Genomic DNA, 106,508 nt, shown 5'->3' on the forward strand with positions numbered 1-106,508 from the left:
AAATTAGCTATTTATAAGGAGCGAAGTCAACCACCAGGCAGCAGTTTGCAGTTGATTTATTCTCTCTGAAACTTTAGAAACCTGCATGACACTTGTACAAAGTGTGGCTGTGCGCAAAATGTTTTATTCAATACTTGTTTACAAAGACAAACGCAGCACCCTGTGATGCCTAAAAAAGCCAACCAAAAATGACACATTCCCAAGAGGTACTTAAAATTCTTACAGCTCTATTAACAACAAAATCACATGTATTAGTGGTTCTGTTGACTAAACAAAGACACTTTATATTGTAAAACTGACTACAGATAAGCTTTGAAACCAGCTGTATGTGGGGCCCAAAGAGCGCAGGTATCCTGGGCACTGGAGGAGCCACTGTGATGAGTGTGGGGGTCTCAGCCCAACAGCTGCTCTATGTGCAGGGAATTTCCCTCCGGTCCATGGCATTGCCACCACGTAGCCGTGGATAAATCCCTGCCATCCACAGGGTCCTTTCGGGCTGTTTTATCCCGTTACCCCACCGGGCCAGAGGCAGGGAGCTGGTGGGTCCATGGTGCTCTGCAGCTTCTGTTCCCTCTCCTGGTGCCACAGAGCCACCTCCTTGCACGCTTTGGCCATGCTGAGTGAGAGACCCACCAGTGTGGGCCCACCCCAGGTGGGACTCCCTTCCAAGGAGGAAGGAATAACACCATCTTGTTTCTTTCCCCTCCCAGACCAACAATCCCTTGCCCAGAGGCACATTTCAGCTGCGGGGGAGCAGAACGGGGCTCTGAAGAATCAGACACTGGTTTGTGTCGGACAGACGGAGCTATGTCCTCCTCCTGCTTTGCTATGTCCCTCTCCATCCAAAGGGATAATCTCCAGGGACAAGTAAGTCCCACCGCAGCTTTCGGCACCCAGATATCACGGTCAGTGCGTGATGGCCAGGATGGTGGAGCTCAAGGGGTGACAGGTTAATGAGCCCAGCTGAAGGAACAGTTGCATGGGACATGCGACTCGGCTGATTTACTTGTGTCCCTGTTGCAGGTCAGTGGGGTTGCTCAAGTAAAGGCCATTTGAATGGCTGGATTTGATGTATTGTCACCTCAAACGTTGGCTCAGCACTTGGCACAGTGGAGAGGGGCAGGGTCATCCCATAGGAGCTTGGGAAAAAGGGCAAAGCAATTATCATTAATGATGATGGTTTTGTCAGGTCACTGTACTAACATTATGAATGAGGCACAGGAAACACGTATTAACTGAGAAATCAGGCTTTCAGCAAAACTTTTGCATAGGAAGCCTCTTAGGGAATCAAATCCTGGCCTAATCCAATGGAAAGCAGGCAGACGCTGTGCCCGTCTGACTCCCATCGGTCCAGGAACAGGGAGTGCTCAGCCCCGTGAGGGATCGGTCCCTTGGCCACTTGAACACAGCTGGGAGAGAGAGGAAAACAGTGCCATAAATCTCCCCGTGAATGCGAGCAGGCAGCTTCTGAGGTCAGAGGAGGCAGTGAGGACTCTGAATAACCCTCGACAGCTGCCCTGTCCCTGCCAGGACATCCCAGACATGCTGTTACCCAACCTGAGGAGCACATCCAGGAGGGGACACCACTATGCAGGCTGCCCCGGGTTGGCCTGGGGACAGCGGGGACCTTGGTTGTCCCAGCAGGGATAGCCAAGCTCTGCCTGACTAATGCACTCAATATCTCCTGGGTTTCATTGAGGGCTGGTTTATCGCCTGGTTTAAATTAGTTTAGCTCCACTGACCTCAAAGGATCTGACCAGGTACTCCAGAACACCACCAACTAACACCAGCTGTGAATCAGGGTCTTTGTCAAGGTCCCTGGGCATAGTTTTTCTGTTTTTTCTTGTTTATAAAGCATCATGCATTTTTTTCTTTAATATAAGAAATAAAATAATCCTTATTCTCCATTTCTATGAACAAATCAGTTATGAATGCCGAATTTATAGCTTATCTTGTCTCATCCATGTCAGATACTGATGTGATAAAGATCTTCCCAAATGAGTTCAAGCCTTGGAATAAACCCTGCTACTACCCCAAAATCCCCTTTCTGATCAAGGTATTGATCTGAGTCTGTTGGATGGGGAGCTGGGATGAGCTTCCTCTGGATCTCAGATGGACAAACCTGAGCCCTGATGGCACAAAGCAACATCCTAGATCTGCTCCCAGCAGTGGGGACACGCGGTCTCTGACCAGCCTGTGCTCCACAGATGTCCATCCGACACTGCACCACAGTCCTGAAAAGCCCTCCTAGGATGCCCAGGGTCCTGGTTAGGGCTGTTGATCTAGAATTGGCTTAACTGTTGCTGTTTTTTGTAAATTATAATTTCTTTGCCCTTTTTCTTACTCTTCTCAAGCTCCTGTGGGACGTCCCTGCCCTTCTCTCCTGCGCCAAGTGTTGACCCAGTGTTTGGTGTGACCCTTTCTAATCGAGGAGGGAAACAGGATTCTCTGGTGCACAGGAAAGTATAATTGTGTTGGGTTTTTTCTTAAACCACTGTTAAAGGAACAGCAAACTGTTGGTCATATTTATTAGGCAAAACGAGCAATCTTCATCTGGAGTTACTCAGCGGATGGTGGATGGATTTGCTGGTTTTACTGCAGAAGGGCTCTTGGCAGGAACCGTCACCCTGCGATGTTACACCTCCCATCTCCCATTGATCTCTACCTCGGCAATGGGGCCCTTCCAGATTCGGCCTCTCGTGCTGTCTGGGCCTGCCGCCACTCGCAGCCGGTTCTGCCAACACAAACACAAACCACCCCCTCTGCAGGCACGGCTGTGATTCATCGCTGCCGGGCCGGGTGGTAGTTTGCTGGCTGCGGGACCGAGAGCCCTAACGCGAGGGCTCATGGCTGGAGCAGGCACCCGTCTGTGCCGGGGGTGCAATGGCTGCCCGCGGCACCCACCTCTGGGAGAGGCAAGCCCGGGGGTTGCAGGTTGAACCTGCGTGCCTCCGCTGGACCTGTTCTGCCTTTAAGCTTGGCTTAAAGCAAAGACTCTGGTCCTTGAGACCCCCCTCCTCCTCCGTGCAGGGTAACCAGGCACAGCAGGACCTGGTACTAACTCCCTGCACCGCCCGGGCCGGCGATCTGCCTGTTTCTCAAAACAGGGCACTAAAACCTGCCCTGCCTGCAGGGCCCCTGATCACGCAGTCGGCCCCAAGGACACACTCTTCTTCAGCCCCACCATCATCATTCGTGCTCCTTAGGTGGCTCCTTGTCACTGCACAGATGAAAATGCAATGCCTGAAAAGAAAAGTACTTCAAAAAAACCTCTGTCTCATTTAGAAAGTAACGACGTTCCAGTCTGTACGTAAAACTTATTGAACTTAGAGCTGATAGCCAGACATTTGAGAGGGAACGTCACTGCCAGATCCCTTTTGGAGCACAGCTGCCAACCGCTTGCCTCAAGCAGTAACGTTGCTTCCAAACCCACACAGAAATCCAGATGATGCCTCAGGACCTCGGCTTTAGCTTGCTTCGGGCTGCAAAGGGCCAAATCTTCCCCTTCGAGCTACGCCCCACTCCCACGAACTTCGGCAGGACCTGCTCAGAGCCTGGGCTGTGGGGCACAGCCAGGAAGCCCAGCCTGGATGCCTTTCCACAGCCCTTAGGAGGAGGAGCGTCTCACGCTGGCCGTGAGGTTGGCCGAGCGAGCGGGATTTTCTGGCACCATGCACCTCCGAACATCAAAGCAAAGGCAAAGGCCACACTGGCCACATGCTTTGGAAGCACATGCATAGGAGCAGGGGCAGATTTGGGCTGAAGGTATGCAGTGGTAATGGAGTGCCTGGGTCCTATTTTCAGGGCCATTTATATGCATAATTAGCAGTGGAAGCATGTTTTGGTTTCCCCCTAGTTAGGATTTTTGTCAGGGTTCCCTGTAAGCACCCATAACTAACAAGTGCTGGTTTTGACTTCTGAAATAACCCATCTGAGCGGATAACAGCATGTACAGACAGGCTCGGGGAACCGGGGGCATATTTAGAGCAGCGATTGCTCACCGAAATGAGCCGCTGTTTATGTGCATTCTGCCTCACGCGCAGATGCTCAGTAAGCAGAAGTTAATGTAGTTAGACAAAAGGGCTCAGTTTGGGGGGAAAAAATCAATAATGTCAGGGAGTTTATTACAGGGTTATGGGCCACCTGCTAGAACTCAGCATTAGGCCTGCGTTAGGTTGTGTTTCGGTGAGAGCTGATGGCATTGCACTCAGACAAGGCTAGCGCCAGAATTATTACTTTATGCCTCGGCAGATGGCTTCTGCTCAGGGGTTTTATCGTTGAGTGCAGACATACAACTAATCATCATTTGCTTTCTCCTTCTCTGCTAGCGTAAGCTGGGCAGGAAGCAATTGCCAGTTTGATGACAGTTCATTATTGCTAGGTTTATTCTGTCTGAAACAGCGCAGCAAGAGGCAAAGAGGGTACAAAGGAAGATAATCAACCAGTTATCAGTGAGGTATGGGGAAAAGCTGGGCTCAGAGGCTTGCCTTTCACTGGCCCGTCTCTTTCTCTCTCTCTTTCAGAGGCAAAGCCTTAGATATCCCATAGGTAATTCGAGGAGGCCATGGAGCTGGTATTTTTGGATTGTCACAATTGCAAAGGTCAAATGTTGGGAATGAGTTCATCCTGCTGTAGAGCAGGAAGGTCACTTCCCAAAGCCCCTTCCAGCCCTGTTCTTTGTCACCCTCAATGTGGAGCGAGACCTGCTCCATCAGTTAAGCTTTGAGTTAGGGAAATCTGAGATCTGTAGCACAACCTGGAAAGTCAAGGAACAGAAATCACAGCCTCAGTGCCATCATTTCATGCTAGGCCCTCTCAGTTATCTACTTGCACGGTGTACAGGCTGGACAAGGGTACTATCACACCACACAGATGCACGGCTGCAGCAGAGAGGCTTGAGCATCTCACTTTGTTCCAGGTTTTAGTAAGGAGTGGTTAGTTTCATGGTTAGCTTCAGTAACAGCACTTTAGGAAACTCTGGCACCAAATCCGTGGTGTGCAAAGGAAGATGTTCCCATGTCTTGCAGCACTGCTGTGGCTGTATAAGCCATAGCATGATAACCTCAGTGTTGACCCAGTACATTTGTTGTTGTTGATCTTCATTTTTTCTGCCTGGTTCCAGCTCGATTTGAATGAAAGCTCAGAATAAAAGTGAGGCGCGCACGCTCAGGCTGAGTGCTCGGCACATCTTTCACCAAAGCTGGTGATGTTTCTCCAGGAACGTGAGTGAATTTAGTTCCCCATGTACTGCTATGGGAGGCTAATGAATATTATTAAACCCATCGCAGAGATTCACTTCAGTCTGCAAATGACCCTAATTTAACCTCCCTTATTTACTTTTAGGAATTTAAAGCTGGAAGGAAATCACTTGCTAAGTATCACACAGCAACAGCCATGAAAGCCTGGAGTCCCGAGTCCCTGCTTCCAACCCCACGGGCACCATTTGCTTGTCAAAAACCTAATTCAATATACAAATGTCATGTTGCTTTTATTTGTGATGTGATTCAACTTAAATAAACAGTAAGGTTTTAACCTGCTGTGGCAATTTAATTTAACACCGCACCCCCCACCCCCAGCTCTCATCTTTCTTCCTTGAAAACCCAGAGTTTCTCCTGGGTTGTACTATAAGACTTATTTCCCTGTGACTTCAGTGTGAAGGTATCATCTCACCGTCACTCTGAGCTGATCCTTTTGGAACGTTTATGAACCTTTCAGTGGATGAGGTCTGAGCTGAGAGTTTTTAAGGCGAGATAAAACTGCTGCAGATTTGCCTGGTTTTGTGCTTCGTTGTGAGACTTTACCGAACCACTGAATCTGTAGAAGTTTGGAAGCCCTCGTTGTGGCTGGGAGCCTCTCCAGGAGATGCAGAGCAGTTCCCAGAGACTGGGCTTTTCATCAAGCAACGAGTGTTGGCTTCTCCAGACAACCTGGAAGTCCCAGAGCTCCTCCAAGGGTTTGGTATCCAAAACTTAGCTATAAACAATAATTAATTTTCACAAAATGGAACTATTTCCATTCCTGCAAGTATCATGAAATCCTTTTAGCGTCAATTCTGTCTTCTTGGAATTTAAATCTAAATTAGGACAAAATTCTTTTTAACTGAAGAGTTATTGCCTTCGTTTGGCTTTGCTGGTTGTTAGCAGTCCTGGCTGTCACACGGCCTATCCTCTAACCATGCTCAGCGTGTGACCTCTGCCAGAAGCAGTCCCCTACCTGGTCAGTTGGGCATATTAACAGTCTTTCCAAGAGCTCAACTATTTTGTTTCAGTTTTCCCTGTGTACTCTTTTACCACCAGATGCAAGACATCATATGGTCTGCATTGCTTGAACCCAGATGATGGCCATCAGAAAGAGTTAGTAAATCTCTTCTGAGCCAGTGACACCATTACTCAAAATGCCCAAAGAAGACTGAATGCAGACCTGGTGTAAGCAGGGTGCTCCTCTCCTGGCATTCATTTGGCAGCAGAGCTGAACACATCACTAGAGATACAAGTGATGTCTGCAAAGCAGTGATGATCTACTTCCATTGATCTTTAGAGCAGCAAGCCAATCCTGCCTGCCCTGGCAACGGGATGTTTGTCTGCATTTAACGGCTTTTTTTCATTGTTGCTCTTTCTGATTTCAGCTAATTCAACGTACATTTTTATTTTGATCTTTTATTGTTTGCAGTGTGAACAGTCCACCTGCCACATCGTAGCAGGGTTCACTGAGATGCAGCACTTTCTTTTCCACAGCAATTTCGAAGATAACCTGTCCTTGATTGCCTGATGGTGGCTGGCAGAGCAACTGTAGGTAATGTTTAAGAGATTCACATGGTTTAATCGTTACAATTTTCCTGTGCCTCTAGGGCCTGCACGTTGGGCTCATTGTGTTACCTAACCAATTGCTAGGATTGTGTTTTAATGATAGACACAGCAGGCTGCCTTTGAGCAGGGAGGTACAAAGGAATCGGAGCATCGTTAGAGGCGAGCGTTTCAAACACACTCTGTAATGGCCTGATTTTTCTCCGATTGAAGTCGATGGTAAATATTCTGCTGACTTCAAAGGGCAGCAGGGTGAGGTTACAGCCAAACACTCTTGGAAATCCCACCCAGTGCTTGATTTTCCTTGACCTGAAGGCCAGTTCAGTCAGCTCTGCTTCCACAAAGGAGCTTTCAGGAGTCCTGTAAAAGCCGCCGGAGTGATTTTAGCCCTGGGTTCACATGGTAGCAGCATGTGAATTGTGGCAAATCTAGAGGACGATTCAGCCCTCCCAAGTTCTGATTTCTCTTCGGCAGATGTCCGGCTGGCATTGCTCTTGCTCTCTCCTCATTGACTGTGAGGAAGGTGAGGGCAATGGGATTCCTAATTAGGTACTTCAGTTCGGTGGGGTGAACTCCTGCAGTGAGACAGGAGGATTTGGGGTACCCTCACAAAACCTTTGGCTTTGCTGTGCATCAGCCATGAGAACAAGCTGGCCTATGTGCCTGGAAAATCTTTACATCATCTCTGCAACCCATGGCATGAGCTGTGACTTTGTCTCTTCCCATCACAGAGAAAACGGTCTTGAATCCATTTTTCTTTTGTGTTTCTTCTTTTGTAATTTTCCACATTTTTCTTTTGTGTTTCTGTAATGCCGTAGTTACAAAGCTCTATGCAGGGTAGAAAAAACAGACTTTTCCATACATTTCCAAACATTTCTATAAACTAATTTCCTTTTAAAATCAATTAGATTTGTTGATATGGAATTGTTACCTACACGACACCCGCTCCTACCTCTGCCACTGACTTATTCTGTGAGCCTAGACCACTTAGTCCCTCTGTGCCACAGCTTCCACCTCTCTGAAGGGGAACACAAAGCTCACAAGTGGGTCAAGTGACACCAGTTTGTCTTTTAAATCCCTACTTCTTGCCATTGCTGCAGAAGTGATGTGTGAGTGTGAGGTGTGATTTGCTGCAACCCCAAAACTGTCTGAAAAAATGACAAATGCAAAAATTGTATCTACAGCCGTGTTTGCATGGCTTAAGCTGCAGCTTAAGCACAACCCTTTCTAGCTCACACACACACACACTCACACAGAGTTTTTTTTTAACTTTGCCATGGCTAGAAACTTAATACTGGTACTGTTTCAGAACATATACTTGGTTTGTACTTTCTCAGCTCCTTCCCGATTTCTTTGAGGAATCTGGCGTACCAATGGCCATAAAAAACCAGGTTAGCGCACAGTAGAGGCTTTCATGGCCACTAATCTTGATGACAAAATTATTTGAACAAACACTTCTTGTGTCACCAATATATATTATGTAAAACCTTGTGACTTTGATTATGTGCCTATAATACAGATTAGTCTGTTTGGGTGTTTGGTGCTGACCTCCAATAAGCTCCTAAAGTATTAGCAAGAATTTGCAAGTGACAGGCAGGCAGAGGTGCTGTTCTGCCTAATCCCATTCTCAAAACTCTGACTATATATGTCTGAACAGTTTCTGTTGCTCTCCTTAAGGCACCGGGTTATTTCTTTCTCTGCCCCCTCCCAACTGCCTTTGTCCTTCTCTCCACTGCTTTGATGTATCACAAATGTTGGAAGATTTAGCTAACCTTATGGATTAGAGCCAGGAAGACAGCGAGAACAAATTTAGAATAGGAGGCAGAGAATGTACCAGCTGGGAGGTGATGCTGTCAATCTCCATGGAGACCTCTTTAGTTACAGCTTTGCTAATTACTCTGTTGAATTGTATAGCGTCTGGTTGAAAGCCCATCCAAGTCAACAGAGAGTTTCTAATTGACTGGCCATGTCTCAGGACCATGAAGAGTGCACAGGGCATAGCCCCTAAGTGTAACTGGTTGTGATTTGCATTTGTGGCCTTCTCCTTCATGGCCAAAACACAACCTAAGGAGAATCCAGACACCTCGATCCAGTCTTCTGCATGGGGCCAGCTTCTTCTAAAGAAAAAAGCCTTGCAGAAACAAATGTAGACCTTGTCTTAGCAAAACAATTTTTTTCTTAGGAATGCAGGTGAACCATCTCCATCATCCTGTTAACAGCAGGGAGTCAGCTCCTGCAGGAGATGAACTAGACAAGACCCACAGAAGCCTTTTGGCTCCCAATGTCTAGATAGGACATGGCCCTGTGCAGGAGCTGGGCAACTACATACATTTGCCCCATGTCCCGAGGATGAGCCTGTTTCATGGCTTGGGAGAGCAAAGTGAGGGACTACAGACCTGGGCAGAGAGGAATGCAGCCAGATGTCTGGAGAAAAAGCAAAGGCGGCCCCTTGTCTGCTCAGTTTTCTGGATTAGGGCATCTCAGCTCAGAGGCGACTGGGCTCACGCCTGGGGACCCTACCCACACTGCAACACAAGCCCTCGGGGAGAAGTTTGGATCCACGGCACTGCAGCTCAGGCTTATCATTACTTGAAGCCAAACTGGCTTTAGACACTAATCCACTGAACAATTTCCAGTTGTTATCAAAATCTATTGGACTTCTTAACCACGAGTCCCTGAGCTGATGTACCACCCCCCTCAGGTTCCAGTTCTCCAACTTGTTTGTTCAGAAATTATTTATTTGTCCTACAAATAGGAACAATGTTAAATTAACAAATGAAAAAAAATCAGCCACACACCATGCCTGATTTCTAAACGGATTTGGCTGCCTGAGCAGATCCTTCCCCTGCAGATAACCATTCCCCCAAATATCAATGCCATTTTCGAGCCCCCCATCAGATTTCACTCTGTGCTGCAGGCGTGTGCATCTGTGTGTGCTCACACCTCATGAAAAATCTCTTTCTTAGGCACCCAGCTTCCCCTTGAGCCCCTGCGGGATGCTCAGCAGGGCTGAAAATCCATGGGATAGCTGGTTGCACTGCGGTTCAAGGATGCTCCAGGTGGCTGAGACCTGTCCTAAATCCCAGCCCTCTGTACCACTATTGGTGTTGCAATTCCTGCCCAGCAATTTGGTGAAAAGAGCCATGATTTAAGGTCAAAAGAAAGGTGATTGCTGAGGTCCCTGCAACTTTGCAATTCACTATAAGGTTTTATTTATCTCATCAAGAATAGAGAAGCTAAAGGAAGGGCCCCAGCCACCTTGCCTCAGGTGCTCATCTTGCCTGACACTAGACAGCTGGAAACTACTGGGTTCAAAGCTCGTTACCTTTAGCTCCTTTGACAGTAGGTAGAACACAATAGGCATCTCCAGAGGATGATTTGTCTGTGCTATTCTTAGACACTTGCCCCAGGGTGAGATGAGTCAGCCTCTGTGCTGCATGTTTCTTCCCATGGGCATGAAGCGAGCGTTGGGTGACACAGCCTCAGACTTGATAACGTGGAGCTTCGAATTTTATCTAATTCACCTACAGACTCTCACACAGGGACTTCCAAGGGGCCAGCACAAAAGCTGGTATAATAGAAACTGCTTCTCCCTTGTGACTTTCACTTCTCTGAGACCACCTCCTCTGCATTCAAACACTCAGTGAAAGGCCCAAAGTAAGCAGTGTAAATTAGTTTAAACCTAGGTGAACACTGAGCTTGACTTTTAATTCATTCCATCTTTATTCTCCACCAGTCCTGCCATTTCCCTGAGCCTTAATGCTGTAACAGCTTGAAATCTCTGTCTGGGTGTGTATGCACATTCAGCACAATGTTTAAGGTTTCTGACTATCCCTAAATCTTATTTCTAATACACTTACACAAGTGCAGGGTTGGTTGAAATTGCCAGAAACATTATTTTGGTGGGCTGGGGGGGGACTGGGTGTTTCAGACACAATCGTACAGCTGTATCACTGTGTAACTGGGAATTAAGCCTTTAAAAAGATGTTTAATAATGATTTTAAATGACTGAGAACTTGGTTAAAGGAGTTGGGTAATGAAACCTGAAATGCAAAGGGAGTGAAAAACTTCACAAGACTTAAAAAAAAACAGAAGCAAAGACCAAACAGACAGACCATGGTTTCTCCAAAAAAGGAGAAAAGAACCAATCCAGAGGTTCAGTCACAGTCGGAAGCTGCAAAAAGACAGATATTAAAACTAAACCAATAAAATCTGGAAAACTTGCTCTGAGGACAAAGAATGGCCCAACTCTCCAGCAGGATGTCCAAGCATGTAACAGCTCAGCGCTGGCTCTGTGCTGCCAGGCGTGCCTCAGCGTTCCCACCGATGCCCGCAGGCTGTCGGGGCTGCGCCCAAAGCTGGTGGATACGGTTCCCCCTCGAGTGGTGAGCACACAGGGAGCACTGAGCACCTGTAAATCACAAAGAAAACAAGATATCACTGATCTGGGGCCCACACACAAAAACATTCTCGCCGTGGCTCAGAGCTCAGCGTGTCCCTGCTGAAGGCCAAGGACATTTAGGAGGCACATTCAGGAGGCGAAGTGACTGCTCGCTTTTGTGCAGCCGAGCCATGAGCACGCAGCCGAGCCATGAGCACGCAGCCGCGGGTGCGATTCCCAGCAGCTTCCAAAGGTGATGGCCAGTCCTCTGCCGGCACCTGCCTCTGTGAATCCGGATCCGCGCAGCCCCTGCTGCTCTCGGTGGGGAGATGTATGCACGTGTGCCCTGCACAGGTACAGGCACCGCGGGGGCTTGCTAAGCGCGGGCACAAGCCGAGCTGCCATATGGGAAAGGGGAGGGAAGGAGCAGGGAGAGAACATGTTCTTGGCTTTGCTCAGTTTTGGTGTGTGCGACACTGGTGCTGGTAAACGGGGAGGGGGCAACGCATGCGAGGGGGTCTGAGGCTCCACACGCAGAGCAGGAGCAGGAAGGCTCATGGCGGCAGCGGGGAGTTTTGAGTCAAGTGAACTCGCTGCTAATCCTCTTCTACACAGTCTTTCTTGCGGGAGGAAATCTTATGACTCCGGGGAGAAGTACATTGTGTAACTAAGCAATGGTGAACCCGAGTTGCATTTAACAGGGCTTGGCACGAGCATGACAGAGTAGGATACTCATCCTGAGAGAGCGTGAGAGAGACCGTCTCAGTGCATCACCCGCCGGCTTTGAGTCCTTAAAAGCCCTGGTGTGGCCTTGGGAGAGGAGCTCAAGTAAAGGGAAAAAAAAAAAAGAAAAAAAGCCCCATAACCCTAAAGAAATCAGCTCACTGCACAGGGCTTCCCTGCGCTTGTTGTTGAAACGTTGCATAATGTCCCTTTGCACTGCGCAGAGCTTTGAAATCCACAGGATCAAAGCTATATGGAGACACTATGGATGTGCCGAGACAAATTTAAAGGCATTTTACAATTATGGCAAGAAGCACAAAGCCACACTTCGGGCTCCTCTTGCTGTTCCACCGTGACATCTAGTGGCACAGTGCAGTTTTACTGATGAACTAGGGTCTGTGTTTCTGATTTTAGGCCTACTCTTGCACTCATCTCCTGAACAGCTTTTCCCCCTCAGTCTGAGAGGGGTCACATACAACTTTGGAAAAGGCTATTTTGCCACTTTATCCTATTGGATTTTTCCAGGTTTAACAAGTTGGGATTTAAAGCTTTCACAGCGTGCAAGAGAGCTTTCTGCTTCCTAGACGTATCGCCAGGTCTCCACATTTGCGTGCCTTGTCTTTGTTTTACAACTTTATGCCACAGATGCTGAAAATAGACAAAAGGGATCATGGGTTAAAAAGTGTGATCATTTAAGACAGCTTTTACTGAAAAAGGAAGCAAGTTAAAATAAAAAGATCTAGGTCACAGCAGCGTCCAGTTTGAAGGCTGGTCTTCCAGGTCTCTGAGGTCTGAATTTGCAGTTGTCACTGGGGAAATCTTGTTCGCAAACCATTCTCTAAATCCAATTGTTTTTCATACAGTTGGTTGTGTCTTTCGGTATGAGCTGGGCAAAATTTTTGCTCAGCCTGTTGCAGTCTGTTGCGTGAGATCAACGGCATGTGATCTGGTGTTAAAAAATGCCACTGAGTCACTGTGCAACCTTTGTCATGTTAGTTAAAAATGTCACTGCTGTTTGAGCATGTCCCTCCTGCGTTCACGAGGGCGGCTTGCAGGGATGCTGGGCACTCACTGCGAGAAACAGAAAGGCCTAGCCTCTGGGCCTCAGCCTCTCCCAACTGATTAAAAGGAAGATGACTGACTGCAACCCAAGTCCTACATTAAACAGCAGGTTGAAAATAATTTCACTAATAAGAAAAGTAAGCAATAAAAGAGAGGCAATGACAAAAAAAAACCCCAGCTCAGTGCAAATTTCTCATCGGTGGCAGACCCTGATGCCAAAATAAAAACCCTGGATTTAAAAAGAGCTCCCCAACACACGCCGTAGTGATTTAATTAAGAGCGTGAGCAACGTGCCAGAGAGGCAAGGGCTGGGATTTGGGGTGCCAGGGCTGGGGGTGCCCGGGGAAACCCCGGGTGAGTTCCACTCCCACCCCATGGCTTTTGAACCCGGCCTGATGGTACCTGCCGGGCCCCAGCCCATGGCGGCCTCGCGGCTCGAAGGCAGGAGCCAGGCGGCAGCTCAGCCGGTTAAAAACGCCCCGAAGAAGGCAAAGCCAGTTTGACGTGCCTTTGCCAGGCAGGCAGTTTTGAATGGCAGCTTTTTCCCTCTTCCCCAGGAGCCGTCTCCCCTCAAGCCTCTGCGCAGGGCTCGGGCTGTTTGCTGGGCAGGGCGGCGGGCGAGTGTGGCAAGAGGCCTTCGGAGGAAATGCCTGGGGTTTGTTTGCACCCTGTCTGGGCCCCTGCGTCACCCCAGCGCTTGGGGGTCGGCTCCCTTCCAGGCTGGTCGGCTCCCTTCCAGGCTGGTTTGCCCTCAGGCATTCCCCTCGGGAAAGGCGGCGGCCGCGGCACCCGCTGCGCGGCCCGCACCCCGCCCCGGCCCCGGGCACAAGATGGCGGCGGCCGTGAGGGCGCCCGCCGGAGCCAAGGGCCGGGGCGGCGGGCGGCGCGGCGGAGAGGGCCCGGCGGCGCGGCGCTGAGGAGGCCGCCCTGCCCGCCGTCCCCTCGCCGCCTCGTGACGGGCTCCCGCGGCCCCGCCGCGGCGGGGTGGGGCTGCAGCGGCGGCCGCAGCCGGGCCGACCCTGCCTGGCGTCCGCCGGCCCCGCGCCCCGGCATCGGCGATGAGCGGCGCCGCGGAGGCGCGGGAGCTGGAGGAGCGGCTGCGGGAGGCGGCGGCGCTGGGGGACGTGGAGGAGGTGCGGCGGCTGCTGGGCGCGGGGGCGGACATCGACTCCCGCAACGAGATCAACGGCTGGTGAGGGGCGCCGGGGGCGGCCGGGCCGGGGCCCCAGCGCGCTGCGGGCGGTGCGTGGCCTCCTGCCGGGTGGGTCGGGCCGGCAGTGCCGGGGGGCAGGCCCTGGGCTCGGGGTTGCTGCCGGGCCCGGCTCCCCGCTGGAGGGGCGGACGCCGCCCCTGCCTTGCGCGGGGTGTTTGGCCAGACGCGTATGGGACCCGGGGCTCCCCGCATGAGGCTGGGCACCCCTCGTCAGACGTAGGGGAGAGCTGCTTTGAGGACGCAGGCTCTTCTTAGTTTTCCTATTTACAAAAAAGGAAGTGCTAATCTCAGGAGCTTTGCGATTTACTGCTAAAGAGGATCATCATAAAAAGAGGCCATCCTCCTTCCACTTGTCACTACGTGTTCTGTTTGCTAGAGGACCTCTTCTAAAGTTGTTCATGTCCACCAACACGGTTCTTTAGGACAGCGGTGGAGAATCGCTGTTTACACTGTATCAAGGTAAAGGAGGGTCTTCTCCCACAGAACTTACAATAGAATAATAACTTTAAAAAAGTGATGCAATGAAGGAAACTGTATTCCCAGTTGTTGTCACTCTTCATGCAACTCAGGCGAGTTAGGACGCGCATGTGAGGAGGAGCCGGGCAATAGATCTGAGGCTGACGGCACAACCCCTCTGCTGCCTTCCCCGCAGGACCTGTTTGCACTGGGCCTGTAAGCGGAACCATGCTCAAGTGGTCTCCTGCCTGCTGGATGCTGGTGCCGACAAGCAGATCCTGACCGCTAACGGAGAGCTGGCTGCACAGTTAACTTCAAAAGCAGACATCAGGAAGATTTTGGGAGGTACTGTTCCCATTTTAAAAGTCATCTACAATTCTTGGTCTAAAGACTAAAGCATTTTTAGTGCTTTTACCTGAGGCAGTAAATTGGCAAAACTCCGGCTAGGACTACTGTATCTCATTAGATAGCTCCGATTTATAACTGTAATTCATACTCAAGCAAATAGACTTGGAGATTTTAGGTAAGAAGGCCTTTTATTCTGACCTGTGTCATCAAGAGATTGAAGAGCTCTGTACTTTGGGAAATGTGCTGCTGCAGTCCTATTTGCTCTCATTAAGCAGAAGCTAGCAGGCAGGCTGCAAATGGAGACGTTCACAATTGTACAATTTGACTGTTGTCTGACCATAAGAAATGTTACAAATCTGCTCAAAATAACTGCAGCATTTCAGAAGTTATGGCTTCTGAGCATTTTGTTATACTGTGACTTGCAATATGATTAATTTTTGCCCCATAATTCTGTCAGCTGCCACTTGTTGAATGCACAGCAAACCTAGTTAGATGTACGTGACACTCCTGAACGCTGCCAGTGCCTATTTCCATCAGCATCTAGGTACTGTGCTCCAGATTAAAATTTTTAAGTGCTTCACCTTTGGAAATGTTGATGTTCTGTCTTCTGCTAATTGCACTTAAATTGCTCTCTGCAATGATATGCTCTTACATCAACAGTGCAGAGTTATCTTAAATGAAGTTGCAGCTAAATCATGACTACATGATTTAGGTTACAACAGTCTCAACTGAAGAAATGGCATGTTCTTTGCATGAGCATTTTTGGGGTTTTTTTGGGCAAGGTGGTCATCTCTTGGACTTAGTTCATGGCAAATGACTTCTGTTCTGTTTTTAACATCTAAACTGTCAAGTGTGTGTGAATGAACTGTTCATGGTTGCCTTATTTTTCTGTCTGTTAAGCTTTCACGTGTTTCCTGGGGAATAAACACACATCACTTACATTCTCCTAAATGGTTTTTATTCTGGGAGTGTAGTGCTATTGAGCAGATCTTTCTGAACTGCTTTGATATTAATATTAATGTCCAGTAATCCTCAGTCAGGCAAGAATGTAATTTGCTGCAGTACTTTTAAGCAAGAGAAGAGTTGGCTTCAGTATTATATCAAATATTCATGTACCCAAAGAAATGCTTGGTTTAATTTGTTGGCATGGGTCATAATAAACTATTTACAGCAGTGTTATTAAAAGCATTGCAAAATGAGAATTAGTGAAGGACTACTGGTCAGTAGTCCTTTGAAAATGCTGGAATAACACTGCTAGAAATGACGGATCTTTCAATGGTTATTTTTTTCCCCAAAAACACAATACATTGTAGAAATTTGTAGATTATGCTTTCATTTTACAGCTACTTGCCTTCCAGGTGATACGTGCTTATGATACATTAGTATCATCCTTTGATTACCTCCAAATGTGATGTAGTTTTAAGACACAACAGGAAAATTAACTATATTCAAAATGAGAAAGATCTATCCAATAACATGGTGGGTTTTTTTCTCTCTCCATCCCCTACCCCCCATTTTTGAACTTCATTAGTAGAGGAAGAAACGGAATGTCAAGGAGTGAAGGATTTAAGTTTGCCAATTGTTGCAAACTACTTGGCCAACCCACCATTCCCGTACGTTTACACTGAAGAAAGCATTCCAGACAGCTTGGCAGAATCCCAGAATGAAAGTGCTTCCATCTCTTCTGCTTCCCAGTGTGAAACTAGTCCTTGTTCATCGGCAACTCAGGTTGAAAGCATATGCACACCCACATCGTGCAACAGCGAAGATGATTTTCCCGCACTAGGCGCTGCAGAACAGCTGCCCGCCCCGTCAGCAACTATCGCAGCACCAAAATGCATCCAGCCTGAAGTGCAGAACGGCCCTGTCTGCCAGCCGTCCTCGCCTCACAGCAGAGGTCTGTTCTCTCCAGTAGCATCCAAACAGGCTGTACCTCTGCAAACCGACAGTTCACCGACTGGTCCCGCACCAACATTTCAGCCCTTTTTCTTCACTGGAACTTTCCCATATAACATGCAAGGTAATGAAGTGTGATTTCCCATCCTCCTACTGTATTCTGTTCCATGTTTTTGTTACTGGCTGAAAGATGAAGTTAAAGAATCATTCTGCTTTCAGACTCATGTGGAATAGAGGCAGAGATGTTCAATTCTTTGGCCGAAAGTACCCAGAACTTTTTTTCTGCTCTGCTAAGTAACTGTCATACTGTATTTTAAACATGGTAATACTTTGCAAGCCAATGGAAAGATCAGTCCAAGCAACATAAAAATTCAAATTTTGCAATATATTATATAGTATCAAATGTATTTCTGGTAGTTTGGTAACAACTTCACTTTGTGACTGGATGGACCAGATTTTTAACATTGTAAACATGGTTCCCTTGGGTATTTCTTGCCATTCAAATGGAAGCTGCCATTAACTGCACAGTATTTCTCAGTGAGATAATAGGTATTGTATTATAAAACCTGAATTCAAAAGATAACGGTAAATACTTTAGTGTTAGGTTTGTGTTGTTTGGTTGGGGTTTTTTGAGGAATTAACCTTTTAATCTTTTTTTCAATCAGAGCTTGTGCTTAAGGTGAGAGTCCAGAACCTCAGAGACAATGACTTCATTGAAATTGAACTGGACAGACAAGAACTGACCTATCAAGATCTGCTTAGAGTGAGTTGCTGTGAATTGGGTGTTAACCCAGAACAAGTAGAGAAGATCAGAAAATTACCTAATACACTAGTAAGAAAGGTAAGAATTGAAATTTGAGATTAATTTGACTTCGCACTTTGTGAAGGTCAGTTTACATCAGAGAAGGTATTTCTGTAAAAGACAGGCAAAACATGGGTGGCCTTGTGTTAAAAAATGACTTAAGTTCACAAATTCAAAAGGATATTGGACTTTTCTTAAAACTTCATCACAACTTACTTAAAAATACTCTTGTCAAAATAGGCAGAGCGTTTCAGCTCCTGAAGCGCATGAAACTATTAGAGCTTGACTTTTTTTTTAAATGTATCAGAAACAGTCCATTAGTGCGCTTTTAACATAATTGCCATGTACTACTTCATTGTTTGCTTGCCTAAAAAGAACAAATAGTAAGGCGAAAAAACCCCACAAATTGGCATGTGAATAATTTAAAGATATGCCATTAACAAACGCACATGCTCTTCTGTTCCAAAAATACCTATTCTGGAGGTCTGTAAATGAAATGCATTTGGTCACAGCTCTCAGTTAAGTGACATGCACAAACACAGTCAAACCATGATGAGGTTCAAGGAGAGAAAAAACCCCAAACATGCTTTGAAAGAAAGAGTGTATACTGGTAGGACTTTTTTTTTTTTTCATTATTTATTCCTATCGTTGGGTGTCACCTCCCTGGAATCTTAGTTTTTACTTCCTTTAGCTATTATTATAATAAATATTTACAAAGTAAGACCAGGTATGTTTAGAAGTAATGCGTAGTTCTGTCTGTTCTTCAAAAGGACAAGGATGTTGCCAGACTTCAGGACTTCCAAGAGCTGGAGTTAGTTCTTGTGAAAAGTGACAGCTCTCCTTTCAGAAATGCTGCATCAACTTTGACGGAGAGACCATGCTACAACAGTAGAGCATCAAAGCTGACTTACTGACTCTTCTAGATGCATCTAGAGTGTGAAAATCTGGTAATTCTATGCTGCTGCCTTTTGAAGGCAGTGAATTAAGCGTGTGTAAAACCTTAAGTTATTGTTAGGGTTACTATTTTAACCAATAGTTTATCTTTTATATTTAATATCCCCTTTGCTTTTATTTTTTTACTTGATACTGTATTCAGATAAGGGATACCTCATTTGTCTACTAAAATCACATGCTTCCAATGTATTTCAGTGAAGCCTATTGGTTGTATTTGGCAACAGAGGGCAGGAAAGACTTAATTATTGATATGAAAAGTATGTTGAGTACTCCCACTCTTTGACCAAATAAGAGTCATGGAAAAGAGATTCAGGAAATTGTGTGTGTATATATATATATTTTTTAAACTTCCCGATTAAGTTAAATGTCAGAGGGTATTCAGCATACAATGAACAGTTGCTCTCTCAAAATGTAAAAGTCCTTAATTTCTTGCCCCTTCACGAAGAGTTACCAAGATGCATTGTCTTGCATGCTGGGGACAGAAACATTTAATGCTCTGAAGTGACAGGAGAAAAATTTTCAATGGGCTGAAAAAAGTGGAGTGTCCACATTTAAATGTTTGTTGCTTTCCTATATAAGAATATTGTTACTTAAGTGATGGCATCCCTCCACACAAAAAAAAAAAAAAAAAGGAAGCCTCTCTTAATTAAGGAGCATTTAAGTCACAGAACATGTTAAAGTGCCCCTTCAAAAGAAAGCCCTTATGTTTCAGGAGCTTGGGAGGGGATCACAGACCTGTGTCCATGGTTTTATTTATTTATTTTCCCAACAATGTGAGGAGACTATGCATTACTCACACCAGAACTGTTAAGTCAGATATTCTTTATGGCCCACCCTCACAGACCAGTTACAGGGTGTGTGGTTAGTTTCTGCTGTGTGAGGAGCAGAAGCACAACAGTATACTCTTGAGGTATCACAACTGTAAGGAGCATACCATGCTCTTGATTAGCCATACTAAACTGAAAACATACACTATTAACAAATAAATAACCTGTAACTTTACATGTTGCACAGTCTACTATCACTTTTACGTAGTGTCCAAAGTTTTAGCCAGATAAGTACCAAAAGGGCTGAATGCCTCCAGGTGCTTTCAACTGAATTTTTTGGGGAAAAAAAAGCAGACTCTGGTTAAGCTACAGACTACTTAACTTGCATTTAAGCAAGTCAGTAATGAAAACATCCATCGGGGGTTTTATGAATGGCAAAAGTCGTCATTAAAACACACCTTGAAGTCACTCCCTTTCAGTCTGAACAAAGTATTTTAAGTCGCAGCATTGCTGGAGTATTAACAGCCTGAAGCTTCCTGTTAATGTGGTAGTCTGCAAAGTTACACCTTAGGAGGCTTTTTGTTTTACTTAGTAACAAAAACTACAATGATCACCTTTGCACCAAAAACCTTAATGGGGTACTGGTGGGTGGAAGGGTGAGGGAGTTGTTTTTTCTGGACATGAGCTGCTCCCCCCCCCCCCCCCCGTAGTATTGATTTTCCTTCCATCTCTCCTTTATTTAAGCTGCATTAGAGCAGAGTTTATGCACAGCTGATGCAGTGTTTGTTGTTGTTGATCTGGATTGTAATGTTGATATTCAGACCATAAATAGTACAATCAACGTGTTTTGGTAGGAGCAGCATGGCTGCCACCCTGTCTTAGCTTCCTGCAGCACAGCTGCTTTATCCTTCAAGTGGCTCCTCCAAGCAAGGTTAGTAAAAGCATGCATGTCAGAAGAATAGAGAAACCCCTTCTGCCAGCAGAAGAGATGCTTGACTCTGGTTTCAGGATTTTACCAAGTTACTCTAGGCTTAAAATTCTTGCTTAGTGCATTCAAAATAATTACTATCCTTTCCCCCTTGCTCTATATCCATCTTATCATTTCAACTCTAACGCCCCATTCTCAACACTGGCCCTTCTCTCTCCAGGAGCTGGGCTACTTTAAAGTCTGATTCAACTCCTGGTAAGCTCAAGACTGTGACACAGTATGAAGTAAAATCTCCTAACTATGGCTCCCGCTTTTTTTTTCTTGTAGGACAGGAAAAGAATTTTTAACAATTGTATATTTATGTTTTCAGCATAGCTTGGAGGCTAGTTCAGATTATGTGCAATAACTGTTTGAAAAACAGTAGGAGTTAAATGGCTGAAAATTAAGAGCATCTAATTTCTTTTCAGTTCCTTCCTTTAGGAAATCAGCATAAAGACTGCCTCCACTAATTACTGAACATTCAGCTATAGGAACAGCTGGTTTAAAAAAGCTTTATTTGCTCTAGTTTCCACAAAGAGTAACTGTTAATGTGATAAGACTAAAAGTTTAATCATGATCTGACTGTAATAATAACAGTAAGTCTATGCATTCAGAGAAATATTTTTGTATGTTTTATGCAGTTTGATAAACTCTAAGGCACACTAGTTATGTTAACTGTTTTTTGTTGGGTTTTTTTTTTTTCCTTTGAACAATAAACAGTTCGTATGACAACTGAAACTAAGTTTACAAAACTTACCGTTCTTCCAAGGACAACTTTTGTTTGCACTACAAACTTGTATTGAACTGACATGCTACTCTTCACTTACATTAAAGTATCAGTTGTTTCAAGTACCTACATCTCTTCCTTTTTCAGGGAGTGGGGGATGATACATGGCACTCTAGAGGGGACAGGACGCTCTTAAAATTCTAACACAACTTTGAAAAATGATGGGCCAGTACGTTTTTAACACCTAATAAAAGACTGTCAGGCTGCCAAAAACAGTATGGAGAAAGCATGTAGGAGGTGCTTAAATAAGCTACTTGCTTTTTGCATAGCATTCCTAGAAAATCAGAGACAATATTTATCCTGGGCTCGAGCTCTGAAGATGACACTTTTCACACAGGTGAATCTGTTGTGGAGATGCTAGTTACAGTCAAGTCTGAAGGTAGTTACTAGAAAGGCACCATGTTTCCTATGGACAGAATTTTTCCTTCATCTTCAATACACTAGAGAGAGACTCCACTATCAAACATGTCAGAATCTGAATGCCAGTCCAATTTACTAGAAGTTACCTCATTTTATCATTTATACCTGTGCAAAGTAAGGAAGGGAAAATGCTAGTCCTGTAACAAATATGTGCAATGGAAGGTGCAAGACAAACATTTTAGCCACTGAAAAGAAGTTAACGCATTCAGGCAGTAGCTGAATCATATCTCTTACACAAGTTTCAACAGGAGTAGGTGTTCATGCAATGTCCATAATTAGAACTTAGTGCTAATTTTACTTGCTCCCACTTAAACTAGTTTTTCTTGTTAAGTTTTTCAAAAAAACCCCACCACCCAGTCTCAATCCTCTGCACCCCCATACGGGTGTCTGCTTTAGAACGATAAAAGTCAAAAAGGGAGCATGGCTGGCTGCATCTCCTTATCAAAAAAACAGCACTCATTTCACCAGAGGGACCAACATGCAGGTCCTTTTACGAGTGCACGTCCACTAACAGATGATACAAGGCACACCAAAATTAGAATCAGCAAGTTACAATAGCGCTTTGTCCATGTATGACTTCAGTTACATGTATGGTCAAGTCCTGAATACTAATATGAAGGATAACACTTTTTTAAAAAATGTAAATTCAATGCCTTACAGACACAGCACTAAAGTACAGTTTACTGTCTCTACTGCTGACTAGTACACACTGCAGTTCTCTTCCAACAAGAGCTACGCTTGCTTGCGCTACAGCTTCATAAGAAGGCATAAGGGATGTCTCTTTTCCCTCATATCTGTTGTAACATGCAGACTGTGCATGCTTACCAACTGCATACAGTTGTTAATTAATATTCTGAACTGATACTACAATACAAATGTAAAGGCAGTCTTGATGGCCAACCTCAGCAGTGGTATCTTTATGATAACACTGTAAAAGTCTAACTGCTTTATAAAGGCTTAAGGCCTACATTTTTATTGCGAGATTTCTGTGATTTCTTAACCAACTGCAGCATAAGCTGCACTTTTTAGGGGACACACAATCCAACAGCCATCTAACTGCTGAAAAAGTAAGCTTGAAATGAAACACTAACTGATGGCACCAAAAAAAACCAAACCCACAAACACCACAGAATAACTAAGCATCCAAATTAATGGACTAAGCTTGAAGACATAAGTAGATTTATTAGGAAAGAAACTTACTTAATATTAAATGTTCAATGACAGAGACAATCAAATTTGTAACAGAAATTCAAAGATACTTTATTTCCATTTCTCGTATATCAAGAAGCTAGGAATAGCTTGGTTGTAAAAATGGGATTCATTTTAGTTCGATTCACACAAATACTAAACATTTATTCTTGTGTTTAAAGTCCAAGAATGAAAACTTGCAATTAAACACTGAGCAAGCCATGTGTTCAGGTTATGTTGGTTTCTTATCTTAAAAAGTCTTAAAGAAAAAAAAGGATACAGGACTTATATTCTCAGTAGCATATGTGCTATTATCAACACATCTTTCTGAACTCTGGGAGGAAACACCAGTCCTGAATTAAATTTTATAAAAAAAAAAATTTCTAACTCAACTTTATATTTTTCTAGGCCACTACAGCTTTCTTTCACCTCATTTTAAAGCAGATCTTCAGTTTAAGCTGTCTTCCGCTGTCTTCGCAGACTCTTCATGTAGTAGTCCTATAATGCAAAATTTTGGGAAAACAGACAATTAGACAGCATTAAGAGCATTTAGTTTGCCATTCCTATACATTGGCCCAGTTGTTAGCTGTCATCTTAACTCTACAAAAACGTCAACATTGAACATGACTGGCTTTAGAAGCAATAATGTAGCATTAATGGTTTAATAATCAACATTAAGTGTTTAAGAGTTCCTAGCATAAATAACGGAACTACAATAACAATTTATGTTGCAAGAAGCTCATTTATCAGCTGTACTCTCCATTGTTAGTTCCTTATTTCAGGAATACAACTAAAGACCTTCTGTAAGAGTAAGAAAGCTATGTCAAGAGTGGGGAAAAAACTTCAAGTTTTCCTTTTAATACAGTATTTGTATTTCCTATTGTTTAGCTGTTTCATTTCCAACAAACAGTTTTTCAGCATACATTCTTGCCATGAACATTGTAATCATTTGGTGGCATCTGTCTTTGTATTTACATTTGCCTTAGAAGTCTGTTATCAGCCATTCCACTTCTCTGTACTATGGCTGACTGCAAATTCTCCTACACAGTAGGAAATATTAAACACATACCTCTTAAAGACTTGAATTGCATTGAAAGTAACAAGGCGATTATTATGTAGTGTTTATTGCATTTTAAACTCTTTAAAGATATCTAATTCTGGGCAGCACTGCATCCCTACATACAGTTGAAAGAAAATTCCATTCTGTTAACATCAGATTTACAGTATTCACACAATACACAAAAAGTCCTTTTCACTATCTTGAAAATCAAAAACACAACAGTAAGCTTAAAGATTACAGGCAACAGCATTCAAACATGGATGTGGGTAGAGAAAGGAGTACCTGGCATGAGTACCTGCTTAGTTTGACTGAATCCTTGATTTTTAATTTGGCTTTTCATGGGCCGCTCACAACACCAACGCTGTGTGAGGTATGGTAGTCAGCTGCAATAATTCATAAACCCTACACTTCCATCAATCCAATGCTACTGGCTCTCGAGTTACAGAACAAACTGCATTAGAATGCAAGGCAATAAAGCAAAAAAACTAGAAACATCCTTGACAAAGAAATACTAGCAGTTTATATGAAAACAAAGTAGTCCAACATGTGCCTCAAATATTAAGTATTAAAGCAAAAGTTTCTGCTGATGTACCAACACAATATGGACTTAAATACAAAAACAGTTCAACTTTTTTTTTAAAAAACGATAACAAAATCCCTAAAAATAAAAAAGGATAATTAATTTTTCTATGGTGGCTATATTACAAATATGTCCCAAAGAGGCACACTAATGGGGGCACGAGTCTGCTACAAAATAGCTGAGACAAAACAATGTACCTCAAAATGTTTTGCAGGACTACACTGTCTTTTCCTTCAGAAGGTGCTTTAGTATGTCTTCTTACTTGGCTTAGTTCCATCTTCATCTGTGCATACTTACGCTGCACTGTTAAACAGTAACAAAAAGCCCTAATCAAAGTTTGAAATAATGCACTTACCTCTGCCTGATCTGAGGTCATATCAGATCAGTTTTAATTGGACTGAGTGTCACCTTCAGATTTAATGTCTTCACTGGTCCCATTGACCTCATTCTTAGTATCAATCTCCTTCGAGTCTGTATTTGTGTCTTCACTCTGTTTTTCTCGACTACTGGACTTCATACTACTTTTTTTATCATCAGATCCCCTCTTTTCTGCCATGAAAGAAGACATTGACCATGGATTTCAAAGTAAAAACAAACATTGCACATGTGAGATATATATTCAATACAAAATGGGACTATTACTTTCTATAGCAGTAACAGTAATACTCAAAAAGTTACAGAAATAGGCTTCAGACTACCATGCTGGAATGGAGAGGGTACAAAAAAAGGTCAAAGGGGACAGTACAGGGTGGGGAAAGAGGAGAAAGGACAGACCTCCTAACAGAGGCAGCTACTCGACTGTCTGTTGAAACACACAAATTGGGGGTAAAGAGGCAGTCAAGAAGGTAGGCAAATATGTAATTATGATGCATGGCTTCCTTACTTATCGTGGGACTCTCTTTGTCCCCAAGTTTTAATTTATGATGTGTATGGCCTTCTTTGGTTTACAATTCTCATTAAATACGGTTCTTGAAAAGAATAAGAAAAGAGTGACAGGACAATGCATCAGTGCATTATCAAATAAACCAATACTTGCCAATTAAAAAAACTGGCACCCCCAACCAATCGAATACTCGGGGAAACAAACAATACTAGGCATCGCTAGCTTTGAAAGTGGGGATCACAGTGACAATCAAAATTAACTTTACTGCACAGTATATCACAGCAGCTGCATGCTTGTCAGCATTATTAATTCTTAGTTTTATAAAAACAGCAGTCATTTATAATCCATTCAAAAAGGCTTGGGGAGACACTTTAGAAGATACATAAAAAGCACTGTTTTCCAAAGGCAAAGGAACAGCAAGATGGGAAGGACCCCACAATTCCATCACGAATTGGAAAGCTGACTGCAGAGTTTGCTACAGTGCTGAAAAACTCATCTTTTCCTCAATAATCTTCAAAGAAGGAAGGAAGCCAGAAATAAAAATTTTTCCACGGGAAGAAAAACATCCAGTATTAGAGCTGCGTGCCTCATCCATAAAGTCAGTATTTGCAAATTGAATAAAAATATAAATTATTTCTGTATTATTTCACACCATAATATTCAACCGTTGATCAGTAAAGACACTTTGGAGAGAAAAAAAAATAATCTGAAAAACCAACCTCTCAGATGTCATCATACAGAACAACATTCATGCTCTTTTTTCTGATTATTCCCTGCTATCCGGGCAATTAAAATAAATAATATAAATATATATCTATATCCCCAACACAGGAGCACACAGATCGAACACTCTGAAAAAGCTATTTTAAATAATGTTATCACCTAGACTGGCATAACACACTTTTATATTCCAGAAGACAAAGTAGAAATTAAGCTTTAAAAGAGAAGCAACATCCCAACTTCTTTGTTTTAAAACAGACCACCAAAGGGAGGGGTAAAGCCCCCACACAGAAATGAGGGCAACTGCCTAATGAACACTACTACTGAGGTTTCATCTGAAGCAGCACATCCCGTACACGGTGCTTGGAGAAAGCACACAGCGATGTCAAAAAGCTAATTGAAGAACTAATAATTTTGTATCTGTCTGCCCTCTGTTTTGCAACTCCGCAGGTAGATTGCACTCTAACTAACCTTGTTAAAAAGTCTTCTTTTTGTGTCTTATAGGTATCTCCGATGCACACGTAGATCCACTGAGGAATAGTAGTCTTGTTTCCCCGCAGAGGACTAGTAGTCAGTCCAATAATCTTATCTTCTGTCCTATGTAGATATGGTAGATCTTAATAGCCCTATGGATGTGCAGTGTGCAGGGTTTTGTTCTGTCTTGTTTGTTTCTTGAATTTGGTCAGGAAGGATAATTTTGTTTAAAGTTAAAAAACTACTATTGAACTGTGGTATGAAAGATGAAACTCTTCTAAAAGCTTTAATAATAAAATAGTTTTACCATAGCAAACCTCCAGTTTGCCAAGCAGAACTGAGAAAGTGTATTCAACAAATAGTCCAATAACTGAACTTCTTTCAACTCCTGGAGTATCTGCAAGCAGTTAAGTTCCTCCACTGAATTTTCAATCAGTAAGATTTCTTTCTTTAAAAGCACATACAATTAGTTTGCTGTTGAAACTGTGTATATTATTTCAGCTGTGATCTATTAGGTATAATCACATAATACTGACTTTGCTTCCTGATTCAACACATGCACACTTTTGTGATTGAGTTCATGTGGGCAACTGAGATACATTTTGTGAGAACGCTCACCAAGATAATGTGAATGGTTTTACTGTTCAGAGAATGCAAAAATCCATCAAAAATAATATCCACTATTACTGAGGGTTTGGGTGGTCTGACAGTATTTGCTGAGGTTTAATCACTAACATGAAAACACAATCACAAATTAATTATTTTTATATAAGTACATGAATCCAGATTAAGGAAGCTAAAGAGCCAAGTTAGAGTGCTCTGGAGGCATGTTCCAGTATTAACCCCTCATAAAATGAGGGTACTTGCAGAACAGATGTTTTCCTTTTCTTAAAAAAACCCACAAAACTATTTATTCCACCTACTCTGAAGTTAGTTTACTTGAACAGTAGTTGCGTTCTGCTGGTTTATATTAAGCTAATGCTCAGCTAGTGTTTATGGCTGGCAGGCTCCCTCCTTTAGCAAATGTATCACTGTTCCTGAAACTCGAGTCAGAAATTAAGTATCTCCATTTTTACATATACTTTTTTCTTACAATCTTAAAGGTCACTGTATTCCACAGTATTTTAGTGAACAAGAAGCCAGGACTTATGAATTTTCAAAGTATGGCACTAATTTAATGTGTAACAGTAGGCAAAAGTCTTGGGCAACTGTGCCTTGCTTTTTTTCCTGTTAAGATTCATGTTTATAAAGCAGTTTGAGATTTCAAGATGAAAGGCACTACCATGAGTAGTTACAGCCAGGCTTTTGCTGCTTACTATAATTGCAGATCAATGGTGGATATAAAGACAATTAGGTTCTGAAGCCAATATTCCCAATGGAACAGTAAATGTAGTAAGTTAAGTCTTAACTTCTACGTTACTTCTTTTTGTGCAAACAGCAGAGCAGGTAGCCAGCCACACACTTCAGATATATGAACCTCTAAAGCTATCTACTTAACAACTTACAATGCCATATTGCAAACATGAGGATGTAATGGTGTTTACAGCTTCATCATAGAAATTCAAGGCTTGCTTGTTAAATACTACTGGTTTGTTTTTTTTCCTTTTTTCCTCTCTTTTATTAAAGATTTTCCTAACAAAGGGAATACAAACGTCTTCAGCATTACACTCCTGCTCTATGGTCTATTTGTGTTTCTACAAATGTTATGATTACATAGCCAAAAAAAGTAATTGATTTTCCCAGGTGGAATTTTCATCACAGCTCATAGCATCACCTCACTGTTCTCATTTCTGGAGGAAGAAAGTAGCAAGCAGCAAATAAAACGGCCAGCAAGGAAATCACTCAAGTTAAAACTAAAAATGTTGAGATGCTGAAGAAAGTTCACTAGCTCTTCTATTTATGGAAGGATTAAGGAAAGAACTGAAAAGCCATTAAGCTCAAAAACAGACCAAATTTGAATAAATAAGAACACAGTTATTTATATGCATAGATACACAGAGAATACTGAATAGGACATTCTTGACTAAGTACCAGAAAAATCTGTTCATAAAGTAGGCAAAAAAGGCACAATATCAGGTAGGAATAAAGTAACAAATAGATAGATATAGGCTACAATACTGAATCGGAGTTTAAACACTACGCATCAGTTCCACTGTCAATGAGCAAGCAGCTAAGAACCACTTGCTTATAAAGGGCAAAGCAAAATGAGAGAAGAATCAATACTAAAGATGCACCATAGTATAAACCAGAAAAAATTAAAATGGTCCAAGTCAGTCAGGCAAGAAAAATATACAAAGTCACTACCAACATTTTGGGAACTAATCTGCTGGATAAATATGGAAAAGTAAGGGTAGGGCAAACAGGCCTGTGCAATCCAGAAACATGCACATAGCGCCTTTCATTCCAGAGAACCTCAAAAGTACCTTAGAAACGTAAGAGAATTGTTTCATCCACTACTGACGGTCAGCTCTAATAATGAAGTGGGGTGGCTGTTTCAGACTGGACATTAGTCAGCACCCCAACAGAGCCAGTAGTTTAAGCCGGGAGTTAGTATTACATTCCTCCAGAAGTTTCAAAAGACTTTTAAAGGGGGAAATTTAGCAGTAACACTGAATTAGTATCTTGTCACAGAACGTGAATCTGTAGCATTCTCTCTATAGCTCTTTTTAATCCTACTTAAAGGTAAAGCTTCCAAACGCCAGCCTTTGATGAAGCAGTGAGTGACCATCAATGCTGTTGTACATGGCATGTTCTGCTATAAAAGCGTTCCAAAGACTAATACGGCATTCGAGACTCACCTAAATCTCACTTCATTAAAAAAAACACAACAACAACAAAAAAACCCCAAACAAACAAAAAAAACCAAGGGGGAAGGATGGGGGGAAGAGCAGGAGATTGGGGAGAGGGCATGAAATTGTAATATAGAGCATTACAGAAATTCTGCAAGATTTATCTTGGACTGCATTCATAGATTAGAAAAAAAAAAAACACAACAAAAAACTTAAAAGCACTATTAAAGGAAAATAAAGAAACATGATAGTGTAGAGTAGTAATAGATGGTACAGGTGAAAAACCAGCTACCAATCTTCCACAAAACATGTACGAGCAAAGGGTAATTACAGAAATATCTGCTAACAGTAGGAACAGAAGATATTCACTCTTACGAAAATCTGATTACAGGCTTATGTTTTTCTAAAGGTAAACAGGTCTTAAAATACATCAAAATCCTTGCACCCTTAATTTGCGGACAAAGTGGTAAGCTTTTAACAACTACTGTAACAGGTAAGAGGTGGACACTGGGGTGTACATATGCACGCATGTGCATTAACAATAACTGGAACGAACAAAACACTTCAAATTGGTTAACAGCAACATATACAGCTTAAAAAAAACAGATCTGATTTGATGCTAAGAACTTTCAGTCACTCACTGAAAGACTAAGAGCTTCTGAGACTTTAGGGAAAGATTAGTTTCAGAACTTGATACGAACTCAGTCTTCACACAAACATACCTTTTTCTTTTGACTTCCTGTCTTGTTCTCTCTCTCTGCTTTTGCTTCTGTGCTTGTAGGATTTCCGATCCCGGCTTTTTGATCGTCTCCTGTCCCTACTGCGAGACCTATGTTTCCTTTCTGATCTATCGTGACTTCTGCTTCTTCTTCGGTCACGACTCCTTAACATTCAGAGAAAATTTCAGAAATGTAAATGTTAGCTGGTATTTTCTAACTCAGAAGATAAAATAGTAAACCACTAGCACTTTCTAACACATTATTTGCAGAAAACAAATATTTAAAACAAGCCTTAGCATACTGCATATAAGTACTTCTCAGTACATAAGATCTGGCTTCATGTTGCCTTCTTCATTTACTCAAACATTCAACCACACAGTGTAAAATATCCACTACTATGAATTAAAGACCAACTTAAGGAAAAAACAAGACCCTGTTCTTTGGGAGCATTTGTCTACTCAAAGCTCCTTCATAAGACCACTTCCACCACAATGGTGTCATTGACTTCCAGAACTGGAGAGAAGACAGTGAACATGCAGCAAAATTTGCTTATCCCAAGAACCAGTAAAGTATGTCTTCATTTAGAGATAAGAACAGTGAAGCTAACAAATCAGTGATGTGACCCAGGCTGACAGATCATGTCCCCACAAGATTTTTACATTTTGGAAAGTTACATGAAAATACTTACACACACACACACGTACCTGCTTCGCCTTCTTTCTCTGCTTCTTGATCTTTTGTGGTCTCGTGAACGGCTGCATCTTCTGTCAGATGTTCTGCTTGAATGTCTACTCCGTGAACGACTCCTTTTACGTCTGTCTCTATCACGAGCCCTCTCTTTTTCCTTTTCTTCTTCCTCACGTCGTCTCTTCCTTTCCCGCTCTTCTCTTTCCCGTTCCCTCTCTTTCTCTCTCTCTTCTCGTTCTTGTTTCTCTTTTTTTAACCTGTCATCACGGTCAGGTTCTTCTGTTCTTTTTCGTAACTTTTCCTTAAAAAAAAGTTCACAGAAAGAAATGAAGATTAATCAAGATACATCATTCAATATAACTTAGTTTATACATTCTGAGGATGTAGAAGCTTAAGCTTTTAAAATATTTCAGGGTTTTTTTTTTCCAAACAAAGGACAGCCTACATAGAAGCACTTTCTAAAATCCCTGAAATGGAAATCCTTTGTCTTGCAGAACTTTTTTGCTTGTCATTCTCACAAGAACAAAGGCCACACTACAGTTCTTTACAAAGGCCACAAAAAATTCCCACCTAAATTTACATCTTTGCTTATGTCTAGTGTAATCACATACAGTAAAGAATGTCAGTGCAAGCATAATGCTAAATGTGTAGTGGGATTCCATTTAATTTTTATGTACCATCTTTGGAGTATTTCACCCACTTGAAATCATCCACTGGACAGCCTTTTGTTTACCATAGGAAGCCTCCAAGCAGTTTTTTATTTCAATAACTGAAGAGATGCTTACTTTTAAATCTTCTACAGTAGCTTTTATTTTGGCATAACCCATGTGCTGCTTTCCCATCAAGTGGTCATCTACCCTGGACTGTGCATCTCCTACAATTAAAAAGGCTCCACAAACTTCACAAACTTCCATTTGCTTTTCTTGGGCTGCAAAGCTCTCAATTGTCTGCAAAAGAAAAGGTTTTGATAAAGCAAAAGAAAAGTTTTAGCCAGAAGCTAGTGAAGATGTTTAGAACTTTATTGTTATTGTTGTCAAATCCTAGGCACTAATGAAAACTGAAAATCGTAACTGCATGCTTTGTCTTTGGAGCACTGAACCTACTAGGATGAACAGGGCAAAAATAGGCTACATACGCCCATTCCACGCAAGCCACAAGGAAAGAGTCAATTAGAAAACACACAAAACGAACTTTATTCCTCACTGCAAAGGATTAATATGTATATAGCCATATCTGCAGCTTCCTTGCAATCTCAGGATTAAGGAAAATAAAAATCAGTTTTCTCTTAAGATGATTTCTTTGGCATCAACTGAAATGTCTGGAGCTGCAGAATAACCATGGAATACATCTCAAGGAATGAAAAAGCTAGAGTATCCCATGAAAAAATACAAAAAGGAATGCTGGGCTTCTCTTTAAAAGGATGGTGGTGAAATTAATTCACTGTTTCAACAGACGTAGGAGAAATACACTGGAATTTCAACATAAACCCAAGTGATTATTGGGTTCAACATAAACCCAATGTTAATGAATCATATAATATGGACACAAAACACTATTGCCTGCAACATTTATGAACTTTTAAAAAAATAAAACATGAATCACAATTTGGGCATATTATAAAACTCCAAAACTTAATATTTAAACATAAGTTCCTTTTTGTTGACAGGCACTTGCTACTTAACACATTAGTTTTGGCTTCTGTAGCTCTCAAAGTCAGACAGATGCCTGTCTCGAGTCACAGACCTAACACAAGGGCTTTCTCTAACACAGTCAGATTGGTAATTCAGTGAAATAATATTGTGGAGGCAGAGTTTAACTGAGACTTGAACTAGAGTAAGATGCAAGCTCACCTCCAGGACTGCTGTGTAAATAACTTCATAATTTGTGCGCACGAAACCCACTCTCAAGGTAGCACGCTAAATCAACACACTGGATTAACTGTTATTGTCTAATAAATTCTGCACACAACTTGCATGCCTTCAGTGTAAGGACAAGGTTATTAAGAATGTACTGTTGCACCAAATTTTGAAATAAGTCTGACAGAACTACAAACACATTACTTACTGAAGTTGTAGACCTCAGCAATTCTCTCTCTTCCTTTAACTGTTCAACAAGTTTCATCATTCCTTGTGCCTCTTCCACTTTCCCTTCTGAACCTAGTTCTTCAATCTAAAGGACAATTAAAAAAAAATCAACTATAATTTTTAATCAAGTAACAAAAGCAAGAGATGTCTCTTACAGGGGGTAAAAAAACCCTCACCTGTTGTAGAAGTACATCAATTTTGTCAGTTAACACCTGAATCTTCTCTTCATTTTTACCAGTAGGTCCTGCTCCCTGTCAAACAGTACAAGTGGTTTTTTATTTTTGTTTTAGTTAAAATAACTTTAAAACACACAAATGTATGTCTTCTCATATTCCAGAGACACTTCAGATCCTCCTGCATCTTCTCCCATGAAGATCTACTAATAGTCTAGTCTAACATAAAACGCTCCTCAGCATAGCTTACTCCACTCTTGCTGAGTGAAGCAAGTTCTAGTCACACTAATTCCTCCTAAATCAACAAAAACATTCAAGGCCCTGGCCCATAAAAGGTAAGACATCTGAATTCAAAGTCCTAAATTTAAACTCTGAAACTGCCATGCAGCTGTTACATATCTTTGCAGACACTCAAGTATGACTTAGAAGTTCCGTGGGCTCTGAAATTCAACTTCTGAGCATAAATGCAAAAAGAATATCACTTCATCCAAAATGTACTTGTTAGTAGTGTCCTCTCTGTGGGCTGGTGGAACAGACTTACATTTGCTTCCCCAACAACCTTTGCTCTACTCCACAGCCAGTAAGCTCTCTTGACTGAAGATACTGTCCACAGCTCCTTCTGAAGCAACTGGACTTTGCACAGGACAATTAATTGGGGCAGCAAAAAGGAGCAAGGCTACCCTAGAAGTCAGGAAACTCTCAGAGCACAGGCCACAGTCACTGCTCCAAATCAATCATGGGAGAAGAAAAAAAATGAGTGGAGTAGACACGTAAAATTTTTCTCCCAGTCAGTTTAAGCTTTTCATTAACAGCTGTCTAATATGCAGCTTGGAACTGAGAGAAGTTGCACAGAAGTATTTCTTTCTCAAACTTCTGTGATTCCATCATTGCCTGCCAATGGTGGTGCTGGAGCAGAAAGGGGCTACTGCCTAAGGGTGGCAGCTGACAGGGGGTTTAGCTCCATCAGCTGCTGAAAGACCCAGTACTTGCCTACATCAGTAATATCACCACGATATAGCTTACTAGTGGAGGGAAGGAGGAACGTGCAGCTAAGGAAGAGAAGGTAAACTGAGGTTAACAGGGTAAAGACAACACTTGACAGGATTAATGTTCCAGGGCAGTGAACAGACACTGATGCCAAGGAAACAGAGATGAGAGAACAGAAAGGGACTCTTGCTGACTATGGAGCCACCTGGCTTGTCCATTAGGGCTAGATGCAATCTGCTGGCTAACAGATAAAGAGACTTACCTAATGGGAACCTTCTGGAAAACAATGTATTTTACCCGAAGAGATGAGGTAAAGAGAACATGAAGACGCTATCTAGAGGAAAAATTGTCTCAATGATTCTTCCAGACTCACCCCAGAAGACTGTTGATTCTGTGACAGTGCCAAACGAGCATGGCCTCTTCGAATCCTGCGTTCTACCTCTGCCAGTAAGCTTTGTAAATAGCGTAAGAAGTCTCTTTCATAGCCCACTTTCATAAAACGAGAGCTCTTCTCGTACCTGGTAAAATGTTTTAAAAATGAAAGCTCAAGTCACTCCGTAATATATGAAAAATAAATAATAAAACCTGTAATGTTATTAATTCTTGCTCAAGGTGAGAGAATATTATACATTTAAATAAATGTTTACATAAATCAAAAAGCAGTTAGTTTCTCATGGTTGGGTTGCTTTTAGGAAATTTCAAGAATCCTAGAAACACTATTTGCATTAACATATCAACCAACATACTTACTGTTTACGTAGATTTTCATCATGAATTTTTTCACAAGGACCTAAAAAGACCACACAAAAAGTTTAAGCTTGCATTCTTGAATGCTGTATTCACATTTCATCAGCATTTGTTTGTGCACTGTGATAGAACAGAGCTATAAACACTTCCCAAGGACTTTTATGCCTGCCTTTCTGCTTCCTTTATTTGGAGTTTGAAAGACACATTAAAGAAAAAGAATGCCAATATGGTTTAGTAATTATAAAACCACAGAAGATTCTGAATGACATATAAAGCTTTCATATAAAATAGAATTTCCAGATCGAGTTTTACATCGGGAAAACTACACAAACAAAATAATACCTTAAACACCTGGGGCCTTAAAAAAAAAAAAAGGAAAAGGAAAAATGACACATAAGGGTAATTTAACCAAGCACTTTCTAAGCTCCAGACAGTGTTCTTTGTAATAAACAACTGGCTACTTAAAACACTGATCTTCAGAGTAAAATTAGGAGGTATGTGGCCTGAGTTCATGAAGGTAGTCATGTTAAAATTCCCCACCTTCCCCAGCCTATCGAGCTCTTCAATGGACTTGGAAATTAACACTAAGACAAGAAGCCTGTTTTTCCTAGTTACTGTCTCCAAACCACATGTTGTTAGCATACCATGGCTTGAAAGCTACTAGTAATTTAGAGATGGCCTTCAGTAATAACTATTACAGTAAATGAGTCTCTTCTACGAAGAAGCTCAAAAATGTATAATCACACAAAAATAAGTTAAAACCCTGCCCAGGTAGAAATAAAACAAACTAGAAGCCAGCACTTCAGGAGGAGAACACCACCCCACACCCAATCATTTAGCTTACACTGTGAGGGAGGAAAAAAAAAAAATTTCACTTAGAGGAAGTAGGATCTGGAATAAATATTGCTCTTAATATACTATATCACTGGCAATCCTTTAAAAATAAAAAAGCCTATTTTCAAGTGTTTTGACAGAGCATTAAACAATAAAAATGTAGTTTGCAAACAAGAGCTCAATTGTAATTACATATAAGTGAATAAAAGTTACAAGACTTATAGACTTACCTAAATCAGAGCGGGTATTTGTAAATAATTCAGCTGGGCAAAAGCCACAAAGGTAGTATTTACAAACCTGACAGAGGAGAAGAAAGAAACAGGCATCATTTTTTTTCCTCATTAATTAGCAATTTTAGGTAATCACTTCTATTTTCTAAAATAGAGAGTAAAAATCCCCTTTGTACACTGCAAAATTTGTGAAAATTTTACAGAGGTACACCCTCTATCTTTGTGTTACTTGATAGCAGTAAGTGCTACAAGGGTGCATCTTAACAAGAAAACACCAAAATTCTCACTTTCCATTGCGATAATGGTATTTCTCAATTTTAAGATTACAGGGAAGTGTCACCTATTTGTAAATACAATATAGTATTTGGTATTTCCAAAGGAATTAAATCAGATTAGACTATAAAAAAAGTTACTGTGAAATTTCTTAACCATGAAAACCTACAAGGGGTGAGAATGTCTCCCATGGAAGCATGAAAGCAACTTCCTCTTAGCTTGTCCCGAACAATTTTGTGTTCATCCTCCATTTCTTCAATGCTACTGACTTGGAGAACAGGAGCCATCAGCATTCAAACATAAGGTACTGCCTCAAGGATTCTGATGTCAATTAAAAGACTTAAGAACACACATGCAAAAGCTTCCCCAAAATCCAAATCCCAAATCCCCAACATCCAAAAGCTTCCCCATTCCAATGCTTTTAAAAATCCCTACTTTAAGAATGATATGCAAGAGACATTGTATACCTCTTATGGCAGACATCGAAGACATTCATTTTAACCTGGTTTCCTGCCAACTAAAAAAGGGTTTGTTTTGTTTCTACATAGCCTATTTTTATATTAGCAAGTCAGGTTCTTTTTGATAACAGAAAAATACCACCAGGAAGTTAGGAAAAAAAAAACCTGGTAGCCTAGCCAGTAAATACTTAACATATGATGGGATAAAACCAGCTTTTGTTAAAAAGATTATTCACCCTCGCCCACGAGCACAGGCTTAGCTAGCCAAGTTGGTCAGTTCTTGAAGTTCACACACAAATATCTCCTGTCAATCCATGAGAACAGCCAAAAAGATAAAATCAGAAATACTTTTGCCCCTAACTTCATAAGGAATCTTAAATCATTAATGCTTCAACAGACCCTTCCCCTAGACATGATTGCCATAAATTAAGCGTCAATCCAAAACTAGCCTGGACATTCTTCTAACATCTCTATGCTACACCAGTTTCTAATATTTGGCAAATCTAATAATTGGTACTGCGTATTACAACCTAGTTCTACTACTCTCACATCTACTGTGGACAAAGATTTGCGACATATTATTTCCTAAGATACATTTTGAAGTATTTTAACAAATGGGGGTGAGGAGAGAGACCCAAAACCCACTCCACACCAACATCTCACTGAAATGCCTGTGACACCAGTTGATCAAACTAGATCACTCTGATTTATTTTTCCATGCTAACTGCCAGGCTACAAATCAGACTACAGAAGTTAAAACTGGACTGACTGCTTTACAGATTACTCAGAAAAACAATCAAGCTTTCTACTAACAAGCCATGGACACAAAAAACCAAAGCAAAACAAAAGTCTCTTTTATTATATATAATTTGAATACTTCTCCCATGATCCAGGTTATGACACTGGCACTTATCTGAAACAATTTATCAAGAACAGTTAAGAAAACACCACACAAAATTCCAAACTTTTTTCTTCTCGGGAAGCAAGGAGAAAGCTACTGGACAAAATCTGGTTTCAGAATCTGCTCTCTTCTCCGAAAGCTGCAATATCCCTTGTTCTAATATCAAGTTGTTTCAAGGGAGCAGTTTCTGGGATGAACTCCCATACTAGTCAATAGAAATATAATTTCTCTCTACATTCTCTTTCTCCTCCATTTTCTCATCCTCACATCCAAGTATTAGGGTCAGTGAAAAGGCGCTTCCCCCAGAAAATTTCAGGGATGTATTAATTTTGTAAGACAGAGAGCACAATAGTAACGGTCTGATCGTATTATGCTGTAAAAAGAGTTGTAGAACATCTTCTGTAAGTTCAAAAATTATGCAAACTGGCCCATAACAGTTTTGAAATAAATAGCAACAAAAGGAGCAAAGGAAAAGTTATTAGAGGCAGAAGTATGATGAAGGGAAAAAAACCAAAACACCAATCCCCCCACAACACCAGAAATAATTAAAATTATTTTATGAGGAGGCTAGGAAAAGCCTCCTCTTATGAGTTGATGGCTACAGCTAAAAACTGTAGTGACCAATAGTAAAATATGCAGCTTAAACATGGTCACACATTGTATTAGTTATTTATATATTTAAAAAAACACAAACAAAACCCAACCAAACAAACAACTAAAGCCACACACACTGAAAAGTTGCAGTAATTTTCTCCTAACTAGCTCTCGCTGTTATTGTACCTGGTCAATTCCTTGACATGCTCTCCTAAGAGGCAGCCTGCAGAGAAATACTCAGGTTAGAGTGGTTCAGACTAGTGTGTCTGCAGCAATTTTCTCCCTCTCTCATACCTATTTCATTATGCTCTTCAACTGATTTTGCTTCAACAGAAAAACATTACTTGAGAGAATCCTGCAGCTATCTTGAAACGTATCATTCTGGCTTAGCTTCACGGTGTGGTACCTCTGCCTTGACAAGCTGTAGATGCCAGTCAGCTGCACTTATAGTCGGTCTTAAGTAATCAATGATGAGTAAGAATAGAAAGGGCTAAGAAATGGCTGAAGCATCACAGAGCCGTTAAAGGACTGAAACAGAGGTGATATGCTTCAAATGGCATTACTCATCCATGGCTTATCAGACTGCTGCACTTAGCCCAAGTCAGAAGTAATATGGAAATACGTTCCATATTTGCAGAAACAGAGCAACAGGCAGTTTAGTATGGATATTTACCTATGCAGGTGACAAGCACTTACTCCTTTTTGTCAAATTATTCTGACGACTCCACTACCAAGAAGGTGTAACAAAGAGGAATGGTCCTGTCAAACTATTGCAGCAGGCTTAGCCATAGCTTGTGTCTCAAAGCCATTAGGATCTCACATTTCGATAAGACACTAGAACAAATACAGATAGACACTTGGAACTTTCCACTGCATCTCAAATTCACTAATCCTTGAAATCTCTTGGAGGTGGGAAAGTAGTATCCTTCACCTCAAAGCTGTCTAAGCTGACAGCAAGAATGGCTAGCTCTTCCAGAGTTTGTGAAACAATTGAAAGCTTTCCTAAATAAAGAAACTATTGACAGCTCTATATCATTAATACTTCTACATTAACATGTTCCTCTTCTGCAATAAATTATTTACTGATGGAAAAGTATCAATACAACTGTAACAAACAATTATGTACGCAAATTCCTTTAGGCAGACAATTTCTAGTAAAAAGGCCAAGAATAAAATCCAGCAGGTTGTGGCTTACACAACCAGAAACCACAAAATTCCTTCATATAGATGAGGACCAATTTGAAACCATTAAAGTTCACATGCATCAGACATTTTATGAGCAATGCCCACCCACCCAGAACCAAACAAACTTAAGCCCTTCTCCCAAACCCCACTCTTAAGAGATAACCTTCCATTACTAATATTCTTTGAAAACAAGTAACAAGTCCTTCACCCCTCATATCCCGGAGGATTAAGTTCTGAGATTCTATCCAGATACAAACCAATTTAGGTCTTTAGCATTAAGAAAAAATAAAAAGTGTAACACATCATAAATAGCTAATACCATCAAATAATAATTTAAATACAGAATCTACATTTTGAGAAATTGCATTCCTATCAGAGATAACTGCTCACAGTCATTTGTCCATAACAGCTCTCCACCCCTCCCCACTTTCTGAAAACACTGAATTACCATGAAGGAACCATCACAATCTCAAAACCTTATACGAAGCATGGGTAGTCAACACTGGGTTTTCTTGTGCTACAGAACAGCCTCAATGCAATCGCTGTTTCCACATGAACTTGTTTTGTATAGATGGCATATTAAAGCAAGAATGCATGAATCAATGAAGTTACTGTTCCAGAAATATACATTGTCTACGGATATGACAGTAAGCAGAAAGACTAAAATATATGATACTAATAATTTCCTCCTGCATAAAAAACAGAAAGTCTTTATGCCAAAACTAGAACTGATCATCTAAGGACATACTGCAATACTGAAATAAACAGCAACTGGGATTTCAATTTTTTAAGATTAAAGGCTTTAATTATGACAAAGTTTTAAAGTAAGAACTTAAGCTCTACAAAAGTCTTTATAATACACGATCAACATGTTTCATTAGAACTGCAAATAAATGCTCAGCTGTCACACACTCTGCTTCCACACCTTCAAAACAACCTACTCCTATCTTGTAATTCATTGCATCTTCCATATAGTTTTTGATATCCACCTAGATGCAATTTACAAATGATAAAGAAAATTGAGATGAGCTTGTTTTGATAACCTTTAGGTGATGCAGGAAGTCAAACTGAAACACATTTTAACAGTGGTAATTTTTTTAATGAACTCATCAGTTGACTATTGGAAACTATGGAAACATTCCTTTCAGAGAGGTTGCATTTAATCATGGTCCTATAAACTTCATAAATAAAAGCAGGAACAAACAGAAGCAGTTCCTGCAAGACTGAAGGCTCAACCCTAAGCCTGTAAATTTCCTACTGGCCTCAGACAGAGGACAGCTCTCCACTTTCTAAAGTGTCAAAGGAGGACTGGGAAGAAGCAACAAGGCACAGTGTCTGAAACAATAAAACTGAACAACAGCTTAGAGACAGATTCCTATGGTTACAGTCAATCTCTTCAGCCTAAAATTGAAATATTTGCTCATTTTAAGATTAATCAAGTTCAGATTACTTTCTTCAAGAGAAAGAGGCAAAAAAAACCCCACACCACCACCAAAAACAAAAAACAAGAAAGAAAATCCCTCTCACCTTGAGCAAAACAATCCCCTTATCTATTCTACCTGGACCAACATGGCTCAAGCCACTTATTTCGTATTTCCAAAGCTGAACAACTCCTTATTTTGAGTTCAGAATCAAAAGAAAATATGTAACTGAACACCTAACTAAATAAAGACATTTGGTTAATAAGAAGTCTAGAAAGACATTAAGAAAGTCAAGAAAACTTCCTGAACTCACAATTTCCTCTTGATGTGTACAGCTTACCTATACAGCAGTATTTTTCAAGCAGGGCGGGGGGGGGAGTTCCTTGCACTTGCAAAATCTAAGGCAAGACATACTTGACCTTATCTGATACATTCCAATACAAATTAAAACATGTATTAGCCATCTTTAAAAGGACATAACTCTCGTTTGAAAACATGAGATTCTCAGCTCTGTGATTCAGATGTAATTTAGAACAGCCAAAACCAAGCACCTCTCCCTCCTCCCAATTTAACAACATCCCAAGAAAATGCTAAGGGGGGAGGAGCTAAATGCTTTTTGCAGCTTAAACCACAGAAATTCCTATCACATAAATAATAAATTCATTATTGTAACTGTGATACTTCCTTTTAACATATACTGTAACTAAAAAAATATATGGGGGGGGGGGGGGGGAAGAGTATTTAATCAGAGTGTTCATCTCTCCCAAAGAAGCAACTATAGGAACTTTGTAACTATGATTGATTTTTTGTGAAATAACTTATAATACAACTACGATGGATGTCACTAAAGGTCATAATTCATTAAAGCTCGACCATACCTGGGGAGAAACACCACTCCAAAATAATAATAATAATGTCTCGTTTGAGCTATTTATTGCAGAAAATTAGCGAATCACCACATTAACAAAAAATACATAAGTACTAGAAACAACAGTACTGTTTCGGTTAGCCCCCCCCAGGAGGTGCGGAACTCCTTTCACTGAGAAAGTACGGAAGAAATCAAGCTTTTCTTCGCAAAATCCTCGGTTTCAAAAGTCTTATGGCTCTTCCCTGTGCTACAACCTCCATATAGTTAAGTCACCGCGCCTGTACCCTTCTGTTTCCTTCCCCAATACCACATTCAAGAAGAGACCCAGAGACACTTGTCTTCCAAACTACTAACATCTGTCTCATCTCCCTTCGTGCAAGCCAGCGGGATTCTACTCAGAAAAGCAGAATTCCACAATCCCCGCCCCCCCAACACATTATTTTTCTTCTTCCCCACGGCGGATCTCAGCCACCAACAGGCCTCTCAGAAAACCCCTATTCCCGTTTATCGACACTCCACGGAGAACACGCCACGGCGAACACAACCTCTCTCCTTTGCCCTGAAACCCAAACACAAGGCCTCTCTCCTCCCAGCAGTCCAAACAACAGCGCAAGCCCTCTCTCACAGCCTTGCTATGGCGGGATCCTCCTCCCTCCCGGCCGCTCGGTTCCTCCTCCTCATCTTAAGGCTCAGCGAGGTTCCCGCGCAACGCCCCGGGCCTAGCCCGCCCCGCGGCCGCCATGCAGGAGCTCCGCAGCCTCGGGCTCCGCACGAAGGGCCCGACCCGCACCCCCGCCAAAGCCCTGGGAACCCCCCCATGGCCGGCACCTCATCCTTTCTCCCCGCCCCCGTTAGCTGACCCCAGGCTGGGAGAAGCTGTAGGCCCGCACCCGCGGGCCGTGCCGCTACGACAAAACCCCGGCCCTGCGAGGGGGATGGGAAGGAGGGAGGGAGGGAGGGAGGGGAGAGGCAGCTTCACTCACGCTCTCATGGTCCCACCGCACGTTGCTGCGCTTCTCATCGGGGGCCAGGTTTCTGTCCCGGCCCATAAGCTCATCTAGGAGCTGGGCGGCCGATATCATCGTGTCCTCCTGGCCGAATCCCCCCTCGCCAAACGCCGCCGCCGCCTCCGCCGCCGCCTCTCCTCCCCGACCGACCGCACCGCCTGAGAGTGACAGAGACAAAATGGCGGCGCGGCTCCTCGCCCTGCCCACAATGCACCGCGCGCCTCCTAACCGCCTCTGGGGCCCGGCGGAGCGCGGGCCCGGCCCGCCGGCGGTCTCGCGTGGAGGCGGCCGCCGCGCGCCTCACCCACCCGGGGCCCGCCGCAGCCGCGTCCCTGTTGGGGCCGGGACGGCTCCCGGTTCGAGATGGTGGCGGGGAAAAGCGGGGACGGGGCTGGTCCCCTTCGCGCGGCCCGGCCTGGGGGTGTCGTCGTGTGCACGGCCGCTGAGGGGCCCGACGGGCGAGGAGGTGCCGAGGAGGCACCGACACCTGGAAATAACGCCACAGAGAAACACCACACCGGTGCGTGGCTGGGTGTGAGGGACGCCAGGTGCCGCGCAGGCCGCTGTCCTGCCTTGTGGGGTGTCATGGCGCTGGGACGCAGCCTAGGCCCGCGGTGCTGTGGCAGGAGCCTTTGCGATGCTGTTCACGGCTGGGGGCAGAGGAGACAGGCCTGGGCGGCAGCTCGGGGGTTATCATGGTCCCCTCTGCTCCCTGGCAGGGTCAAAGGCACCGAAACCATCCCCGATGCACTGGCCTCTTGAGTGCCTCCAGCAGTGGGTATTCCCTTGGGAATTCTACCGACGTGCTGGGGGGGAAGCCCCTCAAATCTAACCTAAATCTTACTGTTTGATCTTGGAACCAATTTCTGCTCATTTTGGTGGTTTTTTTTCCTTTCTAGATGTGACTTTGTACCTCATCTTTACTGAATTTCACATACCGATTTTCAATTCTCAAATCTCTCTATTTCCCAATTTCTCAAAATAATTTTGAACATCCTAAGTGCATGAAATTAATTAAATTTTTAATTAAATTCTATTTTTTTGAAGAGTTTGAAGTCTGTATTCATGCTGATGCTGTAAAGCCCACAGGACTCACAGCAGCCTTGCTCAGAATCACCGAGCCCTTCATGCAAACGCCAGCGTTACCTGCAGAGTCTCCTTTCAAAAATCTGTCCATAACACCTCCATGACGCAGCGCTGTAAGGCACTACCAAGTTCTTTCAAGCTTTTGCAATTTTGTAGTGATTTAACAACTCACTGGAACTGTTGGAAGAGTGTAACGGAAGTCAATGCAACACAACTCGTATGAATTTTCGGTCTTGATATCCTACAGTGGGAGTTTGGGGGCAGGAGGGCAGGTGGGTGTTTGCTTTAGAAAGGGGGGCAGAACTGGGCTGTGTTGAACTTCTTTATGTTGCTCCAATTGCATCAAGAAAGCAAATGGGTACGTTGGAGCCAACTACTGCAGATTCCCCCAGCATGCTGGCATGTTAGAATAGAACCGGCTAGGTGTCTGGCTGGAGTTTGAAATTATTATTTTGACTTTTTATAGTTGTGAAATTTTTACCAACTCTTCTCTCTCCCGTAACTTGGTTTAGGACAAATCCACAACGACCAAACCCAGCTTTTCACAGCAAGTAATGCCAATTACAGGAATTACCTGTAATCTTTCCAGTTGGTTTGCAGGCAGATGTTGATTGTTTTATTTTTTTTTTTTTTAGGGTTTAATTGATTTCACTGAGAATGCTCAAAGATGATGAGAATTTCCTAGACAGGACAAGTGCATGATTCCAGAACCTGAAAGAACAAATAACGGGGTAGGGGACACTGTGTATTATGCAATTATATGCACATCAACACCCCAGTGCCTCCAGGAGTGCCACGTACCCGCGTGTGGCCGGTAAGTCACCCGGGCAGAGCAGCCGTGACTCGCCAGCACGGCTGTGCGCCGGAACTCGATGCCTGGGCCGGGGTTGTCACCGGTAATAGAGTCCCCCAGCGGAGCGCGGCCCGGACCCCTGCGGGGGTGACACCGGGCGCCGCTCCGCCGCTGGAACCGGCGGGAGCCGCGCTGTGCCCGCCGTTCGTTCTCCGGGGCTGGCCGGTGTGCGGGAGATGAGAGCTCGCCCCGGCCTGGAGGCCGTCGGGGGCTGCGGCGAGATGGCGGCTTCGGCCGCCGAGCGGGAGCGGCAGGAGCGGCTGCGGGAGGCGGCGGCGCTGGGGGACGCGGAGGAGGTTCAGAGGCTGGTGGAGTTGGGGGTCAGCCTCAACTCCCAGAACGAAGTCAACGGCTGGTAAGGCTCCCCCCGGGCGAGCCGGGGCCGCCGGCCCCGCTGCTGTGGCAGGGATTTCTCCTCAGGTTTTCCAGAGCTTGCGCTCTTTCACGTGAAATAGAAATCAGTTTGAATTTAGAATGAAATTAAAAGGTCGATCCGCTGCCAAATGCTCCTCTATATAGATAGCTCTGTTCCAAAGAGGAAAAAATGGTGATGCAGCTGATAACTGCTGTTACAAACACGCGTCCCCATCCCACCTCCTGCTTGGATCCTGTGGTGTTTGCTGCTTCTCCAGGTCACTATGTTGTTACTTTAGATTGTCTTTTTTTTTTTTTTTTTTGGAAGGGCATGGTGGCAGACTGAGACAGCACGGGCAGTCAAAACGCAAACCTCGGCTTGCCAACACGTGTTCATGTCTAGCCAGAAATATTTTTTTATTAACTGCTAAAACAGGTTTGAAAATTACTTTCCCTGTCAAGCAGGGAACTCGCAGGCTGTTTCAGCGATACATATAAACGCTTTGGTTTTGACATCTCATTCAGATACCACCTGATAACACTAAAACCAAGACTCTTCTGTAATAGACACTTGTACAAGTGGGACACTATACATGCACACACGCACAAAAAATGTTATTTGAAGCAGGATTTACAGGGCATTTTTGGAGACTGTTTTCCGTAAGTTCAATTCAGCCTGTATTTACTGTGCTGTATTGTGCTTGAAGTTGTAATTAAAAATAGGAAGAATAAAATTAGGAAAGGAGCTAGACTTGTAAAGATGAAAGTTTGATCAGCAATTTTGAGAAGCATGGGACACTTGCAACTTGAGGTTCAAATTGTGGTGATTAAAATTAGAACTTGTGAAAATTTGAGGTAATTGATTCATAAGATGTTGAATTATCTTAGTAAGATAAAGAGCTGCTTGTCATCAAAATGAGTTTGTGTCTAAAACTGGCACTGATAAAGAAATCTGTCATAAAATATAACTATTTTAAAAAAGAATGACCTGGTCATTTTTAACTATGGCAGTAAGTGGATCTTTGCTGTTATTTAAATTTGCTTGTAGAATTTGAATTTCTCCAAAGAGCTTCTCAGTATGTCTGATGCTAAGAACTTACATTTTGATGCGTGTCAGGTCCGTGGGTAGATGGTACCTCTTCTCCAGGAGACCACGTGAAATGGTCAGGATGGGTCCCAAAAGGAGGCCAATGCTATTGAGGCTTATGTACCTTCTCTACAAACTAAACCTGCGGATTTTGCACTCCAAGAAAACACAGCCATACTATCTGCGCTTTTTCCCACCACTTTGGTCCAAACTAGTTTATGACTTGGCAATGCGCTCCTTGTGAATTCATGCAGGCTATTCACACTTATTTCACAAGGAGATATTTGTGAAAAGTCCAGAAAGCACTGCACAAAAAACCTAAACAAACATGGTCTGAGTTTCATGGAGCTTGTCTCAGATTCTGTGGGATCTTTGGTGTTAAAAATTCAGGAATGCTTTCTGCCGACTAAATTCTTTTATCCCATTTAAAAATGGCACTTTAGTTGAAATGCACAGCCCAACCTTGAAGAGAAAATACAGGATTTTGCAATATTGCTAGCAATATCACGTCTGAAACACAGATTTTGTAGCACCCTTCCTAGGATGGTCTGTGAAGAAAAATAATATGTATATATACACTTACATTTGTGTCTCTTCAGTTAGATCTAATTCTACGTAACCTCTTGCTGCAGTGACTAGTCTCATTACTTTTATTTCAGAGATACTTTCTGCCATCAAGATACATTAATTTTAATAAGAAGAAAGTGTAGAATTGAGCCTTTTGTTTCTGGTAAGGCAGGTTTATTAAGTCAAAATGTGTAACCATGAACAAGGTTTTGTAAGTCACCTTGTCTGCTCTTGGTTTTATCTGATTTATATCACTCCAAAGATCAGATTGTCTCTTTTCTCCCTTACATCCTTCTGTACAAGAAAACTTAAAAAAGCGGAATTTTGTATAGAAAGTTGGAAGTTACTGGTCAAGGTACAACTTTGCAGTCTAATGACTGTGTCTCTCAAAAAAAAAAAAGTGGAAAAAGCTTTTTGGAGCTAAACTTTCAACTGAAACTTTTTTCCCTAAGTTTGTTATTTATCTCTGCTTTATTTTACTTAATTCTTTAAAAAAAACCCCAACAACTTGGAGAAGGGTTAAGTGTGTTCATTTTTCCAAAGAGTTTCCTTCGGCTGGAGCTAGAGAATTAAAACCAAAGCTAAAAGCTAGGGAAAGGTCAAACATCACGAGAAACCGCGATAGGGAAGAATGGCAAGACTGTACAGAGAGTTATAATGTGTGAGTCTACTAAGTCCCTAATACTAAGCACTAAATAAGCTCAGTAGCTTCTAGGATGTTTCTTTACTATGTCTCTCTAGGTCAGCAACTGCAAATAATAATTAAAAAAAATAGAAAAGTGATTAGTTCGGTGCATCAGTTACAGATTGCAGAAAACTAGTTGTCTGCAAATGAAAGCTTGGGAATTGCTGGTGCAGCAGATAGCAACTGGGCAAAGAACTGTGCTTACAAGCTCTGCTTACAATATTTTAAACATCATTACTTTCCCAAAAGTGCAAGTCATTGTGCTGACAGCATTAATTAAAGAGTAAAAATAGCATCCCAGGGAGGTATTCCTATTAGCACACATACACACACAAGTATTTTAAGTACAACTTACTCTTTCAAAGATTAAAATAGCATACACTAGCCTTCTTTTAATATTTATTTTTCCAGAAGGGTTAGCAGTCTAATAAATGACAAATTGAAAATATATTGAACTTTAAAAATACTACTATGGTAACTTGGTATCAAGAGCATTAGAGCAAGGGAAAACTACATCAGCAGGTGTCACTGCAGGCTCCAAAACCAGTGTAAATTTCCAAGGAAGATTGCAATTAAAACTTTTTTTATGTTAGACACGCATTAGGTCTTGTTCTTCTCATAGGCAGCAAGAATGAGTGCAAATTTATTTGCCGTAAGTTAGGATTTCAAACAGCGTTAACATTTTCCATGTGCAGGACTTGTTTGCACTGGGCATGTAAACGGAACCATGCTCCAGTGGTGGCTTACCTGCTGCACGCCGGTGCTGACAAGGAGATCCTCACGAAGAAAGGAGAAAGGCCAGCCCAATTAACGTCAAAGAGAGAGATAAGGAAGATGTTGGGAGGTAAACCTATTGGCTATGTGATATGATCGTCAAAGACTGTAGTAAAAGGCTGTTTAAAGCACATATGTTCCAATCTTTATTTTGCATGTGAAGACACTGTGTTCGGGTTTTAGTAAAACTGTGACTTGATTTCCAGAGCATTTACTTGGTAAGAAATCAAAGTTTAAGAAAAGAGGATTACCGACAAATTCCATATCCAGCTAGCCAACCTTTTTTCTAAACGCTGAAAAACTAGAAAAACTGTATTTTGAAAAATGCCATGATTAAACCAGTGACAGATAGATGCAGCTTCCCATTTTCAAAAGGGCAACAGGAGAAAATCTCTCAAATTTGTATGAAGCCCTTATATGAGCAACACCTAATTGTCCTGATGTTCTGTGGAGCTTAGACACTGTGTTGAATGAATAAAAAATTAGCAGCCCAGAGAAACAGATCATTAAAGGACATCGGTGGAGCATTTTTACCGTGTTTTGTAACTGTTGTAGCGGAGTGGGCTTTGCTGCTAGAGGTGATAAGTAATTTGAAATGTAGTCGATGTAACAACCTCTTTCCTCCCCTTTGTATTCCCTTGTCTGTTTTTGTTTTCGTTATTGTCTCCCAGCTGTTGAATTGGTAATGTTTCAGCTCTCCCAGTACTGCACGTTCTTTTCCCTTTATCCCCTGCCTTAATATCAAACAACATATTATCCTTTGTTTTTCATTGCCTTATACATTATGAAGACGATAGCATTATACCACCAGAGACCGTGTTACAATGTGCTGGCTACAGATTAAAACAAACCAAAACAAACAAAAAGTATTGCAGTGTTTAGAAGGAAATAGCACCCCCAGAATTACTGGAATCAGTCTCTGCTTTTGTGTTTACTGTATTGCAACACCTGAGCATGGTTCTGTCTACTGTAGAAAAAGGGCGTAGTGCTTCTTGATTCATCTTTTATCCTGCAATGCTTTGAACACTCCACACCATCTCCATAAGAAAAAAAAAAAAAAGCAGTCCCGCAGGGCAATAGCAATACTTCTTTTTTTCCCCCTCAAATCAGTCTTGGAGAATGTTGTTTTGTTTGTTTTACAGTGGAAGATGATGAACTCCCAGACTTGAAGAAAGATTCAGATCTGCCAATCATCCCTAATTATCTGGCTAACCCACCTTTCCCTTACGTTTATAACACCATCAGTAACAGTATTCCAGATCCTCCTGTGAATGGGAGTATCTCACACTTAGAACCGCAAGATACCGACTCTTCTTCCTTACCTGATGTGGAGACTTGCACACGTGCATCATTACAGCATGGGAACGCTGCTCCCGAGGTGGCTGACAATGGAGGCATGCCGTCACTGCCCAGAGGGTGTACTGCACCACGACACTCAAAACCTGTCCTTCAGAAAGGTCCAGTTTACCAGGGATCTGTGTCTTGGAGCAGAAGTCCCCCTTCGCCAGTTGGATCAAATCAGTCCATACCTCAGCAAGAGAATGGCTCCTGTATGGGGCCTGTGCCAGCATTTCAGCCGGTTTTCTTCACAGGAGCTTTTCCACTTAATATGCAAGGTAACAGTAAAAGTCTCTTCTCATTTTGTCTTAGAACTTCTGTCATCTTGGACAGTGAAAATAGACTAATAAGGGTTACATGTATTCACAGCACTTCTAGAGATTTTCAGGTTCCCATGCTTAGGCATTCAGGAAACATTTGAAGGGAATTAAAGAGGCAGATATCCTGTTTCTGCTGGAACTGTTATTAAAATATTTATGAAAACATTTGCTATTTGTCTCAAATGCTATAAAAGCATACAGACACCAGGGTAATCTCCTTCTCTAAATAGCATACTCCAGGCTTCAAATAAAGAATGTGAGTATGCAGCCAGTGAGCTCAGGAGAGAACCTCACATGGCTCAATCTGCAGACCTGAGCCTGAGGTGAACTATTACGTGATCTGCCATTTCTACAGGTAAATATTGCCTGCCCAAAGATGGAAATCTGGAATTTCCATTTCAGTTCAGAATTTCATTCTTGAAATAAAAGCTGTTCTGATGCCGTGAATTAGCAAGGAGAAGTTAAAAGAATCTATTTGAATCATAGTGCGTGATGACCAAAAGAATTAGAAAACAATAAAAGCAATCTTGGATTGCTCAGGAAATTGATAGCCAGTATAATCTTCTGCTTTTAAGTTAGCTTAAATCCAGTAAGATGAGTATGCACGCAAAGGTTCATACAGGCATATACACACACTGTATTAGATTTGTGATGATTTTTTCATACAGGTTGATGGAAGTCAGTCTAATGAAAATTGCAGTCATACAAGTCCAGGTGTTTGCTTTCTGAGGGTGCTTGTAATGTTACAAATGATACAAACAAGGTTCATAGAACATAGATATATTTGGAAGTTAGTATAGAGATATCTTTTCCAATTCCTTTGTACAGCTGCCTATTAATGTACCTTTTTATTTCTAATAGAACTGGTGCTTAAAGTCAGAATACAAAACCCTAATCTTAGAGAAAATGACTTCATTGAAATTGAACTGGACAGACAAGAACTGACCTATAAGGAACTGCTCCGAGTGAGTTGCCATGAGCTGGGTGTTAACCCTGAGCATGTACAGAAGATTAGAAAATTACCAAATACAATGCTAAGAAAGGTAAGAACTCTAAGTTTTGAAGTGCAGTAACTTAAAAAAAGATTTTTAGGTTACCATTAAAAAGGAATAATTTCTTGGTCACCTGCATAGGCCCATGTTGAAAAAAACCACCAAAACACCCAAACCCAAAACAAACCAAAAACCTCACTTCAATTTTCAGCACTCAGCAGTTGTTGGGTTTTTTTTTTTTAGTAAAAAGGTTCTCAAGTTTCTTGATCATTTCCTTTCATAAACATTTGGTGTTGAGCCCAATTAAGATCTGATTTCTCTACTACATTCTTAAATTCAGTGCAATACCACGCCACTGTGACCTGTCATCAGCATTTAAAAAGCCTGCAGTACTCAACTGGGTTTTGCTAGTTCAGTAAGGATTGTATGCAGTCCTTTAAAAAAACAGAAAGGGGTTTCAGAATTATCCCGAGGGCAGGTCTCGGAGCATAACTGTCTTTTCACTTCAGTGACACTTACCTGTGCAGGACCTGCTGACCTGTGTTACTGATTCACTGTTGACCTTTCTTTCACTCTCAAATCCCTCTAGAGCATTGTTGGCGTCAGTCGTGGAGCTAATCTGATTAGTACTAGATTAATAGACTTCACTGTACTGCATCTTCACTGACTATAAGATGACTTACTCTGTTAGTCAAGAAGTGGGGAAAAAAAAAGGACAAGCAGTTCTGTCACTTGCCAACTTAGGTTGTTGTTGAAGGGACTGTTTTTATTTCCAGCTCTGATTAGTTCAGGCTCTCAGGGTAGGACTGCAGGACACTTACTGTTCCTGGAGGTGACACTTACTGTTCCTTGAGGTGATACAAACCTAATTGTGTTTAATGCTGTTCAGCAGCAGGGTGCTGCTGCAGAAGGGATCAGAGCTCGAGCCTGTACTGTGGGAGGGTGTCTTCCATTGCTCTCTAAAGACCCTGCCTAAGCCAGTGCTACGGTGGTGGTGGTGGGCCACTCTGGAGGAAGCTGCATGCAGGACCTTCTTGGGTAGAGGCAAGACTCAATTCATGAGCTTTTAAGAATTACCAAGGGGGAACAAAAGAGGAGTTGGCGGTGGCATGCAGTAGATCTTTACAAGTGTAATTCCACCAATCACTTGCTATCACCATCAGTATTGCATTCCTTCTAAAAATAGACTTGAGTAGCTGAATAGAGTCCTGGAATAAATATAAGATGCAAAGGATGTCTGCTTTCCAGTTTCCTGTAAAGAATTGTCATATTTATGGATAAATACATACCTTGTGTTAGTACAAGCCTACTATTTTAACTTACTTACCTCTGCAAAATTGAACAGACGGTTTATCACCTAACACCTTATTGTATTTATTTAAAGGACAAAGATGTTGCAAGGCTACAGGATTTCCAAGAACTGGAGCTTGTTCTAACAGTAAGCGACAAAAACTTACTTTTCAGAGTCCCAACACTTTCTGAACGGAGTGGTTATAACAAGAAGGCATCAGAACTGACATACTAATTGTTTAAAGAATAAAACAAAAGATTTGTATCTCTCATTTTAAAATTACGTTTGAAATACAGTATCTATAAGGGCTAACGATGTGAAAAAAAAAAATCTATTTTGTTAACCTTGAAATAAACTAGAGATGTTACGCACAGTTACAGCCTTTAGTTAATCTAAGAGTAATGAGTCTGATATGAAAGTAGCTTAATGCAAAGGAAGTAGTGGTAGAACAATCTGTTAATGCAACACTTTTCCTTACAAAAATCTTGAAATACTGTAGAGTTAGCAGCTCTCAGGGAAAGGCTTACCTTAAACTGTTCTAATAATTTGTTTGCTATAAAATAGCAGAGGTACTCAAGCTAAAGAACCTGCCACGAAACCCACTGAATATTTGTACCGAGTCCATTACCATTAATGTTCACTTTTTAGATCGTGTATTTTAAGTCATATCTTATTTAGAAGGAAAAAACCAGAAGGGTTCAAATCTGCGGAAGAAGCACAAAACTATGTCTAGTTTAAATACTATCAAGTGACTTATTACCTGTGATTTCTTAATCCCTGTTTACACTTTTCCCTATTTCTCAGGTTGAAAACAAAAAGTAATAGTAATTATCCAAATCATAAATATGCTCTCAACCAAAATCCCTTTTATTGTTGTCTGTCAATATATAGTATTGACATGTGCAATTTAAAATACTATTTTTGTTACTGTATTGAAAACACATTTCTCCAATGCTGCTTTAATTTCCCATTTTAAAAGCACAAAAATTGTAATTTTATTTTCCTTTTACTTCTACATTCCTGAGAAAGATCACATCTTGAAACTTCCAAGTTGCCTGTGCAAAAAGAAACTAGTGAAATGCCCAGGGTTTTCTGGGCTGATATTAAATCTTCATGTTCCTATGCAATGTATTTTCTTTTTTTCCAATGACTTGTGTTTACTCATGTTGCTTACTGAAAAAGCCCCCACTTTTCCTGTTCCTGTTACTTAAAATTCAGAATTAGACTACTTTGCTATGAAATTCTGAAATAAATAAATTGAAAAGTATTTAAGAGCTGGATCTTATCTAATTTTTTTAGGATTTTATTATTTACTCAGTTATCTGCATTTGAGGAAGTGTTTATTCTGGTAGCCTAACTGTGAAAGTATGTAGTGTGAAGTAGATGAACGAACTGAAGTACAGGATGTAACAGGCAAACAGAATGTACCAAGCTGGACTGGATTTCCCACTTTTTCTTTGTCTTCCCCCCAGTTTCTTTGGAAACTAGAGCAACCAAAGTATTTTATGGTTTTGTTCTCTAAGAATTTACAGCCCAAGTTAGCTGTATGTTGTATGTGGACCTGTAAGTGGGATCTATAGAAGTAGCACGCTGAGCAGGGAGCCACCCAAACTAGCTGGAGGAAATGCTGAGGCGAGAACTGCATCGTAAGCTCTCACCGCTCCAGATGGCTCTAGGTATCCACCACAGCCTTGTCTCCCTTCTCGGAGGCTGTGGCAGGTGAAGAAGTTCATTCTTCCCCTGCAGTCAGAGCAGTCACCTATATTACAGCTAATGCAATAGGAACTGGTACCCAAATTTACCCGTGCTCTCTCTTTCTCATCTAGTGAATAGTACTTTGTGCAAAGGGAAGCAGCCTCAGCAGGAGTGACTGAGCACACAAGAGGGAGCCCTCTCCCAGTCTGCATTGTAGATGGATTTCCAGTGTTCACCTGGAAGCACAGATCCATGCAAACACCCAGGTTTCCTGTGTGCCAGTTAACTAGACTGAAGCTCAGTCTCCTAAGGCTAATAGTAGAACATTTTTGTCACAACAAAATATCCTCTTCTGAAAAGTGTTGGAGGTCAAATGTGGCCCGAGTCATTGGCAATATCTGTTTTCTATCCCGAATTGCTGGTGGCGTGTTAACTTCTGTATAATGGAATAATAGAATTGTTGTTCCTCATATTGCACTTTGTCTATTGCATTCTCCCTGGCACACAGAGCAGATAGGGCTTAGGCATCAGCTGTCTAAACACCAGCTAAATCCATGAAGGTACCAGGATTAACCAGTCAGACCTACCAGAGAAAAGCTCAGCTGTTGGGTTGATGACTTCGTTGTTACACTGATTATCTTGCACAGATGCTGATCGCTATCTATGCATTCAGAGGAATATTTTTATACCTTATGCAGTTGATACATGGAAGATACTATTAACACTCCTAACGATCTGATCAGTGTATAATCATTACATTACTGTGTATGATAAATAATTCATTACTTTGTGCTCTGCTATATGAAATGTTAATGTCAAATGAATGCTTGGCTGCAGACTCTTGTTTCTATTTAAGTAGTATTATTTGTAAGAATTAATAAATGATTATTTTTGTCTTCTCAAAGCTTTTCTGAACTTTACTTATGGAAAAACATAGGAACTTTTTCTTGCCAGGTAGGTTTCTAGGGTGCTTGGTTCAGGAAGTGAACAACTAAAGCAAAAGACATTCTATCAGATTCTAGCAGCAAATACTGTTTAAACACAGTACTCCCTTTATCTGAGGAGGCTTGGTTATCAATAATAAGGTAGATTAGATAGATAGTTATTTCTGCAAAAGAAATCACATATTATTTCAGGTGATTAAGTGTTGAATGAGATAAATTATATACACATCTGCTCAGCATGCATGTTCAGCTTAAGTGGAGACTTACTCATAGTGATTTCATACATAAGAGAGATACGGCAACATTATAATACTTCTGTGCAAATCACGTCCCTGCAGGCTTACGTGGAGTCTACTAAATTGGTGGAAATTGTGTAGTTAATGATCTATATTAAGCCATCTGTAGGTTTAGTTTTAAATACACGTTACTTGTCATTCTTGTGCTGAAGAGAAATTTTATAATGCTAAAGTTACCCTGGGCAGGGATACCAAAGGTCCTGGGATAGGTCCTGGCCTTGAAGCCATAGCATTCAACTCCCCTGTCCTGGGGTAAGTAGTGAAAAGAACAGGTTGGAACCACTCAGCAATTACACATTATTTCACTGTTTTTCAGCTGAGTCACTGCTTAACTGGGCCTGTCTTCCCACTTCAAAACCAATGAATCCTTATGCAGAAAACACACAAAACAGGTGTATTTTGTACCATGAATATAATTTACTAATTAGAAACCTGAATACAATACATATTGCCCTGCGATACATACATTTTTCTTGGCAGAATGTTTGGCATTCTTTGGGAAAAAAGCATATAATAAAATACTTTATGTATATAGAAAATATTTAAAAATATAAAATTCACTTTCTGGTCCTTATAATTGTAAAATACTTCGTTCACATATCACAAGTTCAGTCTACTACAAAAACTGTTTTGTAAATTACAGTACATTCACAAGTCACTTTTGTGGCAAGTCAGTAATATTAAAAAACCCCCTAAACCAAAACCCCAAGGGGTCGTCTTTTCATGCTAGTCCAGCATCTTTGGCCATACTGTAGAAAATACCCTTTGATGCTATAAGGCTTGCAGGTGTATCAAATTCAGCTATGGTTCCGTTGTCTAGAACGAGAACCCTGTGCAAAACAAAAGGTGGTGGTGGTGGGGGGGAGATATGTCAGAGAATTCCTCGCAAGAAATGTGATAGCCCTTTTTATCACAAAGCAAACTGCTCTAATCTTTGCCTAGCCTTTGTTTTGTTCAATTATTTTCACACGTTGAAACACAACGGATGATAAACATTCTCCCTGAGCTGCTGTTTGATTTAAGAAGGTACAGGACAGTCACTATCTCCCAGGGGTAGTAAGGAGGGGAGGGGATGTTTAAGAAAAAAAAGTGTCATACCGGTAGTTCTGGAATTGAAACTATAGTACCAGAAAGCCAAGGAAATTAAAATATATTACTATACTTCATGAGCTTTTAAGTAATTAATATGACGTGATGTTAGTGAAAAAGTTACAGCAGCTGCTAGTTTAAAAAGGACCTGTAAGCTTGCTGATGGTGCCATTAATGCAACTGGGTAGTATCTCTTGTGCAGCTCTGGTTAGTGAACATAGAACCTGTTTCTTAAGCCAACAGAGGCAAAGTCAGGTCTGGATATTCTAGGATTATATGGCTTAAACATCATGCTTACATACTACCTGACAAGAGCATCAGCGTGGCTATCTAGAGACAAACCAGACCCTTTTAAGTGCTTCTTCACATACCCAGTAAACTGGTGAGCCCCCCCCGCCCCATTAAGAGATTTTTACCTTGTGTAATCCATAATTGTGTTCAGCCTGTGCGCGATTGTCAGCACTGTGCAGTCTTCAAACTGGGTCCTAATTGTCATCTGGATAAGATCATCTGTCTCGAGATCGATAGCTGCTGTCGCTTCATCTAGGATCAAGATTCTTGTCTTGCGAAGCAGTGCTCTTGCCAGACAGACAAGTTGCCTTTGGCCAACGCTGCAAGCAGAGACAGGGCTTTCACAAATGAGGCCCCCGTGCCCGTAGCTCTCCACTGCTCAGAATCACTTGTGCCAGAGCAGATTACTCATCAGGTAAAGTTACCGAACAAAAAAAAAAAAAAAAGTATTTAGCAAACAGCCCAGTCTGTCCGCCCTAGAGCTAATAAATACACATTGCAGCATTACTCAGCTAGTTTTAGAGTTCGTGTTCACTTGCTGCCTGACCCAGTACTGACAGAGCCACCAAATGCCCCTTTTCTATCACCGTGAAAAGAGCCAGGGGAACTAATGATTACAGTGCTTCTGCCTGAGTTTTCAGAAACACACACGGTTGTAACAACACTGAGCATATGCTAACTTAAAAAAAAAAAGGGGGGGGGGGGCAAAAAAAAAATCTGAGGCTGTAAGTCCTTTCTACCATTAAAAAAAAAAAAAAATATCTGGGCAGCCCACACCTCCTCCCCTGCCACAAAAGCACCCCAGACACAGCCTCTGTCTCTGTGGGATGAGGAAGGAGCTGAACATTCATCACATAAATAATCTGGTTACACCACAGTCTAAGAAGCCAACGCAGCACATCAAAGCATGGCATTGTATCATGCTCATTCATGTCTTCATGGGACTTCCAAATAATAATGGAAAATAAACACTGCTAAAGTGTCAGTTTAGGCAGAGGACTCTTACACAGCACAGCAGTTATATGTGTTACCATGGCATTTCCCTTCCTACCAAGCCATGTTTAAGGCACTGCCTATTCCTAATACCCTGTCATCCTGAAACTCTTTTCTTTCAAAGTTTCATGCTGAAACTTTCTTTTCTTTCTTCAACAAGACAGGATTTTGGTTTGGGAGAAATCCTTCCCAGCAGCAAAGAAGAATCAGATCATTCGTGGCAGAGGCAGAACAGTAGGCAAATATTTGAGCCTTAGTGGTTTTCTTGAAACAGGAATAGGTGGCTAAATAATTTCAGACACAACAGACTACAGTGTAGACCTGTGCTCAAGTGTTACTCACTGTTACAGCTGAATGAAAGCTCAGTTTCTAGTCCAAGCATTCCTTACCTAAGATTTTCTCCACCTTCTGCGCATTCATAGTCCAACATGGATGGCTGGCTGCTGACAAACCTCTTCAAATGAGACAGTTCAAGAGCTTTCCATATTTCTTCATCTGAATACTTATTAAATGGATCCAGGTTCATCCTCAATGTTCCAGAAAAGAGAACAGGATCCTGGATATAAAACCAACTTTCATTAGACAAGTGCTTTAGCTGTTTTAAAGTAGAGATATTATGAGTTACTGCTTTGAAGTCTCCATTGCACTGCAGGTAGGCCACCTCCCAGTCCCATTCACTCTGAAAATACATTACGTTATACACACTTAAAACTCAAGTTCCAACTGTAAAGATGATTTATTCTAAATCCTGTTTTATCACCCAGCATCAGCTTATAAGGTGGTAGGACAGGACCACTTAAAATATAAATAGTTTGTTTTTCTGAAACAATTTTCTGAGTGTAACAAAGCATTTTCCTCTGTGGATAAAGCATTATTTATGGTTTGCTAAGCTGTTAGAGAGCCTTCCTTTATTGTGATACACAGAAACAGTACCTGAGGAATAATTGTTAGCCTCGATCGAAGGTCATGGAGACCAATCTCTGAAATTTTCACACCATCGATTTTAATTTCTCCTTTTACAGCTTCCAGGATCCTAAAGAGACAGAGTGTCATGGAGGACTTCCCTGCTCCGGTTCTGCCAACAATTCCAATCTACAACAAATTGCAGGTTTAACAACAAAGCATATAGTTAAAACCAAAACAAAACCCAACAAGAAAACCCCAAACAAACCTCCAAGATTCCTCTAAGAGGTTTCACACAAGGTCTGAATCTCAGAAAGAATGTAACCATCCTTCCCTAGAAACCCGTGTCATACACTGTAATGTGTATATTGTCATTCCCATAATTTGAATGATATTACATACAAATAGGTACATAGGCCTAGGGCCATCCTACATAACTGTGGGTGATTAGCTGAAATACGCATGTTAGGAGTCCCATCACTCAAGGACAAGAAATAAAGGCTTTCCAGAGGGCAATTCAGACTTTACGGTAAGCACGTGCATCTCCATTCCAGAAAGCGGCTGTCATCCTGTCTGCTTAGTATAAGGGTAATTCTCTTCTCTTTTAATAACAGCCTGTTAAGTGGAGGACTTTCCCATGCTAATTGTTCTGTCACCAGCATGCAATACCCAGAACTTTCCAGTGAAGCATAAAGAAATGAATCTCCCAGAACAAAGACAATTTCCCGATTAAGGAAGCAAAGAATGTAATCTCCTTCCATGCCAAAAATTTCACAGGGAAAGCCAGAGAGCAGAAAAAGCTGGAATTCCTTCTCCCATCTGCACTGCTTCAGAAAAGCATTCATGCCACTGAATTTTTGTCACTTGCACTGGTTTCTCCTACATGGTGTATGGTAGCCTGTTTCCAGCCTAACTTGGAAAGTCCAGAAAGTCCCATGCAAGTGGTCCTACTGCTTCCAGCCTGGAGGATGCTGGCACCGACAGCATGGTTGTCACTGCTGGCTCCTGCAATGCCAGCTTGACCAGGTCTCCACCACTGGGGCAAGTGTGCCTGTAGACCCCATCCTCTACTCCATGGTTGTCACTGGGAGCCCAGAGCAAAGTTTTAGCAAAGACATACAGCTCGTAACTCACCTTTTCTCCACCGTGCACTTGGAGGTTTAGCCCCTTCAGCACTAGATCCAGGCCTTTCCTGTACCTCACAGAGTAATTCACAAACTCCAGCTCTCCCTTGGATGGCCAATCTTCTGGAGGACTCTTGCCCTCAATGATCCAGGGAGCCTAAGGAAAACAGAAGTCGGAAATGCCTCATATAGGTTTAAGAAAATATAATTCAAACTCAGATACAAACATTAACATTTGTGGGTTACTAGAAATACATCTGATAAATCAAATCTCCATTATCAAACAAATTTATAATAATGGGGGAAAAACATGGGTTCCTAAGTATCCACCCATTTTGGTCTTTGTTGTGAAGTTTACAGGAAAAAAAGTCTGAGCATATAGGGCCAAATCCTCAACGGATATAAATTTACATTTTTTCCATTAACTTTAATAGAACACTGCCTGTTTCATGTAAGCTCAAGCTCTGGCTTATATGTATCATGCACCTTGTCTAGCTTCCTTTTAGCTTCCAGATTAAATACTTGATCTCCAGAATCATACACTGCAGCTCTCCTCAGATCCTCCATTTCCTAATTGTTAGTCTCCCATCATGTACACAGGGCTAACAAAACCCAGTGTGTCCACAGAGCAGCAGATTTCCCAGCATAGCTCCATCTGCCACCATTAAAAAGTCTTTGGCAACAAAGGTAGATGATTGGATGATTTTCCTGGATTAGGCAGTACAGTGTTCCTAGAGATGTTCTTCTCTCATGGGAGATGAGGACTGATTAAGCTGATTAAACAGAAATACTGTTGAAAACATGTGCATAGCCTGATAATTGTACTGCAGCTGTGCTCACTACCAGAATCACACCACCATCCATGCAGGTAGGACTATGCATCAAACACTTCAAACCCAATGGGAGCATTATTCTGATAGTGAAACTCATCTCTGTTGTGCTATAGCCCCTCACAGTAGCAGAAAATGAGATGCTAAGCACAGGCTGCATGACGGCAGTAATAATTTGGAGCTGTGATAGCATAAATTACAGTTCCGAGCATGACATTTGTTCAGGTTAAATGATAACATTCTCAGAGCAGGAACTGTCTCTCAAGAGTCTAAAGACAGACCATGTAAATGTGTGCATTAAAATTTCACCACGCTTGTTGGTGAGCATGCTTGATGCTTGGTAACGGACCTCTGTTTCAGTTTCTGAATATTCTTTTATTCTTTCAACAGCTACAATGTTAGTTTCAAGTTCAGAAGTCATTCGGACCATCCAATTCAGAGACATGGTCACCTTGGAGAAGACAAGGAACAAAATATTACCCACAGAGGATTAAACAGATTTAATAACAACAAAACCAGACACTGCTATTAAGACAAGGATTGACATTAATATTACAAAAAGGAATAATTACCTTTTCATTGACATTAATACAGTTACTGGGACAAGAAGTCTACAGATAATCAGGTGCTCACGTGAAGAAGCATATGCCTCCCACGGTGATTTAACAAATGGCCCTCTCAAAATAGTTGGTTGGAAGCCATTCCCCTAGTCATGGGTCTCACTGGAAAACTGCTAACAGGAATCCTGCACACTCATGGTATCCAAAAAGCTTCTGGCAACAGTGAGGCCATTACATCTGCTAAACTCTCCACAGCTTGGGTGAGTACAGTTTATCTTCCCTGTTTATGAATCCTACTGATCTGCCTGTGATTACCTGGACATACTGATGTGCTACATAGCAGACATGATGCAGGACACGTTAAGCCCATGCGCTCAAATTACCTTGGTGGGTGTACTTGACACTTCCTGAGCTTCCTGCATGCTGCTGCTGGGGATACTGGGGTGCAGCACAACCTCGATGCTCCCAAAGTGCCCTGAAGTCCTACTGCATGTGAGCTTGCTGATGGTCTGTCAGCATTCAGTTTAAATCTCTACTGTTTCCAGATGTCCCACAACTCATTTTTATTATTTCCTTATTAACTTCAGCTTTAACAAGCACTTCAATTATTGCTAATATCTCCATACCATCTACAAAAATGCAAACCCATCAATGAACAGAAAGCTGTAATACATACCTGTAACGCATAAGATACTGAAAGTCCTACCAAGCCAGCATTCAGGCTGTTTTTACCAATCACAGCAAAAAGGGCAGCAAAAAGGACAATACAGTTCCCCACAAATTCAACTCGAATGCCCAGCCACCTGGGAAAACGGCAGACGTAAGCAGAGTGGTAAATGGTTGCTTGGACCAGTTATGCAAACACAGCATTATTTAAGTGGAAAGAAGTTGTTATATGCCTTTTTACCTGTTTGATACTATGCCAGGATAGTAACTCTTCTGATTTTCATCCATCTTCAGATCACTGATGTCTACAAAGGACTTCACTCTTCTATAGGCTCTGATGACACTGGCCCCTGATACTGTTTCTGAGAAGTGTGAGTAGATGGGAGACCTGCTCACAGACTCCAGACGCTTCAGCTGGCGGGAGGTAGCTACGTAGAATCGCTGCCATTTTTTGGAGAAAAGTGTACATGAAATAATTTCTCTTTTAATTAACAGTGAAGAATTTTTTAGGTTAAGGATTTAAAGGACATTGCTACTGATGCACTTCAACCCTCCAAAATATTCTCTATAATTAAGAAGAATTTCAAGAAACTTATCTTTGCTTCATTCTGCAACAGAGTATTGGGTAACTGCAATTTCTATAGACTGTAAGTTGAATTTATCTATGTCCCTTTAAATTTAGTTAATATAGCCTAACAAAATGAATCCATTTGTAGGAGCCTCATTTTCCAAGGAAAGGATACATGAATTTGCACCTCTATTATCAGGTCTCTATTTATGATCTATAAATAAGCTTCATTTTTGCTCAGAAATCAATACAATTGATGCTTTCGGTTTTCAAGATTTTAACTCCTCACCACCTTAAAAACTTGTCAATATGTCAAATATATACACACTTCAATATATTGAAGTGCACTGCAGCTCTATCTCTCACAGTAGGGTTATTTGTTATTACTTAAAAGCAAAAAAAGGTTATGCCTATTTATTTCATGACCACATTTCACAGGACATTTTTCCGAGAGAAGAAGATAATGTTTTGTTTACATAAACATGTAGTTATTTCAGATATTTCAATTTTCCCCCAAATTCATGTTGTTTTTCCTAAAAGAAACATGAACAATGGAATAAGAGTCATTGCAATGGTAGTCAGATATTTTTCCAGTTACCTGAACAAAGAAGTACAGAATTGCAAGTGGAACTATAACCACAGCGAAGAGCGGAGTACTTGCTATAATTACAATCATTGTCGACAAAGAGGTGAAGAATGTTCCCAGGAACATCAAGATGGTCGGTGGGATTACTTCATCGATCACATAGATGTCCTTTGAAAAGCGGTTGATGATTCGGCCGGTTGGGGTGGTGTCGTAGAAGGACTGCGGGGTGTGAAATTTGTTCTCCAGCAGAGCAGCGTGGAGTGTCCGGGCTGCATTAATGCCTCCCATGGCCAGGGTAAAGGAGCAGATGAGTACTATGAGGCCTAACACGTGAAGAGGAGACATGTTAACCAGTGAACATGATGTTCCCGATTTGCAGACTCTCAGAAATTTCTATTGTGCTAGAAACTTTTTTTCCTTTACTATATTCCCTGTCCACCCTTCTCTTACCATGCACATTAGCACTATGGCATTGCGGTCACTGCTGCCTAAGGAACAGGAACATGTCCTGTAGGATTTCACCATGCTGTCCACGTAAGACAGATGCACAACCACCTTCCCTCTGCTTTCCGCAAGCCTCCATGAAGTCCTAATGCTACAACTTCACCCCAACCCTTCAGTCTCTTCTGCACCTAAGTTTTCATGTTTTCTCTCCAACTTATCTCTCTCAAGCTTCCAAGTCACCTGTGCAACCCCCCCAAGGGCTTCACAACAAAATTAAAAGCGTTAGGCTGAGCTCAGACTTTGTAGCTCCAGGTTACATTACTTCCCTTGCTTAGGATAGGATTCGGGGAGCAATTCTGGGCTACCAGCAACTGGTGCCGTGGCTTTCCCACCTAAGTCCTCTTTACTAAACATTGAGACATCATGATTTTATCTGGTTTCACCTTGCAAGAGGCCCAAGGCAGCATAGACTCCGATTCGCATGGCTGTGTTGTGCTGGGTCCCGTTTATCACCGGCTCATTGGTCCAGTCACTGAGCCACACATTGGCCCCAATGGCAGCAGCATTTTGACAGCAATATAGGAAACATATCACTAAAGTAATGACAGGGCTGACAGCCTTCACATATTGCCAGAACACCGTTAGCTTTACCTGCAAAATCACAGACCAAAGCTGGTTTGTACAACTTACACAATCAGGAGTTTAGACAGAAGAGAAAAAAATTATTCGTCAAAGGAACTGCTAAGTTCAGAACTACCCAAACTCTAACGTACCACAGAGAACAGTTCACCTGCCTGAGCTCCACATCAGGGCAATGACTTTCAAAACAAGTCAGAAACTTCTCTGAAATACTCTTTTCCTCCATTTTGAGCAACTGTATTTTATTAGTTTTGTGGGGTTTTAGTTTTTAAGACTATGCCAGCGGTGGGGGGGGGGGGGGGGGGGGAAGAAGAAAAGAGGCTGATCAAATAGCAGCAAAGGATGGGTAACAAGAACAGGAGCCAAGTTTTTCAGGCAAAAGCAGCAACTTGGCAGGCATATTGAGCTCAGGACTACTTCAAATGGCCTATTTAAGGAAAAGTGCTGAATATGCCTCCATTCAGATGTCTTTACAGCAGCTTAAATGAGGTACCAAATGCTAGTGCACCCCGATAGGAACATAAACAGATGATGCTTGTGGCAAAAAGTAAAGATGCTATCTCTAAGGTAGTACAAAAAGGCAGGGAAGCAAAAAAAGAGACAGAGGGTCAGGACAAAACTCAGTCTCTAAAAAAGCATAAGAAGGAATAATTAAAAGAACAAGTGTTGTTGATTAGGGACTTTGAAAGCTAAAATAATCCACAGAAACAGTTAATTACATGTCTGTGCCATGGACCGCATCCACGTACATCAGACTAAACAGGACACACTGAGCCTTCTGAAGTGGAGGGAAAGGGCTTTCTTTAACAAAACCTCCCGGCTCCTACTCCATCCGCTGCTCCTTTCTGTCCCTTTCTTTTACTTTTGTATTCCCATCTTCTCTTTTTTCCCTTCTCTTCTCTGTTTCCCTGTTCCCATTTCACCCCCTGGCCCTGCTCGGGGAGAGTACAGCCCCTTTTGTACCTATAAGCATAAAATGCTCTCGAAGATGGGGTGGCAGGTATCACTTAGACAGAACAGATCCGCTGGCACACAGCAGCCCGCTGGCAGCTGCCTCGTAAACCCACTGCTGCGGTTCATCAAATAGCCAGTGCTGCAGCTGGACTCAACAGCAGCCAAACAGTTTAAAGACCAACAGTGCTGAAAGCTCTGCAATGCAAAGACAGGGCTGATGGAGCGCAGTGCTACGCGGTATCAGGTGACTGTGGCAGGAGCTGGAAGGGATTTTTTTTTTTTTTCTTCTTTCCATAAGTACATAGCCCTTGCCAAGTGCAGAAAGCTCTGCCAAAATCCCAAATTTGAATGATCAGTGGCCACCAGATTAATGCCTAAAACCTGCAGTCATAATTTATACAACACATTTAACAGAACTGGCTCAAATGTAAAAATAAAAATTATTTTTTTCAAACAGAAAAAAAAGTAGAAAAAGGGAGGGAGGAATCAAACCATACCGTTCCCGTTTCAGTGGTTTCAGCCTGAGTAAGTTTCTCATTAGGATTTTTTCTTGGCAGAGGAGGCTCTGCTGGCTTCTTTTCACAGACTCTTCGCTTCGTTGACATTTTGTTGGGACATTCTCCTCCCTCAGAAGATATTACACTAAGTTGCCTAGTCAAAACAAAAGAGTCATTAGGAGAAAAAGGGCATATCGTGGCAGTGCTAAGGCAAGACTGGGATGCAGCAGATTGGACTTATTCCCAGCTCTTCTGCTGAGTTCCCATGCCAGCGTCACTCACAGCTATGGGTGCTTGTACCACCTCTCCGAATGTTCAGTGATGCCAGAAATATAGTTCCTAACAAAGGCTGTGGCAGGGCCTGGGCTCTTTGGTAAAGGCCTTTAGAGGCTTCATCACAAGACAGGCGTTTCAAAGCCAACCCCTGAGCTTCTCTTTTACATCAACAGTAGCTGGACAGCATCTATGGGTATGGCTATGAAAACTATTAAAGATTTCCAAGATTCCCAATGGCAAGGCACAATGCAAAGGGTTTATCTATCATGCAACTGGTAGCACTTTAGTGCTGCGTGGGTAAATATATACAGTGTTGTTACCTGAGAACCAGAGAGTTGCTTTCAGAAATTGGTTCAGTTCAGATTAAAAAGAGGATTGCAGGAATAGATGATCTTCTTTGCATGTTCTTTCACATTTATTTTCAAAAGGACATGTGCTGGTTTTAGCTGGAATAGAGTTAATTTTCTTCATAGTAGCCAGTATGGAACTATGTTTTGGATTTGTGCTGGAAACAGTGTTGATACAGTGTTGATAATACAGGAATGTTTTCGTTATTGCTGAGCAGTGCTTACACAGAGTCAAGGCCTTTGCTGCCTCTCACCCCACCCCACCAGCGAGGAGGCTGGGGGTGCACAAGAAGCTGGGAGGGGACACAGCCGGGACAGCTGACCCCAACTGGCCAAAGCCATATTCCATACCACAGGACATCACGCTCAGCATATAAAGCTGGGGGAAGAAGAAGGAAGGGGGGGACATTCGGAGTGATGGTGTTTGTCTTCCCAAGTAACCGTTACACGTGATGGAGCCCTGCTTTCCTGGAGATGGCTGAACACCTGCCTGCCCATGGGAAGGAGTGAACGCATTCCTTGTTTTGCTTTGCTTGCGTGCACGGCTTTTGCTTTACTTATTAAACTGTCTTTACCTCAACCCATGAGTTTTCTCACTTTTACTCTTCCGATTCTCTCCCCCATCCCACCGGGCGGGAGTGAGCGAGCGGCTGTGCGGGGCTTGGTTGCCAGCTGGGGTTAAACCACGACAGGATACTAAACCAATTTATTTGTAAGAGGAAACTAAGGAAACTAAAGCCCAGACTAAGAAGCAGCATGTGACTAACGTCTTTCAGATGTGTTTCACCCCAGACACAGACTATAAACACATGAACCTCATGTTTACCTAAGAAACTGTTTGCGGACCTCATTTGTCACTGGTTCGTTATCTGCCAGATCAGTGTGGATGCTGAGGGTGTCTTCAGCTAACAGGACTTCTTCCTCCTCAAGCACTGCAAGACAAGATCACACCTCAGATTTTCTGCTGAGTAAAGCAGAAAGCATAGAAAAAGGTGGCTATACAAAGCAAGAGTCATGAAAAACAATACCACAGCAGGAAAATCATAGTGCATAAACTCCCCCATAGTTCTGCTTACATCCCTTCTGTGCATCACTTCTCCTAACTAAACTGCAAAGATATTGTGAGGCAGGTTGGCTGCCAGATGCATTTACATCACATTCCTTTAGCGCATCAGAAATGTTAAGCAATAGCGTTATAGTTGGTTCTAGCTAAATTCACTTATAGGGCATGCTCTAGGCATGATCTTGGGATGGGGGAGTCATGTCAGGAACTACTGCAAGCCTATGCTGTTGCTAGAAGATGTCATGCGTGTTCCTCTTTGCCTGTCTGGAGAGAAGCAGTGCTGCAATCAAAGAGTGTGGGAACACTGTCACACAGAGGAAACATTTACCAAAATGCTTTAATCTTGTATCATTTTATCAGAACCAAACCAAGCTGAAAAGTAACCCAAGATTAAAACATCATTTGAACTTTGCTATATGAAATAAACAACAACATATAATCAGAGAAAAAATACTGGACTCTAGGTAGCCCCTTTGATAGCAAGCCCAGTTTGTTCTTGGCTACTCCATTTTCCTGCTGAGCTTGACCTTGCTAATTGTAAAATAAATTCCCAACTTTAAAATAATTTCTAACACAAGAGTTGCTTTTTTCTAGGACAAACCACATGAAATTTTGAAATAAATTTGTGAAAACATTTATCAATAATACAGACCTGGCCATAGACAATAATTTTGACAGTAGTGCAGAAAGGCAAATGCCAGGTTGTCATGAAGAAGCAGGGGACACTTTATACAGAGAAAATATCTGTAATCTGGTTGACAGAAAAAGGCATATTTTAAGAAAAAGCAATACTGTACTTGTTGGTTCATCCTCTTCAATGTCTTCATCAAGTGCATAATTTCGGAGGAATTCTGCAAAGGCCTTGTTTTGTTTCAGAAGGTCTTGGTAAGATCCCATTTCAGAGATTTTGCCATCTACCAGGACAACTATATGGTCTACCTGAGGCAGGAAGCTGATGCCATGGGTCACCAGAATTCGGGTCTGGATAGGGAAAAAGAAAAAACCCACAACTCTCAGTTGTCCTTGTGGGTGTGGGGACTAACACTACTCAGCAAGCCAAATACTACCACATTTTTGGGCCAGGGAGTGAATTATCATGTCAAGGTGAAATGCCAAGGGAAATACACTGTCCTTGTCAGCTTGGACATACGTACATGAACTTACTATGCTTCCTACTGCATGCTGATATAACCACAGAAGGAAGTAAACCAACTGAATTATCATTCCCCCTTTCCCTTATGCTGATTTTCTTTACAGCCCTTCCCTTTTGAGCTCTGAGATAACCTAAGATGATCATAACAGGAGTAGAAGGGGAAGAAAAGAGATTGCAATTCGGTTGCATACTGCCAAATACCTGTGTAAAATCAGTAAGCTGTTATGACTTCCTCACTGCACTGCCTCCAAGTAACAACAAGCAACACTAAGCTGACGACCTTTACAAGTTTCTGCAAATGTCTTGTTTTTGGAGATCTCATAGTAGGGATTTTAAAAGACAGACCAGGTTTCTGCCTCTACATGTTCTGACTAGATCACATCACTTCTGGGCATGCCTACATAGCAGCTCACTGCAGAGTCTGTGCTGTGGGGAAAAGGTGTCCACATTGCCAGTTAAACACAGAAATTCAGAAATGATTCAGCACTCAGGCCTTGGTGGTGAAATAGCTTTCCTGTTACCCATCAGTGTTTCTGAGTTTGTGTGCGTTTTTAAAAGGATCTAAATGCCAGCTTACTTTTCCTTTAAGTATCCCATCTGGACCAATAACTTTGTCGAAGATGTGCTTTGCAACATGCGAGTCCACAGCAGAAAGAGGATCATCTAATAGGTAAATGTCAGAGTTGCTGTACGCTGCACGAGCGAGGCTCACTCGCTGCCTCTGGCCACCTGAGAGGTTGATGCCCTGAAGGTAAAGAGGAGAGACCAAAACATATCACACAACTTGGTTCCAACAACAGCTATGACTTTTTATGGCTCTCACCCAGTCAAACACATGGATGCTAAATTGACACACGAGGCGCTGAAGAGAATAACTCACTCCGAGTCAGAGACAGGAACAGAACGCCTCTAAATCTGTTTGTTCACTGCCAAACTTCCACTCACCCAGCAATCTGGAGACAGAATAAGCCTCTTGCTTAATAAGCTCCTAAAGGGAGCTGTTAAAACACAAAACTATAAAAAGGAAGACCATCAAACAGGATGTAAAATGCAAACATTCAAAGTAGAGCTGCGGCACCTGGAACATCTTCCACATCTCTCATCTTACATACAAATCCACATATCCACCCCACTTCATGATATAATCTCAAATTTAGTGGTCCATGAAAAAAAATCTTTGTTGGTAATCACAGATGTAAAAGTTTCTCATTAAAATGAGGTGTTAAGGGATGATCATATCACTTTTTCACTTGACACACACCATATGTTCCCTCCCTTTTTATCCCTACAGGAAAAGGAAGGACTTTAAGTATTCTGGTCAGATGCACCTTTACAATTGGACAGCAAATGGAGGATGCTCTGATCTTCCAGGGCTAGATGTGCAATTATGCATCACAGTACAAACACATGCTTAAAGTTAGGAACAAGTTTAAGTCTAACTGCCTTTCACAAAACTGCCCCGCATGTTTCAGTGTTGATTGTAGGAGGGGTGTCACTGTAAAGATCAAACCAAACCAAGTGCTGACTTTACAGCATTCTCTCTTTAGCTAGACAGAACAGGAATCACCAAGCACTTCTGACTTGAAAAAAAAAAAATTACCTTCTCTCCTATCTCAGTCTGATCTCCTCCTGGCAGCACTTCCAGGTCAGTTTTTAAAGCACAGGCCTCCAGGACATTTTGGTATTTTTGTTCATTAAGAACTTGGCCAAACAAAATGTTATCTTTCAGCATGGCATTCTGGATCCAGGCTTGTTGAGGCACGTAAGCAACAGAACCCTAGAAAAAGGAGGGAGAAAGGAAACCTCTGACTTGTAACAAGCAGCAATTCATGCTTACAACTCTGATTAAGATCTGCAGCACATACATATAGCTCCCGTTTGATATACATTCGCATTATACATATGTGTGCTAATTGCTGATAAAGAGTTGATAGAATTAGGAAAGTAATTTCATATAACACAACTGAACAGGTGCGGGCAAACCCAAATAAACACGCAGACAAGCTGGCATAGGAGCAAACAGAATTCCCTCTCCAGCCTGAAGTACATTATAAGCAATGGCAGGCATAAGCAGCACATTTTCATACCATCATTAAGTGGCATCGTAAACAATACCAACCTTCACAGCCACTTCTCCTTCCAGCTTTTCCATTTCACCCAGGAGAGCAGACACCAGAGAAGACTTCCCACAGCCAACATGGCCAACAATGGCAACCAAAGCACCACTGGGGACCAACAGATTTATACTGTGGAGGAAACAGGCTGGAAATTAATTAAACATTAGTTTACTAAAGACATTATGGGTCTTTAAACCAGGGCTGAAATACACAGTGGCAAATCAGCCTGACCTCAGCCTGACTGGATATAGTAAGCATAGCTTGGTCACTGGTCTTCTCCTCCCTTTCTTGTGTACAATCAGCCGTAACCAGAACTGTAGGAGTAAATTGAAACCCAGCATTAATCTATCTTGTTGGTTGTTAAATCAGTAGAATTGGTAGCAAACCTTCTAAGACCCTTTGCTGTGTCATATCAGCCCATCAGCAAGTCAAACACGGTTAATAAGTGTTTTGAAAGCAGACAGTCTTCCAGAAGTCTTTTGGGTTTTGATTTTAAAACCAAGAGCAATTGTATGAAAGTAGTGAATGAATACATCCCATCTAAAAATGTTCAAACCACTTTAGTACCATATTTCCAGTGCTAGTAAATAGGGTTCACAACAACAGAAGAAAACCAAAACTTTCCCAATTAAAATCCTTTACTGTTTTCCCCACTACGTTCTTAAAGGCACTGCTTTAGGTCCTGGTTTTGAAGGTGAACCGATGTGGAAATAACTGATGCACACAGCCTCTTTGCCATCAAAGTGTCTTTCACTAATGAAATCAAGCCAAACTTCTGTTTGCACGGATCCTGATGCAGAACTCGGGCTCTAATTCTTATGCAGATTCTTACCAAGCAGGTAGCTGATGTTTTGAACACTGCAAGAGGTTTTTTGTTTGTTTGTTTAAAAAAAAATTAAAAGCAGGACAACTCAAAAGCACTACAATTTTTTTTTCATTATTCTTTTCCTCTAGCTGAGTTTTGCCTTACTGTTACTTTAGGAAGTCACGGGGTAATTTTTAGGCCCAGGTGGCTAGCAAGTTGAGCTGGAGATGCATGGTTCTTTCTGAAATAAACCCTAGAACACTGAAGTCAGCTGGGCTGCAGATTTGGTTGCCTGAACCAAACTGGCTCCTTTGAACTCTAACCCTCTTGCTTGCAGTTTATCCATGTATAACCTTTTAACATAATACACTCAGCACAGCAGCACGAGCTCCTTGGACTGGGAATTCTAAGAGTACTTACCAGGTTTCTGGGATTTTGATCGGACAAAGCATAACATAAGGAAGTATATGCTTCCAGGCAAATTTTGTTTGTATTCATTCAAGATGGCAAATGAGCAAAACGTGCACCCCCATAGCGTGGAAATGGCCCATGTACAGCCACAAGGATGAGTCTGCTACAAGCTTCTTAAAAGCACAGACCACTCTTCGCATGCCCAAGTCCAAACCCAGACATCTCAACTGTCCTCATAATCCATCAGATCAATCTGATTTGTCCAATGCTTCAGTTAAAAAAAAAAAGTCTATTTAAGAAATGTACATAGCCTTTCTGTCCTTTAATAGGTAACTATTTTATGCTAGTCCCTGTGGTGTTAAACCTTACAGCACTGTTCTGTAAAGCCTAAATACCATGAGGCATGAGGATTAGCTTGATGTTTTAAAGGCGGAAGAGATGCACGTACAGGATGTGTGGAAACAACCTTTTCCAGAAGTGAGCCTGCAGATATTACTAGACAACTTTCAAACAGAGCTCCCAGGAGCCAGAAACCAGGAAGCAGGCAGATGTTGTATTGCAATTGCACAAAGAAATCTTACTCTTTCAAAGACGGCTTAAGCTCCTTTCCCCAGCTGAATGTCGCATTTGTTACACTGATGGCACTGCCTGTATGACAAAAACACAACAGAGAAGGCAGGAAATGTATTACGCAGAATAGTACGCCTGAAAGACTGGCAGACAGAGGAATCTTTATTTATGGGTGTTTCACATACACTGCAGTTCCCCTTTCTACTGGAATGGGCAGCGCAGTCTGATGACTGTGGGTCACAAGACAGGCTTGTTCAGAGCGAACATAACGGACCGCAGCTTAAGCTATAGACTGCGAGCTTAACAGACCTATGTAGCTGAAAAGCTGTCCTGCTTTACCATGCCCCAGTGAGGCTGGTCTCAACATTTGCTGCTCAGAATCCCCATGCAACTGTTAGCACAACTTTACTTAAGAAACCACTTTGAAGTCAGCAGGAGACCACTGCATGCTGTTGACTTTGATGTATCAGTTTAAATTTGCCGCTGCACAGCTTTTTGCTTGCCACATTAACAAGTTACAGACATGCAGGCTTTCTTTACCTCCTGGTGGGGTGGTGTATAACAGTAATCGCATGACAGCCACACAGCCATCCCTCCTCCTCCTCTGTCTATGGCATCACACACAAGAGAAGTTTCAAACCACAGTATCACCAAAGTGCATTACATGAGGAAATGCATTTTTTTTTTGAGACACCTGGTTTGCTCATTTGTTTTGGGATACCATTTCCAACAGAAGAAATGAAAACTGTTTACAATGTTCCTGAGCATTTGCGCAGTGCGTAAGGTTTGAGCAGGTCTTGCTGTCCCTAGTCAGTGGATACACTTCATTATTCAGTGCTGTTAGCATCCAATACATTGCAGATGCAAACTCAGGCCCAGTAACTCAGCTCAAAGCTCAAAAATATAGCCAGAAACTTTTTATAATTTCCACATAGCGTGAACAACAAACACATACTTTTCAAAGCAGCCGCTTTTTTTTTTTTAAAAAAAAGATTATTGTTATTTTCTTTTTGCTTTTTTTCATAAGTCAACCAGTGCAAAACAAATACAAGATATTTGTTGTATTAGCATAGTTTAGAAAAAATACTGATGTCTTTACCTGGTGCAATCACTTTTGTTTCCACACAGTTTGGATCAAGTTCATCATGACTCAGGAACTGCTGAATTCTCTTTAGGGAAACACTTGTCTAAGAAAAGAGCACAGCATTATTTTATCATTCTTTTAATGGGGACTTAATGCTCTTACTTCTGAAAAAGAAAGCATGCAGAATGGCTTAAGCTTTCACCCCATGGGCTTCCTGAACAGTGACTCATTCTTTCCCTGCAATCAGTCTTATGCTGAAATTCAAGCTTTTAACTGTGAAATTTCTTAGACCAAGCTGAGTTCATCTGAGTGAAGCAAAATTCACACAGACACGCTTACTCAGAAGATGTCAGGCTTTCCAATACAGGGCAGCAGTAGAGAAAGGATATTAGAAAGAAAACCAGCTAACAGGCAGATGCAAGGGATCTCTGCATTCCAGAAATCAGGGACATCTGCGGTTCTTTTTGTTCAAGTTGTTCAAAACAACTTATGCACCAGATCCTCCTTACCTGCGCAACGTTGCTAATGACTTGTGGAAGCATATTGAGGGGAAACTTTAAGATATTAAACAAGGAGAGGGAGACAAAAGCCTTTTCTGCATCTAGGATATTCTTCTCATCCACCGAGACATACACAGCAAATGTCGTCAATGCTACCTGAAAGCCAGAAAGTGAGTTTACTGCGAGACGTATGTAATATTTTGACATTTTAAAAAGCAGTCAAGCCTGATAGGCATCTTTGAAATAAAAGTATCAACGACAAAATTGGGCAAATTCTCTGTTTCTGACCTTTTCAACGTGCTTTAAGAATGACAAGTCACATCAACAAGTTGATACAAAAAAGGGCACGCAGAATAAAATAACTTTCAGATTACTAATGGCTACCTTTAGTTGAACTAGGAGATTCAAGAGGTGAACTACAGAACTTTGGTAAATAAAAACAAGAAGCGGTTATCTGGCTGTGGTTTGGCTGCATTTCCAACTCCACCCAACCAAATTTTCCCACTGTAAACTGCAGGCTAAGCAAACAAGGCTTACTGATCAATAGGAAAGGGAGTAAAATCCAAGTTATTTGCTGATTTGCTGTATGACAGGGACCATCATCCACTGTGGAGGGACCCGCCTATGCAGTAAACTAACGGCGAGCAGGAAGGGGAATGCGTATTTAAGGAAGTGCATTAACTTTAAGGAAACATGAAAGAGGCAGGATCTTGAGGCCGTTAAGAATATTTTTGCAGGGTTGGGCCTTTGATCTCGAGAACAGTTGGCTGGGAATATTTTTGACAAAGCACTTATCTGAATGTTTTTATTCACCAAAACCAAAACCCTTTCTTGCAAAAGGGATCACACTGCAATGAAGTGGAAAATAGAGGGAAAGAGAAAATTGAGGAAAAAGCATTTCGGAATTGGCAAGGTATCATCTGGGCTTTACTTTTTACATTAAATCAATCTTTTTTTAGGTTGTAGAATAATTTAACAACTCCCTCTCCCACTAAAACAAGCAGAGCACTGTAACACGAAAGGTAGAAATGAGAGCTTAAGACAGATGTTGTCCTGACTGACTCAATTAAAATTTTTTTGCTATTCACAAATATCTCTGAGGTTTCAATTTGTTATGGGAAGTACTTTGAAGTGTTTGGAAATTCTCCTGAGTCAGCTATTCCCAGCTTCCACTGGCAGGCTTTATCAAGAAATACTTTAATACAGATTAACAAAAAGGCTCTAGAAAACAGGGAATTTTGCTTCAAAGCATGTGAATAATTTTTTTTAAAAGTATTTACATTTTATTCCTATGTCCATTTATCAAGCAGAAAGCCTCACACTTATCCTTCAAGGATGTATTTGTACAGCTTAGAAAGTAATGCAAATGGAATTTACCAGGAATGGTGCGCTGATCCATGCAAAGGTGGACAAAGAATTAAGATAGGCAGATTTTTTCAAAACTCGCAGCTCATTCTTTCGTATCTCCAACACTTTTTCTGAAAACGATGGTTCCCAAGCATACAGCTTCAGCACCTTTATGCCACCCAGAATCTCATTCATTAATTTAATGCGGGAGTCTTTATATCGCATTTGTTCCACCTAGGTTATTGGTAAACACAGGAGACAGTGTCACAGGAATGGGACAAAGAAGAGAGCTTTCAACATGTTGTCTCACAGCTGTGATGGTCCTTGGGCTATTTCTAAAGAGGATGCAAAAGGTAATTAAGGAAAGCCAGACTGTTATCAGTAAGCTTACTGTGCAAGTCTAAACCTCCAAAGAAACCAGAAATCAAAGAAAATGGCTGAAAAGCAGAGTATAAAAGCTTTCCACTCATCTTCACTGTTAGGGGTTACGTTTTCAAAACCACCTTAAAGAAAATTCAAGCACTTCACAAAAAATACTACCCTACTTCTTCCTTTGATTTCATCAGATTTTTTTCCTGATATGTATTGTTGTATTTCTTAGGACATCCCTTGAAAATTGTGGTTACTCCTAGTTTATTTTTTTCCTATATATTAGAATACTGTGCTTCATTCAGTTACTTAAAAAAAAAATAAAAAATCCCTGCTCAGCTGTATAGACAAAGTGAAAAACTGCTTTGACAAACACACATGCACACCAAGTTATGCAGCTCTGAGCATCTTATAATGGGCTAGGGAGAAAAGGAATGTTAATACTAATATGTCAGCATCCAAGAGATTTAATGGGAAGTGTGGATGTCTCTTTAAGACACATAATAATACCACTCTGTTACTAAGGCTTATTGTATGACTTAATTATGACTGAAATGTCATAATTTATATTCGTTTTCCAACTCTTACCTTTTTTACATCAACAACTTGATTTTTTTTTTTTTAAGTCTTCTGAACAGTCACTGATAGGTTGCACAGCACAAGCCACTTATTAGATTTTTCTAGCACAAAGCCAGAGGGCACTATTATATTGGTTTTTTCAGCCTTCCTTGACGAGACATGACTAAGACTACAAAGAAAGCAATAAAGGATCCTTTTACCTTAAGATAATAATTCAAATTTAGCCCAGCTCAGTAGCAGTGAAAGTCAACACTGGCTATTAGCATAAAAAACAAGCTGCCAGGTTTCAGTTCCCATCTCTGAAAACAGTCATTCACAGCTTAAAGAACAGCATTTATTTGCCCTTTCTCTAGACACTCCTACGAGAAGATACCAGGTGAAGGGATATGGAGACAAAGAAACTTCTTGCTAATCCCAGAAGCTGCTCCAGCAGTATGAAGAGCCACTGACTCAATGCCACACCTTTCCCTTAAATAGCATTCAATTCACTACGGAAAAACTGAGAGGATATAGTTATTAAATATATCAGTACAACCTTACTCATAAGTAAATTGGTGCAAACAGCAGCTCATTAATGGCCAAGACAACCACTGATGCCTTCATTTCTCATAGCACAGCTGCCAATTCAGATAACATCACCTTCTCTGCTGGTACCTTACCTGGAATGCTCTGGTTTTCATTGCTATTGCAGAATTAAATGGGATAAGTAAAACCATCACGGCAACTCCTGCCAGCACAGAAGGCCCTAAAGTCTTGAGTGGGGGGGAAAAAAAAAAAAAAGGAAAAAAAGGTAAGTTGTTGTTGTTGTACCCAGGTGCTGCTGTTCCCTATGGTGAGCATTAAAACAACAGCAGCTTATAGAAACGGAAATGAATGTTTTACATAGACAAGTTGAACTCCTCCCAGTGAAGTGTTCTGATTCTACAGAACAACTATGAGGAGGAGACAGAAAAATATGACAGCATCCACCTTGAATTATTATTATTATGCTAGTATTGGTGATACTTCTGTGATTTACCTGTGAAGTGCTTCCCAGTGGGAGGGGAAAGTAAGTTTGAACTAATGCAAATACAGAGCTATTGAACAAATGTAGAAAGGGAACAAATAAGCCACACAGAAGGAATTTTTCCATTGACTTCTCTCTGACCTAGGGAACTGTAATTACTGAATTAACCCAGTACCCTCAATGTGAATAAAAGCATACAAACTGCTAGCTACCAGAGTTCAGCTTACCAGCAGAGCAGTAACTCATAAAGCTGCTGCAACTTAATGTCTTTCAAGTCTAAATCAATATGGTTATGTTGGTGCTACTGTTTTATGCAGTAAAACAGACTGATTGCATAGAATCATTTTAAGGATGAAAGCTAGTGCTCAAACTGAACGTGGAATAAACCAGAAACAACTTCACTGTAGCAAAGGAAAAATTATGGTTATTCCAGTTGAGATTTGTTTCATGTTGACTTGCACAAAACTTCTATATATGGCATGGTATAATCTTTATACATGGCTTACATTTCCTATGTGCAGGGTTTTTTTGTTTGGTTTGGTTTTTAAACCATTTCCCTCAAGCCCTCATTTGTATCAACTACTGGGAACACTGTGATGAGTCCAAGACTGATCCTATCAAAGCATGGTAGGGACAGAGGAGACATAAAGGCTATCTTTTGCTTCAAATGCCTTATCTTGCCTACCAGCTGAACAAAATAATTAAGAGACTAATTGATTGTGTACACCAGTACAAGCTATTTTACTACAAGGCAGAACAATAAGTTTCTAAAAAAGCAGTGGTGGGTCAAATTAACAAAAAAAATAATAAGCTTGCACATCATTTTGGTGAATTCTGAAAAAATGTGACAATGTCTGTACCTGCCAGAGGAAATACAAAGCTAGAAATATCTGGAGTGGTGCAGACCACAACATGTTCAGGAAAGTCATGAGGTCCATGAAACGTTGGGCATCCACGGACATCAAGTTGACAATTTCTCCAACAGTAGATGAGCGCTTCGCTGAGTTTGTGATGACTAACGACTGAGAAATAAGAGAGATTCAGTGGATTCACAATCTTGATACGTATAGAGAAACACAGAGAGGAAATCCTCAATTATTAGCAAAACAAGACACTCCCTGAGAATGTGCTTCTCCAGCAAGAATAAAATTATTCACACCTACATCAATTCCTAATCTCCAAAGAACAAGACTTCATGAAATGGTTTGCTTGTGAGCACCCCTATCTCAAGCAGTATGTAGCATTCTGAAGAAAACCTAGTTGCATCTAATCAACTCATAGCATAAACGCGCTATTCTCCTGGATCCCTTTTCTGAATATTTAAAGTGAATCAATATTTGCCTGTGATATGTCCAGTGACCTACTAGTACACCCACATTAAGTTGCTGATCACTAGAAAATTCTGTAAAGTATGACAGAGTTACTCCTAAAAACTCACCAAAAAACAAATCTTTTATTTTCCAGGAGGCTATTCTTCTCCAATATGCCTGCTCTTCCCTGAGTATTTGAGAACTGAGGCCACTTGCTTGGCTATACACTGGTGTTCCAGCCCATTAAATGCTTTCAGTCTTACCTTTCGGTATATCACTCCAGTGATCCCAGTTCTCAGCCTCATCCCAGTAACAAAGCAGTACTGGAAATGCTGGTGAAGTATGAGTGTCTGCAGCACAGCACAGATAAACATCAAAGCCGCAATCAAAAATCCCCACCAGGCTGGGGCATCTTTGTTCTTAATGAAGCCGATTAATACACTGTTTTTCAGAAGATTAGGGAAGGAAAAGGGAAAAGAAACAAAAATAAAAACCATGCAGCAAGTTTAATGGGACATAACACAGCTTCTCTCAACTATGGCATCCTGCCACATCCTCCCTCTAACCACAAAAAGTAAACAGCTCTCCAGGATGTAAGCTGAGTTACGATTTCAGTCAAACAACATTGCAAAGATACAACAGCAAAACCTTAGGCTTTGCCAGTGAGAAAGTCCATTTGCAAATGAGCCTGTAGAAAATGAAATATGATGAGAAACTCTAGGTTTCCCCCGAGATCCAGCGTTTAAACACATGGCTCACTGTCTGAGCTCTGTTAGGCAGCCCCCCAGGGCAAGAGGTGAATGATAGGACACAGTAGGACAGTGTAGTAAAGCAGGGGAAACCAGCTTCTTATCCAATTCCTTTTCAAGCAGCCTGAGTGCTTCTGCCTGGGGTGTTTTCCCACAAAAAAGCTAGATTAAAAGACATTCTCCTGGATGGATGCATAAAGAGATCTTCACTCCTACTTTTTTGGTAAAATGGTAGTACCATTAAACTGCCTATTTCATCTTTTATTAACAAGCCATTTCTTACTACACATAGCGGCTCTCCCTGCGAGACCTGCACGCTGTCACGTAGCAAACAAGCAGAACAACATATGGCAATGTCCAGTGTTCTCAAAAATCACATTTGCGATTTCAGCCTACTGACCAGAGTATTGAATTGTCAAAATTCAATTGGGAGGAACAAAGATTTGACTCCATGGTTCAAATAACCAGCATGGGGAAAATACACCTGGAAACTAGAAATCGGGCCCCAAAGCCTTGCATTAGCAGCATGAACTTGCTACATCTTTCTTCTTCCAGTCCAGAGAGAGTCCTTCTGCACTCCACTGTTCATGCTGTAAGTGGACAGCTTCAGGAAAACCTCTTCCTCATAGTCCCAGCGTGGGATTCAGAAATCTTTTTAGAAACATAAAGCTATCTTATATGCAACCTGCCAGACAGCCATGGCTTTTTCATTTTCTCTTAACACTAGCAGTGCGTTTTCCAAGACTGCAGGAATTTAGACTTGAGAAGAAATTCCCCATCATATGCCTTGAGATATCACTGACAACATATCCAGGAATTTATGCAAATTTGAGAAATTCCCAGAATAGATTATACTTAATGTGTTCTCAAAAGGAAGCCAGCTGCCTCCTCTTCACTAAGGACTCTGGAAGAAGACAGATTGTAAGCTATTAAATGTCACCATACTGGGTCGGACCCTCTTTTTAGCAAACTTCTGGGTATGTCACAAACCACCCACAGAACAACATGATCTCAGAATACAGCTCCGCACTGGTGTTATTTTAAGAGACACTCACATAGAAGCAGGGCCCTCTCTTCTCCCCTTCCCCACATCCACCTGTGGCCTCCATCCAAACATCCAAACTCCATTCCTCTCTCAAGCATTAACGGGACTATATGCTTTTCCATTGATTTGGAAATAAAAAATAGTTGTTTGATATAAATGCTGGTATTTCCAGTGTTACTTTATTCTTAGTCAATTATTAGCTGGTGAAATTCTCACTTTAAGAATAACACTAACAGAGAAAAAAATGTGGGGATCATGCAAATTCCTTTATGGATGAGGCTGAGCAACTGGTCCCCCTGGAGATGGGAGGTACAGGTGTTCCTCATACAAGGAGAGTTTGAGGACATACCACTTTTGTCCAGATCTCTCTCTCTCTTTTTTTTTTTTTTTTTTTAATAGAACCATAATTTTCTTTCACATGGAAATTTATTGCAACTGTGCCTCACACATTCTCATTGCTATGCACAACTAAGAACACATGAACTCAATCTAAATGGTCCAAAATCTTTCCCGGACGGCAGCGGCATGGCCAAGGCACCACATACTTGAGCATGACACTTCATTTGTATATAAAGTCACGCTACAGCTGTGGCCACCACCAACACATGTGGGTATCAGATGTACAGAGACTACTGGATCCAGCAAGCAGTGCTTCACTTTGATTTCACAAATAATCCTTTAGAAATGGGGAGAAATTGCTTTGGATTGCTGCACAGAGCAACAGGTAATTTGTAATTCAAAGCTGTCTATTGGTGATGGGTGATTTATGAATCTTGCATTTCAGATTGGGCAGTGAAGCTTGCCCAATTTACAGCTTAGTCCACAATAAAGAACTCCTGTCTTATGGCATTTTAGTGGGAAGGTGGGGGAGCATACACATGCAGCACTGTGAAGGAAACTAGCTATGCATTTAAAAAATAAATACTCCATGCCAAAGCCAAGCCTCCATAGGGACTGCACATAGAAACTACTCACACAGTAAACCAACCTTAACAGCTGAGGGTTGACGAAAGAAAGTAGGTCTTGTATCAGCTTGAAGAAGGAGCCAATTAAGAAGTATGGCCCAAAGGTCCTCAACAAAGCTTTGAGAAAGGAAGGCTTTCTGTTGTGCTTCTTGTCTCTGATCAGAACTTCTGCTTCCTCTGCACCATCACCAACATGATTCAGTACATGGTTAGATTTCTTCATATATATCACATCTTCTTTCCTAGAGGAATGAAATGCAGTTAGAGACAACTGACAACAAGAATGTCATTGCCGTATGTGTACAGCATTGCAGTAACATCTAAAAGCGTGCTCCTTTCTTTGCTCTGCTACTGATCAACAGCAAGACTTTCAACAAGATCTAGATGCACTCCAGGATAGGCCACTCTTGTGTAATGAGTCTTGTTTTCTTTTCTTTTTCTGCAGTACTTATGAGGTGTACTCCACAGGCCAGAAAAATCAATCACCATAGCATGAGAACGGGGCCCAAAGGAGTAGGAGATGAAGGCTTGACTTCCTTTGGCAGAGGACAGAGTTGACCTTGAATCTCCAATTTCTTGTAAAGGAATCCTCTAACAGTTGCTATTTACATACCACAAAAGGCACCCTCACCTAGTCCTTCCGAGACTGTATTAGTTATTCAATTAGTAGCTGTACTAAACCTTTAACCTTATCTGATCACACAGCTGCTTTCAGAGAAGTAGTCTGAATTGATCCAGGGAGACAGGCATTGAATCACACACCAAGCTAAGAGAGGAAGCAGGCACAGACCTCTCAAAATAGAGAGTTTTATCTTCCTGGAAACTTGAAAGAGTACAAACCATAGCACCCCCAAAGCTGAGCCATCTCTGAGATCCGGGCCGCAGCTGTCTGAGGTTCTTCCAGAACAGAAATTCTGGGTTTAGGTGCCTAAATTTTACTCAGATCACAATTTAAGCATTTAAACCCTGTTTGGCTGTATCCCTTTCTTACTTTGTGCCTCTCTTTCTCCATCTGCAAAATAAGCCAACAAAAGTGACCTCTTCTGCAAAGCTCTTTGAGACTGACTGATGAAAAATGGACCCAACAGGTCTGTGCTGCTCTCCAGGGCTCTAGGTGGGTTTTCTAGAAGCACCTCTGGGGTTTAGGTGCCTGACTTCTGTTGCCCATCAATAAAGAGGAGGTGCTCTGGGAAATGATTTCCTCCATGAATTTCCTCTCAAAAAGCAGCCTGGAAGCTTTTCTACCAGAAAATACTGAATTGCTGTTGTTTCTTGGGGGCTATGGGACCTAGAGAACAATTTCCTGAATGTCAGCCAGGAAGGTTAAGTTCAGGTGGAGCAGGGAGAAGGAAATTAGTTCAGGGGCACATAAGCCTTATAAGAAGGGACAGATGGAAGAGAGACCCTAGAAATAGTGAAGACTTACAAGAAGGCATTTGAAAAATAACTTGTAAGTACTACCAAGTGAGGATCGATTTATGATTCTTCATAAAGAGTGTGCAGATTTTTTGGAGCTGGCTGGCTGCAGAGTCAAATAATTCCAACAGCCTGTGAGCGTTCAAAATGATCGCTGTGGCTAACAGTCCACAGGTAGAAACTTGTTCACATCCTTTCAAACAAAGGCATGTGCAAATCCCAATTTCTTTGCAATAAAGTTTGAGGGCAGGGGGAGAACCGAAACCAGACAATTTATTCCCCCCCAGACAAGAACAGTGTTGTCTTTGTCCTTCCAGATCAAACCTGGAGAGTTTATGAGCAAAGACTTATTTTTCTGGCAACCAGGCTGTTAAACTCATTGAAGGATTTGAAAAAACAAGACTACTTGCCCCTGGCTTTGTGCTATTAAAAATGTTTATTACAGTGAGCTAACAGCAACGCAATAGTTCTCTTGCAGCAAAAAATCCCAAAGGGAGAAAATGCACTTCTAGTATTTACTATGGGTAGCTAGGTGAGGTCAGGTTTTTCAGCAGTGTGTGGGACTGCTCACACCCAGTTTTTTTATCAAAGCAAAAAGCATGTGCCTGGTTTCCATTATTTATAGCAGGGTAGATAATAGTTGCTGCTTATCTCATGGGAAAACACATAGCTTTCTCAATGGTGATGACAAGGCCCTGCATCTTCAATTCGTCTTCATAAGTATAGTCTCTAAAATCAGAAGCTAACTAAAAATGAGGCAAAATAGATACCAGCTCTCTCTTCTCCATCCAGCACAGCTCTTTCTTTCTCAGAAGCAACTGCACTTCTCAGTAAAGTGAGCGAGTAGAGACTTCAGCCATACATGCAAAGAGAGCAAAAGCAAAGGAAAAAACACTCTTTGCATGCTTTATTATCTATAATAACAACTTAAATACACACTGATCTCTCCTGTAACTCATTAGTAGAAATTAATTATTAGCAATTATTTAACAGTAATTCATAAGACAGCTGTGAAGCAAAATGTAAAAAAGGTTTTATAGGTTTAGGAACAATAGAAATGTGATAATCATTACCATAAAAGAAGTTTAAGGCTTTAGCTATGCCAGAGTTGCAACTGATGACGTTTTTTAAAATAAATTACTACTATATACACTACAAATATTTTCCACGACACTTTCAACACATGTACAACTTGACACAGCATTTTTAATGTCATAAAAGCTTGCTCAGAGCAGATAAAATGACAAGAGTTTTAAAAAAAAAAAAGTATTTACAAGGGCTCCCAAGCAACTGCCACTAATGTTATTTGACATGAAGTAATTGAAAATGCCTACTTATAATTGAAGAATAAGCAGAGTCATGAAGCTTTTAGAGTTATGTGAAACCCAGCAATGCGGAGTACAGTGATTTGCTTTGTTTTTGCTCTTTTATGCACCTTAGAATCATTAATATAGTTGCCACAAAATTTTACCTGAGTGAAATACAAGCCAGAATTTATGGTTAAATTCATTGCCAACTGGCCCCGGTTTGTATGAATAATTTCCAAAATGCAATGAATCCCATGACAAAACTCCAGGCACGGTTTCTGGTTTCCTAGCAAAAGTTTTCCTGGACCCTAGGCACTTCTGCACAATGGCTGTGCTCTTACTATATAAAAGCCTGGGGGAGTAAGATTTATGTCTGTGCAAAAAGACCAGAACCCAGACAATGCACATTATTCCACACCATAAAAATAGAGACATTAAGAATACAAAAAAAACCCCAAAGTAAAACCACAACGCATATACACACAGAGCACTAGTGGACAAGCTGCTGGTGTTAGTGCTGGAAAGCTTTCAAGTTTTAGCTGCGAAGTGGAACTGTCCACATCGTATTTAGCCTTGCCAAGAACCTTACAACTCTCTCCTAATATTATCACATGATAGGGTCTTTCCAATTTGGCAAGGATATGCACAGAAGAGAACAGAGGAAAGCCTCCACATGGAGAAGAAATCTCCACAATGAAAGGAAGTGGAAGTGCAGGCCTCCTCCTTATTGACATTTTTAATTTGAAACACACTATTATCACAACTATTTGTTTAGAAACATTTTGGACACTAACCAGTGGGAGAAGGAAATACAGTTGCACAATAGATAATTTCTTACGATTAGATTAGGACAGAACATGCAATAAAAAGGATATCCTCTCCAGCATGGATGTAACTATATGCAAGTTCTGACCCTCATCCCATTTCCATCAGAGACTATGAGAATTTTGCTGCTAGCTTTCTAGGCAACAGGAATAGGGTCTCAGCTCTTAAAGTGGGATATCTCTTCCCCTCCTGCCTTTTGCATGTTTTGAGTTTCATATCTTTACGGCTAGGAAGTGAAGAGTTGCTCACTGCTAAGAGCCTTAAGGCTAAAAATAGTGTCAGGCCAAAAAACTCATCGTGGGGATGATAAGGAATTCCTTTTGGTTTATGGTGCCTAGAAGTTGTGCTCTAACATGCCTAGGAGGGATGCAATTATGCAGTTAGACATCTACCAGCTCAGTTATGAAAGTTGTTCATTTTCTACAACCAACTCAATCCCTTCTGCTTACACATCTTCAGCCCTTCTCCACATGGTAAATGGCACTACCTGCCCATGTAGATTTTAAGCACCTAGTTAAAAAGTGCGTCAGTGGTACACAAGCCCGAGAGGGCTCCTGCTTGCCTCTGCCTAGACATATTAAAATAAGCAAATTTGACTGTTAATATAAATGAAGAACAGAGAGATTGAAGAGGTAGGTGCCATTTTCAGTTGTCTCATTTTCAGTGATGAGCAGCTTATTAATGTTGAAACGACTCAGATCAATCTCTGTTTGCAGACTTGTTCATATACTTACTGTTTGCACTCTGCTTTTTCTTTGTCCCACTCTTTACTCAGTTGTTGCACAATAATTTTCGAAGTATCATCTTCATTCAGCGACCACAAATCTTTATCTTCGAGGGGCCTTTTGTACCCAAGAATTGCCATGCTGCACATACAGAGAAAAACAGTCCAATTCAGTTTGGCTAATAGTACTTAAAGCATTGCTAGTAACTCTGGGACTATTAAGCTAACGAAAGCAAGAAGATACATCTCCACGAAAGGGTGATAATTATACCTCCATCTCCCTTTATTTCTTATATTGATGTTTGCAATTAAGGAAAGGACATTAGGTAGTTTTGATTACATGTATTTTATTGAAAACATCACTTCAGAAAAAAAAGGACAATAAAAAACAACTACCAGAAATATTTGAACAAAACTGTGGTGTTAAATGAAAACAGTGAAGCTTTAGAAGTGAAAATAACTTAAGTCCTTCTGGAATGACTGTCAGAGGTGAAGAAAATGCAAAAGTGAAGCTCACGTAAGTTAAAGGAAAATCAGATTTCTCTGAAAACTACAGTTGCTCAACTGTAAGACACATTTTGTCAAGGGATACAAACATCTAGTTGCCAAGAATCTTGATGGGGAAGCTAGACATTCAAAACTCTGAAAGTTTAGAAAGATCTCACCCTCTCACTAGAAAGAACTTTACAGGGTTATTGCCAGGACAATAAGGTTACATGCATGGAAGAATGAAGATCTCAACACCCTCAACCACTGTGGAAAAACTCGGTCTTAACATGACTTTTGACAGCTGTTCCACTACTTTATTATGGAGTAGTAGTAAGCCCAATCTCAAATTTGCATCTTTAATACACATGCCTTTTGACAGCAGTATCAGTTGGTGGTAATCATTTGTATACATAACCCAGTTTACTTGCCCTCTTGCATGGAAAATGTCCTTATAAAAAAGCATTCACCCAGGAAATAAAATGCATCCTCAGGTGGGTGAAAGTTTGCCACAATTAATCTTGTGGAACACAGTCTTACATCTTGGTTTAAGTTATACTCCAGCATGCGGTAAGCACAACCAGGCTGTATACCCCATTACTTATGCCACAATTGTTGCCACTACTCTTCAGAGAAGGAGTTTGGGCAGTACGAGCACTCTGAAAGCTCTGTTTCTAAAAAAGCTCTGTTTCTGTTTCTAAAAAGGTGAACGCTAGAAGTGCTGACACCACTGTGGATGAAAGAGCATCCAACATCAACCACTTACAGAGGAAAAATCTCTGTATTGCCAACTATGTGCAACACATATCACAAGTAGAGTGTGGGGTTGTCAGCTGTCCAGCAGCTTGAAAAGAGAAGCTCACCTTGTAAACCACCAAAATGTCAATCTTGACAGGAAGCCTGAAGTTAACTCTGGACATGGATTCTATAGTAAAGTCATGGGGGGAAAAAAAACAAAATAAATAAAGGAAGACATTTACCATTACTTTAATAAGATGACAGACTATTTTGATCAGTTTTGGTATATTATATGGTATATTACATGTATATACCTATGTCCTAACGAAACATAAAATTTATTTCTTTCATTTCCCATGTCATGCAGAACTCTTTTTATCTTAAAAATTGCTTCATATACTGCCTCTAAATCACACTTACATAAAGTGAAATGTCATTCTATAGTTTCCGAAATGTTCACTTTAAGAAATGAACTCAACTGCTCTCTCAGCTTGATTCAAACGTAAATCCAATTATAGAGACCATTTTATGAATTGGAGAAGAAATTTAACCTGTGACACCACTAATATCTTCTGTTATTAATGTTTTTCCATATCTATTCTCAACACATATAAAACTCGTTTATTAAGATAACCCTTATAGACTTTCGCTAACTCTGAATGTTAAGCAAGTAGACCACCATCTCCACAAAAACCACTCTTGAAATAATTAATATTACACTTCAATGTTCATAAGTGTAATTTAAACTGCTGTGACGCAGCAAGTAGGAGAGCTGCTTTCACTACATAGCTTCCAGTCATTACTGATGGCACACATAATGGAAAAAGGCTTCAAACCCCAATATTACTCTCCATACCCAGTGTTTTGTAAGGGGGTCACTAACTACTCCAATCTCAATGACAATCCAAAGCTGTTTTCAATGACAAATATTCTCAGTGGAAATCTCAAAACATAATATAGTCTTTAAAATGCAAATAAAGCAAAGTAAAAATACTTACAGGATCTGTATTAACAGGGGAAAAAAATGGAGGCTTTTCTTTAAAACATGAAAGGATCAACTCAATGATTATCAAAGCAAAGTAGATGTAAAACGTGGTAAACCTGAACCTTTCATTTACATGGCCCTAGAGGGAAAAAGAAACACAGTAAATTATTGTTTTTATTGTACTTCCCAGCCCCCCCAACACACACACACACACACACTCTCTCTCTGAATTTTTCACAGCTTCTTTTGGCAACTCCTTTCTTCCTCTACAGTTGAATACTGCAAAGTAGTTGCTAGTAGGAATTATCTTACAAAAGTATGCACATACTCTGTAAAGTGCCTAAGAACATGCTTATCTCCAAGCTTTTCATTAAATTATGTCGAGTTCAAAGTGCTTATACATCTTCACTGCATGCAGACACCCTCTGGAATCAGGGCTACATGACATCCTTTTAAATTACCTCCAGGGGTTCTTGCAAGATCATGTCTTAAGCACAGGAATTGTCAACCCAGATCAGAGAACATCCACTTACTTTAGTATCTTGTCACTGACAAGCAGTCAGTGTTAAATACTTTCAGAAGAAGCTGCAAAAAACCACTCTATTGCATAATAACAGTTCCATCTGCTCTAGAGATGTTTCCTTTCCTACCCATACGGTCTGCAGTTGACTTAAGACTTCTTGCTGTGAGGGTATGTGCCTTATACAGCTCTTTCATACTCTAATGTAGTTGTGAATGCTCTCATTGTTCACTTAAAATGTTTAAACCTTAAGTGCAAGAGAATGAATACTGGCAGTTGCAAGAACAGGAGAAATGTTACCCATACTCGTTCTAAGGCTCTACATCCGTAATTTTAAGTTGATTAAGGAGTCAAACATTGATAGTCCAGTATTTGTACTTATTCACCACTACTACAGTTTTAAAATTGACTTTAAGTGGTGTTTGAAAGGGTCTCAAACGGACTGCAGCTATTTTCTGAAGAAGTTCTGCACAGACTGTCATTTAAGGTTTAGTTCAATCTCTGCTGGAATATTTGCAACAGCCTGGTATTGCAAAATCCTTGCTAAAAGGATAATGCTGCTAATAGTTACAAAAAAGTAAGTATAAAAAAAAGAAAACAGAATCAACACTGATTTCACTGAGGAGAAGCAATCGCCTTAATGTTTTTCAAATACTCTTTTTCACTCCTAGCCTTTAATGATCTAATCACTGAAGCAATCTGCTTTGCCCTACTTAGTGAAATTTGTTTCTGTGAAAAACATAGCAGGTTCTCCCACAGTAAGAAAGTTGTTATGTTTTCAAACAGGAATCATAACAGCCCAGGTTTCTTTCCTCTCCCTCCAACTTTCTGTTCTCTATTCACAGCCACAGTTGGAGTCAAAATGCTGTCCTCAGCACACCAGGCACTGACAAAAGAAAGCCTATGGAGCTGTATAATGTAGCCAAGCTGCCTAAGCAAGAAAGGAACATTACATATTAAAATACATCATCTCTGATTACTATCCACCCCTATTTAAGCATGGCAGGGGAAAGGGGCTGCAAAAGGGAAAAGGGAAGGAAAAGAAAAAAAAAAAAGAGTCTGTTCTAATATATATACAGTGTTGGTACAGCCCTGATATGTCTATCAGGCTTCCAATATAGCCTTGGGCTAAGCAAAATCTGCTTTTGACATTGCATGAGAAACCATGGTTCCCTTCAAGTTACACAAGTCTGAGTCAAGGCAACGGAACCAAACTTCTCTTTCTCTCTGGCAAAAGCTGGGCTCAGATCTGACTCCAAACTTGGTGATTCATTCCCTTCACAGAGATGTTAATGCTACATTTCCTGTTCTCCAAGTGCTAACAAGGATGGCATGTTACCTGTGCTGTTGTAGTCATGATCTTAGACCGGAAAGGCCCCACGGCACAGAGCACAGACAAAAACCAGAAGATAATGAGCACTCCAGAGGACTGAACTCCTCTCAGCCTTTCGTATTGAATAAGCAATGTAGCTAACAGCTGCAAAAGTAAATACAGGAACACGTGAACGCAATCCCATCCCACCGCTCCCCTTATTCACACTCTCAGTTGGCAGCTATTACAGTCATCATCAACAACAGGACCTCTTTGAAATAAGGCCCCATCATAACTTCACAGAAGTCAATGGCAAAACCTCCTCAAAGGAAAGCAGTGAATAACTTTATGAAATAATTTGGTTTTACTGTTTTCAGAGTCTCATCTCCAGAATTCAATTTTTAAACCAGACTTTGTACCTAGGGCTAGGCACAATTAAATATTAGCTACAAACATTTTAAACAAATGTAAGAGCTGTCATTTCTCCAGTTCAGATGGACAATCATGACTTGTCTAGAAAACAAGATTTAAAAAAAAAAAATCTAACCAAGGGAATTAAAAACTTAATGTGCAAATTTTACTGCTTCCTTTTTCATATAACAGCCACAAGCCTGTTTGTCATCCTAGGCAAAGCAAATTTGGTTTCTGTTTAATAGAGGAACAACCACCAGATAAGAGAGATAGTTTTATAAAGTCCAATACAATACTGAACAATGCACAAGCCATACTCTATCATATCTCCCTGTTTAGGCAAAGTCATATCCAAATTCTCTCCACACCTGGATCACAAGCCTGGAGAAATAGATGAGAGCAAGGTGGGAGGCAGAACAATCTCTCCACTATAAAGATTTTAACTTACATAGCTGAATCTACATGAAAGAGATATCTGTAACTGCGGCCTTTTCAGTAAGCAAAATTTGCTTCAGTAATACAAGTACTAATAATTCAGTTAAACGAGAACAGGATAAGGCAATGAATGCAAAGGAACCCTTTTCCTCCTTCATCTGTCTAAGAAAGAGTTATTCTTATTGGTCACAATAACCAGAAACAGCTACGAACCACAGTGATGCCAACGATCAATGGAGTTACAAAATAGACCGGTGGAGGCGTTCTGTTTTGCAGGAGCTCGTGGAAAGAGTAGAAAAGATCTGCCCAGCTCACGCACCACAGCAGGACACCTAACAGCTGAAAGTAGTCAAACAGAAACAGCATTTGGTCAACTCCTCTCCAGGGGCAGTCAGAGGGCTAGCAAAACCGTTACGATTCTAAGATTCCCAGCAAGACAAAGCTGTGTAAACAGAACAACAGTGCTGTGTTGATCAGCTGCAGTCAGGCTAATGGAACTGTCCCACTGCACTCAAACCAAGGATCTGGTCTCAACTGCTTTCCTAGGGATTTGCAAACACCAGTAGAAAGACTAATGTATTTACCTGTTTTTTCCCATACTATTCAGTTTTGATTGGAAACACAGGCAGCCTCCAGATTAAAGGCAGACGTGCCCTGAAGCAGAAGCTTGGAATTTGCTCCAGACATAAACCCAGTTCTCTCATGGCCTATGGAGAGTGAGTTGCTTGCTCTCCTTAGACCTAGCCGTTTACAAACCAGAGGTGCTGTTGACACCAGCCATCTCTTAAGCACAAGACGCAGATGAAATCACATAGCTATTGGGTGGGTAGAGTGGCTTGAAAAAACACCTTTTTGCACTTATTTTCACAATGAGATTAAATTCTCACTAGACCTACCTTAAGGTCTTTGTTTTGCAGCTTTCAGTGGTTTAAAGCTTAAGTAAGGGTGAAGAAGCATATTTTTGGCTCAACAAAGGGGTGAACTCTCTTCTGCAGAGCAATCGACTCCTCTCTCTACCCAGCAAGGTGGGCTCTCAGGATGGATTTCCTTACAGATGAGCTATCCTTTGGTATCCTTCCTCAGAAATCTGTACATACACTGTTGTTTCCTATAAGCAAGTTCTTCAGTTCCCCCATAAATCAGAGGGAATTTTGTTTAAACCCTCCTACAGCACTTCCTTGGATACTGAACTAATGCTAACAAACCCAAACCTGCACATTAGTTGTGGAGCACTGCAAAGAGATCTTACCGTCTTGAACCTGCTCAACATGGAAAGCACGATGTACCCCCTTTTGTTGTGCTTTAGGTAGAGAAGATAAAAGGGTAATGCACTCCATAGATAAACGCTAGGGATCCACGCTAGGATGGTATTCTGGAAACATGGTGTCAGGTCTGGATTATCAGTGTGTATTGAAAGATTTGAATCCTGGAAAAAAAGATGAGATTTATTAGTAGAGAGGCAGAAGCACTGCCAATTGGAACATCTGCTTGAAGAAGTTGTATCCAAATTCTGCTGGAGTTAGCAAATGGCCTTAGTAAAAGCTTTCCAAAACTACTTGTGGTTAATCTGCTGAAGTAAAAGGGCTAAGTACAGTTTTAAATACTGGGCAAAACCTAGAAAGACAGACTTCTGCCCTCCTGCATCTCAGAGCTGGACATACGTTTTGTAGCAGACAAACCCTTTGTGTTTCTGTCTTTGCTAAGGCTTAGTTACAGGTGCTGATACCATGGCATTTCTCAGGCATTCCCAGCCCAGAGTGCAACTGCTAAACAAAGCTCTTGAGGCAAAATCCTCGACTTGAGAACTCATCCAGCAAGAATGTCCAGCAGTGGAGAAAATTATCAGATTTAGATCAACTGTATGCTGACCTGGGAAAACCCCCTCCATTTATAAGAAAAATTTTGTCCTTCTTACTCATATGCCTCCAACTATAATTACTTCCCTATTCTAAACAAAGGTAAAAGGAATGTGTTGTACATTGAGGTAGGAATATGGGTTTTCTTGCAAATGTTGCAAGCAATGCTTTCCATCTGTGACCTTGGACACCACAATTCACATATGCAACTTGTACCTAAGGATTTGAATGCACCACATGCAAACACACAGTTATACAAGTTCAAACTAAAATAGAAATTTCAGTACAGTTAAGGGGAACTTGGTTTTGATCACATCTACTGGAAATTCACAACTTGCATTTTGCCATCTGATGTGTCATCTTAAATGTGGTAGATAAATACTTACTTGCAGGAAATGTAAAATTACTTTGTTGTACTATCATTAACAAGCAGCTGATAAAACTAAAGATATCTGGGTTTCAAATATGCCTTATCTCTGCACTAGAATAATTTACTTGTACCTAATTATCTTGGGGTATGAGCTCTCAGTAGAATTATGTTTCAGTTAAGCTGAGCCACTTCTCCCCACCCCGTATAAATGAATGACCAACTAGTCTGAATATGAATTCTCTAAAAGTCTCTCCAGTCCTGCTTTTGTTTACGAATACAAAAGAAACCGAATGCTGAAAGCAATGGTTAATTTTAGAACTGAAGAGCCACACTCTGCTGACAATCTTTCAATTTCAGTGATGATCTGTCAGAAGGGACATGCATCACCGCATCAGTCCACATACACACAAAAGAGCTCGTAAGTGTAATGAAACTACAAAGCCTTGGCAGGTTGCAGGATGCTTTGACTGAACTGTGACAAGTTTGTCACTCAGTACTTCAGCTTTGGCACAAATGAAACCTCTGGCAGTGGTGAAGGGTGGCACAAATCCATTAGTTGCACATCTGAACTGCGCCCTTTAATGCCGCAGAGTTAGTGCCTCTCCAGCCAAGAAATGGCTCTTTTGGGGGCACACAAGCACCCAGCCTGGGCCAGGGGAATAAAAACATCCCCATTTACCTAAACAGGTTTGTCCAGACCTAGGGAAAACTTCAGCCACAAATCAACAACACAGGGGCAATTACACTGCAATTCAAACACAAGATCAAAACAAAAAAACCCTCCAGCCTCACATTCAAACTATTTCTGTGTTCTCCAGCAAGCAGGTCTCTGGCACCAGAAAGGAAGATAACATTTAAAGAGCACCCATTTTTGGTTGTCATCATCAAAACATTTCAGCATCTCTAACATAAGCTCCCTTAGCAGCTACCCTGCCTGGGGCAAGAGACGCCCTCCAGAAGTTTGGAGCTGAAGAGCTCTTTAGTTCCAAAGCAGGAGCTTATCTACTATCATTTATTCAACAAAATACTAATTTCCTCTTTAAATTACATGTGGTTTAGCAATATCTTGAGCATGTTTGCAATTGTGCTCCTTTTGCTTGCTGGAAAAAAATCCTGGAAAAGGAAAGCTGAGGAAGAATAGCAATAACTGGGCACAGAATAAAACAAAGATTCTGTTTAAGGGAAGAGTTATTGGGGGGGGGGGGGGGGGGGGGGAACCACTCTTAATTTAAACCTTTCCTGTAAGACCAAAATGTCCAGAAATGGCTTTCTGTCTGACAGCAACCTAGAAACTGCCCCAGATGTCCATTAACTTTGGACTGAACACAAGCTGACTATTGTATCCAAGACACAGACTGTATGGCTGCCAAGCCATTTAAAGGTTTTCATTAACTCTTATTTAAACAAGGCAAAAGACTTGCATTTCTGAATGTATAAATACAGCTGGCCAGAAAACAAAAATTCTGTCCTTAAAAAAACATGTAAGATTTTAAGATTTGGTTGAATTATCCCTGAGAATAAAAGTGGAACCTTTCCAAAATTATGTGAAAGTACAAGAAGCAGCATCCACCCAATGACCAACAAGAGCCTACTGCTTTCATGGCACATGGGAAATCGGGATGTGGGCTGAAGGAGAAACCTATGTCCAAGGTGATGGACCTGACTACTGGCTATCTTGGTAAAGTTTTCCCAGGTCCAATTCCATTCTGGACAAGACAAACAAGCTTTTCTGGAACAGATCTGTTTCTGTAAAAAGTTTCCCTTTCAATGAATTGGTGTTTTCTGAGAGCAGACTCTTTCCATCCTTGAATACAATGAGGGGTTCCTGTTAGAAGACACAGCACCTAAAACATTTAAGTAGTGTAATTCCATGCTAATTAATTGCTCTCCCTAAGACCGGACCACAGTGCACTAATGCTGCTATGCCATGTAGCAGGGACTCTGCTATGAATTATTATTATTACTTTTAAATCTGGGAATATGAAAGTTGCGTTTCTTACCACATTTCTTATCAAGCTGGGTCTGTTTTCATGGAGCTGGCAGTTCCACTTTATGGCTTTATAAATCACCACACTGACAGCATATATACCAACATTCACTCCAACCCTAAGCAACTCATTTTGAGTCAGAATATGACATGAAGTCTCAATACAATCTATCCTGACCAAGCCAACACTGTTAAATATTGCTAAATACCCTTCAATTCAGCAGTAAAGTTACGGAACTCCACCCCTGAGAACAACCACAACAAGCAACGGCTGGAGGGACACACCAGCTCTTTGACTCCTATCTTTAAGGCTCCTGCTTTAATCTGCCTTTGCCCTTCCATATTCTGAACTCGGTCCTGGTAAGCAGAGCAAGTTGAAATGCTTCTTGTGTCCCATTCTGATTGAGGATGAAAATACTCACCTTGGGCTATCTGGGTTTGAGGGTTTTCTTTGGACTTGCTCCTGAAAGAGGTCTAATACACTGATGTTGGATAGCACACACGTTCCTGAGCTCATGGCTCTGTGCTGTCCTGAGACCTGCTCACCTTCCTCTGTGCATCACAGCTCTGTCTCAGGGTCCCCTTCAATGAAAGCCCACTGAAAACACTCTGCAGGCAGCAGGGTGACCCAGAGCTGGGGTGACCCATCAACAGGCATCTCACAAGGGGAAACACTCAGCAGCACATATTGGGAACCACCACTTTCTCCAAGAAACTCACCCCAGGGAAACTAACAGCCAGCATGTCCAACACAGCTAACATCGCCGTCAGCTCACTTCCCCACAAGCAAGTCTTAAGGGCAGTAACCTGTGACCTCTTCCTAATCCAGTCTCCGCTGTGTTTCCTCCAGACTGCCAAGAGCTCTGTGGCAACTGTCTGTAAGCAGCAGCATTTCCTTGGATGCAGCATCGCAGATCAGGTTGGAGGCTCTGCTGGTGAGATACAGCATTGCAGAAATACCAGCCCACTGTACCGAACTCCCTGGGCACACAATTTACTTAATCCTGTAATAATACTTAAATGCAATGCCAACATCCATGGGAAAAGAGATCAGAGATGCTTGTTACAGCTTCACAGCAGACAAGGGGTTCCCTGGAGTCTAAAATTTACAAATTAGTGGGGCTTTCTGTTGTTCAGTTAAGAATTTCATTGACATTGTCCCTCGCAGCAGCTTTCAATCATGCCCATCACTCCAGTCGCAGTCTTTGGATAAACACGACCCTTGTATTAAGGGCCATCTGTGCAGTAGGACTTACATTTAGATGAGCAGTTTTAAATACATGACCTTCATTTAAGGGACGGTATTCAACAGGGGAAGCTCTGAGCAACATTAAATCTGCTCTAATAATTAGTACTTTCTATTACACTTTCCCCTCTGGAAAAGGACACTGCTATTGAAAAGGCCATCCTTAAAACCCATAATGCCTTTAAAGGAAACAAAAGTTCAGTGCAACATATCTTGGGTGTCTTGCACATCATCTCCCTTACAGCTTTCAAAGAAAGGGGGGAACAAACAGAAAGCCTAAAGCTAGGCTGAAAAACAGGAACAGGGAAATTCCTGTCTATCCCTTTCCCAAACCCCAAGGATGATGTTAATAAAGCCTGGTGAGAAAACACAGTTGGGGTTCTGGTCTTGGGTTTAAGTCTAAACCAACTCCTACTCCACTACAGAAGTTTAAAATAGAAGTGCCTCACACTGGCTTTACCTGGCATACAGCTGATGCTGCAGTAATGCTCCTCAAACAGCTGGCAACAGAAAGCTTCCAAACCCTAGGGAAGACTAACAATATCTTTTGTAGTCTCAAGCAGTTATCTCCATTGAATGGATAAATTAATACATGTTTCTCTCTAAGTTTCTGTAGCGCAAAAAGATTCAGGAAAAGCACAGGAAACACAAATTCATTCTTTATCTGCTGGGAAGGTGAAGGCCATTGCGTTGACGTCATTCACACTCTACCCAAGGTTAATACATGCCATATCACTGATTCTATGTTAGTTACCACTAGTTGGCACGTTATTTAAGATTAAAAATCAAATTGGAAAGCTGACTGGGAAGGTACACACAAATAGTAAAAGATAGGGAAGTGAATAACTGAAAGTAACAACGCTTCCCTGCAGTAAATAAACATGGAAGTGGTATCTCTTGTAGAATAAATTGTTAGTGAGAACTTAAATGCAGAGGAGAATCTTCCTGCCCTTCTTTTGCCCCTAGATCTGATAAATACCCTGCCAGTGAGTTTCACTTGCACAGCCTGGCAAAAAAAAAGGAAGGGGGGGGGGGGAGGACATTTTTCTCTTGGGTCTACCACACTGCCTCCTCCCAAGAACGAGGATGGCTCTGCAGTGGCTCTGAACCACAACACCAAAAACTATCAGGGCTTGGTCTTAGCTACAGCACAGGCTTCATCTCAGCCTCTCCACGTCTCACCTCCCACTTCTAGCTGTTGTCCATCTCCTCTCCTTGGTCTCTGCTGGTAAGCTCTTTGGGGCAAACTCTAATAATCATTTTGAGCACAAATGCAAACAAGCACTCTGCTCCAGGCCTCCAGAAGGCTGCCAGTTTCAAATGGCCTTTTCAGAGCAAGATCATCTGTTTACGTTTCCAAAGGAACAACAGAAGGAGTAACACGCTTCATTAGTCCACAGTGACTGCTGCACAACTCAATTCCTTCACATGATTACATGAACAACCTTTTTTTTATTTATTTTCCCCCTCTTAAAGCAGGGCAAAAGATAATTACATTCTCCACTGCAACAACACAACAATACTGCTTGGAAAAAAGGTGAGGTTGAGAGGATGTAAGCATTGATAGCACTGCATGAACCACACAGTTAATAACCAGAAATAGTATTTTTCTGTTTACAAAGCACACTGCAACAGTTATCTACATTAGTGAAGGACACCATGCAGGACACAGAACTTTCTTTTCCAGCTGTAAAAGGATCTTTAGTGGCTTATTTTAATCAATCAAATAGACCTTGCACAAGTTCACAGCCTACAGGAGCTAGTTCATGGTTGTGGAGTAACTAGTCACAGGTTTTTGCTTGAGTTGAAGTTTCATGGTACAAATGGTACCAAGCATGCAATGCACTTGAGAACCGTGGACCAGACATCCAAAAAATCAATGTATGAGCTTAGTGACAGTTGTTATACAAAACAGTAAGTTTCTCTTTCTTCTCCTTTTAGTTTTTGAGTTTTAAGAGAAGTTCAGAGCTTCTCTGCCATCATGAACAAAAATGAGGCAGGGTGAAAAAAAAGTAGGTTCGTATTCTGCCACAGTCATGCAACGCTGGGAAATGGGTCTTTCAGAAAAGCATCTGTAGCTTAAGAGAGATAGTAAAGTAGAAGTTGACCACGGGAAATACCTGCACCTAAGACAACATGCACCTAAAGTAAAAGTAAAATCCATCTACTTCAACTGTTTTAGTAGCAGTCAGCCTTCTTGCTTGGACAGAGGGACATTTATTGACTTGCAGAGGGGAAGGCATAGTGCAACCATAGAAGTACGAATGCTCATGAATCAAAAGCAGGATTTGAGAGGAAAAGGAAACATGAACGTTCTTTCAGCAGAAGAAAGTCCCTGACTGCCTTTTAGAATTGATCACAGCTATATACTGTTGTAGAGGAAACTTTCTGTTAATTGCATCATCAAAGACGTTTCCTATAACCTTGTGCAAGTACAAATAAAGGAGTGGGTTGCTGTACTTCAGCCCAGTGTGATGATGGGTGTGGGGAAATATCCTTAATTAAGATTAAGCCTGGTCTGCCACTCACAGAACTGACTTAAGCTCACCTAACACAAACAAGCGTTACACTCTAGCTACACGCTCAGAATTAATTTGCACAAACCGTACTCATCTCTCAGTCAACACACCTACTTATTTCTCTCATTTTTATTCAGAAACAGAGTGAACTCTACAGTCTGGCCCTAAACCATGACAGTAGTCTCAGAGAGAAAAAGAGCTCTCAAAGCACCACTACAGGTAGCACCAGTGGGAAACGTCTGCTCCTACGCCTTCCCCCGCCCTCTCAGCTGTTCCCTCTTGTCTTGCCTTCTTCTTAAGTGAAGGTTAGCCTTCAGTGTTGTGAAGCCAAAAAATTCAGAGATAAATAAAAGATGGGATCAGGTGACTATGAAAAAGGAGTATGTTAATCAGAGAAATCAGAGCAAAGGCAGAACTGTCCTGGTACATTGTTTTACCCCAAACCAACTGCATGCACAGCTTCTCTTCAATATCAACTAAGTGATATAAACGTAAAGCTTAAAACTTGATTTTTGACACCTGGAAACCCCCTATTTCTAAAAGAATCATGTTTAACTATGATCTGTACCAACACCCCGCAACTGAATCTGCCCAGCCAGTGCTGGTATGAAGAGAGCAGCCCCGTCCCTAAAGAACTGCTGTAAGACCACAGTGGCCCAATTGCAACTTGCTTACAATACCATTGCTTCAAGTACCCAAATGAGCCAGAACTTTCACACTTTGCCATAAAGAGGCTTAGACATGGAAAGTGAATTTTTGTGTGTCACCAACATGTAAGCAAGAGGCAGCAACTCCGTATCAGGGCAGGAGAAAACAGGGAAAAAAGAAGCAGACAGAATAGCATTGCTGCATATGAAAACTACCACTGGCCACAATTTTCCATCTGATAGATCTTCCAGTAGTAAACTATTTCCCCTAGAAGATACACCTTGCTTTTTCAAAGGAGTCAAAACGTAAAAGCAAAAAGTTTTTTAATGCTTTTTATTTCACTTTGCCTGCTCTCACCTCCCCTTTCTGTAATAAAAAGATGATATCTAGAACATGGAGGTTTTTTCCCTTTTACTTATCCATGTTTCCAAATGTACATAATAACAAAGGGAAATGAAAAAAATTGCATGCCTAAGAGGTGAGGGAGATTCTAGAATACAAGTCACTCAACTAGGGGAGGGAAAGGAGAGATACCAAAGGAAGAAATGAGAAGTATGCTTCTTTTTTTTGATTGCACAAGTGTCAAATGTATTTCTGTATTCTCAGAAAGTTTCAGAAAGAAAAAAGAAATTATTACTTCTGAAACTAACTTTGACATTTGAAACATGTCTCATTCTCATTTCATTTCTTATTCTAGTTCAAAGCTTTATGACACTGGCACGTGACATTACTGTAAATGATCTAAGTTTTATTACATTGACTTCACCTCTCACGCTGCCGTGAGATTAGCACAGGGACAAGGTGCTAGCTCACACAGGCCCAGCACAGAATCAAGGCTGTTGGTTGTACAAAAGCTCAAACGCATTCCTGGGAAGATTTCTGGCTGCTTGCCGCTATGCTCTCCTCTAGCTCAGCCAAATAATGTGCGACTGGATAATGGCCCATCATATTCACGTCAGTATCAGGAGACAAATGGAGCATTAGCTTACTCGAAAAATCAGAGATCCCATTTAATAGGTTTCTCAAAGGAATTTTTTTAAAATTAAATTTTAAACAGTAATAGTCTCTTCATTTTAATACATTACAAATTTACACATGTAGAAAGGAAAGGATTATATCTCCAGTGGCATAGCAATTTGCCTACCAGGTAGATTAGGCCCATCTCAAAATGCTTTATATTCTAACTGTAGCGATTAAATGAACTCCGTTTTAAGGAGCTCCTCATGCGACTCAGATTTTTGTTTCAGATATTATTTCCTTTCAAGAGGAAAACTTTACAGTATTGCTAAGTCCCAGAAACTACATCTACCAGCTATGTCACTTAAGCTAAAACGGTCAGAGCTGTGACCAGGGAGGAACAGTTGTGTTGAAAGCTGAAGAACATATATGACCTTGAGTTTTACTACAGAGAAAAAGTCTCCCTGTGGGGCTTTAATCCTCTGTTAAAGCAAAGTGGGACCTTGCCTCCCTACCATCTGCCCCATCTCACAGCATCCTCACGTTTTACTGTCCCACCCCCAGGAAACACATGGGAGGGACAAGCAGGCTTTTGTGTCCAGAAGATCTTTGTGAAGCATCTCCCACAAAGCCACAGTGTACCTGGGCAAAAAAGAGATTCTTCTCCCCTTGGGTGTTTTTTTTCTAAAAGTTCTTTTTCTTGCAATTCCAGAATTGCAACCGGGAATTCCAGAAGGGACTCAACCATGCTGGTCAGAAGTTGGTGGTGACAATTTTATCAGCTGCCCCCATTCTCCTGCACTGATGACTGTGCTGTTCATTTGACCTGTCAGTGTGCTGTTTTGAAGGAAATGGCAATGACTGCTTTCCTTGAAAAACGTGAACAATCACATTCACATATTCTGCTGAAATTAATGTCATTTTCATGAGCTTCATTAATTGACACTGTCATTGAAGGACTCCATAAATCCTTGATATTGGCAGCTTTCACTGGTATTAAGTTTTGCTTACAACTCTCAAATCCAGACTGTGTCTTTCGCAAGCAGATTCAAATACAGTCTATTACACTGTTTACACACGGATGAATGATAATAGGTCCTGGATAATACTCCAAATCTAATGATAAATATTTATACTGCTCTTGACATTGAGAATCTGAGGCCCAAATCCTTTAGCAATAGCTTCCATTCAACTCAATTCAAGAATCATAAAATCTTGGAGGATTTGAGCTTGAGTACTTAATTGCTTTTAAGTTCAGGATCTTACCAACACAGCTACCCTTTGAGAGAGCATAACTTCACAGATCTGATGTCTGAAGAGACCGTTAAAGTTACCTATTTTGATCTCCTACCTAACATGAGAAAGAACACAGATACCTGACGCAATCATTTGTGAAGAGATTTATAGAAGTGGGACTCGGTTATCTGAAGTTGGATGCAGTTAATAAAGATTATGTGGAAAGCTGTATCATGTTTACATATATATAAACACTGAACATTCTGTGTTTATCACAGTGTAGCAGAACGGGAAGCTTACACATAAAGAACAGCCAGTCTGGACCATACCATCCCACTGCAGACTCCCTCCTTTGCAATGACCTGCTACCACCTTTCGCTTCACTCTTTCTCTGCTGGAACTAATTTAGTTGAAAATATAATGGAATAATTGAAATTGGATGTTTTCTTATTAATTTAGGGCCAAATCACATAAGTTGTGGGGTTTTTTAAATAAACTTGTATACATGTTACAAGAAGTACATTGTTTGTCATCCTCCTTGAAAGAAACATTTCTCCCATACTACAGCTATCCTAAATCATCTTGAACTACAAAACATTTAAGCATGGTACATGATGAAGCAAAATGGGAAATTATGCAGAAGGAAGACTGGTGGCACTTTGGGCCAACAGAGCAGGAAGTTGCATTTCTGGAGAGTAGCATGACTTTTAGTCCAAATCTACCAAAATTTCACGGAATGACTCAAGGTGAAGGAATATCCACCAACCTAAAGGCTAAAGGAGTGCTGGTATGAGACTATCTCAAAGACAAGACTGAGGTATTGTTTACTTTTGAGAGTTGCTGCAACTTCCTGTTGAATTACTCAAGAGCCTCTGGATGAAGAAAGCACCAGCACTTCACGTGGGACGGGTTAAAAAAAAGACATCTGTCAGGATACCAAGACACAGGGTAGGCAAGGAAACTGAGCTCTGTCAGCTAAGCAGGATCAAAAGGAACAAGCCTGGATCTCATCCATAATTGACTAGAAGCTGTGGTCTCCCCTTTGAAGTGCTCTATTACTTGTCCTCCCATTTCCTATTTATGCTGTTAAAAAAAACCCAACACCAAAACCACAAGCTGCTGCTTAAGCCTAGGCACTTTGTCTGTCTGTAGGCTAAGGTGTTTATATGACCCATCATCCCAACAGTACCCAAATACTGCAGAGCACTTAATGTTTTATCCTCACAGCAGCCATAGTGCCATTTCTTACCCAGAGAGTCTGAGCCGCAGAAAGACAATGTGTCTTTACACTGGAACAGAATTTGGTTTTCTAAGCTCGTGTTGTTTAGTTGCTAGGCCAAAACACTTTCACAGCAAACACTCCCTACGAGATCACTTTGTTCTCCTCTTGGAGGAACCGCTCACATTTTACTACAGTGGAGGACGTAAGCAACAAATAAGTGATAATTCACCAGTATCTACTTCTCAAGTACAGAGATTGTGGGTCACATTAATTGGCATCCCTATCTAGCACACTCACTATCACATAGTAAATACGTGACACAATACATAGGAGGTAATTATGGGCAATAGTAAATAACACACCTAAGGACTGCCTTGTGTGGGTATGCGCTATTCATCTCCTCCCGAAAGGCATTTAGCATGGGAACACTGCTGGGAGATATTAACAACTAGCTTCAAATTCTCAATTGAAGTAGACGCTATGTTTCTAAGTGTTCGATGAAGAGATTGTTCATACTGCATTTTGAAAAAATAATGTTCCAGTTGTTCCTCTTGTATATATAAATACTCTATATTTGTATTAGCGATTTGCTGATTCCAGGTTCAACAGGTAAAGCAGTAGCTGGAAGCCAGAAGCTTTTACAGATTTCTAATGTGACCTACAGCATTTCCTTTAATTTCTTATTTCTAAAATGGGTTGAACAGGAAATTATTTTGCCTTTGCACAAACACAGAAAACCCAACCCATTGACATTTCCAGCAAAATTCCCCACCCTGCATCAGGGTAAAGAGTTGAAACCTTAACACTTTCGATAAGCCAAAAAAAATCCAAGATAAATCAATCATCTGTTAAAGTTGATATATTTCAATGTAAACATTTTCATGACCTAATTCTGAACTGTTTTGATTCTGACCTCCTTTTAACAGAAAAGTATTGTAGTTGGTTTAAACTCCAAAACAAAGAACTGCTTAAATTGGAACAGCATGTTTCCTTTGCACTAAACAGTTTTAAAACTGACCAATATGTCATTCAGCTTCGAAAAATACTTAGATATTCTCTGACAAAAAATGGGGAAAGAGTCTAAATTCATCAGCTATGAAAAAGCAAACATTAATACTGGTTCACATTTTATCAAGTTCTCAATCTGAACCGCAAAGCTGAACACCATTAGTCTGCGTGCACAGGCCAGTAACTGCCTTTCACCTTGTTCTCCCCTCTTCAAGTGCACAGCAGCATGAGAAACTCCACCTTTTGTGCACATATTTCAAAAAGAAGCCTCTACCTACGTTTTCTTATGGAACAGCATATTTGCACAGCAAATCATTTCAAGGTGACTGTCATCTACATGGTCATCACTTAAAATCTCTCATAAAATCAGTTCACTGTATACACTCCTTTTAACAGAGAAAATACCACCAGCTACCAAAAATAAGGTATAAGACTCGGTCACTGAGTTCAATCTGCTGGTCACTGGGTCACATGTTCCATTTCACACAGTTATTGAGCACCACTTCTTAAAACGATTAAACAGATGGAAGGTTGTTCTGACTCTAAACAACGCTGGATCATTCCAAAGAAACAGAAGAGGTCTACATTTATTAAGTAGTTTGCCCATTTGTTTAAGGAACACTGCTCATCTTCTTTCAATCAGTCTCCGTCTATTCTTTAATAATATTTTATGTTGAGGTATAAGTATGTAATAATTACACAAAAAAAGAAGTTTCTGGAGAGCCTTGTAACACGTGCCTGACATCTTCCTTCACAGACTCGGACAGAAAATGCATTCCTCTGCCAATCCAAACTACCATGTTTCAGATCAACTGGCGTTACTCACATTTGAACTATTACTTCGAGCAAGGCTGAAGGTATATTTTTTGATTATGGTTTATGCTTTGTTAAACACATTTAGATCTCTTCATCATTTATGCTGTAAATAAATGTTTATTAATTAAACCATCTTCCCTGGATTACCTTTATATTACTTCCTGCAAATTTAGTTTTGAAAAGCCTTGGCAGTACTAAAACCAGGATACACTACCTGAGTGCAGCATACACCAGGCACAGAACCACAAAGGGTATCGTGCTTGGGTGTAACAGTACTGCATACAGTACAGAATGATACATTTACTTCATACTTAAAACCAGCAAAACTGCCTGAACCTTTTACGTTAATGTATCAATAAACTCTTATCAAAAGCTTTGGCCACAAAGAGTAGTTGCACTACAAGCCTTCCTTGAGAAGCTAAGACATGCTTCTCGAGGCAGTCAATAAACTAGTGAGCAGTGTTGATCTGTTTGTGCTTGTTCCTGTTCTATAAGTGTTTATAGTAGAAATAAGAGGTGAAAATACTTGTTTGAGCAAGCTTATCTGCCAACTGTTGTAGCAGAGAGCATGCAGAGTGCTTGGAAATGAAATCTGAAACTGAACAAAGAAATGTAGCCAAGGGGCTTAGGAGCCTAAGCCCTCTCTTAAAAAGTAATGCTGGGACAGTTTTTGAGAGATAATTAGGTGTCTGAAGATGGAGCTCAGCATTAAGTCCTCACAGCCAATTGCTTGTGTTGTCCTTTAATAGCTTTCTAGCAGTGATTCAGCTTCAGACATTCCTTTTCATTCCCGCTCATATTTCTTTGAAAAAAAAAATCTCCCTTGAGCTAAATCAATATAAGAGAAAGACACACGCAAAAATTGTGATTTATTGGAGGGCAGTTCCAGATTCACCATACATGTTCAAATGCCCAAGGCTTCATACGGTCTAAAGTGTCTGCCTACACAGCCCAGAGAGGAGAGCAGCGTGCTGTACCGTGCGGAAATACTGCACCAAGTACTTGTAACAGCATTTACACACGTCGCCATCAGAGCAGACCATGACAGCGATTTCCAAACTTTTCTGCTTACAAACTCAATGCCTGCTGCAATCAGCCTTTCCGAAAGGCTGACAGCTCCAAGTACTAACAAAAGTCATTGCAATCCTCCGAGGCTTGTGACCACCCCTGGCTGCCATGAACCCATCACTCTTTAGTAGTAACAAAGCACTTAACAGGGAGCACCTTCCTGCTCATCAGAGGGGCAGCAACAACACTAAAATGGGACCCCTCAGAAGAAGGCAATAGCCATGTCCATCGCTATGAGGTCCAGAGGTGGACTACAGCTGTTAGGAGAGCTGCAAGAAACACACATCTCCTGCAGGAAGGCGGGAGCTGTGGCATCACCTGGGGCCTTGTGGGGTCTTGGCTCTGGTCTGGAGATGCTGAGTCGCGAACAAGAAGGGTGCTGCGGCCCTGCTCCTGCTCCTCAGCCGGCTGCGGGAGCAGTCACCGCCCCAGCCGGCCCTCGGGACGGCCAGCCGCCGGGGCCAGGCAGGCAAGGGAGAGAGGCAGCTCAGCCCCTCCGAAGCCGCAGGGCCCACCCCTCCCTGCCCGCTCCGGCCCCTCAGACCCGGCGCGGCGAGCACACGGCCGCCTTCGCGGGGAAGCTCCCGGCGGCGGCAGAGCCGAGCACGGCGCTTCCCCTCCGCCCCGGGGCAAGCCCCGCAGCCGGCGCCGAGGAAGCCGATCCCCGCTTCCCCTCGGCCCCTCCGCGCAAACCTCCGCCTCCAACTTTCTCCCCAGCGGGGGGAAGCCGACGGAGCGGGAAGGGGGGGGAGGGAGGCGGCACCGCCGGCCGCCCTGCTTACCCAGAAGCGGGACCCGCAGAAAGCCTCCATGGCCGCAGCAGGGGCGCAGAGCCTCCTCGAAGCCCACGCCGGACTCCAGATGGGGGCAGGAGCCCGCTCCCTCCCTCCTGGGCGGGCCGGGGGCGGGGAGGAGCGGGCCCGCCGCGCCCCGTCCCGCCCTCGCCGCCGGCGGCGGCGGGAGGCGCCCGCGCCGCCGCCCCGCTGCCCTCGCCCCCTCAGCGCCGAGGCTCCGGCCGGGGCCGCGTCGCTCCTCAGGCGGTGCCGCGCCCGGCAGGAGGCCCGCGGCCTCCGCTCAGCCGGCGGGGCAGCCCGGGCCGGGCAGGGGCCACCCCCGGCCCCGCTGTGGCAGCCCCTCAAAGGCCGAGCACCCCCGGCTGGCGCCACAGGGAGGCCACAGTTCTCCTCTGGCCCCTGAAGCCTGGGCACCGCTGCTGAGATGTGGCTTCTTGCTTTCCAAGGGTGACCTCCCTGTGGAAGGACCAAGCCCCCAGGAAAACATTTCCCCTGGCCAGTGTGACCTGCTGGGACAAGGAGACCCCTGCACCCGGAGGGGGACATTGGTGGTCCCCACATGGCAAGCAAAGGGTGGGCTGAGGGACGGTCACCCAGGGTGGCTGCGTGGAGCTGGGGCATCCACTGGCTTTGGGGCTGACCGTGTCAATCCGTCCAGACCACTCAGGCTAACATTAACATCTTGGAGATGCTTGTTGTATCCCCTTTAGAGCAGTGTGGAGGGTGGTTGCATGAGCGGGACTTAAATGAGCGTCACATCTCTTATCCATCCATCTGTAGCCTCTTCCTTCATGCTGATTGCTTCCACTGTAGACATGTGGTGAAACCAGTGGCGTGGATCTATTTTCAAAAGCTTTCAGTCAATAAATTTCACATATATGTGTAACTAATAGATTTTGTAGTGTAGCACCTTAGACACAATCTGGATTTCACTTCCCCGTGATGCAGAAGCACTGTTTGCTTTCCTCTTGGGCAGGACTTTTCCTACGGCATTATTAACCTTCCGGCACCTGCTGTTTGTCCACCCACTTGCTGCAGCATCTGGTTCAATAACGTCGT

The 106,508-nt window shown here is 41.7% G+C and overlaps 4 protein-coding genes across 19 annotated transcripts; 2 read left to right on the forward strand and 2 right to left on the reverse strand.

Moving 5' to 3' along the window:
- The first annotated feature begins 13,761 nt into the window (after window positions 1-13,761).
- LOC140660521 (ankyrin repeat domain-containing protein 40-like) lies at window positions 13,762-26,651 on the forward strand. Of its 5 annotated transcripts, none has more exons than XM_072881480.1 (6): window positions 13,763-14,161; window positions 14,835-14,983; window positions 16,518-17,006; window positions 17,548-17,723; window positions 18,455-18,631; window positions 26,515-26,651. In XM_072881480.1, exons 1-5 carry the CDS (start codon window positions 14,028-14,030, stop codon window positions 18,596-18,598), a joined length of 1,092 nt encoding a protein of 363 aa, XP_072737581.1. In that variant the 5' UTR covers window positions 13,763-14,027; the 3' UTR covers window positions 18,599-18,631; window positions 26,515-26,651. The 5 variants fall into 5 exon arrangements, with proteins under 5 accessions (XP_072737584.1, XP_072737581.1, XP_072737582.1 ...); XM_072881481.1 differs by lacking the exon at window positions 26,515-26,651 and adding an exon at window positions 25,696-25,805; XM_072881482.1 differs by lacking the exon at window positions 26,515-26,651 and adding an exon at window positions 21,093-21,205.
- LUC7L3 (LUC7 like 3 pre-mRNA splicing factor) lies at window positions 22,780-42,615 on the reverse strand. Of its 9 annotated transcripts, XM_072881470.1 has the most exons (13): window positions 42,418-42,614; window positions 35,735-35,801; window positions 34,674-34,713; window positions 34,297-34,441; window positions 32,940-33,014; window positions 32,744-32,848; window positions 31,465-31,626; window positions 30,697-30,980; window positions 29,996-30,156; window positions 24,816-24,956; window positions 24,605-24,710; window positions 24,123-24,188; window positions 22,787-23,265 (listed from the first exon to the last, which is right to left on the reverse strand). In XM_072881470.1, the coding sequence occupies exons 1-12, from the start codon at window positions 42,514-42,516 to the stop codon at window positions 24,164-24,166; spliced, it is 1,410 nt and encodes a 469-aa protein (XP_072737571.1). In that variant the 5' UTR covers window positions 42,517-42,614; the 3' UTR covers window positions 22,787-23,265; window positions 24,123-24,163. The 9 variants fall into 9 exon arrangements, 7 of the variants coding, with proteins under 7 accessions (XP_072737573.1, XP_072737569.1, XP_072737570.1 ...); XM_072881469.1 differs by having other exon boundaries at window positions 22,782-24,188; XR_012045422.1 differs by having other exon boundaries at window positions 22,784-23,265; window positions 24,123-24,710; window positions 42,418-42,615.
- Window positions 42,616-42,668: 53 nt separating this feature from the next.
- LOC140660520 (ankyrin repeat domain-containing protein 40-like) lies at window positions 42,669-54,364 on the forward strand. 3 transcript variants are annotated; one of them, XM_072881476.1, is made up of 7 exons: window positions 42,669-42,961; window positions 43,489-43,640; window positions 44,163-44,341; window positions 47,769-47,917; window positions 48,990-49,463; window positions 50,367-50,548; window positions 51,882-52,161. In XM_072881476.1, the coding sequence occupies exons 3-7, from the start codon at window positions 44,226-44,228 to the stop codon at window positions 52,020-52,022; spliced, it is 1,062 nt and encodes a 353-aa protein (XP_072737577.1). In that variant the 5' UTR covers window positions 42,669-42,961; window positions 43,489-43,640; window positions 44,163-44,225; the 3' UTR covers window positions 52,023-52,161. The 3 variants fall into 3 exon arrangements, with proteins under 3 accessions (XP_072737577.1, XP_072737578.1, XP_072737576.1); XM_072881477.1 differs by lacking the exons at window positions 42,669-42,961; window positions 43,489-43,640; window positions 44,163-44,341 and adding exons at window positions 44,372-44,735; window positions 53,615-54,364 and having other exon boundaries at window positions 51,882-51,935; XM_072881475.1 differs by lacking the exons at window positions 42,669-42,961; window positions 43,489-43,640; window positions 44,163-44,341 and adding an exon at window positions 44,373-44,735.
- A 780-nt stretch (window positions 54,365-55,144) lies between these two features.
- On the reverse strand, window positions 55,145-105,527 carry ABCC3 (ATP binding cassette subfamily C member 3). Of its 2 annotated transcripts, none has more exons than XM_072881195.1 (31): window positions 105,438-105,527; window positions 90,972-91,148; window positions 89,936-90,061; window positions 88,904-89,041; window positions 87,058-87,183; window positions 86,185-86,246; window positions 84,846-84,977; window positions 80,587-80,805; window positions 78,068-78,245; window positions 77,355-77,516; window positions 76,148-76,240; window positions 74,571-74,774; window positions 73,203-73,349; window positions 72,709-72,796; window positions 71,621-71,687; window positions 69,826-69,952; window positions 69,307-69,483; window positions 68,284-68,451; window positions 67,351-67,534; window positions 66,317-66,422; window positions 64,868-65,021; window positions 63,221-63,428; window positions 62,346-62,656; window positions 61,421-61,620; window positions 61,190-61,316; window positions 60,303-60,404; window positions 59,134-59,280; window positions 58,030-58,188; window positions 57,486-57,652; window positions 56,229-56,423; window positions 55,145-55,553 (listed from the first exon to the last, which is right to left on the reverse strand). In XM_072881195.1, exons 1-31 carry the CDS (start codon window positions 105,465-105,467, stop codon window positions 55,445-55,447), a joined length of 4,590 nt encoding a protein of 1,529 aa, XP_072737296.1. In that variant the 5' UTR covers window positions 105,468-105,527; the 3' UTR covers window positions 55,145-55,444. The 2 variants fall into 2 exon arrangements, with proteins under 2 accessions (XP_072737296.1, XP_072737295.1); XM_072881194.1 differs by lacking the exon at window positions 105,438-105,527 and adding an exon at window positions 94,656-94,737.
- Between the last annotated feature and the right edge of the window lie 981 nt (window positions 105,528-106,508).

Source organism: Ciconia boyciana, chromosome 16, assembly GCF_034638445.1.
Source record: "Ciconia boyciana chromosome 16, ASM3463844v1, whole genome shotgun sequence".
Classification (NCBI taxonomy): Eukaryota; Metazoa; Chordata; class Aves; order Ciconiiformes; family Ciconiidae; genus Ciconia; species Ciconia boyciana.

What these genes read in the sequence shown, in the direction of transcription:
- LOC140660521 (XM_072881480.1), top strand. Translation starts at nt 14,028, where the DNA reads ATGAGCGGCGCCGCGGAGGCGCGGGAGCTGGAGGAGCGGCTGCGGGAG. An exon ending in CGCAACGAGATCAACGGCTG is followed by an intron (nt 14,162 to 14,834) that starts GTGAGGGGCGCC and finishes CCTTCCCCGCAG; the next exon opens with GACCTGTTTGCACTGGGCCT. An exon ending in TTTCCCATATAACATGCAAG is followed by an intron (nt 17,007 to 17,547) that starts GTAATGAAGTGT and finishes TTTTTCAATCAG; the next exon opens with AGCTTGTGCTTAAGGTGAGA.
- LUC7L3 (XM_072881468.1), bottom strand. Translation starts at nt 42,516, where the DNA reads ATGATATCGGCCGCCCAGCTCCTAGATGAGCTTATGGGCCGGGACAGA. An exon ending in AGAATCAACAGTCTTCTGGG is followed by an intron (nt 33,015 to 34,296) that starts GTGAGTCTGGAA and finishes ACTGTTTGACAG; the next exon opens with GGAGCAGGACCTACTGGTAA. An exon ending in TTGATGTACTTCTACAACAG is followed by an intron (nt 32,849 to 32,939) that starts GTGAGGGTTTTT and finishes ATTGTCCTTTAG; the next exon opens with ATTGAAGAACTAGGTTCAGA.
- LOC140660520 (XM_072881475.1), top strand. Translation starts at nt 44,557, where the DNA reads ATGAGAGCTCGCCCCGGCCTGGAGGCCGTCGGGGGCTGCGGCGAGATG. An exon ending in GATAAGGAAGATGTTGGGAG is followed by an intron (nt 47,918 to 48,989) that starts GTAAACCTATTG and finishes TTTGTTTTACAG; the next exon opens with TGGAAGATGATGAACTCCCA. An exon ending in CAAATACAATGCTAAGAAAG is followed by an intron (nt 50,549 to 51,881) that starts GTAAGAACTCTA and finishes ATTTATTTAAAG; the next exon opens with GACAAAGATGTTGCAAGGCT.
- ABCC3 (XM_072881194.1), bottom strand. Translation starts at nt 94,697, where the DNA reads ATGTTAGCTGTGTTGGACATGCTGGCTGTTAGTTTCCCTGGG. An exon ending in TCATGACTACAACAGCACAG is followed by an intron (nt 87,184 to 88,903) that starts GTAACATGCCAT and finishes TTTTCCCTCTAG; the next exon opens with GGCCATGTAAATGAAAGGTT. An exon ending in GTCCGCAAACAGTTTCTTAG is followed by an intron (nt 65,022 to 66,316) that starts GTAAACATGAGG and finishes TGTTTTGACTAG; the next exon opens with GCAACTTAGTGTAATATCTT.